Genomic DNA, 127991 nt, shown 5'->3' on the forward strand with positions numbered 1-127991 from the left:
CTGCGCCAGCCTCCCTGGCTCCCGACCACCAACCACTGCCTCTGACGGCTGGACGGCATAACAATCCCAAAACTGAACACACAAAACTGAAAGGGCTGATCCTCCTTGATCCGACTGAGAGGAGAAATGTGGCTGTGGGGACTTCTTTGTATTTATAAACTCTTTTACACAAACGTGTTGGAGTTACCAGCACAAACAAGCGATCCCGAGGCAGATTGCGAGCAGCTCCTTTTCATTCTGCAATCTCGTCTAGAGCCAGAGAAGCCAAAAACGGAGTAAACAGAAACATTCCTGTTCAGGCAGGATGCAGATTTTTATTCGGGACAGATTGCTTTTGACAGTTCAGTCCACAGTTTTACTGCATCAAGGGCTGTAACAGTGTTACCAAAGAGCATCAGCAATGAGGTATGTAACAGAACTATTATAATGAACGTGTTTGTTAAACTGACCATAAGTGCCCATTAAAGTTTTTTCGTGCTTTTTGTTGAGCTCCACAACTTCCAAATGGTCTTTTTATACACTTTCAAACACGGCAGTGCACACATAGCACACGCATAATGACAGTTCTGCTTGAACATAAATGCCAAATGTATTTCAGAGTAAAGCACACATGCAGTATTGAGCAACAGGAAGCGAGTTTGAAGGAGACATGATGAAAGGGTGCACATTATGTTCCAATTATCTGCCGCTGTCCATTTAAAGTGAACAAAAGCATGTTTTGTGTTTTTGAATCTCTGCGTCAGGCCTGGCCACCCCTGACTAATAACATGAGCTCATCAGGTTTCTGAGTGATTTTTAGGGGAAGAACCACAGCTGCCAGAATCCAGGCAGCCAGTTTCCATTCCTGCATTTTATTACCAATAATAAGGCTAATCAGAGATGCATGGAGGTGAAATGGTTATTCAGTAGAGCCCTTTATTCGGAACAAGAGCTTTGCTCCCTGAAACAGTTTAAATCAGCTCTTTTCTTGATTGTTGTGTTGTTCAGAGTCAAATGAAAAGCTATCACTACCGTTGGCCAACACAACACAGTTGTTTTGGGGGTTTTTTTGCGTTCATACCAAATGGGGCACACCCGTTCAGCCACTGATGTGATAATTCCTGCCTTCAGCTCAGTCAGAAACCAGCACCCGTTCATCCCTGTCTCTCTCCTCCCTCTCAGCAGAGCTAGGAACAGCAGTTTAGGAAAAGTGGGGAGGGAGGGAGAGGGAAATGGCCTGTTTCCCGACAAACGGTCATAACCAAACAGCAATTTACTTGTCACAGCCGAGCATGGCGGTGAGCTAATGTGAGCTGGACGTGGAAATAGCAGGAAGAAGTTAATTGAGGATCTCGGTAAGGGGATGGCCCGTGTTGTGGTGAATGGTCAGGTGCGCCGCTATCAAACAGCCTGCTCTTTGTCTGCAGACCAACATAATCTGGACAGGTTATTTGATACTGTCTGTCATTTCCATTTGGCCTGCATAGGACAATCATTTTAAACTCCCTTCTAATTCCTGATCTTTCAATTAGACAAATTGCTTTCATACCAGGAGGGCTGAACATTGCACCTGTCACTCTTCAGTGAAGCAGGCACACGCTTGTGGTAGATATTAGAAGGAAAAAGATAACATGAGCATGTGGGCCTAAATATGAGTGTGCTAAATTGAAAAAGATAAACAAGAGGTTTGACGCACATTCATAGAGTCTGAAATAGCTAAAACTGTGTTTGATAAAATTCGGTTAAATTCAGTGTTGCTTACATAGCACCAAATCATAACAACAGTCGCCTCAATGGGCTTTATATTGTAAGGTAAAGACCCTACAATAATAGAGAGAAACCCCAACAATTAAACAACCCCCTTTGCTGTGAGCACTTGGTGACAGTGGGAAGAAAAAACTCCCTTTTAACAGGAAGAAACCTCTGGCAAAACCAGGCCCAAGCTGGGGGCAGCCATCTACCATGACTGCACATTGTGAATTAATACATGAAGGAGCACACTTACACTGTAGGCTTATACTTGTTGGTTTCAGCATATAGCAGTGTTCATAGTATCATGTCTTACTACGTAAAGTCCACGATGAATGGTGTACCTGTAATGGTCAAAAAGCTGAACAGCTGTACCTCATCAATGTCCATCAAACAATTTTTCTGCCAATAGAAGGAGAAATATGCCGCTAGTCTATGTTCCACCTAGAAAAGGTGGATTTCAGAACTCGTTACAGCAGTAAAGTCAGAAAAGCAAGAAAAAACAGGATTTGTTTCGCTTCTCAGGAGGTAGAGCCAGTCATATGTCACTAGCAAAGCAGTGCAATACTTGTTTTCTTATGGTTAAAAACACCCCTGCAGCACGCTTATGGATAGATCCTGATCAGTACTCCGTGAATGGCTTATTTAGCAAGTCACAAATACGTGATAGTGGCAGTAAAGATTCAATTTAATTGTTTTTAAAGGTTTTACACTTTTACTGCCATTCGCTCATGCCATCTTGGATTGTTAATTTGGGGTTTGCGGGACTGCTCCGATTTTCCAAATTGGAATTTTTTTGTTTTATTGTTTTTAATTTTGTTTGATTTAAATTGTTCAAGATGAAAATTCTAACTGGGAATTGTAAATTCTGTCTTCCAATTTCATCTGGAAAGCAGAATTCATATAACAAATAAAAAAAATAAAAAAATAAAAAAAAAGCTACCTGGCTAACTGCAAAAGTATCCGGTCTTTAAGTCTGACGTTATCAACTGTTTCCGGGTCCAAACTCCACTTCAGGTCCCAAAGTCAAACTAACACTGCAGCATCACTGAGAGCTAAAAACTGTTTAAATTCTTTCATCTTTAATAAAATGATCAGTGTGGCTGCTCTACCAGGTGTAACAATTAAGTTTAACATCCAGGCATCCATGAAAACAGAATTTATTAAATTTAATGGCGTTAGAAGTTAACAGGAAGTTAGCTCGCTAGTTTCCACTTAACATAATATACCATGTTCTGACTGAGAGACTTCTGAAAAAATTAAGACATACAGCTCTGCTTCCGACATAAATAAGGACAGGAAACTAAACAGCAGTGACGTTTGCTGGGATACTGAATTTGGGCTAGCTGTCTACACAGCTATGGTTAGCATAATATAAACACATTAGCACAGTGAAGCTGGAGGATGAACGTTAACTTTTTTCCACTCGATAAGTTAACGCGGGTGTTCCCGATGGTTAGGGACAAATGCGATCGCATGGCAGGATGCTGTAAACGGACCAAACTTCAGTCAGAAGAACAACAGAGATAATCCATTCACAATAAGGGGTTAGTCATTAATATACTGCCGTGTGAGCTGGGCTGTAGTTACATTGTAAGGTTTTTAAAACGAAGCTTTAAAATGAACAGTGGTAATAAAAACCGAGATAGGCCGACAGTTATCAATACCTTTTTTAGGGGCTTGTTCAGATTAAATAGAACCTTAATAAACATAGAGTAGTTTGGACCCGGAAGCAGGGTTCTTACATGATTAGCTTAGGTTATCTTAGCTTCGTTTAGCTTAGCATAAAATTGGAAACTTGGAAGAATATAAAAGCAACAATAGTTCCTTCGACTCTCAGTAATGAGAGTTACATGTATTTACAGATTATAATTTAGCAGGATATTACTTGGCTAGTTAAAGAAACCGTGTTTTAAAACCACTTAAAAGATGGATGTGTATTGTATGTAGGCTAAGTCTATAAGAAAATGGCCCTTAGCTCCCTCATTAAACACTTTCCTGGTGACTTCATGGGCTGAGTCGCTAGTTTTATATACAGAAAAAATATGAAATTCACTTTGTGAAATCTGATTATAATTTAAGACAGAAAGGACAAATTAGTTTGCTCATTGACTTGTAAATCTTAAGTCGTTGACAATTTGTTAGCTCTTAGGCTAAGAACTTGTCAACAAGTTCTAACAACTTGTCAATCACAAGTCATTAGCCAAAGACTGTGTGGTGTCCCGTGCTCTCCCGTTATATCCGCTTTCAATATGGCGATGTGAAAAAGTTGAGCTCAAGGCTTTATAAATTTACTAACCAGTGGGTGACATCACAGGATCTACTATCCATCTTTTTGCTGTGTTGGTTAGACCCCATAGCGTGTTGAAGGTAACAGCTGGGTTAACCTTTCATCAACTTGTGGAAGAATATCCATATCTGCCCATTCATCTGCTCTATGAATTTGCCTTATACTGAGTCAGCATAATCCTCTGGTTGAAATAACATGGAGGCTGCGCTTATGAAACAACAGAAAGGGTGGCTTGTGTTTTTTTTGTGTGTTGATTTTTTCTGGACTGTTCCACTGTGATTGACAGGCAGTAAAGGGAAAGAAATGTGACCCCGAAGTCATTTGTTTCCAATCATGTGAAATGGCATCCTGAAACAGGAGAGAGGCTCAGCAGAGAGTCGGAACGTGTAAGTATACTCTGCCTTCATTAGATTAAAAAACATGAAACACACACACCACTAACACGTGTATGCCAGTTAATAATAGTTGCCATACACCCACTTACACACACACATATGCTCATTCAGCTTAAACGCCCTGCAGCCAAACTCGTGTTCACCTCTGCGTGTCTCTCGTGAAGGTTTATACTGGACCCTATTTTCTCTGCAAATTCAATAAAAGCTGGTTATTTATCAGGTCAGATTATGGGACATGACTGAGCTCAGCTGTAAAGTTAAAAGTGAAACCAGCTGTGGCTGAAATTGAATTACACTCTGTGAGTAATGTGAAAAGCAAGAGCAGTTTAACAGTTATTAAGCACTCCTCTACCGCCCCATCGACCGGGCGTACGCTGCACAGTTACAGTGAAAGTGCTCCTCTCCTCCTCTCTGTGATCGTTATCTCCCTCCTAGTTACAGATATAGTCCAAAACCTCTTCTCTGACGCAGCGCAAGAAGTCTCAATGAGTTAGATTTCTATTTATATGCACGTGTATACCTTTCAGTACGGCCACACGTGTGCGTAGACGGGGGTCATGGGGGCTTCACTTTGGCATGTGCTCCCTGACAAGCCTCTGTCTTACAGGAGCAGAGGTTAGATGAGTGGAGGACAAACTATTTTAACATGTGGTCTGGCAGCTGGCTTCCATGTTTGTGTGTGTGAGTTTTGGGGTTTCCTCTGCATGTTCCATCTGGGCCTCAGACTCATGCCATTCTTCAGAAAAAGTGTTAATCACCCAACCAGTTCTTGCATTCTCCCTCATTTCCCAAATTTATACTTAAGATCATTTCTCCCAGTCCATGTATCATGCTTTATCTTTGGATCTCCTAATTTAAGAAGCCCCCCAAAAAAGGGATTCAACATAATTAACACACTTGCAGCTATGTGACAGTGCATTCATTTAGCTAAAGCACTTTCTGCACAAAGATTGTCCAAAAAACACGTTCTACCCTTTATTATATGCAGCTCCACTCCTGGGAGAAAGTGTGTGTGTTTGCTAATTCCTCCCCTTGTCTGTTAGGCTAAAGTGTGATTCTACAGGTGTGTGTGTGTGAGAGAGAAAGAGTCTCTGGCATTGGTTTTATTTAATACAAGCCATCAACCCCTTTGGAACAAGAGATGTGAGATATTCTTTTTCTCCTTGCCCCTATCTCTGGCAGAGGGATAGATCGTTCTTACCTCTTTTTGCTTCCTGTGTATGACAGGTTATCACTCCTGGGACAGATACAGAGGGGGGAGAGGGGGAAATAGGAATAGAGGCAGAGAGTGATTGAGTGAGAATGATGCTCCGTGGCTGATGTATCGGATGGCAGATGAGAGGATGAGGCGAGGGTGTGGGGTGGAGAGAAAAAAGTGATTTAGCACCAGGCTGTACTCTCCTCTCCTCTTATCCAAGCCTCTGCTTCTTTCATGTCTCAACCAAGGGTTGACCCGCCTGCTGCCCCAGATGGTGCTGTCTGTCTGGGCTGCCTTCTACAGGATGTGCCCCTCTCACCCCCACATCCACAGACCTATACTTGTATAATTGATTTCAGGGGGGAAAGGCCGTCTTTCTCTTGTGTTTCACACACACACACACACGTGGACAGCTTGCCAACAGCTAGTGCCCCCGGTGCACACACACACATACACGCGGCCGGCGCTGTGCGCTGTCAACGCTAATTCAATTTGAGACGCGGAAGTGTGACTAACAGCAGACCTGCAGAGTATTTTACCATATGCACCACACACACACACACACACACACACACACACACACATACACACACACACACACACACACACACACACACACACACACACACACGCAATCCTCACACACAAAGCTCTGCCACATCCACTGCTATAACAACGTTATTCCAGAAGCAGAAATCCTCGGTAGATCTCTCTTCCTGTTTCCCTCGTTGTCAAGAATACAACCTTCTTGTCAACTACTATCGACAAACACCTTATTAACCGATTCATCCTCACTGCCTACGCCAGAATCACCTTACCAGCAAAGCGATACGTGGCTAATACACAAGAGACGACAAATAACGAGTGAGGAACAAATCAGGAGCAACCCGAGAGTCAGGGAGTCATTCATCAGTGCTTCCCTAATAATTATTAAATGTACTTAGTGACCCGTGCAGTTCATAATAATCAATAAAAAGCATGTTTTAAGACTCAACTTGAAGGCAACGACTGACTTCACTGACCCAGTTTCCTTGGGCAGGTTGTTGCAGAGCCCCCAGGCCCTGACTTCAAATGCTCTCTTTTCATTTTCAGCCAGGCCCCTAAAAACTCTGCCCATGGCTCTCAGGATACATACTGGTTCATATGGTAGTAAGAGGTGAGACGTGTAGGCGGGAGGAAGACCATGAAGGTCCTTGATACTAATCAATAAGCTCTTACAATCAGTTCTAAAACAAACAGGGAGGCAGCGTAAAAATGCCAGTGATGTCATCCTGTTTCTTTGTTCTAGTTAAAAGTTAAAAATCTAGCAGATAAATTCTGTATAATCTGCAGTTTTCCATAGGATGGTTGGGGGTGGAGTTATGGCTTGACCACTGACTAATCAACAGTTATTAGATAATTTATTAATCACTATCTAGGATAACATTATGGAGTTTTTTTCAGTGTCCTTTTTGTAAAGTGTTAGCAAAGGATGCTTTAGATGCCAAATGCAATAAAGATTTCTCATATTTGATTGTATTTCAGTGTGCCCAACCCTTTACAGGAAAATAAAGCATTTAGTTCAGTTTTAAGGCTTTAATATGGTAAGGCATTACAGAGAAAACGCAAACAATCAGATGATCCCTGCAAGTAATCACGTGGTGACAGCGGGAAGGAAAAACTCTTTAACATGAAGACACCTCTGGCACAGCTGGACTCAGCTGGGGTGGGATTAGGCTAGCATGATGTAAGCACTCGATACATTAAGAAGCTATAAAGTAACAATAGTAGCACAGCAGATAAATTAAATAGTGCACAAGTATCAGGACTCAACATAAAGCACATAAAGTGAATTTGATGTGACTGACAGGAGTTTAACGGGTATGTGGTGCAAAATGAAATTGTTGGGGTGACCTAACTTCTATAGAGGTGCAGTGGTGTAGTGGTTAGTAGTGTCACCGCACAGCCCGGGGCCTTTTTGCATGGAGTTTGTATTTAGTATTTAGTATTTATTTATTTATTGTCATTGTCAGAGAACAATGAAATTGCATTTGGGGCTTCCGTACAACCCGTAAATAAAATAATGAAGAAAATAATAAATACCCCTTAAAACCCAAGTGTAAATATTTAACCCAGTGTGACTCCAGTGCAATAAGACAATCCTTAGCAACAACATGAGAACATGACAAGTAAACATGAGAACCTGACAAGTAAGTTCAGTGCTATTAAGAAGTTGGATATGGTTATTGTCCGTGAGAGGGGGTCAGAGAGTTCAGGAGCCTCACAGCCTGTGGATACAGGCTGTTGGCCAGTCTGGATGTTCTGGCCTGTATAGACCTGTACCTTCTCCCTGAGGGCAGCAGGTGGAAAAGGTGGCGCGCAGGGTGATGTTGGTCCCGCAGAATACTGTGCACCCGTCTCAGACATTGTATGCTAACCCTGTGTCTGTGGGGGTTCTTTGCAACTTCCTCCCACAGTCCAAAGACATGTACGGAGTCAGGCTAACTGATGATTCTAAATTGGCTGTAGGTGTAAATGTGAGTTTGAATGGTTTTCTGTCTCTCACTGTGTTAGCCCTGTGACAGATCAGCGAGCTGTCCAGGTTCCACCAAGCTTCTCTTGCTCTGTGACAGCTCTGCTAGGCTCAAACAACCTTGGATAAGTGGAAGAAGATGAATGGACCAGATTCTGGTCCACCAGATTCTCCACTAAGGAAAATCGCATCCATATTTCTAACATATTCTTCCCAAAAGTGTCGAGTTTATTACTTTAATGTGTTAAATTCTGCAGTTTGGCTAACAGAGCAAATCAGAAAAAGAAAAAAAGTATGATGAATTATGGTTATTATTTTTTAACACATGGTCTTCCAATTTGTTTGATTTTTATCAATTATAACGTCAAACGCAGATTTGGAAGCTTAGCACATACAGTCAAGGATGCATGTCTGAGCTGAAGAGCTGTTTCAGTGTAAGAGATATCAGGGTGGATGATGGGGTGAGGTGAGGGTTAAGTTGGGGGGGTTAACAGCGCTGGTAGGATCAGGTGTGTGCCTGACAGAGGTTGTGAGAGGGGTGTGTGAGCAGGAGATCAGTTAAATCTTAATGAAGCGTGCTTTACAGAGCAGGGATGGACAGGGTCAGCTGCATTGGGTGTATGTGTGTGTGTGAGACGGTAAAACTGATTAAAAGCAGCGTTTACACGTCTGACAGGATACAGTGGTCAAGAGGTGAGTGGAAACCCAGGGAAACCGTGGTCTGGAACGATTAGACACACACACACACACACACACACACACAGAGCAGCAGCTGGGCAAAGCCCTGAGCAGCAGCGATTGGTCACACACGACCATCGATATCTGAGTAGAACCAATCAGCTCGGCTTCCTGTGTTTGACCTGACCCTTCACGCGTGGTAATTGAATATTTAAAATGGGAAGCTGAGAGGTGGAAGGAAGACAAGCAGAGGAGAGGAGGAAAAGGAGGCCGCGCTGCACTTTTCCATGTACTGTGCCACCTTAAATATCGGTCTTCTTACCATCCACACTCAAAAAAGATGAGCGTAAGACACACGTGATGGGCAAATGTGGTCTTCACTGAAAAAGTATGTGTTATATTTAAAACTGCAGATGTTACGTTTATTTACATTTCTCAGCATTTTGATTTAATCACAGTACACTCTAAAAGTACAACATCAGGATTTTATAATGGTTTAAATAATAAAAACTGATCAAACAATTAAATTATTTTTTTGCATTCATGTTGCAAATCAGAGATTTCTTAAAAACAGCTTAACATTAAGTTTCCTGTAAGAAACTAGATTAATTTAATTTAATTTAAATTAAACGATAAATGATTGCTAATTATTTCATTAGGTATTAGTTCATTTTTGTTTCTTTGCGTTCGTCACCACTGTATGGTTTTTGAACAATAACAAAACTGCATTATTAAAACAATTTGTACTGAAACTTATCCTGGAGCAATTAAATGATTATTAAAACATCTTTGTTTATATAAACCTGTGTTATCCAAGTACAACAAGTTTTTTTTATAATAAGTACCATATTTTTTAGCACTTTCAAGGGAACTATCAGGAAGTTATCAACTCTTTAGGGATCCATTAATTCGTTTTTTCCTTCTATTTAATTCTCCAGAAAATAATTTGGGACTTTTTGGTATTCATCTCTTCCTGCTGAATCCAGTTTATGACTCTTTAAACTCGCTGTTTCATATCCTGCACATGAATCATATGGAAGTCTAACCAATCCCCCCTGTTGCAATTAGTTTTTTTCGCTGAGCCAGCATTTGTGGCTTTGAGCAGCTTTTCATCCACCAACACAGACATGCAGACACACACCCTGTGCACAAGCAGAAGGGTCAGCCACAGGGACACAACCCACAGCCCACCAGATCCCTTCCTGTCAGCAAGTGGCACTCCTGTAGGAACCTGGACAGGGAGGTGTTGACTGGAGGGGAGAGCTGCTAGGTATCAACACCTGACACACACACATACAAACACAGGCTTCTCCCTGCGGTGTTGCTCACACAGGAGTTGTCTCCTGCACATCTGGTGAAAACATCCCTTGCATATATGTTGAGATGCACACAGTGGAGGGGGCAGGCGGTGAAAGACTCTCCCAGCTTTAATCATGTTGAAAGAAAAGAGACGGCCATTGAGGGTTAAAATTAGATTTGAAACACACACACAAAAGTATCAAATACATTTTGTGGTTCTTACCACAAAAGGAACACGGAATTTGAATTTTAGACCCCCAAAAAAACGGTGGAGAAAAAAAATGACTGACAGCTGTTGGATCACAGAGGTCAGTGGAAAATAAGAAGAACTGAGGACTTAAAGGAGTGGGTGCGTGCTCAAACGTACTGCAGACCTCAAACTCATCAAAGTGTCTGGAAGCAAGCGCAAACAAGAGACTCGTGTCAGTCTGCGAGCACTGATGATGATGATTGTGGATGTAGTTAAGTTTGTGCTGATGATGATTAGGAGGGACACAAAAGAGGTCAGAGGTGACCGAGTGTCACTCCGGAGAGCTCCCCTCGCTACAGGGTTGCGAACGTGTTCATATGAAGATATATGTGTGTGTGTGTTAGGACGGCACCTGTAATGGCTCCCAGCTGGGATGTGCCTCCCTCCCAGAGATACACTGTGTGTGTGTGTGTGTGTGTGTGTGTGTGTGTGTGTGTGTGTGTGTGTGTAATGAGGTACTGGCATGCGAGTGGCAGAAGGCTGCTTCCTCTACAGGTGACACCTTTGACCTCTCATCTGTTCCCTGTTGAAGAAGAGAAAGAGGGAGGGGCACGCAGAAAAATGGAGAGACCGAGAGGAATGTGTGCTGCATACTTCATCCAAAACACAAAATGACAAGGACAACAACAACAACAAAAAAGTGACAAGGATGAGATTTTGCAATACTTTTAATGACTTTGCGTTTGTGAATAGCAGTGCGGTGTGAGCCTTTGGAGTGGTTACTGCTACATGAAGAAAATTCTATTAAATACTCAAGGAAACTATTTCACCTGGAGAATTTTGTATTACGACAGCAAAGCTGACACTGGAAGCAAAAAACAAAAGTGTCAACACCGTCAGCAGTAGCAGTAAAAGTACACCCTTACAATATCCATTCAGTTAGGAAATAAATTAGTACATAAATAAATATATTACTTTGCTTTGCATTATATACACATGCAACATAACCAGCTTAGACTGAGGTAATAGCTGTACGCACTTGCAGGACTGAAAGCCTGCTTTCTTATAAAAACATCATTTTCTGCTTTCAGGCTTTTCTCAAAAGAAAAAAAAAAGAATATAAAGGAGGGCATGAAGCCTGCAGGCACATTGCACTTTTTGTTTTTATTGGCCCTTCCGTGTTTTTGCTCCTTCTTGTTGTTTTCCTCGCCGTGTCACTATGACACCTGGTCTCGCAGCCTGGACAGCCTCTGGGAGAGCTCATCCTGATGACGGCACGAAAGACGAGAGAGAAATCAGCAGATGGAGACAGCTAGGTCAAAGGAAACATTTATTACAGGAGCTTTGGTTTTCAATCATTCATAGTCCAGTTCGATATATTGATTTTGTGTGTTCTTAGGGCTGAAGAAAAGAACAGAGTTATTAAAACTGTAAATCTTTTATGTTCCGGCTCCTTTAAATATTTATACTTGTAGGTAGATTTAGTTTGCAGCCAGCATCATGTACACATTTTCAAAACAACAGACAGCAGGTCATCCTAGTGAGGGCTGCAGGTACTAAGATATTGTTAGCTATCTTCCCAGTCGTGCATGCCCGGAAACCAGTCAGTGACCACCTGGCGATCCAAAATCCTTGCAACTTCCAGAAACCTGCTAAATGATTGAAATTCAAATTTTCATTCGCTATCTTTTGCTATCTGGGAATACACATTTTTTCCTAGCACTTGTTCCCAGGGGGGCGCTAACCAATCTCTTGGTTTTCAAGCAATTTTCATCCAAATGTAATACAGTGAAACAGAGGGTGAGCCATTAAGTAAAATCCAACCAGCTCACTGCTGTAACTGTGTGAGGGATACAGGGTTAAGCCTGACAGACAGCAATATTCTTTAACCTCCAAGGACCTGGCGTCCACATATGTGGACATCACATTTTAGGTTATTTAGACCAAAATACTTAATTACTCTACAAGGGCCTGATATCCACTTACGAGGACATTTTACTGCTACTGTTCTATCAAAATTTTAAACAAATATCTTCACATGTGGCTCTTATTTTTCTTAAAAACAGGAAAAGGTAAGAAAAAAAATGTGGTAATTCTTTGTTTTTACATTCATCGGGCCCCAATATGCCCAAATATCAAAGAGAAATTAAAAATGCATGCAATGGAAGAGTTCGGGTCTTAGGAGGTTAAAGATGAGTAACAAAGTAATCACACTAACAAAAAGGACAAAACAAACCGAAGAAAACCTCAATAAAAGACAAGTTTCCTTAAACAGGAAAGAAAATGATGATCCTTTTTGTGGCTTCACACGTTCCACAGATCCCACTGACTGACCCTTAATGGCATGTGAAGAACGTGTATCACTCAAATAAATTAAAGGAACACTTTGAAAACACATCAGATCTCACTGGGAAAGTAAATCACATCGATATCTACACTGATTGGACGAGGTAATGCGTTAGGAGTGAAGGGATGTCACATCGTTTGATGAAAAAGAAAATGATCAACCTGCAGAATCAATGTTCGATGTCACAGGCAGCATAACATTCTCCACAGCTTCTCATGACCCTTTCACGTCTGTCACATGTGCTCACGGTGAACCTGCTCTCATCTGTGAAAAGCACAGAGCACCAGTGGTGGACCTGCCAATCCTGGTGTTCTATGGAAAATGCAAATCGGGCTCCACATGCTGGGCGGTGAGCACAGAGCTCACTAGAGGACATCGGGCCCTCAGCACACCCTCATGAAGTCTGTTTCTGATGGTTTAGTCAGGCTAAAGCGTAATTTAAGGTCCCGTAAACGTGTCCTCCAGCGTACACACTACCATTCAGACAACGAGTGTATCACGGTTTTCACCCAACACAGACTTGCTCCTCTGCAGTTTTCCAAAATTCCAACTGCATGTCACTGAAAGCGGAAGTCATATGCGTTCGCTAAATGCTGACTGGTTGACAAGTGGGCTGGAATAGAGAAAGGAGCAACAGTGGAGTTTACTGGGAACTGGAGAACCGCAAAAAAAACCTTTAGTGACTTCAAAAATACAGCATGAAAAGCACAGACAGCGGGTCAGTGGACACTTTTCATTGATCTTTACACTCAGTTTCACACTTACACTGTTCTCCACAGCACAAGCAAGAGTAGCCCACACACTGGTCTGCAGGTAGATGGGCTATCCCCGGCTGCGCTGCCCTCACTGAACCATAAATTCGGCTTAACAATAACAGAGTGACCTGCATACTTATGGGTTTGAAGTAGGTACATTCACTTGCCCCGTGGGATCGGCACAGCGGATGGATCAGCATGCTTGATTTGGCACAGATTTTTTTTTTGTCCACCAGAGGGTCGTGCTGATGACTCACTTCAATAAAACCCTGTCAGATATCACACATAAACGACTCACGGACTGGTAGCGGTCCGAGGCCCGGGGATTGGGGACCGCTGCTCTAAAGGATGGATGTTTAACAGCTGGTATATAGGGCTGGGCCATATCATACTGTTCACGGTAATACCGGTATAATGTTGGGCAACGATAAGAAATGAAATATCGCGATAGAATACGGGTAAAACGCGCATGCGCAGTGCCTTTGTTTTCATACACACAATGCAGAAAAAGCATGACGGCGATGGAGAATGAGAAGGGCGAAAGCGGATCGTTGAATGAAACGAATGAACCAGAATTGGTTTGTAAAAATGCTGCAACTTCAGTGGTGTGGAACTGGTTTAGCTTTCATCCATCAGATACACAACAAAGCACTATTTTTGGTAGAGCATGCTACCTGAAAATCTACAGTGCCCCTTATAATCCTGTGTGTCTTATGTATGAATTGTGGTTGTGTTTACTGACCTCTAAACGATTTTATTTGGTACACGTCGCTCAAAAATCTGTCAAACACACAATACGGTAATATTATGTTGAAGCACAGTACGTATCACTCTGCGAAGCTCCTGCCTACGAACCCGCACCACTTGATGGATTTTCGGAGCATTACGGCTTTCGTAGGCAGGAGCCTCGCAGAGTGATACGTACTGTGCTTCAACATAATATTATCGTATTGTGTGTGTATAACCTCTTTTTTTAAGTTTTGTGGATATTATACATGGTTATGCTGAGGATATGTCGGCCAATTTCCACTGGAAATGCCTTTTGGTTAAACTGTCAGCAAGGAATTTGCATTTGCACAGTTAAATTTTTTATATAACTTTAATGCACATAAAAAACAGCTGCTTGTTTAAGTGAAAATACATTGCACTAATAAAGTTGTGGAGTTGTAAAGTATTTTGTCTAGTGTCAATTATATCGTCAGTTATATCGTTATCTCAAATTTTCAAATGTATATTGTGATAAATATTTTTGCTCATATCGCCCTGCTCTACTGGGATATCTTACCTGCTCTGCTGATGCCACAGATGAAGCCAGTGAAGAGGTCTGGCCTGCAGGAAGCTCCAGATTAAGATCCAAACTGAAAAATAAAAATCTAATTAATTAATATTAATGAGCCTTTTGTGTTTCAAAGCAGCCTTGTAAACAGTGAAAGAGGTGCATCCTCGATCTTAATGAAAGTCATTTGAATAAAGCTTTTAGTACAGTTCATTTTATACACTGCAGTTGCCAATTTCTTTCCTAATGCTTTTAGACAGCGTAGAGATCTTACCCGGCTTCATCAGCCATCTCGTGCAACAGCATATCCACTTCATTCTAGGGACCCAACAAGCAAATAGTAATTTAAAAAAAAAAGGCCTTTAGAAATGAAACAACTGAATAAGTATGCAGTGATCCTGCATGCATAAGCAGCAACAAGGGCTCAGGAATGTTTCCTTCTTGGGAGATAACAGGAAGTGTTACCTGAGGCGTCGTTAGAGTGGTGGTGCTGCTCATGGTATCCTCCATCTGAGCTGTCTGCACGTCAAGAGTTTCAAACTGCTTTTCAAACTTGTCCATCAGTGCAGAGATCTGTGCAGAAACACAGTGAGCCCAAAAAACGAATTAACGAATAGAAATTTCCTGAATAGTTTTTGTGCCATATGCTGCAAACAGCCTCTAACCTTCTCCAGGTTCATGCTTTTCAGTGTAGCATCCATAGACTTCACCACTCCAGACATGGATTTTGACACCTGGGAAAACAAAACATGAAATAAACCACTGAAGCTTGGGTGCTGTTTTCCAACGTGTCCACTAGGTGTCACTTTAACCCTTTTAACTAGACACTCTATCATGACTCTCTCACACTAGAAGCACCTCTAATAGTTCTAGGATGATGCTGATTAAAGATTAATCTAGTCAAAAACAAACCTACCATTAGGTAAACAAGCTGCGGTAAATGGGTTTATAATAAATGCGATGGCATTAGCTTTAATGAGAGGCAGCGGTATTATAGCAACACACAAGGGTGCTCAGAGGTGTTGCTCGGCTGTAACATCTCACGCATTCCTTCCATTTCTGCAGACATTATTACGCTTTACTCTGTGAAAAGGTGCCTTTCCTGTAGTGATGCTGAATTAAAGCAATTTAAAAGAGGCCGTCACTCTCACAAGAGCGAGGAGCTAATAGCACAAGGTCTAAAGCGCCTCTAATGACATTATGTTATTGGTGTCTTTTTGTTTGCATGTCTGCGAGCCCTTTTGCCTGACTCTGAAGTGGCTGCGCTTTTCACCTCTTCTGAAATAAGATGTCATTTTCAGAACATGCACAGTGAAAAAAATACATGCATAACATTTGATGTGGTGAACGAGCACACTCCTTGTAAATGTAGGACAAGAGGTTTTGATGTCATAGCACATGCAAGGCTACGATGAAATCTGGTTTACATATATAACCTTTTAAAAATGAAAAAAAAAAACCCCCACTATATTTACACATCTGAATGTGTGACAAATATCTGGAATAGTTGCAGTACACAACTATAATTACTTATATCATTCTTTAGAATCACTGCAATCCAAGAGAAGCAAAACTGATTTTGACTTTGAATGGAACGTAAAAAGCAAAGTACAACCAACTCAAGCCAGGGAACATTCTCTGTCTTAATGTATGCCATTAAAAGAGTTTTTCGGTGGTCATCGTTTACATTACAGTGGAAAAGCAAGAGAAGTGGCCTGCAAACCCATGACCCACAGTCCTGACCTGGTTCATAGTGACAGCTGTCTGGACCCTAGAGGCTACAGCGTCCACCCGGGCACTCATCCTCAAGAAGTTGATGGACTGGTGCTTCTGCCGGATGGCGTTCTCTGCATGGATCCTGGCTGCCTCCATATTACCCTTCTGGATAGCCTGAGAAACACAGCATACACACACAGTGTAACACGCGGTGCAGTTATACTGTGGGCCAGCTTTTCAAGACTCTAATAAGTGTAATAAACCAACCTGCTTCACTTTAGTTTTTTCTGACTTTTCCTCTTTATCACATTTCCTGGAGTTACGCTGTAGCTCCTTGGCAGCAAACTTCAGGTTGAACAAGTGTTCTTGAGCAGCTGGTCAAGGGGTTGTTTCATGTTAGCAGAGCACTGGTAATAAATCCAAATTACAATTTAATGCTATGAGGACGAGTCTGAATACATCTAGCTTATTTAACCCAAGTCAGTGGTTCTCATGATGCTAGCGAAAATTTAGCCAAATATAAAAAGAAAAACGTGAAAACAAGGTCAGGTTTTTGCTCATAACGACACAACAGAGCAGAACTTCCATGTATGAAAGAGTTAGCTTAAGCCCAGCTTATGACTAGCTACGGTTTTGCTAGGCAAATGTACGTAAGAGTACAAATGAAAGGATACTTTCCATATTCGACATGATAAAAGTCTTTTTCTGAGACAACTACTGAGTTTCGTAATGTACAAAGTAGCATCCAGACACTCGCTTTTTTTCAACCGGAGATGCTTGTTTTGATTTTTGAGGGTTGTACCATACGGCAGTGTAGCGAGGCAAGATGCATCAGTTGCAGATACTTCCGCTTTTGTTTTAATTCGGTTAAAAAAGAGTGGTAGATTTTTTTATTTGTCTTTCTGTCCCCCAAAATGCTCTTATAATCGTGAAATATTAATCCGTTGGTTAGGCAGTTACAAAAATAAATTCCATCGCTCGCAAAAAATGCTACTAAGTGTGAAAGATTAGGAATTCTCTTATCACGCATGCGCCAAAGAGCGTCTATTAGACACGACGACTATTCCCGAATGTTCCTTCTTGTTTTTGGTGGTATTTATGACCTTTTTTCTCAACATTTGCATCTATATTTTATTAATAGCCCACTATTCGGCCCATATTTACACGTACAAAATAAGCTTTGTCACTAATTAATAAATTATCTGCATTAACAATGTCGATCTATGACTAAAACCTTTATATCGGGGCAGAAGAGAGATGTGTGAACCATCTTAGTTAATCTTTATCTTTGAATACAATCGCTGATACTTCTGGCCACCTTTCACCGTCGTCACACTTGATCACGATTCTGCGTGACGTGCTCGCGCCTTCTACGTCACGACCGTTGGAAAAGTGGACTGGGTGCGCGTGTCCAAAGCAAAGCAGACAAGTTCCATCCAGGCTAAAAATAGTTTACCCGGTATCGGTAGGTTGTGGTACACGTCTAGTGACGTCATTTGTGTGTGTGTGTGTGTGTGTGTGTGTGTGTGTGTGTGTGTGTGTGTGTGTGTGTGTGTGTGTGTGTGTGTGAGAGAGAGAGAGAGCGAGAGAGAGAAGGAGTAAATTTACCTTTTCCACAGAGCCAGCCGTGTTTGACTTAACGCTTTCACGCATATCCTTCCACTTTATTGCGGATGCATTAACACGTAACTAGGTAACATCTGGAACTGCTTGTTTATAGAGTTCCGCGGAAAGAATGGCTGTGTGAGCTAACACGGCAAGGGAACACGCGCGGGGATTTGTGCAAGTAGGTTTTTAAGGGATGGAGCACGAATTTGCAGTATGAAGGGGGGAGAAGGATTATTGGCTGTAATTGTCCAGATAGAGAAAGTGTTCCAGTGTGTGCGTGCATCGGCCAGCCAAAGAAGGCTCGGGTTTGGGGAGGGGGGGGGGTTAAGGCTGGGTTAGGGGGAGGGAGCTGCATGGATGACTCATACTGTATCTGCTGACACTTTGTGTGGACACAACATTAGATATAATGATGTTTTCGTGATGAGAAGCGGTTGAGAAAATGTCCCCCCAAAACCATATGTCCCGACATTTATGGCCTCAACCTCAGCCACGGTGTAATACTGAGGTGATGTGGTAGCAGTTGAGTTCAGCGCTGACACGTCAAACACACAGAAAGGCCACATAATAAAGTGAGGATTTGTTGGTACACGCACAGGTTGCACGGCTGTGATTAGTTCGTCCTGTAAACTTTTATTCTTCTTAATGCAGGCCTGGCACGAACACTCGAATTATCCCTGACACTTGTTAACGCCCTCTTTACCACCACAACTCCACCATTGTTGTGAGAAGACTGCTGCACGCGCACTCATCCGCGCGCGCGTGCACGCGCACTCCCCAGTCATAACTGAATGACGGCAGGTCGCTATGGAAACTGCGTTACGCTCCAGGCTGCAGAAGGAGAAACAAGAGCGCGAGGACTCGTTTCATTCTTTGTTTCAGCACCACGCGCCTCCCGGACAGCGCCCGAATGAACTCGCGCGCAGATTCTGGCAACGCATGCCTTATAAGGGACCCAGCCGCGTCAGCATCGAGTCTAAACGGAGCGGGCAGGGACTTCAAAAGAAAAAACAAAGCCAGTAGAAAACACGAACTCTCCGGACCTGTAGCTCGGTGGATACCCGCTGTTTCATCCCGCTGACAAGTCAGGAGCCGCTCGCTCCCTCAGATGCCTCAGCAACAGGTAAGAACACTCAGCTCTGTGAAGTTTTTTTTTTCTTTTAATCCCGTTTTTAAGTTTTTAATTCTCACGAGTGCTGCCCTTTACCCTGGCAGGCACTTCATTGCGCTTAATTGCCTCCACTTGCCACAGGACTGTGAAACTGTACAAGTGGTGAACTATAACACCCAACAGGTGTTAACTTTTATGGGAAAAATTAATAGCTGTATTTTTATTTCTTATTTATTTCTTTATTTTAGCAATGTACTGGTGAACTCAAGCACTGCATTTAAAAATACAGGCTTTCTTCTCAGTAAATATTGTGTTATAAGCTCAGTAAGTAGCCTACTGAGTTGTCTTCCACTTCAGTATTCATATGTTTATAATATTTCAAGGGGATAAAAGTAAAAATCAAGGACTTGCATGCAAATAACATATATGCATGTATGTATGTGTGTGTGTGTGTGTGTGTGTCTGTCTGTCTGTCTGTCTATATATAGGTATATATAAAGGACATATATTTAGAGTATTCTAACCACAGGACTAACTCTCCCTCCTGTGTGCTACTTGACAGATTTTATACACAAGACATTCACCTGAGTTTACAGAGCCTTATTGTTTGTTTGTACATGTAGCCCAGTGTGTATGAGCTTCTCAGATTTGTTGGGTTTTCAGTGGCTATAGATTATGTGTGAGCTGAGCCGATACGCCTGGATGAGTCACTCAGGCTGCAAGTTTGCAGGAGAGTGAGAAAGGGGGAGGGGGGTTGTGGGGGAAATACAAGGGGCCAGTTGGAAAAACGCTCCTGCAGTGCCTCGTCAACATATTGTGTCGCTGTGCGTGTGATAAGTGTAAACATCTGGAGGTGTTTGTATCAGCTCTGGATGTATGATCATTTTGCGATGTGAAGTTTGCCTGGTTAAAGTGGGACACGTGAGCCGATGTCTCATCCACAAAAGCTATTTAGGAGCTCTGTGCTCTAAGACTCAACTTCTTTTCATCCTGGTAAGCAGTTCTTCAAAAAACAGCAACTTCTGTACTTCTGTAGCTTTATGTACGATCTGCACTTATGCTGATTTAGTGTTTGTTGAAATGCATGCAAAGCTTTCTAAGACGCCCCCATTATAGATTTTGTTTGTGGTTGTTACAGACTATAACCCTCTGGTGTCTGACTAAATGATACCAGAAAGCATCCGATTACTGCTCATTATTATCCCACTGTTTAGCCTGCTAGTATTGACAAATCATAGCAATCAGCTGCATTCAGCTGTAGCACTGAGTGACAACTATTGATTAAAGCAAACAATAGATCATAATGGGCTGCTATGAACCACAGTTGCAAACACGAACACGAGCACTCACTCGCCGAAACACTTTGACAGGCGCTCACAATCGCACACTCAGTCACTCAGAGACTCTTCAGACTGACTTGGTTAGGCAAATAAAGATATTGTGCAGCTTATTGAAAATATTTTGACTCTTTAGAGATTTATTAATGGAGTCTGGATGCAGAGGCTGAGTGTGTAAGTGCCAGGAGGACTCCACATGTTAAATGCCAAACAGCATAATTAGCTCTTATTTAATTTCTCTTTGTTTCAATTTGGGTTGGAATTTTTTTTTATACATTTAACATGCAGTCCCACAAATGGATGGAGTTATTGATTGTAATATGCACGCATCATGTGCTGCACACACGGCCACAAAAACAGATGTGTGTCTTTAATTAGTGACGTTGGTGTGATTAATGCAGTCTGCTGGTGATGACTCATTCAACTTAACCCTTTCTTGTCCGGTGAAAATAATAAACAAAGGTTGCATTTTATTATCTTTTATTATTATCTTATACAAAGGCTAAGTAAATGTTATATTTTGAGTTAAAGGAATTACATTAAATCCTGAGCCAGCAATTAATAGATGGAGTGTAAATAAAGTGACTAATTAACACGTTGTAAGTCATGAGTAGTAAATACTGTAAAGCATTTCAGACTCTTTTTGTAACTCGACCACTTCCCCATAATTTGCTGTGACCTGGGTGAACAGTTGAAGAGTATTTATGCAAAGCACATCTGCGTGGTTTGCTCCATGTGTCAGCTTGTCAACACAGCAGTTACATTAGCATTGTGGAAAAGCTGTCAGCCAAGCTGTGACTTGCAGACAGCAGACTGGCAGAGAGTGTGCATATGAGTGATACTGAGTGTGTGTGTGTGTGTGTGTGTGTGTGTGTGAGAGAGAGAGAGAGAGAGAGAGAGAGAGAGAGAAACACACAGCATATTTCATTGAGGAGCTGTAATAAACTCTCATTGTCATCCCTCCCTTCAGGGCAGCAGCATGTCTGAAAAGAAATCCAGTCAGCGATTTCACAGCCTGAACGCTGAGCAGGTGGAGGTTCTCCATCAGGTTCTTTCAGAGGTGGTTCCAATCCACGGCCGTGGGAATTTTCCCACGCTGGAGCTGCGTCCTCGTGACATCATCATTGCCGTGCGGGCCAGGCTGCAGAAGCAGGGAATCACAGTTAGAGATGTTCGTCTGAACGGCTCCACGGCCAGCCACGTCCTTGTCCGAGACAACGGAACAAGCTACAAGGACTTGGACATCATCTTTGGAGTGGAGTTGCCCACTCAAGAGGAGTTCCAGGTGAGATTACTGTAGCGTTTAGACACCAGTTACCTGCGCTGACAGCACTGAATAAGCCATGTAGGGGTTGCAAATGATTTTTACTGGGGTTCTGTTAAACATGATATTGTAATCCTAACCATAATTAATTTGTAGCTGAATCGATCATGCTTGTTTTAACTAGATTATACCAAAACCTAAACCACAGCAATGATTTTTATTTCAGTAGATCGTTGTGATTAGTTGTAGCTGTCATGCTGTTAACTTTTTGCCCTCCCAGGTGATCAAAGAGTCAGTGCTGGGCTGCTTGCTGGACTTTCTGCCTGCTGCAGTCAACAGGGAACGGATCAGCAACGCCACAATGAAAGAGGCCTATGTCCAGAAAATGGTAAAAGTCTTCAACGAACATGACCGCTGGAGCCTCATCTCCCTCTCAAACAACAGTGGCAAAAACCTGGAGCTCAAATTTGTGAGTGCGCTCAGGCGCCAATTTGAGTTCAGCGTAGACTCCTTCCAGATCATTCTGGATCGTCTTCTAGAGTCTTACATGCAGAAGGACTCGCAGCGCAAAATGAATAAGGTTGAAGTTAAGGACCAGCCCGCAGAGAATCAGAATAAATACTCTCCTTCCCTGCTGAATCAAACAGCTGCGCCAGAAACAGAAAAGCCCACAGACAGAGACATTTTCGGTGAAGAAGGTGCTCAAAACAGCCAGATAAAACAGAGAGATGAGGTGCAGGAAAACAATTCTCAGACCGAATTCTCGCAACAAACTGTACATTCAAACCAGACAAAACACACAGCACTGGAGAAAGACAGCAAAGAGAAAATACCTGAAGGGTTGAAGGAAGTGTCAGAGCACGGAGAAAACTTAAACCAGACAGGCCAGACATCTTTGTCAGAAAAGAAACAAGCCCCTGAGGAAGCTGAACCACCAGCTCAGATTGAACATGAGCCAGAGCTCTTGGAAAAGACTGAAGGCTCAACAAAGGTAGAACAGTTAAAGCAAGCGAAGCCCTGTGACGACTTACCACCAGCACATTCAAACCACGGAGAACTCTCTGTCCAGAAAGAACTTGCTAACCACACAAAACCCCCTGATGAACAGAAAGAACTAGCAGAGCAGATGGGACAGTCTGAGATGCCAAAAACATCAAACGAAACCCAGGGAGAGTTTCTGAACCTTAGAGAAAGCCCTCGCAGTACAGAGCAATCTGATAAAACAAACGTATCTAAGTCTTTCGGAGAGTATGAAAGCAGCAGTGAGGAAGATAAAACACAACATGTGCCAGCTCTACACACTAGTACATCCTCACACAAGTTAGCAGATGAACAAAATGCAGAAACAGAGGAAGAAATAGAAGAAGAGAGGAAAACTGACACAGAAATATGTGAAATCACAGAGAACACACAGGGTATTGATTGTTCCTGCTCCTCCTCTTCCGCTCTCACACTTTGCAGCACACAGCTTCCTGATGCACAGGATTTGCTGGAGATTGACAACACACAACAAACAGAAAACTCAGAAAAAACACCTAACACACTTGATGCCGCTAACCCTCCAGATACTCAGGATATTTTACTTCCACCACCTAGCCTTTCTTCTGACAAAAAGACCTCCTCTGCTCCCCCTTGTAAGGCCTCAGAGAGACTATCTCACATGGTGGTGCTCAAACACTCATCCCCCAAACCCCCTCGGAGGATGTGCAGAAAGGTCACCCCCAGTCCTAACCCCAGCTCACTCCCCGAAAACGAGTTACTCGTTTCTGTGCCCTGCCTGGAGTCAAACCCTCACGCGAGCCCCGAGATAGCCTTTAACACAGAGCCAACTGCTTCCAGTTCAAACTCTACAGCTACCCCAACAAGCACCATTCCTTTTAAGACTAATTCTGAACCTAGTCCTTCCAGTAACCTAGCTTCAGATCTTAACTTTAGCCCAGCTCCGGATCCAGCCCTTGATATAATCTCCACCTCTACTCTGAATTCCATGTCTGCTTTACCTCAAGACCCACCGGTTTCTCAGTTAGCCACAGAAGACCCAGGTGAAACGGCTACTCAGAGCCCTACTGAAACACCAACTACACATGTGGATTTCAGTGAGCCCAGTCAGTCCTCCCCTACAGAAACTGCCAAACAAGTAGAGCCCCTTGACTCAGCAGACATGTTAGTTTCACAGTCAGATCCTTCTAGTTCCAGAACAGAACAAGAGACCAAAAAGATGGCTGTGAATCAACCAAGTGACAGCCCGCAAGGGTCCGCCTTCAGTCCAGCTTCTCCTGTCCACTGTGTTACACCTCCTGTGTCCTGTCTCACCCCTCCAGTAGTTAGTCTGTCCCCTCCTTGCCTAACTCCCCCGCCCCCCATCCTCAGCCCTCCCCCATGCCTGACCCCTCCATCTCACTGCCTCTCGTCTCCGATGCTAAGCACTGTCAGCCCTGCTACTAGCTTTAGCTCTCCAACCCTAAGCTTCAGCCCTACCTCATCCTGCCTCAGCTCGCCTCCTTACCTCACCCCTCCAATGCTCAGCTTGAGCCCTACACCGCTCTGTCTCACACCCCCTTCCCCCTGCCTGAGCCCTCCCCTCCTCTGCCTCACTCCACCGGTGGAGTCGGAGGACCTTGTACCTCAGGTATCTTCAGACATGGAGCCTTTGATACTAAACACGGACAGTGATGAACAGATTAAAGAGTCTTCCCCTCAGCCGGGAGTTCCTCTCTTACAGTTGGAGGTTAAAAAAGAACATGAATATATCTCATCTTTGCCTCAGGTTACTGAGCCTGTCTCTTTTCCAATCACTATCCCAAGTTCCACCTCACATGTTCTGCCTCACTCTCAGTCTGAATGCCCCGGGGAATCTGCCTCTCCAGAAGCCACTGAGGCAGCCAACTCTGTGCCTGAGAACAAAGAGGCCCCTGAGGTAACCACAGACACTTCTGAACAGTGTGACTCTCCTCAGGCATCTGACTCAGTCCCTGCTGTCGAGGTCCTGGCAGAGAGCATGTATGGTGACTTTGAGGCAGCCATGGACCACCTGCGCTACCGCCTGATTGCTACCAGGAACCCCGAAGAGATTCGAGGTGGTGGCTTGTTGAAATACAGCAACCTGTTGGTGCGAGACTACCGACCAGCCAGCGAGACTCAGATAAAGACACTGGAGCGCTACATGTGCTCACGCTTTTTTATTGATTTCCCTGACGTGCAGGAACAACAGCGAAAGATCCTGTCCTACTTGAAGAACCATTTTATTGGCGAGGAGAGAAGCAAGTACCAGTACTTGATGACGTTGCGTCGTGTGGTAGATGACAGCACAGTGTGTCTGATGGGACACGAAAGGCGTCAAACACTGAATATGATCACAGTGCTGGCACTGAAGGTTCTGGGAGAGCAGAACATAATACCCAACACAGACCATGTGACGTGCTTCTACCAGCCTGCCCCGTACCTTGCTGAGCACACTGCCCCCTATCTAGCAGAACCCAGCTACTGCAGCTACTACATACCCCAAGGGGGATCAGCTCTGCTGTACCAACCTTACCCTTTACACCTGCACCCGCAAACTGGACTTGTGTAAAACATGCATGGATACACATGTCATTACACAAAATACACAATTGAGCTAGGGGATGGTGCATGCTCCAAAGAAAAAGCTTGAGAATGGAAATATAATCCAGGGATAAACTGTTTGGTCTATAATAGACCTATGGGGGTGGGATTGAGTGGGTTTTTACACTAAACTCCCCAAGTACTCTGTAAGGTTCTAACATGATTATATGTAATTATTTGGGCTTTGTGGAAAATACTAATTCTTCCGATATTGTTAAAAATTCCAGAAAATGCTGTATGCACTACATGAGTCATAGGCCTTTGGTCTCCCTGGGAAACCAAATGTGCTGTGGACATTCTCTCTCTCTCACACACACACACACACACACACACACACACACACACACACACACACACACACACACACACACACTTCCAGGGTCTTAAATTCTTGTAAACTCTTTCCATGTTCTTACTGTGTTGTTCTTAATGGGTTTGTTCAGAATGTGGACCTTGCCTGTGGTTGATATTGTGCATGGATAAATTAGGACTGTTCACTGCCAAATACTGTGTGACTACTATGCTTCTTAAACAGTTTAATGTAACTTTGTTATTCCTTTACCGAAAGAGGTGTATTCCAAAAAAAGGAGAGAGGGATAAGTCTACTAGTGTGTACAGTATTTTTATCAAATCACTCTCATACATATAGACACACATACATGCATACATACATAAAGAGATACAAGGTAACGCATATTACTGTATACACACAAAGTTAGACAATGCATGAGTAGCTTAAAAGGTCACATCCTACAATCAAAACAAGGCTTTTAATTTATTAAAAATTGATCTATTTTTGCAAGACTTTCCAAGATTATACTCAGTGGTAAAAAGACTGATTAGTTCTTACAAAAAAGTCTAACAACATTGCCTTTGGAATAGACTGTACAGCGTATTGATTACAGTATATCGTGTGAAAATACACTGCGTTGTTTTCAGGTAAACTGTGTTAAGATGTGCTGCTTGATTCCTTTCTGTTGTGGAGTCTTTTCTGTAATCATGTGAAGTATTGTATCATCTAGTGTTAATTTAATTAATACTGCGGTTTACTCTATGGAGGCGGTCAGGTTAAAACCATCTTTGGGTCATCTCTAAACCTGGCAGATGCAGCTCTGTCTAAACCGATTTGCTTTAAAACTCATGCGACTCCTCTCAGCGTACATCGGCTTCGGCCGATTCGCAGCAGAACCCACGTGAATCGAGTTCGGATCCACCTCAAACCTGTTTGAATCTCAGTTTGAAACCGTGCAACAGCAACTATGACCAAAGATGGTTCGGTAGGGAAATCAAGTGCCTAAATGTGAGACATCATTGGCATGTCTTTATCTCACTGCACTGGGGATGTTAATGGGGTGGGCCTGGGGCTGGGTTGGGTGTTTGTTCAGCTGTTGACCCCTGTTATTGCTGCCCATTTTGATGTCTTCTTTAATGTAGTCCTGTTGTAGTTTCTGTATGTACATTTTGATAAAATAAAGGGGAGACTCGACAAACCTTCACATGTGAGTGAAACTGATTCTTTTTTCCCCTTTTTTCAAATCGGTTAATGCTTCGACTGCAAAGAGAAAAAGAATTCCACTATCGTATTTTCCTGCCTTTTTGCACGCACGTTCATAACCTCATGGCACTCCCGAAATGACATGCTGTGCAGCTTACGTATCCTTCCCCGTGATTAAGCTCTGTAATGATCCACTTAAGCGTGACCGACAAATAACGATGGTGCCCAGGAGAGCGACCCAGAGCTGTAAAATTCTGTCTGTGCGAGGCCTCTTATCACAAATCACCTGTCCTTCTGATGTGTTTGGACACAGATGACGCACGAGCTACGCAACACAGCAGGCTCAACAATGTGTAAATGTGAGGAGAGTACGGTTCATGAGGTGTGAGAGTGATCGGGGAGAAAGGAGAGGAGGGGGACGGTGTGTGTGTATGTTTGTATGGGTTGGAATTTATGATACTACGGGGTCCTAAATCTGTTTACATAGTCATATTTATGGGGACTTGTCATCTTTATGAGGACATAAAGCAATTTAAATCACTACAGAATAAGATGGGGACATATTTTAAGGTAAGGCGATAAGGTTAAGGTATGTCTCTAAGAAATGACTGTAAGTCAAGAGTCCTCTGAAGCCATGGTAACACAGCCTTGTGTGTGTTCTTCTGATGGAAATATTTGTGCAGAGGCGGCATCAGGTGGTCCCTTTCCCCAGCTAGTAATTGAAGAGACTTACAGTATAATGAAACAATAGGACTCCCTCCTTACTCCCTCATTCCATCCTTTCCTCCCACTTCACACCACTGATAGGTCATTGGCACAGGGGGAGACGAGGTGTATCTTGCGAGGAGGCTGTATTGCCATGGTCACGCAGCATCTATTCCCACACAGTAGGGCTTGCACACGCACGCGGCTTTCTGAGAGGAAACGGGAGCATGTGATCTAATAGTGTCTGTATCAGTGTTTCACAGACCTCTGAGCTACTCATGTCCACTCAGGGTTTCCATAGAGACACAGACAGGGAGCACTGTGGGTGCAGAGAGCATGACGGAAGACAGGGAAGACCCACACACCAAATGAGGGGGAGAAAGAGATGGGAAAAAAACAGGAAGAATGAAAAGAAGGTGGGTGAGGTGAAAAGCTAGTGGACGGCGATGATGTATGGATATAGAAACGGAGCTGAGGAGGAGACGGAAAGCAGGGGATGAGGAGTGAGTGAGGTGGGAGGGGGGTGGGTTTATAGATGAAGCCAGGCAAGAGAGGAGCAGGAGCATGGGAGTTTGATGGGGAGAGCGTGGGAGGTTGTCAGGCCTTCAGTCACAAGGGAGTCACCGTGAGGTGGCTGCAGTGACGGCAGCAGTGATGTCAGAGCAGGAACACACACACACATGTCCACACACATCTGCATGCACATCAATTTTCCTAATGGTCTGCCCACCCGTCCACCCTCAATAAACATTTTCAAACTCAGTGAGACAAAAAGAGAACATCACCCACACATCTGCCTTTGTCTCTTTCTGTCCCTCACACACTCAGGCCAATACATTTGGTTAGATGATGTTCTCAGCACCATTTTATGAACACAATATGGGTTCTAGTTTGATATGCTCACATTGCCTAATCTTTTTATACCTCAGAGTTAAATCTGGAATCGCTTGTGGGCACATTTAGCCTCTGCAGGGGAAAAAATGTAAAAAAAGAAAAGAAAAGAAAAGCATCAAGTTGGGGTTAGCGGAGGCTTAAGGGATGAAACATGTAGCTCTGCCTGAAGTGTGTATTAAGATAATTAAGGCTGCCGACAAATGTATTCCCCCTGCTCCCACTCCCCCGATCATATTCCCATGAATTAATTTTTCTGCTCCTTTCTCTCGATTACCCTTTAAAGTCTCCTGCGAGCGACTGTAAGAGTCCAAAACCAGTTGGGACGGCTTTATTTGCCTTTGCAGACAGAATTTGTCTTTTAGTGATTGAGCAGTGCAGAGCAATAAAATGGACACACAGTATTCACCATTCATATATTCTCTCTTTCATTCACTACAACCTCCCTCTTCATCATCCCCACTACCCCACATCCCACACCCATGTCCTCGCCCTCCCATCCACTGTGTTCCTACCCACCCACCTGCTTCCATGGCTGCAGTGACTCAGTCCTCTTCCAGCTGAGGATACATGAGAACATTATGGGGGGGAAGGGGGGGGGGAGATAAATACTCAAAGAAGTAAAGCAGCCAGAAAGACAAGTGTCTGCTGCATCATTAATGCTACCCACCACACCCACACACCCAAATCCCCCCCCCACACACAGACACGCGCCGCCCCCGCTCTGAAACGGATGCGCTCTTACTTTATCCGGTAATTCATCCTTAAAAGCAAAAATTGGGCAGGCAGCGTGGAGTGTTTCAAAAATAGTTTTTTCATTTCTCTAGATAGAAGTCTGTGTCGTCACGACTCTGTGACATGGATGGATGATTTCTTAAAGGCGAACTTGCCAAATGCACGCCTTACATGGGCCCTGAATCAGAAAACCTTGAGGAATCAAAGCTGTCGATCATATCACTTTCTTTCTCTCCGAGCGGCGCCAACCCATCTGTGATGTTTTTCACGTTCAGCTCGCACCACGATGGCTTTAACTTCCTCTTAAAGTAGTGGAAAATTGTGCACCGATGTGGAATATAGTGGCAGACAATTATGTTTACTGAGCGGCTGTCTGTGCCTCCCGCCTGCCTACTTCACTCTTAGTTATCAGATTTATTCAGGAACCCGCGGGTCAACGAGACCTTACTTCTTTTTTTAATTATGCAAACTAAATTCAGCATAATGGATCTTAATGGTGGCTGTGTGGCAAAGACACTGGCTTACATAAGAGGTGATCAATCAGGCGGACGGAAAGGGAGGTTTACGACAGTGGGAGGGGCCCATTTTACTGAGAAAAACATGCAGGTGGCTGCTGTGAGTTTACTAAGTGTTTTGCTTCATACAGCAGCACAAGTGCTGCTATGTAGCTGATGATGTATTGTGACATTCACTGACGAATTTCAGTTTCTGTGCTCAAATCCTTCAAAAAATGTCAGCTTTTAGAAAGTAGTTCTTTTCATGTTCAAGACAAGATGCGGTGGATTCCTTTTAGACTCTTCACACCCTCTCATTTAAATGAACAGTGGGGTACAGTTACCCAGCATTCAACAAGATAACCCATCTATGTGCGTCAATAGCATGCCTTAATTGTAGTCATCTTCTTTTCATTCTTCCAACAACCCCCTAATGCTGTCTTGTGTGATATTGTGTACATTCTTGGTTATACATGAAGAATTTATATTTTCTTGTTTCGATTCCCTCAGTCAGCGATAAGATGGCACGAGAAGTCTACGGAGGCCGGGACTGAATTCAGCGGAACCTTCATCCATTAAAAGGAAGATAATTCCACATTACATACGCACAGCAACTTTCCATTAGGTCTGCACAAAAACAAGAGTGGCTGTAAGCGTGCGCTGGAGTCGGCTTATATGCCAGTTTTTTGTTTCTTATTGAAATTTTAAAATTAGAATGTTTTTATGTTTTATACTTTGGTAAAGATCTGAGTGTCTTTAAATGCCATCTGTGGCGCCAAACAAGATTTTCTCTCTGTGTAAACAACAGAGCAGAGATCCTGCGCTCCGCGAGCCGCTCAGAGATGAAACTCAGTTCTGCATATCTGAATGTGCCTGTGTGTGTGTGTGTGTGTGTGTGTGTGTGTGTGTGTGTGTGTGTGTGTGTGTGTGTGTGTGTGTGTGTGTGTGGAGATGGTGTTTGTGTGTGCTGATGTTTATGCCTGTGATCCGTAGGACTGCTGCTGTTTGCAGTGAAGCATGTATTAGCATGGGACTGGAAGAGGAGGGGAGTGTGTGTGTGTTCACTGATTGACGTCACAGACGCCCACTCATTTCCATCTTGTCTGTGTGCACGGAGAGAATAGATCCCCATCTGCATCCAGCTCTTCTCCCCTGCACACTTCCTCTCCTCTCCTCTCTTCTCCCCTTCCCCTCTTCTTCCTCACCTCCCGTTAGTTTCCTCTTCCTCTCTTTCTCCTCCTGCGTCTTCCCATTCACTCCTGAACATCCCACCCCCATCGAGTACAGATAAACAAGACAGTCGAACACAAACAGTTGTTTAAGACAGCCAGACATTTTCCATTGAAAATGTGAACCTGAACGTGTGTGTGTGTGTGTGTGTGTGTGTGTGTGTGTGTGTGTGTGTGTGTGTGTGTGTGTGTGTGTGTGTGTGCGCGCACACTGTCCCCCAGCTTTACGCGTGTGCAAAAAGTGTGACGTCCTTTCCACAACAATTGCTCATCCACATTCACACAGTGCTCTTCCTGCTGACGACAGGGCATCATTTAAATCACTTCCTCGCAAAAGGTCATCCTCATTCTTTTTTACTCAGAGAGCACCCCACCCTCCATCTCCTTCCATGTAACACACACCGAACTACGCGGGGAAGATGTGTGCAAACATGCACCGTCCCTGACCAGAGGGATGCGGACAGGGGGGAGGTAAACGACGGGAGCTGAAAACGCGTGGGATGACAGAATAGGCTGTGCAAATGTTTAAAAATAAATAAATAAAAGGGGGAAAATGGGGGTGGGGGCTATTTTAGTCAACAAGCCTGCCAGGAGTAAGGACAAAGTGAGAGTAAACACTGGCGGTGGAGGGGGGTTCATGCACGGCGGGGGCAAAGCAGCCTTGTGATTACTCAGACCAGACAGTGAAAAGACAGAAGAGGATGAGCAGGCAGACCGGCAGATGGGCCGAGAGACAGATAAAGCAGGCAGACAAACATTCAATTTCAGCCAGAGCACTCAGCACGCACACACAGGCAGAAGATAAAACAATATCGGTAGGGGCTCATTAGAACTTTGATGCCCGATTGCCTTAAGAGAGGGCTGCATGTTTGGTTTGTTTGCGCGTGTTTGTGTGTGTCTCGGTATCAAAGCCGTTAACGAGTCAGAGGGCTGAATGGACGGATCAATGAGAGTGTAAGAGCTGAGGAATATCACAAGGAGTGCACAGATGAAAGAAGGTGATGAGCAATAAAAAAGAGACCACCCTGGCTGAGATCTGAAACTTTCTGTCTGATCAATAATGTATTTCCTTTAGTTTCCCTCACTTATCGACGGATCTCACACACAGAGACTGCGAATTAATCGCCTGGGCCCGACCGTGTGCTTTTATCCGGCCCGGCTCAAGTCACACTAGATTGAAAAGTAAATGCATTAAACAACAGCTGATGACAAGAGGATTAAAAGCCATAACGAAGCGAGATGTGAATAAGAAGGGGAAGGGAGGTAAGGAGGCCTTTGAAATGCTTTTTTTTTTTTTTTTGCTCTATTAAGAAATGTGTGAGTCATCTCTCATAGTAAATTAATAATAAAAAACAGAATAACGCCTTTTAATGCATGAGTTAATCAAATGTAAGGTTAATCAAAGCTCCACATGAGGCCGTGGGCAAAGAGCGTTTTTTGTTTTGGTTTCTTTTAAGGTATGAAATATGAGACAAGACTGACATCTAGTGGCGGCGAGGCGCAACGACGCTTAACGCACAGCAAGACATCGACAAAATGGAGCCCAGTGCTCGGCCATGACAATGCAGGTCAGAGGGACTGAGACTGCTGCACAGCATAGCGGAAGAGATGGGGGGAAATAACCCAAAACTAAACAAAATAAATAAATACAAATTAAAATCGAGCGTCATATTGTGCAGTGATTCACAGATAAGTGAAGCACATGAAGACACAAAGCTGAAGCTTAAACCAGAGGAGCTGCTGCAGGCTGTTGCACCCAGTCCAAGCCTGGAAAACAATGCTGTTACAAACACACACACACGTGTCTTCATATACTTGAACTCACAGCAGCGGTTGACTTTGAGGCTCAACAGAACGCAGCAAGCGTGCACGCTCACACACCCAGTGCTGCAGGCAAGTGCACATCAGAGTCGCCCACTCACACCGTGTTTGCTCAGCAGACTACAAGCATCTTCTTCACCATTCTCCTGCCAGGCCTTTGCCATGAACCGATGCATGAAAGCTTTGTACGTGCAACCTAAATGCGGGGCTCTCTTTAAAGCAGGTTACGAAATAAAGCAGCAACTTCTTCTTTCTTTCAGGGTCGAGGTGAATGTGGGTCACAGCACTCGCGCCAGGGTTTAACGTGAGCGTGTTAAGCCCTAAAGGGGAAGGAAGAAGCGGGCAGTTAGGAACTGTCTGCATCTAGGCCCTTTTTCTCTGGGTTTGTAAAGGCTGCGAGCCAGAGAGGATGTAGAAGCATGACTTTATTAAAGGCTTTGCTCAGTTACTGGGTATGATGTCCTCTCACTGGTGCATTTTAGAAGGATCGATCAGTGGGATGAACAATGAAGGTCTGGCTGACCTTTCGCTGACCTGACCTCCCTTAAAGAGTCTTTTGCAACAGATATTTGCAGTCTGGGCTGTAACAAACATGCCTCGAGTAAGTTTGGAGGATGAAGTGGACTTGAGTGTGTAATCAGAGAAAGGAGGACGGATGAAATGTGGAATCTATAACCTGCAGCAGCTTCTCTTGAAGGAAATACTGGATTTTGCTAAGTGGCAAGGATGTTCTTGTTTAAAAAAGAAAAATGAATGCAGTCATTTTTGATTATGCGTACAGATAGATCCCGGGAGGCTCTTAAGCACAGTTAGTAGTGGAAATCGCATGCTTTAAAGACGCAAGCAGGCTTTATATTTCAATTCAAAGACAACACATGGTTGCTTTTACCTACGAAACGCTTGAGTTTTGACTCACAACCCATTTCCCCCCATTCATTTCCCTTTATTTATCCCACTCTGTCGTCAAAGAAAGCAAACTGGACACTCCGATTCGAGGAAAATTCCCAGGACTTCTTTTTATTAAGAGAATTTCAGAACATAAGAGAGGGACCGGACACCTGCATATATGTTTTTTTTCTTTTTTTTTTTTCCTTTTTTTTTGTCACAGAAGGATTCCAAATTCAATCGCTGTTAAAAAACCAAAAAAACCGAACCAAACCAGAAAAAACTAAAACAAAAAACAGTGTTTAGAAAAGCTGGCGTGACAGCGTGGATGGAGCGGGAGCTGTTTTGTTTTGTTGTTTTTTTTAGAATTTTTTTCCTCTTTTCTTTTATACACGCAGGGTCGTCTAAGGAGACGGATCGGAGGCAGTCGCCGTTCTCCGGAATGTTTCACATGTTCGTCTTCCTCTTTCTTATGGACAACACGCTAGTAGTTTTTCGTTTTGTATCTTTTTTTTCTTCTTCTTCGTCAAAACACAATTTCAATGAAAGAAAAAAAAAAAAAAACACCATGAGACAGAAGCAGAGAAACAAAAATGGAAAAAAAAAAAAAAAAAATGAGGAGGGGACTCACTGCACGTTTATAGAGGTCTAAAAGGAATCGCCCACACCGACATGTCTGAACCGTTGTAGTAAAAACGTGGATAAAAGGGGGGAGAAAGGGGAGGAGGTGAGGAAGAAAAGGTCTGATTTTTGTGGAGTTAGAAGTGAAACAAACAAACAAAAAAAACCCCACAGTAATACACAACTCACAACATGGCCAATCCGGCAGGGACACGCTTTCTACACCAAAAACAAGCCTTCAACAATCATGAAATGCCATTTAAAAAAGATTTTAGTGTGTTCATTTCGCTTGCAGACACTTTGATATGACCACTGCAAATCTGCAAGGCGCTCCATAATCAGCTTTGCTTTTTTGTGCTAAAAATCTGTACGGATACTTATAAAATCATTGATAAAAATATTCCTCTGTTAACAATACGCCTTGGAGGGAAACCATGTGAGAGAGACTTAGAGGGGGGGTGGGGTGGGACTGGCTGGGGTAGTTTTTTGGGTGGAGTGGGGGGGAAGGGGCTGTAGAAGATGGAGGAGGAGAGTTTGGGCAGTGGTGCTACTCGGACTTGGCCTCCTCCTTGGCCTCCTCGGGAGCTGCCTCCACCTAAGGGATGAAGCAGAAAGGCTGAAGTTAAAACTTTGTTCGTTTTTGGTGAAATCGTGAAATCACCAGGGTTGTCCAAAAAGGCCAAGGGGAGGGGCGTCCCCCTGCGCACACACCTCGTTGGTCTTGGCCTCGCCGTTCTCAGAGTGGTTTTCCTCGTTCGCCTCTGCCTCGGCGTTCTCCTTCGCCTTCTTGGTCTTCTTGTCCTCCTTCTTGTCGTTCACAGCCTTTTCTTTCTGTTCAGGTTTAGACACAAGCAGTGAGCATGCTGAGCATCTACAAACGCCCTCCCTCCACCCTCGAATACTACTTCATTTAGCCTCTCACCTTCGCCGCCTTCTTCACCTTTGGTTCCGGCTTGGGCGGGGCCGGTTTCTGGGGAAAGAAGAGGAAAGCGATGTGGAAACTGCTACGCTTGAATACAGCAGCACTACAGGAGTATCTATGATAGTTTAGAGCCTGTTTTTTCCCAGTACTTCTGAATGTTCATGAGGACTTTGGTGCATGAAAGACATCTTTAAACCCCTAAAATGTTCCTGAAAAGAAACTTCTTTCAATAAAGACACAGCATGCCAATAATTTGCTTCATTAAGAAAAAAAACCCCCACAGTCAATACTGGGGGTCGATTATGCCAGCTATTGGCTTTTAGTTAGTATTACATGTAGATACATGTGAACACATCTTTGAGGTTGATTTTGGCTGTTTTAACTCACTGTAATGTTCATTAATCTTGCTTTAATTGTGAATTTAGGCAAATTAAAGTATATCTGAGACATTTGTAGTAATTTTAATGCACTATATAACTGTTCTCAAGTCACTGCTATGTTTTGTTATGCAAAAACAACTTGTTGAAAAGTTTTGCTTTGCTGGAAAACGCAGTTCTTGCTCCTATGCGCCCCTATGCACACTCAATTTAAATATCTGCATGTGCTACACTTTTAGCCGCTCTGCTTTGTTTGGGTTTTTTACGTGTCCATTCTCATCAGGTGATGTCGGTGAGCGTGGAAAAGTGTGTGCCATCTTACCGCCGATAACCGAGCTGATCTCCTCTGGGGCTGAAACATGACAAGAGGTTGTTGTTAATGCGAGGCTTTTATTTTGACAAGCAGGAAGCACAGACACACAGGTATTTAATCTAAAATTTTTATTTTCCCTTTTAATCTTTCACGTGCTGATTAAAATCTGAATTTAAATGGCGTGCGAGAGGTGCAGCTCGCCGTTTCCTTGCTTACCTCCTCCTTTTCTCCTGCCTCTGCTCCGTGTGCCTGAAAAACACAACACAACAGCTTTAAATGAGTGACTGGAAAAAATAAGAGCTTAGCTGCTGTTTATATCAACAGCGAACAGATGCTGTGCGACCTGGACACATATTAGGATTGGTCATAGAGGTGCTGAAAAAACTTTTCAGTTTCAGGTGAAAAGCAAAGTTCATTTCAAATACAGGTGGGTTTAAGCGATTTACAGGCCAGAAATGCCGGCTCCACGCCTGGATTCCGACGGAGGCTGTGAGAGCAGAGTCATGCGGGTCTCTGAGGCCATATTTCGAGGGTCCAGGCCTTGCTTTCCCCTTCCACGCCCCCCCATCTCTTTCTCTCATTCAGTGCATGGAGCTGAGATTTGAAAGCTGGCGCGGGAGTCTCTGAGAAGGGGGAGGGACCATGTTTAGCGGGCTCACAGGCGCCACCGGGCGGCAGGGAAACGCCATCGCAGCCATTTGGGACCGCGAACAAAGAGAGAAAATATATAATTTTATCGAAACGCGACGGCGAATGTTTGTTTTCGCGGTCAAAATGCAAAGTAAAGCCACTAAGGCATTTTCTGGCGCCACTTCGGGCCGGTTTGGAGCCCGAACGGCGATAAGCGAAGCGTTTGTTCTCGGTAGGTCGGGCGACGAAGGTGGACAAGAGCTGCAAAGCATGGCTGCTGCTTGTGCTTTAACTGCATGGAGACCGAGAGACTTCTGACTCCCCAAAGGACAGCGGCTCGCACACGAAAAAGGCGTTTTAAAGGCCGTGTCCGAGCAGGAAAATATTCGCTCTAACACAAAAAAAATGCAGATTATATCTAGAAAACAGGCAAAAAATTACCAGCGAAAAATAACCGCTATCCGTTGCGTTATAATTAAGTAATGTCTCAGAGGGATGTCTTCACAATCGTTTTCATTGCATTAATGGCTGCTATCCGCCTCAAAGTATTTTTGCTATTTTCGTAATACGTACCTTTCTCTTGGGCATGTTGATCTCTTGGAGGGTTCCCTTACAAATACAACTAAAAACTGTTTTTTTTTTCTCTGTGGGATCAGTGCATGTGAAGACGAGTGTCTCCCTTATGCTCGGCAGTGTAGTAAACACACTGGAACAGAGAGGCGAGTGGTTGAATGGGGGGAGGGGTGCGGCTAAAGGCATGATTGATAGGCCCTCGGCCAATCGGGTGACGCCATTGGGGGCTGCAGAACACTTGGAATTTTGGAGCCGGTGATGTTGAGGGGTCTGCCGCGAATGGCTTGTTCTTGCAGAGGGAGATGGGTGGAAGCCTGCAAAGAAGGGGGAAAAGGCTCGCGTTCGAGGACATGTTTGCCTTCACACGAGTGAGCCGTGTTAGTGTGTGTGTGTGTGTGTGTGTGAGAGAGGGAGCCGCATGCATGGTTCATACAGGCCCCGGCGGTAGGCAACATGCCCCCAGTGCGAGCCAGGCATCCTCGCTGGCTCTTATTAAAGCACAGGCTCGCCTCTGCAGAAGTCAGCGGGGGAGATTTAACCATAGATTCACTTCGAGTTTCAGTCCAATATGGCGCCCACTCCTCCCCCTCCTCCTCTCCGACACTTTTTTTGTCAGTCGGCTTTCCTTAAATTCGTTTCAGGGGGGAAAAAGGCCTCGCGTCGACTTCTCCAGACGCCTGCAGGGGGCCCACGAAGCCCGGCTAATAATAAAGCGCCTGCTCTGAAGACGGCGCTTCCACAGGCTGTGCTGTCACACACACACTCTCCAAAAAAAAAAAAAAAAAAAATCAGATTTTTATTTTCTATCACATTAACCTGCCTCCTCGTTCACACGTAGTGCCGGGACACCTGTAACCGTGCACACGTGCATTGTGCGCCGAACAATAGCCAGTGTCTGGCTTACAGACAAAGGGGTGAGGACGGGTGGTGGTGATGCTGTGGAGGGGGAGGTCGATGCTGAAATATTCAGGCAGTATAACCCCGTTGCCATCTTGACAGGCCACCTCTCTGTGCGTGTACCAGTCTGAGAGTGTGTGCTTTTCAGCTCCACACACACACACAAACGGAGAGAGAGAGAGAGAGGCTAGAAGGGGCGGGGAGGCAGAGTGGAGGCGGGGGAGGAATGCAAAGCTCCATCCAGTGCTGAGGACCGGAGCATTTGCGCAGATCGTCTGCGCTGTCTACCAGAGACTGGTACGTTATTTCAGCCTCGGAAGTTTGTTGCTGTAGTTTTTTCTCCTTTGTGTCTCGCTGCTCAGCCGCCCACCTGCACAGTGTCTGCGAGCAGCAGAGCAAGCAGCCGACCAGCTCAGCCCGCCGGACTTTTGTGACAACAGCATCAGGGAGATAAGATGGTGATCAAAGTGTACATAGCATCGTCCTCTGGATCCACTTCGGTAAGATTCGGGGTGATTGCGTGTGGCTTGTGTGCGTACGAGGTGATAGGGGGGTGTATATGCAGCAGCCAGGCCGAACTTTTTTATTCTACTTAACTGATGTCCACCGGGCTGTCATCCTCTCACTGCGCGGGGTGGCCTGACTCATCAGTAAGCATGCAGCTCTGCCGTCCACCACACTTTGAACGCAGCTCGAGTCTCTCCTTGATTTTCTTTTAACTTCGTGCACAGAGAAAGGGGCAGGGAGGAAGTTTGAGGAGCGAGCGGGCGTCTGTCTCTCTCAGCTGCGGTTTGTCACAGTGCTTCCTGGAGTGGCAGTTTATTGGGTTTTTCAGCTGAAACTAGACTGTGAACAGGAAAGACATGCAGAAAATAAAAAAATCAATAGATGAACTTAAAACGATGTGCAGTGTCACCTGATGCCAGAGCAGGACTCTTGTTTTCCTTCAGTAGAGAGGACATTCTTTTAGCTCCAGACTTGCCAGTTTCTTCCAGAGTGCAGAGGAATGATGGTGATGCAATTCTCCAGGGCCCCCCTTTTAGACAAGCAGCTGCAGCCCTGAAGTAGGGTTTAAGACTTCTGGATCAACATAAACACGAGCATGCAGAAGCGCATTAAACATTGAGTTCTTGCACACTGTATCCTACAACTAGTCAACATCAGATGCGATGAAAACATTGCATTTAGCATCGCGCCTGGTGTCTGCAAAGTCTCAAAACTGTAAACGTGCAAATTTTATCAGGAGAAATGCTCCCAAAAAAAGAACCTTTAATTAAAGATTCCTTTGATAAAAGTGTCCAACTTTATAGTCACTTGTTGTACCCTTGTGCTTTAGATCACCTGTAGGGCGATTTTCCTTCCGCCAGCCGTTTGTTTTCACAGCTCACATACAGGAAATAATCAAACAGAGCCTCCTTTCAGTTGGACTGCTCTGAGTGACTTTATTGCCCTGACAGTAAATGACATTTGCACAGGCTCAGCAGCAGGCTTTAGAGCACAGGAGCTTCCTGTAGAGTCAGAGTGGAGTGAGTTTAGAGCCAGCGATGCCATCAGCGTCCTGGAGTCTGTCTGGGAAAGTGCATTACCTCTCATTGATTTGTTTTTGGTTAAGTCCTCTAGAAGAGGCGTACGAGCTTTTGCACTGTTTTCATAGTCAGCAGAGCAGCAGCGTTAGAGTTCATTTTGTTTGTTCTTACCATGTTTAACTCATTCCCTTTGATTTTTATTTTAGCAGATGCACTATTGTAGATTATTAAAGCATTTACTGAATGTCTGAATTACACAATATTTAAAATCTCTCTTCGCACATTAGCATGAGCAGGCTGCTGAGCGGGAAATCGTGGCGAAAAGCCTCTGTCGCAACTAAGCTTGCTTTTTTGCGTCTGTGTCTACAAAACAGTGTCATCACATTCCTCTACCCAGCCCCATCTGATACTACATTAAGCACTCGAGTATAAATAAGAATGTGCAGAGAGGAACATCCAAAAACAGGGAGATAAGTAGGAGTATTTAAAAAAAATAATATTTCAAGTGTTTTTTGTTCCACAGAGGAAACTGAATGCAGGTCAGAGCAGCAGACTGTGTGAAGTTAGCCAGAGGGCTATATGAGGTTCAGCACTTGACAAACTACAACAGTCAGCATCATCCAGATAGATGGTTTTGTTTTCCAAGACATTAAGTTCTTCTTTGTGTTCGAGCATTGTGTTAGCTTTTGGGGCTGATTGATTTCATGTGAAAGCTGATCCGTACAAGAGTCAAAGGTCAAAAACAAAGTACTGTTATTTGATTGAGCTTCAGTATTAGTTTGTCATAGAAGAGCACAACATCAGATTTACAGTATGTGTCAATAGACAGATTCCAGTTAGAAAAGGCTACAGTATGGTAATGAAAAAAAGAACTGAGGTGAGTTATGTCAACAGTACTGTTCCTCAAAATATGATTTAGCAAAATGCCACAAACTCCAGTTGCATACGTTGCTGCCACTTGGAAAAAACAGGTTTTTTTCTGACAGAAAAAAATGGAAAAAAGGGAACAACAATAAAATTCCAGAAGAATATGATGAGGAAATACTTTATCCCCAAAATTGGGAAATTACCATGTCCCCAAAACATTAAAAAACATAGCTCTATAAAAATAAAACTATCAGAAAAGAAATAGATCTAAAAAATAGATCACTTTACACTAAAGAAATACATATAAGAAATAAATACACAATGTGAGTATTCTGGTAGGAGATGGTAAATGTATACAGTTGTAATTAGAAGTTCAGATACATCCACCATGGTCATGCATGACATGTTATTTTTTTCAGATTTCCTATATCCAAAAACATAAACTTGGTACAAAAGTTTGAAATCGTTTCAGGTTTTCTCTGATATACACAACTTGCCAAGTTTACATACAGGCGCAAGTATATACATATACACTCACCTTGATCAGGCACTTTTGGTATCAACAAGCGTCGGGCATAATTCTGGATCGATATCTCACCATTCTTCTTGGCAGAATTGGTAGAGTTCATTTAATCTAGTTGGTTTGTTTGCACAGGCCTGGCTTTTAATCATAGTCCCAAAATATTAAATAGGGTTGAGGTCGGGGCTTTGGGAAGGCCATTACAGAAGCTAATTGCTAGCATGTGTTATCCATTCCAAAACCAGTGTTTGGATCATTGTCCTGTTGGAACGCAACTCTCTGAGTAACTTTCAACACTTTATCAGTTGATTTAAAATGAAGTTAAAGAATTTGGAGGTAGTCCTCCTTCTTCATTAACAAGAGCATAATGCTAGCCTTTCAAACCTAACAATAGTGTACCAACTGTCGAGCATAATGCTACCACCACCATGCTTGACAGTTGGTACACCTTTACTCCTGCAACACACCTCTTGTCATTGTAGCCAAACAGCTCAATATTTATCCCATCTGAACATAAAACCTTTCCCCAGGAGACATTTGCATTGTGATGTTGAGTTCGTGAAGTCCCATTTTGAAGCTTTAAGATGGCATTATAGCCAAAAAGCATCTTGGTTTTTTGAAGCCACAAGTGGCCATGTTTTGGTTTTGAGTGCTAAAAGAGAAAGACACAGCTATAGACAGTATGGATGTGTCTCACAGGGAGAGACACCCATGTTTAGTGGCTACAATCGTAGACTAACTCAAGGTACAATACTACGAGGACTCAGTATTATCAGCACTACCTCCAGGAGCGACTAGTGAGTAACATTAACAGTGGAATCTGTTAACAGTGCCTGCACGCTTTTATAAAAACAGCCATATTTTGTGCCAGTGCAAGAAGCTGTGTGCAATATATTGCCAAGTGGCCGTTTGATGAACTGGTGTTTTTGGCACTTTCCCACATCGGTTTCAGTTTTTATCCCTGGAGGTTGCTGCTTGACTTTGGTCTGAGCTAGTTATACAGTATGAAGGAGGGTATCACAATGTGAGCTGACATTATTGTATTTCCACCCAGTAATGTGAAGCAGAGCATTTCAATCACTTAGATATATAATATTGTGCTTTCGTGTAAGTTCTCTAGGGATGTTTTCAATCCTGTTGCTAATGGCTCTTTAAAACATAACCCAAATTTCTGATGTTGTATTTGTATGTAAAATATCTTTTATAGAATGCCACCGGGTATCTCAACTGCGCCTGGTTTTGAGCGAGGCCAAGTTTGCCTAACAAACTAGAATCTTTTTTTCCTTAAATACACATATGCCAATGCACATATGCACCTACAACAGTATATCTAGACCATAGACCACAAGGTCGACTTAAACTGCAAATGTCTAACGAGCCAAAGGCACTGGCCAGCACCACGGCACATTTCCTCCCTCATTTCCATGCCTGAACTGCAGCCACACTGTTTTACAATTTCCTTATTGTCACAATAAATGCTCTGTGAATCTGTAATAACCTGAGATGCTGTGGACATGCAGTGTAACTCTCTATGCCCAGGACTTTCGCCCTCAGAATGTCAGCCTTATCATGCTTTTCCCTATTGTGGATTTGATGTTAAGGTTTATAGGTCAGACGTGATTTGGGCTGGTGCTACAGTTCGTTTCTATATCAGCTAATTTTGTTGCTGTTTCACCTCCAGGCAGCAGTATGGGAATTCAGCCAGAGCAACAGTGTAAGGCTCTTTTGTAACTATATTGTAATGCTGACTGAGTACAGGACTGGGTGGAGGCTACTGCTTTTGGTACTTTTCCAGTAAGCAACTGTTTTCAGCTGAAATCAGACGTGATCTAATCAAGACAAACGTTTATCCCTTATGAGCATACAGGGCAGGGGTTGATTCATGTTTCCTCTTGGCGCAAAGAGTGGTTTCTTTCCCATATTCAAATGTTGGGCTTCCGGGGAATATGAAAGGCTATTTGCCTTATCTGTGAAGAGCAACTGACGTTTTAAACATGTTTTCTTTCCTGTCTTATTGAAATTAACATGAGCTGAACCCAGCCCTTAATCAGATGGGGTATTCAATTAGTGTCCACCATATTGATCTAAGCCAGTGTTGTGGATACGGTCCATCCAATCAATTCTTGTCATTGTCTGGCAGCTGTTAATGCCAGAGTTCTGACCTTTTCTGGGATTGATCATGTCTGGATGTGGATTGTCCTGCCATAACTCTCTCACATGATGATAAGGCATGTAAACCAAAGTTCACGTGGTGCAGATTCCACCTCCTTCAACTGTATTCAACTCAGATTCTAGTCAGTCAACAATAATCATTCATGTAACGATATACAGTAAGTTCCGCTGAACTTACTACCAAAAACTAGTTGTTCTTTTAATTAATAATAAACTTAATCTGTACTTCAATCTGTAACTTTAGTACAGGCAAAAGAAAGTTTCAAAAGACTATGAAGTACTTGGAAAAAGTCAGTACACCCTTACTGGTTCCAAAGAAAATAAGATGGCAAGTAGCAGCCAGGCGATGATAACCAAATGCACTTGATTAAAGTGTGAGCACCTATAGGAAAGCAGATGTTGTGGCAGTTTTTGTGGTTTGGAAGAGTGCCACAATCTTCCCAGGAATGGACGTCCCAGTAAATTCACCCTAAGGTCAGAGTTTGCGATGCTCAAAGAAACTGCAAAAACCCAAGAGCTCTCAGTCTGCAGGCCTCAGATAGCATGTTAAACGTTAAAGTTCATTGAGTACAATTAGAAAAAGACTCAACAAGTATGGCCTGTTTGGAAGGTGTTGGCAGCAGAAAAGAACATGGGAGCATGCCTCGGGTTTGCAAAGATGCATCTGAACAAACTGCAAGACTTCTGGAACAATGTCCTTTGGACAGAGAAATCAAAGTTTAGATGTTGGCGTAAAACAAACACAGCATATCAGCACAAACACCTTGTAGCAACCGTCAACAACGGTGGTAGAAGGTTGATGATTTGGACCGGGTACCTTGCGGTCACTGAGTTCACCTTGAGCTCACAGGACTGCATAGACTATTGTGAAAACTTTCTTTTTTACATGACTGTATGTATCTTTTTAGACATACTGGTTTGTGCTTAGCATGGCAACTTTTAAGAGCAGATAGTCGGTGGGTAACAATGGTCTCGTTTAATTTTAACCAAGTAATAATTAAGAAATTTAAACTATATTAAACAAGTGTTCCTGACTTTAAAGCTCAGGCAAGCTATCCGGCAATGTCTGCTATGACTTCAAAAGCATAGTTTGATATATTTTCATATTCTAATAAATCCCTGGAGTTGTCCTACTGGAGTTGTTTATCAAGGTTTCGGACATCCTAGTATAGTAAGCTAATGTGGAATTGCCTGAGTCATTCCATGGGTGTGTCCGTCAGCGTGGGTGTGATCAAATTTAATTACTGTGCCAAGTAAGTGCTATGATGGTAGTTATCAGTGATTTGAAGTGTTTGTTTCAGGCTCCTCTCTCCTAACCCAGATGAAATCAGTTTAGGTAGTCAGCAGTAAGTAATTGTGTGCGAGTGACTCGACACAGGAGACACGGCGCTAAGTGAGTGCTGCACAGCACCTTGAGCTAAACACTGACATCAGGGTGCTATCTTTCTCACAGTGACACCGCTAACATGTTGATGTTCAGCTGGCTTAATTTGATTGTAAGCCAGACTACTTAAGTAAGTTAAGCTTACTTTGATGGTGAAGATATTTAAACAGTCTGGCCTGAAGGAAAACTGCTTACCAATTGTGGAAGACATTCAATAACTGAATGTTATTCTATGACTGAACATCCAACTGCTGGAAATGTTAAAAGGACCGCTTGATTGATTAGGAATCATTGGGTTAGTACCACGAACGCCTGGATTAGATAGAGTAACACAGCTAATGCTGATCAGCATCTATGCAAAAGAAGCAACTCTGACATTAGCGCACCCTTTTTGGTTTTTGCATTATGTTCAGCTAAATACCAGTATTAATTTGCATGCTTGGACTCGATGCAAGAGAAGCATAGTTTATGGAAATGAAACCTCACACTTGCAGGTCTCTGCTGTAAGGCACATACTGGCCTGCCTCACACTTCTTTTTGTGTTCTTCTTCTTAAGAAGAAGAAGATGATTAGATGATTATCTTCTTCTTGAGAAGAAGGAATGATATAAAACCATTCTGAAGAAATGGATAAGAAGTAAGTGTTTGTTTATTACCACACCCAAATCCAAGGACAGCCAGTTTTCTTTCACCAGGCGCTCAATTCGGGACTCAAGACATGAGGGAGCATTTCAGAGGCCCGGAGCTGGGAGCTCCCACTGCTCAATTAGAGTTACGGTGCAGATGGCATGTGGCCAGTTTGTCCTACAAATTAATTTTGCTTGGCAGCGGTACAATGTAGCCCTGTTGGACCAATGGCCTGAGTGCACCAAAGTGAAGCAGAAAACAGACCAAAGTATGAGAAACCTTATGCTTAACTTGTCGTTGTAGCATTTTGAGATTCAAATAATCTCCTGTGACTGTGCAAAACATGCACGTTAGGAGACACAGAGTCTATTAAAAAGCCTTTGAGGTTTCTGCTCGGTTGCTTTATGTTGCATTGCTTTTTGGGGCAGGTGGATAGACAGTGAGAGCTGGTTTTAGGACTTTGCCCTTTGGAGTGAAACTGCCATGATTCAGATTGCAGCCTGGCTGATCACAGAGCACTGTCCTCCATGCCTTAGTGAAGTTTCAACAGCTATTAAATAATCCACCTGTCTCATCTGCATGCCATAAAGCTGGGAGGAACCCTCGCACAGGGGCGTCAGGTCTGGCACAAAGATGATACATCGATCCTTATTATGTGTTTTCGTGGTGAAGTTGGTTTACTTTTGGTGTGTGTGTGCCGCTAAGACTGAATGTGTGTCTCTGTGTGTGTGTGTGTCTCCATTCAGCAGGCCTTATTTGGCTCGTGTTTGACCAGTTACCTCCTCTCAAGTCCCAGAGGAGCTAATGTTTCCGTCTGGCCTTGTAGGGCCATCCTCCCTCTTAAACACACCCACTGAGAGCTCATTGGACCACAACTTCTCACACACGCACACACACACACACACAGAAAGACACAGAAGGAGGAAGAAAACAAAGTTAAACACTCACTTTTATGCAGACTGTAGCTTCTTCTTCATCTGTCAGCAGGATGCATTTAGGCTTCTTTGTAAAGAGATGAAACCTTGCAAGATATCACCGTGGCAACCTTGATAGACCTTTATTTCCTTGTTAGTTGTAGAGCTGCATCCCCTTAGATAAAAATGTTGCTTTGCAACAAGCCAGATAGACTATTTTAGAAGTGTGACAAATGACAAATGTGTTAATGTTTAATTTAGTGCTTTTTCCAGTGCAGCAGGATATCCTCCTGTCGAAATCAATCGCATTTGCATAAAATCCCAGACAGTGAGAAAAACAGTGCAGCCTTTGACTAATTTTGAGATGCTTTTATTTTAAACATTTCCTCTGATAATGTGGGGAATTACTGGTGTCTGCAGGCTTCTTCACTGTATGGTGTGTTTTTTGATACAGATGAAGTATAATCTGTGCCTGCTTAGCCTTTCCCATGTTCCCACTTCCTTTACTTACTAGCAGAGTGGTAACTTAGTAACAGAGAGTCAGTGATCTCTGTAGTTCTCACAGGAGAGAAAAAGTCTCCTTATTTCTAAAACAGACTCATGACAGCATGATGAACTGAGGCTCTTGTGTTTCCTCATACGGCTGAGTCATGTTTAACCGACAACTTCCCCCTCTACCATCTTTTCTCATCCACCCGCACACAGATTAAAAAGCAGCAGCAGGATGTGATGGGCTTCCTGGCGGCCAATAAGATCGAGTTCGAGGAGTGTGACATCGCAGCCAACGAGGCTAACAGGAAGTGGATGAGGGAGAATGTCCCAGAGGAATCCAGGCCTGCCACGGGGAACCCGCTCCCCCCACAGATATTTAATGAAACCAAATATTGCGGGGTAAGACACGCACGTGCACACACATGAAATTATTTGCATGCGATCATCTAAGCAGCTACTGTTGTGATAATAAAGCTCATGTCTTCAAGACCACCTGATTAAAAGTTGACCTCAAGTATACAGAGTGTACAGGCGTCATTTATCCCTTTGTTTTGGGTTTATAGACTGCAGCTTCACTGTTCTTTCAGTAGCTGCTGTGCTCAGTGAAAAGGCTTTAATAAAAATACACTCCGTACACTCCCTTCCCAGCACCGCAGAGCTGCCAAACATAGTTAGCAAATAGCTGGTGAACACAGTGGGGAATCTAGCAACTTACAAGACAGCTAGTTTTTTTAAAAGTGGAAACAGAGTTTTTGGAGACTAAAGCTGATACAAAACACGTAAGGTCTCAATATGTCACTGTTCTGCTGCCCCTACGGACGGTAAATAAACAATGGACATAACCCCTGGGTCTGAAAGAATAAACTAATGCAAACTACCTTTAATTTACTTTCTAATGGGCAATAGGGGGAGCTTGTTTACCGTACTTGTCATTTGATCTATAGCCTAATAAATGCTCTCCTGCTGAGTTTATGTTCAGTTTTAAACCTGACTGCTTGCAACATCGTGGCCATTTTTGTAAATGATTTATAGTAAAACTGGTGACAAATCAGGGTGTCTTTTAAGGTATGGTTTCATTTTTAACGTAGTAAATGTGTGTATGCATGTATCAGGCAAAACTCAAGGCTGCTAACATGTTAAGTGAATCACACTGATTATCTCTTCATCATGACACCTGTTAGTGGTTGGGATGTATGAGGGAACAAGAGAACATTTTGTCCTCAAAGTTCATGTTAGAAGTAGGAAAAATGGACAAGTGAAAGGATTTGAGAGAGTTTGACAAGAACCAAATGTTGATGGTTAGACGACTGGGACAGAGCATCTCTTAAACTGCAGCTCTTGTGGGATGTTCCAGGCCAGTGATGAACCACTGACAGAGTCATGAGCGGCCAAGGATCACTGATGCATGTGGGAAGTGAAGACTGGCTTGTGTAGTCCAATCCAATCTGGCTGCCCATGCTGACTGCTGTCCACCAACAATGGGGACGTGAGCATCAGAACTGGACCATGGAGCAATGGAAGAAGGTGGCCTGGTCACATTGAAGGCCAGTTGTCTGTGTGCATCGCTTACCAGGGAAATACCTGACACTAGGATGCCCTATGGGAAGAAGGCAAGCTAGAGGAAGCAGTGCAATGCTTTAGATATTGTTCTGCAGGGTTCAGTCCTGCCATTAATTTAGATGCTACTTTGACCCGTACCACCTACCACTGTTGCAGACCATTAACGTGTTCTGCCACAAAGCAGAAATAGTTCAGGAATGGTTTGAGAAGCACAACAATGAGTTTGAGGTGTTGACTTGGCCTCCAAAGTCGAGCATCTGTGGAACGTGCTGGACAAACAAGTCTGATACATGGAGATCCCACCTCTCAACTACAGGAGTGAAAGTATCTGTTGCTAATTTGGTGCCAGATACCACAGCACACCTTCAGGGGTCTAGTGGAGTCCATGCCTCCGCGGGTCAGAGCTGTATTGGGAGCGAAAGGGGGACCAACCCAATAATAGACAGGCGGTCAGAATGTTATGCTTGATCAGGGTATATATATGTTATATATATGTACGTATATCCTCCTTAACAAACAGGCCAATCTGAACAAAACTTTGTTGAACATCATCACTCAGACACTGATTATTAGCATCTGTATGTGTTAAAAAAAACAAACATTTATTATAGATCCAAATTCTTTTCATATTCCTCATGACCCTGCAGATGTAAGGCTATGTTCTGTTTGCGTTTATTTTTATGTTCAGTCATAATACAGAGTCCATACGTAACTTAACAGTCACCAAAATTTGTATCCTCTACAAAAATGTAATTGAGTCACCAGGTCACAGGCCTGCGATTTGCCTCACTTCTAGTGAAAAAGCATATATAGTGATTTCTTAGTCATCCACCTCTTATTTGAGAAGTCCACAAACCAATGCATGACATCAACCAGTCTATAGGAGGAGCTATATCCAGACTGACTTTAAGACTTTAAGAAGTTTTCTTGCAATGGCTGTATAAATACACTAATCGCACAATTAAAAAAAACAAAACAATTGTAGGCATTAAGTCTTAAAATGTGACACATGAATTCTGCTTTCCTCTGTTTACTTCCCCATTCATTTTTTCTATTCAGGAATCAGTTTGGCAGCTGTGCTGATCAGACATACTCTACCAAACACTACACAAACCTGATGCACTGTGTTAGCAGATGTTCGTTTACTCCCTTTGTAAACACTTGGGGCCTTTAGCATGCGTGCACTGTGGCATCATCCTGTGCTGCTAATGGGTGGCTCAAAGTGAAGGTGCACTTGCAGCATGGGCTGTATTGAATGTCACAGACAAAGACGACAGGGATGCTCGCAGCTGTAGAGCTCTTTTGAAAAATCAGTTTTGTGCCCTGGTGGAGAAAGAGGAAGAAGACAAAGGGTCAGAGAAGGAGCGAGGGATCAGGAATGTGCGAGACGGCTAAACCCTAGACGGGCTGAACGTGTTAGCTTGTTTACCCTGCGCTGCATTCTCAAAAGACAATGCCCTCCTATCACACTGACTGCCGAGGTCTGTCCTTGGACAGATAACACAACCTCAACTGTTTCTCACAGCCGCCCAGATTGTTGCCTCAGGCCGCACACGCTCAGAGGCTGTTTCAAATTATCAGCGTTCAGCTTCAGGAGAGCCGGATCTTCTGATTGATCGGCCTTAAACCTCTCTGTTTGTGTTTCTTCCTGCTTCGCAGAACTACGAGGCCTTCTTTGACGCCAGGGAGGAAAACGCCGTGTACGCATTTCTGGGTCTGACCGCTCCTCCGGGCTCTAAGGTAAGCTCACGGACACAGTAACACATGCTGGGTGACTGTCCCTCCTGAGAAGTGCATTCCTACACCCTCAGCCACATTTCCTGTAAAACAATCCTAAATATACACTCGTCTTCGCACTTTAATTTCCATAAAGAAAACACACATTACATAATACATCTGTTCATGATATCCACCACAGCAGGCCTCCTATCGGTTTTGCAGGCTCTCTCGCTCGCTGGCGCCTCCTCTCGGCCACAAAGGGGACTGCAGGGAGGTGTGCCAGTTACCATGGAGACAGAGGGGGTTTTCCTCTGAGCTGTGGCAAGGGATATATTAACCAGTATCCTCCATTTTAATATAACACACTCTGTCCCTTCCCTCTCTGTTTTTTTTCTCTCCAGGAGGCCGAGGCTCAAGCGAAGAAAGGAGCACAGCAGTAGCAGCTTCCCATCGTTCCCGTCCTGACACCTCAGGCCTAACCTACATCTGGACCCAGCCTTGCCTAGACCCGGGGGGGGGGAATAGAAGCAACACCTTGCTCAGCTTATAAATATAATGAAGGTTTCGATGTACTTTTTCCTCATGACGTTTCTGTTTCATAAATCTGCGTTCAGCCGTGCCTTGCTAGCTGTAGTTGAAAGGAGGTGCTAAAGCAGACTATTAAGGGTATCTAAAACAGCTCAGCTTCCTCCCGTTAATCTCAGCCTGATAGTCCTATTGGCCCAATGACATGTCAATCAGAGCATTACCGTGAATGTGTGACTACCCGATTGGGACGACATCATCAGACCCAGTGAAATATACAAAGACAGATTCACTGTTGGCCACAAACAACATCATCCAACCTTTGACTGTAAACATGAATATTATTGTTTTTTAGAGGTTTAATCAGTAGAAGTCTTAAATTTTTCAGCCAAATTGTGTGATCCAGTAACGGTTTTCTCTTACAGTCCCACCCGCTGAGTTTATAGTTACTTTCTGTCGTCTTAAAACTGTTTTATTAGCAAACCCTTTTTCTACAAGATGATATTTGCTTAACAGAAATGACAATACATGCAATTTTGGTGCTTTTTTTGTTTTGTTTTGGGGGAAGTTCTTGTTCCTATTAGAATAAATTTTTTTAACATGGTGTTGGTAAATCCCTGACTTACGTAAACTGGTACAATCGCTCCTCGGAATAAAACGGCAATGACACACAGACAAAAAGAATGACTCTTAAAACAGTCAGCCGATTTTGAAACGAGCTCTGCCTCCTCGCCCCGTGCTGTTCATTTTTTATGTACAATAAATAATTGTAAGTTGACTTGACGTGTCTGTTTTTGTTTTACTTTAGCGTGTGTCAGTCATCTCAGAAAGTATTCAGAACACGTAACTGTTTCGTAAATGTAGTTTTAAACAAATGCACTGTTTTAATCCATCTACATCCAGGAGACTGATATGTGTCGCTTCTCTAAAATTCTATTCAAAATCTCAATCTGAAGTAACTAAATAATAACAAGTATTCAGACACTTTACTGTGGCCCTCCAAACTGTGTCAGACTGGCAAACTCACGCTGGTCAAACACTTTACACCACATGTCAGGACCAAAGAGTCCCAGGAGTTGTCAGTGGACCTTCAAAATAAAACTCTCCCAATCAGGAAAAGCGCATGTAACCTATTCTAAAGCTCTGCGCGTTACCACCAGCCTCAACAGCTGTGAAATGTAAGAATAGACATTGATTAAATTTGACTGTAATAGCACAAATGGGTCCTATCTCAGATAGGTGTTCACTTTAACAGAACCTACCCAGAAGACTTGAAGCCACTAAAAGTACTAATGAAATTCAGAATGTGAAACCTCTGGAGCTGATTATCATTTGAATAACACATAAAGACAAAAACTGCATTTCAAAAGTGCTTTAAGTTCTGTAAGGCACCGTGTATTCTCTCACCAACTTAGTGGTAAGGACAGGAGTCCTAAGGTGAGATGCGTAAACCTTCCTTTCGAGGTTTCTTAAGGTTTGTGGATGGTTATATGATCAATAGAACCAAAAGAAAAGATTTCCCATATAAACATCTCATATGATGTCAGTTACATAACTGTTTCAAGGAAAACGAAACGAAATTGTATCAGACTGCTGTTTTTCAAACTAAAACAGCCTACCTCGTTTATCACAGCAGAGTTATTTTGATTGTTACTCTTTGAATTGGGTCTGATTCTGAGGTTATTAGCCACTAAACGCCACGTTATATAAACTTTTCCACAGACTTTAAATATAATTATTCTCTGACTTTGAATGAATGACTGTTACTTGAACTGAACTTTTCCTTTGCTTAAGTAACGGAGCAGGATACCACCTGCTCCTCAACCTGACGATGTTAACTTATCCTGTTATGTAAAAATGAGCTGTTCTCATTTTTTTAACTCAGATTTTCGGTTATAGATTAAATAAAGGAAGTGCCGGGGCGGGAAGGTGGAGGGGGCAGTTCTTATATGCAGAAGTGAAACCAGACTGGAGATCTTTATAACCGCACTTACAGTCACGCAGTGCCATTAGTGCATGCAAGTGACCGAAGAAGCAAAAGAGGCAGAGGAAAAAGAAGGCCAGTTACTAGGCGGGCATGTTGGCTGAAGGTTTTCTCAGACTGCTGGTGTACAGGGAGGAGAGAAAGTTTGCCTCCAATTCCAAGCAAAGGAGATTGCAGACAAGTGGTCATTGTGCTGATCCATCCAACTGTGCTCGCTCTGACTCGAGCTCTGCAGTCCCAGGGGTGCATTCAGCAGAAGCAGGTAAAAAAAAGAAGCCTTTTTTGCGATTACAAACAACAAAACATGTTGGAACAACTGTCCCATATTAGTGTGACAGACAGTTATTCTGCAGTGGGGTTTATGCAGTAACTTTGTATCCTGCTGCAGTCTAGTTCCCTCTAACTAACAAGCTTCCTCTTTTTGTTAAATGCAAACTTACCAACACACACACATCAACAGTCACTGGTTTAAAATGGTTGGTGGTGCAGTTGATAGAACTAACGCCTCACAACAAAAAGCTTTTTCTCTTAATTCAGTTAAGTTTTGGTTCATTTCCAGGCAGAGTTTGCTCATTCTGGTTATTTATTTATAGTTTGAACATGTTTAGTTTTAGGTTAGTTTGTGTTAGTTTTAGTCTTCGTGAATTCTTATTGTATGGAGGGCAGATGTCAGAGGTTAGATTTAGGAAAAGCAGTACAGAAACTACACGAAAAACACAGAACCTTCTGAAAGCAGTGAACTCACAGTCTTGTAAAAACCCAAAATGTTTCCGTCAAAGAATCGTCAGGCAAGTTTTGATCAAATTTTAGCAAACTAACAAACTATGAATATATTCTCTATACTTTTTGTTTTATTTTATTTTAGTTATTTTTCTTCACAAAATCACTTCATTTCGAGTTTTTTTTTGTTCAAAGGTGTGATTTTTATTCTCTTTTTATTTAACTATTATAACCTTTTTTTGAACGTAATAGAATAAAGTGTTGTACAGGTGACAGTGGATTTATGATATTTTAAAGGTAAAAACTTGTTGAATCTAAAACTAATAATACCCATATTGAAAAAATTGTAAGCAAGCATGTAACCAGTTTCTCTTCTGTAATCAGGGATCATAGAGGAAGATCTAAACTCCAGCCAACCCCAGATTCTCAAAGTGGTGCCTCAGAGACCTGTAGCCCTCTCAATCCCTACTGACCTGTACCCCCTTTACATAGAAGACTGTAGCTTGCTGGAACAGTATCCAGACCTGCAGGTGGCTGACTCAGGCCGCATCACACACAATCTACTGAGAACTGCTGTCAGCCAGCATGATTTCTGCATCCAGTCTCCCATCTCTCAAGTTTGTCCAAGCACAGCCCAGCAAGAGCCACAGAATTCAGTACCATCCATACCAGACCAGGGTTATCTAGCAATGGGGGACAGTGTGAACATCAGCCTGGATCTGCCTGGATCGGGGCTAGAGCCCATGTCTAACTCGGTGCTGAACGGGCTGCTGGAGAAACAGCTGGAGGAGGTGTACATGCAGCATCTAACTGAGAACTTAGCTCGGTGCAACTCCCACCTGGGGAACAGCCTCCTGCACGGCCTGGTGCCCCCGCCGCAGCCTAGCAGCCAGTCAGAGGGGCCAGACTCATTACTGGGATGCATGGAAGAAAGCACAGAAGACAGCAGCAGTAAAATTAGTTATCTGAACACCCATAACTTAGTGCCCTGCTCCTCCAACTTCAGCTCCCCAGTGTTGAGGATTTCAGAGGCGGAAAATCCTCATCCGCAATGATCCTGCAAAAGCTTTAAATATTGTGACCTAGACGACTTTGCTTCAGTGCTTCACACCCAAGTTTACACACACACAATTGTATCCACTATATCAGTGCTATTTTTATACAAAGCCTTGCTCTCTTGCTTAAGATGCCTGAAACTTAGTTGCTTTCATATGCCATCTTCTGTTAGATTTGAGTATTACACAACCGGGGAGCTACTTGTTATACATTCAAATGGATTTTACTGACTTATAGTTGGGAATGTGTTAAGTGTTTGATTTATAATAAAGCAAGATATAACAAAGTATCAGCTTGTGGTTGTTTACAACTGCGTTTTATTAATCTGTTGCTTTTTACCAACACCTGTAAAGCCATCTTGTACCCATCTACTTACTTAGACAGCAGAAGGCTGGATATTGACATTTATGTGCGCTATGAAAAAATATGGTGTGCAAAGGTTTTTGCTACCAAATAACTGATTCAAGTGTGATTACAAAAAGCCTTCGGACTGCCTGATATCTAATAGAGGTCAGGAGAAAAAGGTGATAATGCTGGCATGTTAGCAACAGAGATTAAACACAACCCCACCGACAAGGCCCCCCTTTAACACAAGCACAAACTTTACATGTTATCGACCAGTTCTATGCAAACGTGTCTGATTAGGTTTCCATGATGATTTCCACGGGTGTATACACATCACCTAGTTTGATCTCCGCTGGCAGATAAAGGAATAGGAGAAAGCAGGTTCTTCCTGTAGTCCTGAGAAAGATGTTACCTTGTTAAGTTTAGAGAATAGGCTTTAGTACAGCTGTTTCCACCATGATTATTATTAGTAGTGGTTAGGTTTTTGTTTAAAGGGACCCGAAGATCACTCTAGCTTTGGCATCAACTGTCAGAGCAGCAGTCTCAAGAAATATGATTGATCTGGCTGCTAAGAGAAAACACAAATCGTCCTCACAAGTAGGCATCCTGCAGTGAGGTTAATGGTAATTCATTAACATGCACCAACATAATCTTTGGAAGCCTAAGGCATGCTATTCATCTGTGAAAAGAGATGGAAAACAGAGATTTAACTGAGGTTATCCTGTAATTAATAGATTAGAATTGGCAGTGTGATCAGGCTTTGTTATATGTAGCCTCTGTGTGGAGATTATGGCAGGTAAATCCAAGGTAATTTAGAGGAGCTAATCTAAAAATTGAATACAAAGACAAAGAACAGGGGTAAATTAGATTTAACTTGTGGGAGATGTATTAGTCCCAAACCGAGTGAACAGAGGAAATTAAGTTATTATGTTTCATCTGATATAAGCTTGAAGTCTATTGAGATGGATTCAAATACCTCATGTTTGTTGTTAAATGTGTTCATCTGAACCCAGTCTAACTTAACACTTGTTTCAACCAAGTCAAACTATCAGTCCGTGGGTTTTTTTGGTCAGTTTGCTCTGAGCTACAGTCTTTGTATTTTACTATCTGTCCATTACCAGCAAATTTATAATCATTTTCATCAATTCATTTTTAAGAGTTTTACTTCATCATGAATTCATTTTTATTTAAACCACTTCTCAATGACTTTCAGATTATGCTTAGCATTACCTTTAGCTAAGCGTAGCTAAAGGTAATGCTATGTCAATGATGGTTAAATGTTTTGGATATTCTTGTAGCTAACTTGTTATTATCATCATTATTTTTTAGCTAACTATGAAACAATTCTACCACTACTTTTTTCTGCTATGCTATTTAACGTCAGTTTAGTGTTTCACAATATGTTAATCCAGCCCGTTAGCTAACAGTTTCAGCTGTTTTTAGCTATACGTTTAGCTAGCTATTTCAAGTATTTATTATTCACTCTGGCCCAGTATTCATGCTATTCTAATCATTTTTGCCCTCTCTTTGTCTATTTGAAGTCCTTATTCATAACTCACGCCTGTTCAGGATCACACAATTTATTTACTAAAATATTTTTTAATTTTTCTGATTAGCAAAGCTAATATTGCCACATACCAACTACTACAGAGGTATCCCTGAGCAGTGTAGGCTACCTCATGTTTTGAATCACTTCCCCACTTCACATTGATAACATTATACCTTATTAGGGGCCCTATCCAGTGTAATTACACAAGTGTTTTCAGCTGGTTGATTAGACCTCAGTAAAGGCAGAAGCAAGCAGGAGTTATATAAGGTCCTGTGGTAGAAAGTGGAAGCTATTCAACTTTAACAGGTTCCGGCATCATCAAAAGGATGTGGTGTACTGGTATCCATGATGCATGCTGTTTACAGGGATTACAGGACATTAATTCATGCTTTAGCAAAATCAAGTGATATGAAAACCCATGACTGAAAATAGATTTTTTTTAAAACATAAAACTAAATTATCTGCAACTTAATAACTGAATTAAAATGGCATACCTGATTTAGGCTCGCACACAGGCAACATTAGAAATTTAGATTCAAGTCAGTTCAGAGCAGTTGTCTGACCTGAAACAGGACGGACGGCAGGCAGGAGGCTCTCAGTCAAGTCTGATACACAAGACAGTTTCCACCGTTTATAGGTGTGTACACCTACATTACACAACATTCATGGCTTTACATGTCCTATAATTAAATTGAGTTCTAAGCAAATAAAATTAATGAAGTGATTAAATTAATTAAGAATTAGTAGCTTTATTCTTATGAATTTGCAATACAAAACTACATAGTGAAAACACTCAGATGAGAGGGCATCTCTACTTATAGCACAGGTGTATGTGTAAGGTGTGATGAACAGTGACTCTGTGTCATTAAATGTTCTTGTGAACAAGTAACTTGGTATTTAAGTTACTACTGTTAAAGTAAAAGATGAATGAAAAGGGATTTAGGGAAAAAAAAGTAAACCTTGTTAGAAAGATCCGAATTTATAATGTTTGTTTGTGCTGATATTCCCAATCATGTATTATAGAATTTACACTGAACAAAAATATAAACGCAACACTTTTGTTTTTGCTCCCATTCCCCATGGGATGGACGTAGAGACCTAAAATTCATTCCAGATACACAATATAACCATCCCTCCCAAACAGTGGTCACAAATCAGTCCAAATGTGTGGTAGTGGGCACATCTGCTATATTGAGATAATCCATCCCACCTCACAGGTGTGCCACATCAGGATGCTGATCTGACATCATGAGTAGTGCACAGGTGTACCTCAGACTGCCCACAACAAAAGGCCACCCTGGAATGTGCAGTTTTTTGCGCTATTGGGGGTCTGGGGACCCAGAACCGGTCAGTATCTGGTGTGACCACCATTTGCCTCATGCAGTGCAACACATCGTCGCATGGAGTCTATCAGATTGTCAATTGTGGCCTGTGGAATGTTGGTCCACTCCACTTCAATGGCTGTGCGAGGTTGTTGGATATTCGTGGGAACTGGTACACGCTGTCGTATACGCCGGTCAAGCACATCCCGAACATGCTCAATGGGTGACATGTCCGGTGAGTATGCTGGCCATGCAAGAACTGGGACATTCTCAGCTGCCATCTGCCCTGAACAATGTGAACCATGATTCATCCGTGAAGCGCACACCTCTCCAACGTGCCAGACGCCATCGAATGTGAGCATTTGCCCACACAAGTCTGTTACGGCAACGAGCTGGAGTCAGGTCAAGACCCCGATGAGGACGACGGGCATGCAGTTGAGCGTCCCTGAGACGGTTTCTGACAGTTTGTGCAGAAATTGTTTGGTTGTGCAAACCAATTGTTCCAGCAGCTGTCTGGGTGGCTGGTCTCAGACGATCTTGGAGGTGAACCTGCTGGATGTGGAGGTCCTGGGCTGGTGTGGTTACACGAGGTCTGCGGTTGTGAGGCCGGTTGGATGTGCTGCCATATTCTCTGAAATGCCTGTGGAGACGGCTTATGGTTGAGAAATGAACATTCAATGCACGGGCGACAGATCTGGTTGACATTCCTGCTGTCAGCATGCCAATTGCACGCTCCCTCATTGCTTGTGGCATCTGTGGCATTTTGCTGTGAGACAAAACTGCACATTCCAGGGTGGCCTTTTGTTGTGGGCAGTCTGAGGTACACCTGTGCACTACTCATGATGTCAGATCAACATCCTGATGTGGCACACCTGTGAGGTGGGATGGATTATCTCAATATAGCAGATGTGCCCACTACCACACATTTGGACTGATTTGTGACCACTGTTTGGGAGGGATGGTTATATTGTGTATCTGGAATGAATTTTAGGTCTCTACGTCCATCCCATGGGGAATGGGAGCAAAAACAAAAGTGTTGCGTTTATATTTTTGTTCAGTGTACATTCATTTTTATACATTAATGGCAAGTTAGTTGATTATATATTACTTACATCCAACCACTCCAGGATCAAAGAATATTTCTGAGGGTGGCGTGAGTTGGAGTTGTACTGAAAGTCTAAGGTGAACAAGGGGAACAGGAATAACTGCACAGTCCACGGATGTGAGATTGGGCGGAGCAACGCCTGTCTGTCAGCAATCCATGCGATGGAGGGTGTGTTTACTGATATTACCTCCTCTGTCTGTATCAGTGGCTGAATCGTGTAAAATGATTAAACGCTGTGCAGCATGTAGATGATGGACTGTGTGTAAACTGCAGAGGGTCAAGATGTTTCATCTCTGGTCTGACGTGGACTGACATGTCTTCCCATCACCTTCCTCACACGCGATTTGAAGTCCGCCAGGTTGATAGTCAGTAAGTTTGGACTTTGTCAACTTCTCCAGTAGAGGAATCAAACAGGATGTTTTTTCCATTTCAATGGTATCTTCTCCTGCTTCAGACTCGGGTTGTAAATATGACTTAGAGTCACAAACGGACTTGCTGCTTCTTAGTTTCTCCAGCTGTTTTCTAACATGGCCAGAAGTTGCAGTCAGGCATTGTGTGTTAATCAGAGGTGGAGAGGTCTGATCCTCAGTGAGTTCACTTGTAGGGAAGAAGGGACGAAGGGCAAAATCACTGAGGTAGTGAGGGTGTGTAAAAAAACCAAAACAACTCTTAGCTTTTAAATGTTCTCTTGGACTGGAGAAGAACAACTAACAACTTTCCAGAAGCACAAACAGATTTTAAAGCAACAGAAAAAAAAAAATCACATGCCATCTGCCTAACATTTTGGAAAAGGGAACAAGTCACACAAGCAACATATTTTTAACTTTTTGTTTGTTTTCTGTGTAAATGACCTGTACAACTAAACTCACTAAACCAATTATTTTTGTGCACTTATACAGTGGAAGGCTTATTCTGACACAGATCCTTGTGTTTGCAGTGGAACTGACGGACTGCACGCATATTGGCATAAAATATGTAAAGACGATAAACCGAATTTAATAAGAAGCCAGTGGGAGGAAGAGATACTGTCTTGGCTGATAATTAAAGCCTTTTTCTCACCACTAGGCAACATATTTGTAACTGTAATTCAAACTATTTCAATAATCACAACATGCCGCATCAACAATAAGTTGCTTGTTTGAAATGAAAGATTGCAAATCAAATAAGCCACAGCAGAACACAAATTCCACCAAATGAAGCACTGCTACCACAGCATGAGAACAAACACTGAAAATGAGTCCATTATCGGAGAAGCCCTTTCTCTGCTAGGTAAACAAAATATATTAACAATTATTGCAATCTATCTAAGCTTTGTGCACAACAAACCATCAGTGCTAATACCCTGGCTGAATCTTGTGCATGTGTACTTGCATTACTTATGCCGTGGGGACACAAATGTGTGTACACAGGCACATATTGTGGACTTATAGCAATTCCCTGTAATGGAAATAATCATATTTTGGGTTTTGTTTTGGCTTCCAGTTAGGGTTCATTTTCAGGAAATGGATGTAATGTTCTTTGAGTTGCTGATGAGACCGTCTGTGTGTGTGACACACCCCTTGAGCTCTGTGCTGCTGGTATCATTGCTAGCTCAGGGATTCCTGTGCACATTAGTGGCTGCATGAGTCCCAGTCAGGTTGTTTTGTGTGTCTCGCCCCCACCCCCCATCTCCATAGTCCCACTCCTATTCTCTGCCTCTCTCTGCTGTTGTCCCAGCATGGCTGCAGGATGACTGCTCTGTGGACTCTCTCTCTGCTGCTCTCTGCCAGTCTGCTGGGCTGTCTGGCTGTGACCTCTCCCGATGGGAGCCCTCTGCCCCACAATCTGCCTCCCTCGCTGGGCACCAACAGTAGCGATGGCAGCCTGTCTGTGGATCTACCCATGGCTCTGAGGGTGTTCAGCATGGACTATCACCACGTACAGGCTCCCTTTGAGATCGTGCTGTGGATCATGCTGGCCTCACTGGCCAAGCTGGGTAAGCCTCAGTTGTGCTCACACTCATCCACGAGAAGCCAGATTCTTTCATATATAATATAATGTATATAATATCTATTATTTTTCTACATTTCTAGTTATTTCCAGGATTTTTTAAAACTCACACCAAACCTCAAGTTAACAATCTGTTCTATCAATGAAAGAGTTTATCTGAGTACAATGGTAGTAGTCCTCCCTCGGTATAGCTACAGAGCGATTTAGTCAGAACTCCACAAAGTTCGGATCCTGCTGATTTCCTTTTACTCCCTCTCCGTTTCTCATTCCCTCAGGTTTTCACTGGTCAGGTCGAGTCCCTGCAGTTGTCCCCGAAAGCTGCGTCCTCATCATGGTGGGCCTCCTGGTTGGAGGTGTGATCTATGGGGTGCGCCACTCTGCTCCACCGACTCTCAGCGCCGATGCTTTCTTCCTCTTTCTGCTGCCACCCATCGTGTTAGATGCGGGATACTTCCTGCCAGGCAGGCTGTTCTTTGAAAACCTTGGTACAATCCTCTGGTTGGTAGCTTTAAAATGTTTGATTTTTGTGTGTGTGCGTGTGTGTGGAGGCATTCGTATGCAGATTGCGTTGAACAGAATGAAAGTACGCCATTTCCACATAAAATATGAGTAGAAAGAGTTTGATTTAAAAGTCAGAATTAGACTCTTTATTTTGGTTTTACCCTTTAAAGCCTTCTTCTACCTCTACGTCTGAATCATCAGTGTAAATTACACAATATAAAATAAAAATTCAAAAGAATAAATTGCAAAAAAAAAAGAAGTCATGATGCACCAAATATGATACAAATTGAAATTCACAAACAGAAATCTATATTTTATTTATTTATTGTTTAAATTTCTTCAAATGATTTAATGAATGCTCTACTTTCAAAAACAATTGAATTTTGTGGCAATTATTTCATGGTTCAGGCTCAGGGTTGAAATTTGAAACATCCAAATGATAATTATTTGATCTCCTGCTTAATTCATCATTTTGATCGTGTACCAAGAATTGGACAGTTTTAATGGAGAGAACCAAGATATAAACATCCCTGCATGTCACTGAGTGAAATGAGTATTTGGTTTCCTACAGCCCAGCCAGATTTCTGCCTCCCACAGAGTCACAGGATTGTTTGACTGGAATGGGTTAAAGCCGCGGTCCCCAACCCCCGGGGCATGGACCGGTATCGGTCCATGAGCCGTTTGGTACCGGGCTGCAAGAGTTGAAGCTTGGGTGTGAAATTTATGGTTTTCAGGGTTTTTATTGGTTTTTATTGTTATTTTTTTAAAATCGTTTTTATTGTTAACTTGGTTTCCCTGGTTCTTTTCCCGTGGTTATGGATAGATCTTCTTTTTTTTTGGGTACCGGTACTGGTTTTATTTGGTTGTATTTATCTGCAACAAAAATAGAGACTCTTCAATTCTTTGAAAGTGAGTGAACTTACAAATTCAGCAGGAGACCTAATAATCATTTTACCCCTCTGTGTCATGTATGGCTGTGTGGCAGACAGATGAAACAAAGGGAGTGAACTAAAGGAGGCAGTTTCATGTGCTGTAACACGGTGCTTGAAATAAAATACAAAAACAATAACAAATAGAAACTAATAAAAGATAAACTAGAAACTAACGAGAGGATGGGCAACAATTGTAAACACAGCTGGAACCTATACAGACTAATAGGACAGGGGAAGTAAAACTGAACATACTGTACAAGGATGAGAGACTGTCAAAATAAAACAGGAAGTACAATAAAAACAGAGAAGAAGACTAACACACACTGGAGACATGACTGACAGGGGAACACAAAACACAGAGACAAGACATGAAGACAACGTGAAGACAAGGCTGAATGAACACAGAAGAAGACGAGACACTGAGGGAGGAAGAACTCTAAGATTACTAAGAACTGACCATGAACTTAGGAATCACATTGAATATTCAAAATAAACATGACGCACTGCATATGTTACCACATTTGTCACATTTTGAGCTTATTTTTGTGGACCTGAGTGGCTAAACTCAGATATTCATCGAGCATTTGTTAAAGGTACCTGGAGCAGGTGTCTTAAAGCTGGTTTCTTGTGCATGTGCAGGTATGCAGTGCTGGGGACCTTGTGGAACGTCCTGGGCATCGGCCTGTCTCTGTACGGTGTTTGCCTGCTGGCTCAGAGCTCACTAGGAGATGTCTCTCTGCTCCACTGCCTGCTGTTTGGCTCCCTGATCGCTGCTGTAGACCCAGTGGCGGTGCTTTCTGTTTTCCAAGAGATGCAAGTTAACGAACAGCTGCATATCCTGGTGTTCGGAGAGTCACTGCTCAATGACGCTGTCACTGTGGTGAGGAGAGAAGCGGTGCGTGTTTCAGGTACCTAAATGAAACACTTGATACTCATAAACGTTTCTTCCTCTCAGGTGCTCTACAAGCTTTTTGAGTCCTTCCTCCGTCTGCCATCAGTGTCAGGGCTGGATGTTTTGCTGGGGGGCTGCAGGGTGGTGGTGGTCGGAATCGGGGGCTTGTGTGTAGGTCTCTTCTTCGGCCTGCTGGCAGCCCTCACCTCACGTTTTACCTCCAGGGCCCAAGTCATCGCCCCGCTCTTTGTCTTCCTCTATTCCTATTTGTCTTACCTTACCTCAGAGATGCTTCACCTCTCTGGGATCATGGCGTGAGTGCTGCTCAGAATCATCTGAATCCCAAAGACCACAAATTGTACACATTAGTATAAACATTAGTTAACTTTGCTTCCCCTTTCCCTGCCCTGCAGCATAGTGACCTGTGCTGCTACAATGAAACAGTACGTGGAAGCAAATGTGTCGGAGCGCAGCAACACCAGCATCCAGTACTTTCTGAAGATGTGGAGTAGCGTGAGCGAGACCTTAATCTTCACCTTCCTGGGAGTGTCCACCATACAGGACATCCACATGTGGAGCTGGCCGTTTGTGTGCTCTACACTGCTGCTCTGTCTCATCTGGAGGGCCACGGGTATAAGTCTTCCCCGCACTTTAAAACAAGTTATATCACAAGATCAGCAAAGTGGATATCTAAACTCTTTCTCACTTCTTAAAAGGCGTGCTTTTGCTGACCGCGTTTGTGAACAAGCTCCGGAGGAACGCCGTGACCTTCCGAGACCAGTTCATCATCGCCTACGGTGGCCTGAGAGGGGCAATCTGTTTTTCCCTGGTCTTCCTGATTGATGACTTCCCAAAGAAACGACTCTTCATCACCACTACCATCGTGGTCATTCTCTTTACTGTCTTTGTACAGGTGGGGCAAACATGTTCGTGAATTGTAAGGAAAAAAGTTTGTCATAGTTTGAAGGTGGATTTTATTTTCTGAGTCTGGTTTGCAGGGGATGACCATCAAGCCTCTGGTGGAGCTACTGTATGTGAAGAGGAAGAAGAGAGCTCTGCCTACTCTCAGCGAGGAGATCCACAGCAGGGTGAGAGATCACAGGAATCACAGCTAAGTGTGGATTTGTGATAGGGCTGTAGATAACTCTGGACACTACTGATTTTTAGATATCAGTAAATTAGCAAAGACTGTCAAGGATTATGATCTCAGAAGAGCAAGGCTTACTAACCAAAAGGAAACAAGGTGAGTTCGGTTTTTTCCTATGCAAAGCATACAATGTTTGAAGGATGCACTGAAGTGGATGGTGCACAGAGAGCAGCCTGTTTCATGAATTTCTTTCAATACTTCCAAAGGATATCATTTTTTGGAAGTTATCTGCAAATAATCCTGTTTGTTGTTAGCTCATAGATCACCTGGTGGCAGGTATAGAGGATGTGGTTGGCTACTGGGGGCAGCACTACTGGAAAGACAAGTTAGTTTTCCGTGTTTAACTGTTACTTTGCCTTCTGCTTGTGTTTTATCATAAAGCGTTTGTTGTGCATATAAAAAGATAAAATATGAAATGACCAGCAGGTGGCAGCAAACACTATGCACATTTTCTACAAGTCACAGTATTGCCATCTGTGTGCTTGTGTGTGTGTGTGTGAGGTTTGAGCAGTTCAACAAGAAGTACCTTCGCCGTTTCCTCATCCGTAACGACCGCCAGGCTAGCTCCAGCATCCTCAGAGTTTACCAGGAGCTGGAGAGACGGGAGCAGAGGGGAGTCGAGGAGGAGGCCCCGCCGATGTAAGAAAATGGTTTTTGGACTGTGTCAGTGTTTGTCCTTAAAGTTCCCAGAATAACGGAAGAAAGGTTCATGACCATAATCAGGGTTTTCTAAAAACCTAGAGTGGATCCTCGCTCCCAAGGGCGACCTCTGCTACCGGAGGAGATGGAAAGCATCAGGCGCATCCTCTCAAGAAACCTCCAAAACTTCAACAACAAGGTAAAGTTTCTATGCCACTGTTAGCTATTTCCTAGTTCCAGCTACTATAACTTAGAAATTGCACAATGTGTATAATTCAGCTCCACACTTCTGGGCTCATGCATGTGTCCTCACTCCAGCAGACACCAGCCTACAGCAGACACACCCTGCACCAGGACACATCGGTGGACAGAACAAGGAAGCCCCTTTACAGACACCAAAGTCTGGGAGAAAGATACTCATACAACACAATCACACACTTTCAGGTGCATGCAAACTACCTGCATTTCCTCATGTTCGAGTTTTATTGAACAGAATTAAAAAGACTGAATGGTTAGGAGAGTAAGTTCACAGGGTTGCAGGGGTGTCGAACTCCAGGCCTCAAGGGCCGGTGTCCTGCAGGTTTTAGATCTCACCCTGGATCAACACACCTGAATTAAATGATTAGATCCTTACCAGGTTTCTGGAAAACTTCAAGACTTATTGAGGAGGTACTTTAGCCATTTGAATGAGCTGTGTTGGATCAAGGACACATCGCCCTCGAGGCCTGGAGTTCGACACCTGTGGCTTGGTGGATTCATGTTGAAATACTGCATCCAAGTTTAGGAATCTGTTTAAACTCTACGTGAATGATGGAGTGTCGGTATCAGAGTAGAGAACATCCTCCATGGTGCTGTACTGTGTATTTCTACTTTTGCAGGGGGAGGATGGTGGGCTAAGTGAGCCACAGAGAGTGAGAACTGGACTTAGCAGATCTCACACAGGTAAAGACGCAGCCAGATGCACAGCCATGTGAAACAGAAAGTCTTGACAGGACTCTATGCAGTCCTATAAAAAAACAGCCAAGTCCTCTGCATGATTCAGCAGCTTGTAGGACCAACTTACGTAACAATAACTTGAATCATTAATTCTCTGTATGACCTTATCAGTCTCTCACATCATTGTCAATACATTTTTCCTGCTCTTCTTTACATCATTGCTTCAGTTCATTGCGGTTTTGCAGGTTCTCTGAATGTCCCACCACAGTTTTTAATGAAGCTGATGTCTGGACTTTGGCTCAGCCATGGTAACACCTCGATGTTTGGGATCATTACCATGCCAAATAACCTACTCTCAGCCAAACTTTAGCTCTCAGATAGCATTATATTTGACTCTAGATGACTTTGGTGCACTGAGTTAAACTCAATAACTGCAAGATGGTGAGACAGCTCAAATTCGGTCTTGTTGGTCTGTCCAAATGACATTGTTTCAGAAGTTGTTTGTTCAGATGCAGCTTTTCAAAACTAAACCATGCTGCCATGGTCGTTTTTTCTCCTGGCACTTTAAAACAAGCCATAACTTATCTCGCCAACCATTCTGTCATGAAGTTTAACATTTAACATGCTAACTGAGGCCTGTGGAGTCGGACATGCAGCTCTTTGGTTTTTTGCAGTTTCTCCAGGCTGCTACTTTCCAGGCTACATGACCAAAATTATGAATTAAGGCTGCTACTTTCCCCTCATATGGAACCAATAAGGGTGCACTTTGTTTTTTTTATGTGATCGCATAGAGTCCGACAACCACTTTCTTTTTCAAATGTCTGTTTATCAAACTTATGTTGAACAAATGGAAAGCTTTACTTTTAAAGGCTTTTTGCTTTTCTTGCTAGTTAGTACGTAAGATTAAAACTCAGTCATCCTGTCTACTTCTGCAAAATTGTGTTTTAATTCATGCAGTTTTTTAACTGTGTGTTTGCTGTCTCTCAAACTTTCTGCTCTAACTTAAAGAAAAGAAAGGGGAAAAAAAAAAAAAAAACAGCTTATTAGTATTTCTCTCCCTCCTGATCTTTGACCAGAAGCTTTTTTGACTTTGTGACTCTTGAGCTCACTTCACCCTCTTCCCTCTTGGCAGTGTGCTCCATAAGCCCACGATCCACTCTCCTGGACTCCTCAGACTCAGCTGGCCCGGCTCAGACTAGATCAATGGATCCAAAAGCTGCTAGAGAAAACCTAGTCTCTCCAAAACATCAAGAAACCGTGGAGAGAGCCGCCAGGAAACACCTCAGCTTTGTTTTGGAGAATGAGAAGCAGCAATGAATGCAGACTGTGAGACACGGGGAGGGAGGGAGAAAAACATATGAAAGCAAAGAACTCAGCGTGTTCCATCATTTGAAGTGATAAGTACCTCGTATTCCTTTAAGCACAGAGTTGTGAGGTGCAAAGCAGAACTAGTAGAAGTCTTCAGCAATTTCATGGATGCATCCCAAGTAAATTCCTCATAAAATGAATTTAATGGTTTTATTTATTTATTTGCTGGCTACAATAAAGCTTTTCTCAGCTCTATGTTTCACCTCTTGAACAACTCTTGCATCTCCAGCCTAATTCATTTTCAAAGCACCATTCCCAGAGTAACACCAACATTACAAATACCTCGCAGTCATAAATGCTGATACCTGCTGCCCACACCGTCCTCACGCCAATCTTTCCTCTCCTTGTTTCCTTTACAAATGCACAGCAAAATACATACACTGGTAATCTGACGAGGACAGGCTTACTGCGTCCTAAAATAACTCCTGTCCCCCCACCTCCCTCTGTTTGACCTGCTCGGTTACTGTAGCATTTTTTTCCTCACAGCTCCCAGCATGCCAGGGAGTGGCTGAGAGAGGCTGGTCATGTTCTTTAGGATTGGGACTGGGCAGACAGCCTTCAGAGTGGACACAAGTAAGGAGTCACTGACCTGAAGACTAAAAGCTAAGAGGAATCATACTTTAAAGCGGGGTAAAGGCCGGAGTTATGAGGGTGGGAGCTGCAGCCCTGTCTGGGGGGATTTTTGGGGTAATAGGGACTCTGTGTTTCTTCCTGGCATTTGGTACTGACTACTGGCTGGTCGCAAGCGACAACTGCGGACCATATAGATGGCAAACACAAACGACACCGATGGGGGACAAAGATGCCAACAGGACTGAGGTAGGACAGATAGAAGTGCGATTCCTAACATACTGTAAGCAATCACTGATCACTTCCATCAAAACACATCAATTCAATAACAGCAACCGAAAATATTATTTTTAACTGGTCACACGTGAAAACCACAAAAAGAATAAACGGGGAAACCCGATCAGGTGCTGTGGACTCGCTGCTGTGCCACTATAAGATATTTAAAGATGTCCTGAAGCAATTTACAACCTTGTTTCCAAAGAAGCTGGGAGGCTGTGCAAAACACATTTATAATCACAGAACATATGAGTTTTAATTAAAACTAGAACAAGGAAAACAGCAAATGTTGAAGCAGAGGGATTTTGTTTTTAAAAGAAAAAAATATAAGTTTAGATTTTGATGCTACCGGCATGTTTCATAAAAGCTGGGTCAGATGCTTTGCTGCAATATCGAATTCTTGAAACGTGGCAGTAGCGTTATTCTTTCTTGTAAGGATTCCAGCTGCCCAGCAGTTTGAACCTATCTTGCTCCAAATGTTTTGACTGGGCAACAGCTCCACCCATACTGGAATACATGCAGAACGTTGTTTGCTGATATCTTGTTGAAATAAGCAAGACCTTCCCTGAAACAAGACACTGCAATGCAGCATATTTTGCTCCAGAACCTGAATCCACTGGTCAGCATTACCGGTTACCTGAGTAATGCTCACTAATGGCTCAGGGGGTTGGGAAGCGCATCTGTAACTGAAAGGTTGCCGGTTCGATCTCCGGGCTCTCTGTCCTGCTCGTTATGTCCTTGGGCAAGACACTTTACCGTACTGGTGTTGGCCAGAGGGGCCGATGGCGCGATATGGCAGCCTCGCTTCTGTCAGTCTGTCCCAGGGCAGCTGTGGCTACAACTGTAGCTGCCTCCACCAGTGTGTGAATGAATAGTGGAATTGTAAAGCGCTTTGGGTGCCTTGAAAAGTGCTATATAAATTAGAGATGGACCGATCCGATATTACGTATCGGTATCGGTCCGATACTGACCTAAATTACTGGATCGGATATCGGAGAAAAATAAAAAATGTAATCCGATCCATTAAATATCACGAAAGCACCTCACAAAACTTGCAACACGCCGTAACTCACCTCAGAATGTATGCATCACGTGATAGAGCAGCTGTGGCATGCGGACCGGTCTGGATAGCATGTGGAGCTTCGCTAGCAACCTGGCATTTCATCTCCGACAAAGTTATCCCCGAGAGAAGTAAAGCAAGTGTGTAAGTCCATCTCTGAATGTTTGTAAAGCATTCCCACGTTAAGCTTAACAAGCGACTGCCTCTCGCTCTCCGGCTGCTACTTCAATCGTGAAACTGCTTAAATCAGCTGATCGGCTTTTCTGTCACGAGTCTGTCTCTCGTTTGTTTTTGGTCCACTTTGCGCCAGAAAGAGCAAACCAGCGGCTGAACAACAGCAGCACGTTTAAGCTTGATAAGCTGTTGTTAGAATTTATTTAATATTACTTTCTACACCAGGATCTTTTTCTACGTAGCTGACGGCTGGTAACTGTGCAGGGGCGGATCTAGCAAAGTTTAGCCAGGGGGGCCGATAGGGCATTAACTGGGAAAAGGGGGCACAAAGACATACTTTTCTTTCTTATTCTCATTTAAAATGTCTAGCTTTTAATAAATAATTATCTGACACCCAAAGTTTTAATTTGATGTAAAATGAATAGAAGTCAATTACTGTATATAGTGACTATTAAGTCTAATATATATACCCTAGTAAGCTATAGTACTTTTTACTTTGGGAAGGTACCATCTGTGCAGTCTGCAATTTTGTTGAAGAAAGATGTTGAATCTATTTAATATTTCTTGAAAAATAATTGATTTCTGTGCATTTTTTTTCACACTGCATCAAATTAAGGTTGATTACGTCGATTAAGCATCATGAGGTGGAGCGTGAGGGGTGGTTCCCTATTTTTTATTTATTTAATTTTGTTGTTGCTGGGAGTTGGAACCCTATTAGTTAGGTTGCTTAATATTTACACTAAGTACTCTTTAAAATACCAGAATAGGGAGGATGGTGTAGGTCTAAGTTTATTAGATTGATCAGTATTGCTGAACTATGAAATATTTTTTTTGTATACAGGTATAACAGAATAGCTTTAGTGTAGTTGTTGTTTTAAACTTGAGTATGAACTTGCAGACTTGCAAAATGCAGCAAGATATTTTAAAAAACAGTTTTGTTGATTAAAAAACACTATATCGGATTCATATCGGTATCGGCAGATATCCAAATTTATGATATCGGTATCGGTATCGGACATAAAAAAGTGGTATCGTGCCATCTCTAATATAAATACAATCCATTATTAATCTACTTCCATACCAACACAGGTACTGACTTTTAACCGTGTCAGGGCAGAGGACTCTTAACCTCTTTGGCCTGCAAGAGAAAGCAGTCAGGCTACAGTTCTCCACTTTGCCTCTTAGATAAGTTCAACTGGAGTGTTTTTAAAAAATATGTTTTTGTCTCTTTAATGGCATAGCAAAGGTCTTGCATTTGTGAATCCAGTAAAAGTTGCTGACTGACAATCATTATCAGAAGTCTTCCTGATTTGGAAACCACTGCATTTTTTTTTTTTTTTGACCGATTACACTCTGACCAAACGTGTGGGAGGCCAGGGATGTCTAAACTCATTTTACATAGTGGTTAGTACAGCCCAGTTTGATCTTAAATAGACTGGACCAGTAAAACTCCCCTTTCTGTCAGTGTAAAGACTTTGATCCAAACATTAAATCCATGAGAAGAACAAGAAGTGCAGTTTAAACAGCACGCCTCAGTCTTTCCACATGATAAATTCGCAAAAGTACAGAAAAAGTTCAGCTTGCTCATTCCCTGCACTGTCCTCACTGGTACTTTACGAGTTGTTGGAGGTCTTCATCAGAAAAGCTGTAAAACGTATGAAAATACAGTTAAAGGTTCAAAATCAGTGGGCCTGATTGGAGCTGTTGCCGGGTTGATTCTGGCCCCCGGACCTTATGTTTGGCCTTCCTGTTGTAGGTGACTGCACTTCTGTAAAGTGTGCAGGAGAGGAGTTAGAAGAGACATGTGGACTTGTAGTTTGTATTTAGTGGCCTTTATGATCTTTTTTTTTTTTTTTTTTTTTGGCCTGTCCCGTTTGGCTCTTTTGCCATCAGAATTGTTGTCTAAAGGCAAAGAAAGATGCCCAACGGATTTACTTTACCAAACTGACCATCCCAGCCTTGCCGTAATGGTCCATTTGATTCACCTTTTATTGTTTATTTTATTTTCACTTACTGAATACGGGACAGACTTGACTGGGGGAAAGAAGGGGAGAAAGAAAGAGGGAAAGAGAAACAGCTGAGAAGAGGGACGGGGGAGAAGGGCAAAAGACAAAAACCAACAGAACGGGCAGAGAAAAAAAAATGCATATATCAATCACCTGGATCACCTGCTGAGAAAGAAAAAAGAAAGCAAGCAGAAGAGAACAAGAGTAATAGAATAAACAGCATCACAATGATATATGGGAATATGACAGTAAATACTAAATGTTAAACATTATTGTGCAGCACATAAGATCAACAGAACACAGTGTGCTTTGAGGTAGGAGCCAAAAAGGGTGTAGTTTGTGGGTGTGATCACCCGTGTGTACACCTGTGAGCATGGACGCGCTTGTTTTTTGTTTTTTAAAAGGTTCCTTCATGTAATAATCTGCTAGAGGGTGTGGGGGGGCCACAGCCCCGTCCTCCAGGGCGTGAAGCAGGTGTGGAGGAGATCAAAACTCCAGACATCCAGAGGCCCCCAGAACACAAGAGACCAAGGAAGACCAACAGAGGGGCAGCTGCGCCACTGTCCCGGAAAGAGCTGAGGAGAGTCCCAGATGAGGGCTCACTCAGCAGCCGCGGAGCAGAAGCCAGGGGGAGTTGCAGTGACGCGCCCGTGAGCTCCGCCGGCAGCCAGCTGCGCCTGAGTGACCGAGCCCCAGGCCGAGAGGCCGGGGGCACCCCACCTCCGAAGTGGCCCGAGCGAGCCCCAGGCTCCAGGCCCCGATAAGCGGCCGCCAAGGAGTGAGCCGGTGTGTACCTGGACGCCCATCCCCGGACACAAAGAACCACCAACGCACCGATGTCTGAGGGGGTCCGCCACTGGCAGGGGAAGTGGTGGTAGGGGGAGATAGGCCTCCAAACCTTGGAGGGCCTGAGATGTCCCCAGAGAGGTGGCGCCTGACACCCAACCTGACATATAGACACAGACATACAGGCACACACAGATACAAACATCCATTCCCACCCTCATGCTCTCATATGCACTTACTCCACACTCAACCAACGTGGAGACAGACATAAAGAGACGTTGTACACACGATCACACTCCCCAAGCGTACTCTACAAACCGGGTCTAGGTGCCCCCGCCCCTGGAGGGGGGAACTGCACCCAGACCCAGGTGGTGTTTCCCTTTTCCCTGCGGTGGGGGGAGGCAGACCGCCCCGACTCCGCAGCAGCAGGAAGGCTCCACACTCCAGACCGCAGTCGGACGGCCAACTCCTCCTCCTAGTCCTAGCCCCCCTGCTCCAGCAGGTCGCAGAGAACGGGGGTGAGAGAAGACTCCAAACCTCCCTCCACCCGCTCATTGTAATGTTGATGCATGTGTGTTCTAAGGTGCATTTAAAACCCAGGAGGGCTTGGAGCTACCTGCCAGAGAGCAGCAGGTAAGCGCATGGTCCCTCCTGCTAGCCCTCAATGTCTACGTGTATTTAAAATTGAGAGGTGGGCAACGATGCCAGGGGTGGGGTGTACACCCTGATGGTACTTTGGACTCCGTGTATCGTGCCCACCCCCAAGATCCTATATGTATGTGTAATGAGAGTGTGAGTAATGTGAATGTCTAAGTTGTGGGATAAAATTGAGGCAGAGGCATCCAGAAGGGGACAGAGGGGGGGTAGCCTCCTCTGCACCCTGGTGACATACCCCTACTCCAAGGCCCTGCATGTGTGGGTGGTTGTGGTGGAGCGGGAAGAGGGAGGCAGCTGGAGATGGGGAGGGAAGGAAGGGAGGGGCAAGTGACCCCTCCCTGGGGCCAGCTCCCCCGCTGACCCCAGTAGGCACCCCCATACTCCGCGACCCGCCAGGGAAAGGGGGCCCAGGCCCATCCAGACCGGGCCCAGTGCAGCAGCGCCGCCCGGCCCCACAGAGCCCGGGACAGTCCACCCAACCCCACCACAGAGAAAACTGCACCCACCCCACCATCCACTCATCTTCCAGACTACATAAGACAATAAACACCCAGGCTGAGATCTTCCTCCACCTCTCCTGTATCTCCCCCTCCTGCAGAGGGAGCTCCTGAGGAGAGGAAAGCTCCTGCAAGATGTGACAATCTCCCCCACCAGTTGAAGAGCCCCCCAGGTGGCTCGACGCACCGGCGGCACCCTGCTCCAGGGCTGGGCCCCCATGCACCCACCCGCCCACAACCCCGGCAACACACCAACCAGGACCCAAGCCCCCGAGGCCCAGTCCGGGTCCCAGCCCAGAGACGGAGCGTTTATGATCTTACCACAATACCTCCAAATGCACCTTTCATCAAACCCTCCCTGCTCATTACACACCTACATTCTGACTTCACATCCAGAGTTTGTGACACAGCATCCCATCATACACACTACAGTAGCATCTTTGTGAAGACGAGCATGGCTCTGGTTAAAATATGAACATGCTGATATTAAGCAAATAAGCAGCCGAGGTATTATTTCATGAATAGGAGACAAAAACAGGGATTATATAGAGTATGTCAGAGTAATCCACCCAGATGTTGAGATCTTTCAGTCTGGACCACAGCTGTGGACCACCCAGTCATCACACACTGACATCCTTGATAACCTTTTGCTGCTATCAGCATGCTGCTGAAAATTTGAGTGTATTTCATAAATTTTATATTTTTGGTCCATCACTTCGACTGCCAGCTGTAAAATAAAAGCGGTTCGGGGTAAGGTTTGACAAAACTGTGGCACCTTGATATGACTGTTTTTACACGGCGAGTAGGACTCTCACTGACGAGCCGGCTGAGCTTCATGTGTAAAATCAGTGGAGTGGCCCTTTAATTTTCCAGTTTATTCTCCCATGAAGCACTTGTGTGAAAGTTCAAAGAGTGCAACGTAAGGGATATATTTATAAAAGCTAATCCCCCAGTGAATTCCTCCGTAACATCACAGAAACAAAGTCTTTCATTTTCAATAAAACAGGATGATTAAAGTTGTTGTGTTATTCGGCGCCATCAATCATATTTCTGACAAGCGAGCAGAGAATATAAGTTCCCCCTCGAAAACCTCACAGACCAGCAGGCCATAATCAGAACCACGTTTGATGCCGTGGCTCCAGTGAAGTAGGGAATCACACAGAGCCGCGAGCGCAGACGTGTTGACAGCGCTGACAGAAAATGGGATTCATCCATCTTTAGGTATTCGAGCATCTATCTGTGTGATGTCAGTCTGTCTTCCATTTCTTTTTCTTAGACGCTGTTGGTGGAAGAAGCGAGTACCTCCCCTCCTTCCCTCACGCTGCACCACGAGGGCTTTTTCTGGCGCTGTGCGTTTCAGGTGGAGCCCACGACGCACGCAGTGCTGGCCACTCTCTTCAGTACGTAGGCGAAACTTTCCTCTAGTTAAGCTGAGCAAAGGTTTTCTTGGGAGTTGTCCAATGTGGTTGCGTGTCCCTTGCTCAACACTGCGGTCTCCTTGACATGCTACAAGTGCAGAAAAGAAAAATGCCCATATATGACAGTAAATGTAAAGGATTGCTAAAATATGTTGTTTATGGGGTGTTTTGGGGCTTTTTGTTTTCCCCCGACTGCATTTTGCATTTGTGTCTTTTTTATTTTCTGCTGCACTTAATGTTTCATCACTGAATTGAAAAAGAAATCCAGAACAACCATTGAGCATATTGTTATTCAAGTGGCCCGATAGCTGAGTGTGCTTCTGCCACTCATTCAGACACTGCTTTTAGAAAATCTAGTCAATGATGGGAAATAAAAGGCAACAATAAAGTCAGTACTGAATTATGTGTAAGCCTTAATATGTCTGCTGTTTATTGTGGTTATAGACCTTTGCCCATTATTTTGAGTGATTATTTTTGTAAACCTTTCTCATTTTTTTAACTATAGCAAACCAGCCAGAGTCTAAGGTTTGCATCCATGGTTACCTCTTCCCGCTACCGGTTGCAGTTGGACAAGTCCCTCATCCAAATTATGACCCCACAGCAGGTAATTCACAGTCTCAAATATATGCTGCATGGACACACGTCTTTCTGTTTCCTGTTGTTCAGTAGTGAGGTCAAATCTATGCAAGACATTTTATGAACAACAAAATATGTACAAATAATCGTGGATAGATTATTTGACGCCAGCTGGGTGAGAGGCAGAGGTTTGGAGAAGACTGATATGAGGATGCCGGATACACCAAGTGCCTATCTGGGAAACGGAGAGAAAGACGGGGAGGGTGGGACCTAAAATTGAGAACAGACAGGTGTTTGGAGCAGGTACAGGTTTTTAGAAGAGGAGTGCTTAAGGTGTAGTCTCACTCCTAAACTTCAGGTAAAATTATCTTTGATACAAATCTTTGATACATGATTGAGAAATATTTTTTACTCTTGAATAAAAATATGGGTATTTCCCAAATGCTGTTTAACAGAGCGATAACTTGTTTTTAGCACAGCTTGTCCGAACATCCTTGTTTTATTTTGGATGCTTACATTATTTTTGCTTTGCACACAGAAACAAAATTATTTCACAAAAACTACCAGGTTCCAAATAATTACCTCCTCGATGCTAACAGTCAGTCGTTTACTCTTTTTGCTGGATAACAGCCTGCAGTCGTTTGTTGTAGTTTTCAACATGTCTCACATGCTCTCCAGATTTGATGGTCTTCCAGCAGGGACCCTGGTTTTCAGTTCATCCCACAGTGATTTTCAAGTCAGGGCTTTGCATTTTTTTGAACTGGCCAGTCAGTAACATTTACTTTGGTGTTCTGGAGGTAGTTGTTCCCCAGGAGCGACATATTTTGGGTTGTTGTTGTGTTTAAAGATAAAGAGACGACCCAGACTCAGGTTTGTTTTTGAATGCTTTTAAAATCTTCACATAAACTTCATGATTCCTTCCACCTTGATGAGATTCCCAGTTCCAGACCCACTGAAGCATCCACCCATCATGATCCTCCCACCACCGTGTTTCACTGTGGGGACGCTGTCCTTTGAGATGTAGAACTCTCACTACTTTCTCCAAACATCAGCAAAGTGTCTGTGGACAAAGAGCTCTAGTTTTATCTCCTCTTCTCGCTCTTCTAGTGTGCATTATCTGTCTCTAGGGTGTCCTTAGCACACCGCAGTCTGGCTTGAAGGCGTGTCTTCTGCAGAAGTGAAGTTTTTCCTGGTCTCCAATCTCGCATCATTCCTGTGCAGGGCTCTAGTGATTGTCTCATTTGAGACTACAATTCCCAACTTGGCTAAATCATTCATGGGTGTCTTCGCAGTTATTCTGGGCTCTCTAGAAACATCTCTCACTAGTTTTCTTTCCAGAATCTTTGAAATCTTTCACTTCCTACCACTGCCAGGCGTGTTCTGTACTCTGTGGGTTTCTTGGAATTTATTGAGGATACTCCTCACTCCTGTTCTTGACACTTGTATAACAAATTCCTTCGATCCGTTAAAAGAAGCAACGCTTAATAATTTTGGCCTCATCTGTAGGTCCCCACATATATAGCAGTAGTAAATCCCATCTTTGCTACAGCAGTAAAGATTTAGCAGAGAAATACTTAATCTGGTATTTATTATTCAGTCAAAAAGTGCTCATATTACAGCCTAAATGTATCAGGACCATATCGAAGTTATTAAAGGACCAGCCTGAAGGAACAGTCTATTTTGGGAAATACTTTTTTGTGCTTTCTTGCTAAGCGTTTTATGGGAAGATGGGAAACACTCTTCTATTTGTGTGTTAAATAGGACAGCATTTAACCACATCTACAGATGGCTGGTTGTTTCCAATCTTCTTGCAAAAGATCAGAACCAGCGTTGCCTTCCTGTGACTGAAACCAAACAAAATGAACATGTAATGACTGATGTGGAAGAGCAGTTTTCTTGCTTTCTTTTTCTCAGAGCCAGAGTAACTGGATGCTGACTTTAGCTTCTTACATGTAAATGATCCGTTCTTATATGACATCCTTTTAACCTTGGCAGCTCTACAAAGCACTTTGCAATGTGTTTCCTATTCTTCCATTCACACACATACACAAAATTCCTGGGTAGGAATGCAAGACTCGCCAGCCGACAGGAGCAACCTGGGCTTCAGCATCTTGTTTGCGGACCGGTCAGCAAATGAATCCAAGGGGCTGGGATTAAACTGAAAACCTGAGCAAAAACACCCTTTCTTTGCAGAACACTTATGGGATTCCACTGCTGTGCTTGTGTTTCTTGCAGTGTTTCGGGGCTTCTGGACCGTGCTGATAATCCTCGGACTCGTCTTAGCTCTGGCTGGAGGCTTCCTCTTGGTCTGTGGTGTTCCTTTCATCAGCTACAAACTCTACAAGTTGGGCGGGGCCTTCCTCTTAGCTGCTGGTAAAATATAGACTGCTGCCTGTGCATCTATGTGTGTGTAAGTCCTAACTGTAGCGTGAAATAAGAGACGAATGCACAGACGCACATTCATTCTGCAGCCTTTGCTGCTGTCAGCTGTTCATACCTGTCACATGATAAACACACACCCGGCACGCGGAGCAGCAGATGTCACTCTGCAGTGTTGTCACTATAACGACAGCAGTAAACACTGCCGCCGTGGTAACAGTAGAGATGAAGAGGAGCTGCGTTCCTCTGCAGCCACTCACAGCACTGACGGCCTCTGTGTCTGTCTCTCTAATACTGTCTCTCTCCGCAGCCTGCCTGTTCCTGTTCACGCTTCTGCTCTACGTCCTGTGGATGGAGGTGGTGGATGTGAAGAGCTACATCCTTCAGGAGAGAGGGGAAACATGTCCGAACGCTGAGGTTTCAGTCCTCTACGGCCTGTCATTCATGGTGGCGGCTGCCGGAGTGCCCCTGGAGCTCATCTCTGGTTTGGTCTTCTTGCTGGTAGGCCGTGCAATTCATGCCAGCAAGTGACCTGCCCGCCTGGATCACAGGGTGGAGAGGAGGGGAGCGGGTGGTGGTGGAGAGGCCTGACTTTTTTATGTCCTGCACTTGACTGGATTAGCGTGTTTTTGGGATGTAAATACAGGAAAGACTGCCGCTGCTTTGGGTCTCCTGGAAGTTTTCTGTCTGTCTCCCACTTTGCTTAATTTCTCCTCAAATGTCACTATTTACTTAAACATGTTATCGCTGCCATGTTTTACTATCGCCACAAATGATAAGCAGACGGTGAGAAGTGCACGGGTGAACCAGCTGTGTCCTGATTCTGGCGCGTGATCAAAGTGTGTTTAGCTGCAGCAGAGTGAGGTGGGAGGCAGGAATGGCTGGGTGGACTGGAGGCTTGGGGAGAGGGTGGGGGTGGAGCGGGAAAGAGGAAGATATTGGGGGGGAGAGACAGAAAGAGAGAGGGAGAATTGATGCATGGAGGGGGGCACAAGGGTGCTTTGAGAAATGAACAGCTGTTTGTGGGTTTGGTTGGTGTACAGCAGGCCAGCCACCTGCCTCCTTCACCCCAATCACATTTTACTCCTCATTCAATCCCCCCATGCTTTATTGTTTCTTTCTGGTTTTTTGTTCTTTTTTCCACCTTTTACAGAAACTTTAGATTTAGATTTCAAACCCAGAGTGCAGCTAAATCCAAAAATAATTCCCAAAATGAGCCGTGCCCTATAGGAATCTTTTCTTGTGTTATTCAAAAGGAGAAACGCTGACGTGTGATTGTATCACAAGTGCTACAATATTAGCTCGTCTTTCCTTTTCACTGCTCTGAATGGAAACAAGCGGCCGGACTCTCGATCACATATCAGCTTTCATCTGAGGAGCAAGAACGGCAGTGATAGTGGTGGGGTGTATGTCTGCTTCAAAGGACTCGACACACGTGTGTTCATGCACACGCAAACACACACACATACACGCTGTGATCAAACTGTCCACTGATTTCTGAAATACATGTGCACATAATATCTAAATATCGTTACTAGAGCTGCTTTATGCAAGACCGACTGTAACATCTTTGCAATGAAATTCTGTGTGTGGAATTATTTCTGCGCAGAAAATACAACAACATATATCAATAAAACTGACTCGACTTTGTGACATAACAAATGAACACTGGGTCCTTTGAGCAGGAAGTCTGAACAGCTGAGCACAGCTGGTTTCTGACAGGATTTCAACCACAGGGGGAAAAAAAGCACCACTTCTGATCTGAGGAAGCGTGATGACAGTCTGACAGATGAAAAACAAACAGAAGAAGTCAAAGCCTGTGGCATGCAGTCAGTGATTTGCTAGTGGCGCTACATGCGAGGCCGATGATGTGGTTGTCGCTACCATTGCTGGCCACTCAGACAGACTTGGACCAGCGGATGTCTCCAGTGACAGTTGAGCTTTAATGGCATGTTTTACATTAGCTTTGTTTTCTGTTAAGTGTACTATCACTGAAAATAATTTAATAGCAAGTAATAAGTGTCCTGTTTTCATTCCATTTAAGGAGCACTTAGCATTCCCTCTGAAAAGAAGGTCTTTGATTAGGCGATGGCTGTCAGGCTCGAGGACGTGAGGGTCCTGAAAGAGATGAGGCAACACTGGAAGTCTTTCAGGCAAAGGGACCGAATGGCACTGGGGAGGAAGTTAGGAACAGAGAGTGGGTAGTGCGGCTTGTCCTAGCATAATCCCTTTAAGTATTTGGGCCCTGTCCTTAGAACTCTTTGAACAGGTCAAAATATTCTTCTGGTTCACTGAAATTTGAGAAGAAAAAAAGAAGAAGAAGAGGAAATAAACATTGCAGCCATTGTATTGTCTTTTGACTGCCCATTAGAAGACCCTTGCAGTTTACTCAGGCCTGAAAATGTTTTTAAAAAGTCTTTCGAATCTGCAAACCTCCCATTTTAGCTGCTCGTCGGGTACTAAAAACGTTTTTATGAACCGCTTTTATGTGACAATTACGTGAATAATAAAAATAAGAAGAGATTCCTGACTGAACTTCTTTAGTTTGTTGTGTGTAACCTAAAGGCCATGACTCAGGCCTGTGGTCTATATTGAGAACCAAACTCTTTCAGACTCTCGGGGCTTATGATGAACCACTGAGGGGCTTGAACAGTACGACAGCAGTTTGTGTAACTAAAAGAGAAGTACATCTCCTGATTCTTTAAACACATACTCACTGTAATAGTAACTTTGATTTGCATTTTCTGTTAACAACACGAGGAGCCATGAGCATAAATATCCTCTCCTGCCAAGACCTCTGCTGAGACCCCACCTGCTGTCTTCCCCTCTCCATACCTGTTTTATAAAAGAGCTAATCATCATTCCTTGTGGTAGCTCTAACTCTTTCTGTTCAAGCTCGGTGAGTTAAATTAAGAGAAAGGGTACCTACTTAAAAAACTGACTAATAAGGTTTAAATATACATGATTATGAGAGTTGTCTGGTCCTCATCTTGAAACTGAACCCATCACAAATAATGCTAGCGCATACGCTGTTAGCCCTGAAGCTAGGCTAGCCTCAATTATTTCAGTTTACGTCCTGTAAGTCATGAGCAGAAGAAAACTAAAACTTCTAATGATTGTGTAGGAAGACTTTAATACTGTATCAACTCGCTGACTTATTCTGCTCATAATATCTGTTGAATATGTCAAAGTATAAGTGCAGCTTAGCATGAGTTGACTGTGTTACAAAGTAGGCACTGCAGTTCATAGACATTTTTTCTGTAAAAATAAGCACATAATGACATATTCTCATAAATATTAAACAACTGACCTTCGATTAAGCTGATTCTTTGACTACTTAATTAATATGTGTAATTAATGGATGTTTATTAATACATCCTTCATAAATATCAGTGTTAGCTAGCTAATGCTAGCAATCTTCCAATGTCATTTTAAAAAAATGACATTGAAATACAAAGATCGATGTATATCAGTAGGGTTACTGCTTATCCAATTTGAATTCAGGATATCAGCCATGTTATTGCTATTGCCATGCTAATCAGCTTTCTTTTAAAGTTAATGCTTTGGTTAAATGTACTTTGGTACAGTTTTTTCTTTTTCACAAAAACATAATATATGTAATATGATTCAGAGTGCTACCTACTGACCTTTAGGGATAGAAACAAAGTATTGATCCTATTGTTGTAGCTTTAATCAAATGGCAGGAAATTTCACTGAAACTTGGCTTGCTGCTGCTGGGACCACAAAAGCTGTATGAATTCAGAATCGGGGTTACTAAAACCCCATGACTCTTGACTGTTAGAGTCATTTTACTCTTTGTCTATTTAGGATTTAAAAAAGCTGATGTCAGTGTCTTAAAACGTCTCTCTTGTAAAACTAAATTTGATTCGTGCAGATCAAATGACCATACACAGATGTTTGCATTTTTATCTGTCTTGCATTCTCATCAGGGAGTCCTATTATTGGTTCCAAATTCCTGCTGCAGCATGACAACAAACCCAAATATAAGATCAGAGTCATAAACAGCTATCTGCAGCATGAGGAAGAGTAAGAGCTCCTGCAACAGATGGCACGGCCCTCGCAGAGCCTGATCTCAGTGTGCGATTAAAAGACATGAAAAACAATCAACTAAAGACTTTTACATGAAGCTGACTGAAAAACTGAACTCTGTATGGAAAAAAGTACTTTGTACATCTTTATTTATTTTTATTGAACAAACCAATGCTTTGCAGCCCAGATGAATAGTTGGCCTATCTTCACTTGACAGACGTGCATGATGAGCCAGCAGAGGGCTCTCCAGCTCTCCTCTATGAAAGACGAGCTTCCCATGCGTGGATGGACACAAGGAAGACATATAAGGGAAAGTAAAAGGAAAGAAGAGAAAAAGGAAAGGAAGCAATTACTGAGTGGAGTATCGAGCTAGAACCCTGGCTTGTTCAGTGACTGTGGCTCATCCTAATCAGAGTTAATTAACTCTTATGTCTCCTCCCCTGTCAACCACTACAATGGAAACACAGTATCACTTCATTTAAAACAGAAATAATCTTGCACTTCAAGTGTCGGCAATTATGGTGTTATTATATAGTTATAGTTAATGTATATCACAAGAATAAAGACATGACATGGTAATAAGATCTTAAACGCTCTGAAAATGAACCCTGAAACATCAGAGGAGCATATCGATCAGCAGAAATGATTCCATGTATGTCTATGCGTTGATGTACTTCCCAGTTTGTGCTGAGGGCCACGTGCATACGATGTGTCAGGTGGCGAACAGCAGGAAGTGATCTCGCACCGTAGGGAGAGTTAACCCCACGTGGACCCCCTCGGCCCTCTGTCCTCCAGAGCACCTGGACTGAATACTGGTGGGCTTTAATCCAGTCAAAGAGCGGGATACACTCTGGCAAGAGCTTTTTCCTTCTTTTCTCTAACCCCCTAACTCTACTAGTGAGCCGATTACCTGCTCTGTGTGTGTGTGAGCCCCAGTCCGATAGGCCCTGAGCGTGGCTCTTTGTGTGTGTGTGTGTCTGTGCTCACACGCAGGGCCAGACGGACACAGCTTCTTCCAGATAAAGGCTTTTTCTCCTGTCAAAAATGACTGCCCTGATAAGAGCTGATATGAGAGAAAAGCAAAGCCTTATGGCATCACTCTTGGCTTTTTTTTTTCTTTTTTTTTGTTTCTTTTGTAAACCCCAAATCCCCAGGAACAGACCCACTAACCCCTCACCCAGCACACACACACACACACACACACACACACACACACACACACACACACACACACACACACACACACACACACACACAGAGCTAATCTGTATTGGGGGTTTTAGTCGAGGTAGAGAGGGAGCAGGTGGAGGGATAAAGAAGAGTTGCTGCATGTTTCTTTTTCTGTTTTTGTATTTTTTTTAAAAAGTAGTGTCGCCATATTAAAGACATCCCTCCCCTCAAACACCCAATCCTTAAACACACACACATACACACACACACACACACACAATACAGGCACACTTACTTTTCACACAGACAGATTATGTCTCAGACAGTCAGAGCTCCTGCCTTCAATTAACCTCACAAAGACAGGATCATTTACACACACATGATGATGATAGCAGGAGGGAGACAGTGAAGCCTGTGTGTGTGTGAGTGTGTGTGTGTGTAATGTATACAACAGACTGTACTTCACAGCAAGGCCTGATACAAGAATTGACTCTTAGTGAAGGACTTAATGTCGTGGTTTCAGTCTTCAGAGAGATTCTTCTGTGTCGCCCGAGATGTTCTCTCAAACGTTTGCAACATATGCTGCAGGAAAGAGAAAAAAAGAGCAAATAGGTGAAATGAGTGTGGTCAAAACTGGATGTAAGGCAAAGGAAAACAGATTGTCTACGTTTAGTGGAGAAGTTGAATAGAGCGACACGAGGTTTGTGTTTGTTTGTCTGGCACTCGTTGCTGGTTCAGAATAATCACAAAATACGTTACTGTCATTACATTACTGTCCTGTATATGTGAGCGCTGTGCTCATAGGTGCTTCTCATTCAATAACTGAAGTGGAAGATTGCAGATGCTTTGTGGAAAAAGCTTGTCAGATAATCTAGTACCAACCTTCTAGGTGGATAACTGTTATAACTTCCCACTTAGCTCAGGGATTGGCCACACATGTGGAAGTGAGAAAACAGCCATGATTGGGCTCCTTCTCTTTGTTCCCACCAAAAGACCAGACAGGTTGTCCAATCAGGCTTTAGCGAGATAAAGTGAAGTTTTAAAAATACCATCGAGCTGCCATGTCTCGACCTGCACGTGGTATTAGCACTTAAGTCATTACCTGCATATGAAGTGGCGCTAGGCAACCGGGAAACCTGAAAAACTGATCTCTCTAACACGTGTTCAATATTCTAAAAAAGTTATATTTTGACCCAAACCATGACCGGGAAGTTTCCGCCCCTGAAGCCTCAGTCATGTCAAAGCAAAGTGTATTTTTACGGCACGTTTTAAACAACATCAGTTGACCAAAGTGTTGCACAAGTTACACATAATATGTGCTACACATAAAAGTCACTAAATCAGTAATATACACATATTAAAAAAAAAAACACAAGTAAATAAGCTTTTGTTTTGCATAATAAAACATTGTAACATACCTATAATAGATCTATATTCTGTAATATATCTATATTATTGCTAAAGCACTTTCCGGATGGAAGCAAACTGCACTTCATTGCCTTGTATTTGTGACATATGCAATGACAATAAAGTTGAATTCTATTCTATTCTAAAGGTCAGGACACTCTGCAGTCACACAGCAACTTCCCTAGGACTGAAAAATCAGTTGGAGAGTGATTACATTGCTATCACTGTCACCCTCAATCTCTGGACAGCCACGTCTGATCACAAGGCAGCTGCACAGGTCGTCTGGTGGGAGGCGACCTATCTCCAATAAATACCTTCGAGCATGTAGAGAGTGACAGATTCATGATTTGTGATTTTATCCCAGACAGATTGCCAAATGACCACATTCAGTTGCAAGCTGATAGCAGACTGACTCTGTCTTATTTTATCACCATCTCGACGCACCAGTTACTTTGAAGACGGCAGCTGACTGCAGGCAGCTGCAGACCTCGTCCCCGTTTTCAAGCAACCATTTCAGGCAAAGAGATCACAAGTTGATTGCACATAGTCATGGTCATGTTCACCCACCTTTCCCCTGTGTCTGTAGCATAAAAAAACTTAAAAATAGTCCCAGACAAGAGATGCACTCTCATGGTTTATACTCAGGTGTGTTTGATTTCTCTTCCCTGAATAAGCTGGTCTTGGATGTTTCATATGAGAGATACAATCATTTTTTTGTGTGTATGTGTCTAAAATAAATCCCTGGTTGGAAAATAAAGAGAAGAGGCTTACGAGCCTCATGCTAATGCTGAAAATGTTGCCCTAAAAGTTCCTCAGAAGAGCACTGGACACTTGTCCATCATCTCCCTCTCTTCCCTCATTACCCACAGTGGTGCTATATGCACAAAGAGCCCCATGGGAAACACTCTCAACCACTGAGTATCTTACAGAGACAGCGAGCTCACGTGGAAACACACCAGTATGACTGACAAAATACATTTCTGTTACCTTCTTCATTCACCTGCTGCAGGTTGCGTGGGGGTGGGGGCATGCAAAGCTGTTCTGTCCTAGTCTGTATGTTTTTTTTGGCACCACTGTAGCTATCTGGTAGGGCGCACACATACACCAGCCACTGTGTACACACGCTGTTCGCTCTTGGAGCTGTCAAGCAAACAAGTACAAATCCAGCACAGAGACAGTACAATCTATGTGAACAGTAAATAAATAAATAGCAGGATGTAAAATGGAAACAGAGAGCTTAGCATATACAAGCATGAAGTGCTCTGTGGACAGACACAACAGAGGAGATCCTGCTTTGGGCTCGTGTCTCAGCCATCATTTTTCTTCTCTACTGTATGTCTTTATTTTCCTGTAACACCCCCTACACACATACACACACACACTCACACACAAACATCACTCTTCCAAGCTCCTTCATTTCTGCTGAAGGAGAGGGAGAGGAGACGCAGAAGAAAGGAGGAGGGGGTTGCGATTAGTTTCAGGGTTCTAGCTCGCTTGATTGGCAGCTGGCAGCATATGGAGCCGTGAAGAAGGTTTGCCCACGCTCACTTCAGAGGAAACAAATATTTGCCTGAAGGAGGGAGCGAGAGAGAGTGAGTGAGAGTAAAAAAAATATTAATTAGTTTTCAGACGCGCTGAGAGATAAAAGTCGGCAAGACGCACCCATCAAAAGGCTGCAGAGTTAGCTGCAAAATGGAAATTTTCCCCAAGTTGACAGATCCAGTAAGGCTGCAAGCAGAGCTGAGGGTAAGTACATATGTGGAAGCGCTGAGGTGCGCGAAGACAGGAGCCCAACGTAGATTCTGCATTAACATCTGTGCATACGTTAACATATTCTGAGCAGAATTACACAGACATTTAAGAATGCATCTTTCACACTTCTCTAGCGGCTTCAATTATTTCTTAATTATCATCTCCACATCAAAACGGAGATGCGTGGAGATCGGCACATATGCACCGCATTAAATGCACTTGAAGTAAGTATTGGTAGGCATGAATCCCAGCAATTCAAGAGAATTACAGTTTAATTAAATTCAATTTTATTTATATATTAAATATAAAAACATCACAAGAATGGTTTCTTTATATTATTATCAGGCAAAGACCCCAACAATCAGACCCCCTATGAGCAAGCACTTGGCAATAGTGGGAAGGAAAAACTACCTTTTAACAGGAAGAAGAGACAGTCAATGCATCATGGAAAGCCTCCAGCCAGCCTTGGCCTATTACAGTGTAATTAAGGGATGGTGCACAATTACCTGATCCAGCCCAAATAATAAGGGCTTTATGGGGAGATTGTTTTTCAGTATACATTTACAGTATACTGAGCTCTGTGGATCTCAACAAAGCACAGCAGTTCTGGAGTAATGTCCCTTTTTTTTACTGATGAGACCAAAGTGATGATGTCAGGGCATAATGCACAGTGCCACATTTAGTGAAAACCAAACACGCCATGTCAGCGTATCATAGCAACTGTCGAGCACGGTGGTGGAAGAGTCATGATTTGGGCGTACCACAGCCGCAGGATGTGGGCGGCTTGCAGTCACTGATTCCACAATGAACTCTTCTGTCAAAAAGCCAAAACTTGGCTGAAATTGGGTTATGCAAGAAGACAATGACCCCAAAATAGCAACAAATGTTGCAAGTCCAGAACTTGACCTGACTGAAATGCTGTGAGAGCTGTTCATAAATGAATGCCTGCAAACCTCAATGCACTGATGCCATGTTTCCTCCACAGCAATGTAAGAAACTGATAAATTCATACAGTCCTAATGCTGTGCTTAGAGCTTTTAAATGGCTGGATGAAGTCCTAAAAACCATACTTGTTGTTTTTTGAGAGAGTCCTGTTGTCTTGTGTGCTGCTTGATTTTTTTGAACCTGTATTATTATTATTATTGGATCGATGTGAGTTATGGCCATAGTGAACTAACCCTACCTTTACCCCATGAGTACACTAGATGCATAGAAATTAACATCTTTTGCCTACTTTAATACCAAAAAGTACCAAACAAACAAACTGTAGAGCACACCGGCTGTACTAATCTAGGCCAATCATCTCTTCAGTCAATCAACTCCCTCTCTACGAGAAAGCAAATATTTAAACATTTTTCCAGTGAGCTGATTTATTCTTTTAATGTTATATCTACAAAATCCAGCCTTGCACTGTTTTCATTAATCATATGACTAAGACGGATTCTCTGGGGCAACAATTAGAGTTACCGTTAGAGTGCTACTACTAAATAAACAAAACAAAATAAACACACCTTTTTAAAAATCTTTTTTATTTTGGCCTCGAGACACTAATTGTTAGTAAAAAATAACCTCATCTGCAATCTCACAAACCACTAATCAGGGCCTCCGAAAAAAGAAACCGCCGCATGAAAGAGACGTTGCTTTGCTTTGATACGTGGCGTTCAGACACTGACCATGGGATTATGCACCACTGATAAGGTAATTAACAGACTATGATAGTGTAATTAAGCAACATCTGAGAAGAAAGGCTGTTGGAGTGGTGTGTTGGTGTGGGTGCACATCAAAGCCCGTGGCACTGCATTAAAGGCGGGCTCGCTGTGCAGAACATTTGGTTTAGCGTGGTTTCCTCTGCGAAGGTATCGATGTGTGCCCAAAGAAAGCTTGTCGTGCCATTGAGAATTAGCTGACAGCACCAAATAACTTCATAGTGATGGAAATAAAAATGCCTTTTCTGGAGCAATTGGGTAGTGCAAAATGGACAGAGATCATATCAGAGGCAGTAACCGATAGCTTCATTGTCTGAGTCAAAATGGTGTCTCTCTCCATCAGATTTCAGAGAATAAATGCAACTCGCATGAATTCACTTAGCTATTTACCTTGCTTTGCTTTACTGAGAATGCACCTTTGTGGGATTCGCCGTCAGGCCTCGCAGAGTGCACTCCCTCCTTTTCTCTCTCCCCCTCTTTTCCTCTGTGTGCACTGAACCAGCACAAATTCAGTTTTATTGTATTTATTTGTTTATTTACTCTTATCTCTTTTCCATTTCAGAGGCTTCCTATCAGAGACCTCCAAACCTCAGAAGCCGAGTGGCAGGGGAGCTGCCAGGTTTACATTTGAGTCCGTATGAGCGTGTGTGTGTGTGTGTTTCGGGATAAAATTAAAATACAAATGGAAAGGAAACATTGGAATCATCACTTTTCTTATCGCCAGCTACGCGGTTTACGGCTCCCACTGTTAACAAACTCCTCCAGGGTGATGAAACAGAAAGCGCTGAAATGTACTCACTTCATGACTCACAGAATATCTTTTAAGTAACATTATAAACCATTGGCAAGGGGTACTGCAAGGGGAGTGAAACTCATTTTAGGCATTACATCACTGCGAACAGCAGAGCCTGCACTTTACTGTTGGATGCAGTAAGAGCTGCTTAGCGTATTTTATCTCGAGAAATATCCCGGGACGGTTTTTGATATGACAGATCACCCACAGGTGTAGGCCTTATGTCCAAAATGAGCAACTCCGCTGAAGCTTAAAGTCTACTTTTTAACTGCAACTTATCTTGTCATTTCAAATCTAGTGTCTTGCGCTTTGCTGACACTGAGGAATATGTGTTGGTGTCCAAACATTTTCTGACCTAACCGTACTGTTTCCCACATTTCCTGTTTCCTCAGGCAAGAGTAAGAGTGCAAGCAGCTCGCCACAATGCCAGAAGTTTGGTAGATGATACATGACTCTATATGAAATGGACAAAGCCATCTTGGTGTTACCCATTAGTCCTGTTTTGACATCTTCAGCCTTTGTTTTACTCAACCAGACATTAGCCAGGAATAACCTCTGGTTAAGAAAGAACACGTCCAAAACGTCTCCAGCTTTATCACCTATTTCAATCTGAGTTGAATTATGATTTCAAATGAACATTGTGATTATATTTTTTTTTAAAAAGAAGCGAGCAACTGGTACCATATATTCATTAGGAAACAGTTTAGCATTAAATAAGTTAAAAAATAGCATATTACTGCCTCTGCAACCAAAGGAGCCTCCCCTTGGTGCTCATTGCAAAAAATACAGGTTTAAGACACTTCAGGGCTTCACTGTTCACATCTGGGCTTCCATACAGCACCTGCATGTGGGTCAATAGCTTCCTCTCGGGCCGTAGACAGAGAGTCAGAGTTGGCCATCACACATCCTCAGCCCTGAGTCTCAGCACTGGCTCACCCCAGGGCTGTGTGCTCAGTCCACTGCTCTACTCTCTCTACACACACGACTGCACTCCTCGCCACCACAGCAACATCTTTGTGAAATTTGCAGATGACACCACAGTGGTGGGGCTCATTTCCAAGGGAGACGAGTCTACGTACAGAGACGAGGTGGAGCAGCTGACGTCATGGTGTAAGGCCAATAACCTCCTCCTCAACACTTCAAAAACCAAAGAACTCATAATAGACTTCAGAAGGAAAAAGGCAGAGATCCAACCACTATTCATAAATGGGGACTGTGTAGAAAGGGTGGCAAACTTCCGCTTCCTGGGAGTCAATATAGAGGAGAACCTTTCCTGGAGTGTGAACACCTCCGAGCTGCTGAAAAAGGCCCAACAGAGACTGTACTTCCTGAGAATTCTCAGGAGGAATAACATCACACAGAGACTGCTGGTGTCCTTCTACAGAGCCACCATTGAGAGTGTTCTAACTTACTGCATATGCATCTGGTACACTAGCTGCACAGGGGCTCAGAGGAAAGCACTCCAAGGGATCATTAACACTGCCCAAAAGATCACTGGCTGCCCTCTCCCCACACTGGAAGTTCTACACAACGCCCACTGTTTTAAAAAGGCCCAAAACATCATAAAAGACACCTCACATCCTGGCCACTCCCTGTTCGAACTGTTGCCCTCAGGCAGACGGTACAGGGCAATCAGAGCAAGGACTAATAGACTCAAACACAGCTGTTATCCAACTGCAATAACACATCTGAATACTACAAAAAAAATGTCCATCACGCCACTCTTGTGTTAATCTATGCACGGTCTGAAGCATGTGTGTGGGAATGTATGTGAATGTTTTACTGTTATATCTTATTAGTATTTTAAGTATTCTATCTATTTTATTTATTGAATTTTATTGTTTTATTTATATTTTGATATTGCTAGGGATGATGCAATGATCGGGGACCATTCTTAATTTCGTTGTTCTCATGACAATGACAATAAAGTTTCTGATTCTGATTCTGATCTGGAGGCTACATAAACTCACTGGCCACTTTATTAGATACACTTGTTTCTTAATCGGCCAATCACATGGCAACTATTGAAACTGTATCAAGATGACCTGTTAAAGTTCAATCTGAGCATCAGAATGAAGAAGAATGGTGATTTAAGTTACTCTGAATATGACATGGTTTCATGTCTCCAGGGTTTACAGAGAATAGGTGGAAAAGTGAAAATATCCAGTGAGCAGGAGGTGAGAAAGCCTTGTTGATGCCAAAGGTCAGAGAAAATGACCAGTCTTTACAACTAAGGTATCCAGAAGAGCATCTCTGAATGCGCCACACCGTTGTCTTGATTTCTGCTGTACCAGTGTCATGAAAGCATGGATCTGTCCTACATCGCATCAATTGTTCAGGTTGGTGATGGTCACGTAATTGTAATTCGGGTGATGTTTTCTTTTGCCCCCCTTGATGTCACAGAATAGTATTGCTGCTGACCATGTCCATGGTTAAACTGAGTGTATATATCCAAATCAAAGTAATCAAAGTATGGCTAATCCGGTCTTTAAGTCTGACGTCATTAGCCGTATCCGGGTCCAAAATCTGTTTCTGTCACGGTTCGCTTGAGGACTCACATGCAGGACTCAGAGGCACAGTCAGTATTTATTACAGTTCCACCAGGTGTATATACAAACAGTGCAGGGGATAGTGCTATATACAAAGCGGTGACAGGGAAAAGGCTCCGGGGAAATCCAGGTAGGGAAAAGACACTTGCTCCTCTTCTGACTCTCTCTCCAAACACTCACACAAAAAGGGAATCCGCTCGGGGAATGCAGGGTCGGGTCCAGGGGATCTATGTACAGAAGGAAACACACGTTAGAGGTTTTGCACAGGGAAGCAAAAGAGAACTTGCTCAGAGCCGGGCTGCACTGACGCGAGTCACACACAACGATCCAGCGATGAGTAGAAGCCACTCCCTGGCTTAAATGCTGGCTGCACTGATGAGGCCCAGGTGTTTCCTCTTCAGAGGGGCGTGGGCCGAGGGCGCGAACCCACCATGAGTTCCGCCCTGGCGGGAGAGCGAGAGAGAGAGCAAGAGAGAGAGAGAGAGAGCAAGAGAGAGAACACTACTAGTCAGCGGCCTGCTGATCTGGCCGTGACAGTTTCAGGTCCCAAAGTCAAAGGAACACTGCAGCATCACTGAGAGTTAAATACTGTCTAAATTCTTTCATCTTCAATAAAATGATCAGTGTTGCTACTTTACCAAGTGTAAGAATAAGTTTAACATCCAGGCATCCATGAAAACAAAATCTATGTCATTTAACGGAGTCAGAAGTTAGCAGGAAGTTAGCTTGCTAGCTTTTATCTAAAGATGGTATAGCATGTTCTGACTGAGAGATTTCTGAAAAAATTAAAACGTACAGCTCTGCTATCACTTCCGACATAAATGAAGACAGGGTTACGAAGTTGGACTAGCTGGTATATAATGATATGCTACGTGGTGGCTAGCTACACAGCTATGGTTAGCACAATATAAACACATTAGCACAGTGAAGCAGGAGGATGAATGCAATTTTTTTTTTCCACTCGATAAAAGTTAACGTGAGGGTTCCTGATGGTTAGGGACAAATGCAATCGCATGGCAGGATGCTGTAAACGGACCAAACTTCAGTCAGGAGAACAACTGAGATAATCCATCCACAATACGAGGTTAGTCATTAATATACTGCTGTGTGTGCTGGGCTGTAGTGACATCGTAAGGATTTAAAAACTGAGCTTTAAAATAAACAGTGGCAATAAAACTGAGAGAGGCCGACAGTGATCCCTGCCTTTTTTCACGGGCTTGTTCAGTTTAAATAGAACAAGATAAAAAGCATTAAAACATGTTAAAAACACAACAGCCTTAATAAACGCAGAGTAGTTTGGAAAGAAGCAGGTTTCATACGTCATCACTTAAAGACCAGAACAGCACCACAGAATTACAACTGGTATTAATAAAATAAAAATATTAAGTTAATGTTTTTAACATACATTGAAACAAAAACAAAACCACAAACAATCTGCAGCATTGATGGTATTTTCTGGGAAATCTAACATTAATGAGTGTAGCCTACAGACTGTATGAGCACATTATGAGTTATTGCTTAGCCTGAACAAAACGACACAAATCTTTGTGACTCTTATGTGACCCACACTGCTCCTGATCATCCCAATCAAATGCAAAATATGCCCAGTGTACAGGACTCTTAGAGTCACTGCTTTTGTTGTTCAGTGCCCAGTATCTGTACCTACTGCATCTACACTCCCATCAAAATCAAATCTTTATACAAAATGTAACTCTGGACTCTCTGGACGCTCTGGATTTTTCATCCAATTTCTAGCAAAAGTGTCCCTTATACTTATGGTAATAATTCTGATTACAAACCACTAAGATTAAAATGTTTTTGATTAATTAGAACAAATAAATGAAAGCTGAAAAAAATCTGTCCTGATGAAAAATATTATTAAAAGGATTCCAAGTTTGCAAATGGATGGATGGATGGATTCTAAGTTTGATTGTTGTTTAGTATTCCACCTACCTTTGCAGAGAAGACTGAAAGGACCATTTGTGAGGATAACAATTAAAGCGATGCCAGCTTAATCATACTTTTTCATGCATTCGTTAAACCAGAGAAACAATGGAAAAGTACTTATGAGTTTTATCAAGTTTGCAGATAATCAACTTTATGCAATGTATTTATTTTCCGTGGCTATTTTGCTTTAATTTGACAGCACAAGAAATTGATGAGCGCTGAAATTAAATTGGTGATGCCATTTTGCATGCTCATCTTACACTGGAATGGAAGATTTGTTAAAAATTGATCACTCTAAGATATTGAGACAGAGAGTTCAGAAATCTTCTTTTTTTAGAGCATTGTTCCAATTCCTGATAGCTGAATTATCAACTTTGTCCTGGTAAATGTCCAAAGCAGTGGGAAAATGTTTTTTTTAAATGCACTCAGATTAGCATTAGGGCCACGGCCCACAGCCAGCTGCATTTGGTGTGTTCTCCTACTGCAGATGAGTGCAAATACCACCACACTGACCCGACTCCAGGTGTGTTTGTTTTGCTGGGCCGATGCCAGATGAAGAAACACAGTGGGAGCACGTGGGAGGACAAAGATTCCCAAAGCAAGAAATTAATTCTGTGATTATAACTGAGAAACAAAACAAGCAAAAGAAACATTTTATGATACTGCTAATAGAAGCTAATTGTGTTTTTCTTTTTCCTGTCTTAACTAACTGATTTCTTTCTGCAGACAGATTTGATTTCATTTGGAGTCTGCTCAAACACTGGTGGTTTAAGACTGTGAAGCAAAGAAGCATAAAGTCTCATCAATCACTGCCTCATTACCACCACAGTGTCCTCACAGCTCACCCCAAGTATGTGAGTGTATGTGCAAGTGTGTGCAGCGTCTGTCGGCTCAATGGGAGAAAGAGCGAACCATCTCGCTCCGAATCTGAACGGCCTCTTTGATCTCCCAAAACCAAACAGGGAGAGAAACTCTTGCCCCTCACAGAGAGGATTAAATATCCCTGAGTCGGGACATCGCAACTCTCTCTCACCACCCTCCTTCCCCTCCTTCCACCGCTCCTTCCTCTGCTCCCTTCCTCCTCACGTCTACCCTGGTTATCACTGAGTCTCCAGAGGGGCTGGAGGGAAAGGAGTGCGAATGAAGAAGAGAAGAGGAGGGGGGGGGAAATTAGAGGAGAGACTGTGCTGCTTTAAGAGCCAAGAGGACATCTGGGTCCACGAGGACTTTGACTGCTTCACCCACACAGGTCAAAGTCTGGATAGGTCACAGCTCTGCCCTGAGGTTCTTTGTGTTTGTGTGTGTATTTGGAGGGGTATTGTCTGGGTCAGAAGGGAACAGCCAGGATCTCACATCAACCAGGATTTATTTAAGAGTTAGTCGGCTGTCAGAAAGAAAAGGATTTGTTTAAGAGAGGAATGGGAGGGGTGGAGGGGAACAGCCAAATAAAAGAGTGTAGGAGGTCTTCGCTGGTGTACTAACCCTGATACATTTTAAGGTGACCCTTTGAATTCCAGTCCACACACATCGCTTTCCTCTGTGCCCAAACTGTCAAGACGGTTTGTTGTAGGTGAAAAGGTATACATGTGATTTCTCTCAGATCATTCTTGTCCTCTCAGTCTTCTGACCGTAGAAGGCCGATAGATCTGAGCGTGAATGCGTCGGGGTTAATGTCGGTGATGTCTGACAAGAACAGGGAGTTAAGGGTGATGATAGATCTCTTTGTTAGCCTGGCAATGAAAATAGGCCCTTTGAGAATGTAAATATGAGCACTGAATCTTTCAGACAGCAACCAGTGGTATTGATTCCTGCCCATTTAAACCACATGGGCCGTCTGCTTTTTTAGTGGAGACAGGTACGCTGTATGACCCCTAAAACTCGAGCAAGTGCGCTGTTTTAAACATAAGCACACCACCTGAACTGAGACATGTGGTGTTGCAAAATGATGCTGGATGTGTGAATCGCTTTGCAAATTTGACTTTGTTTTGGCCAAAGATTTGCAGCCACAGATTGGCAGCTTATAATTAAAACAACAGCATCACTGTTCATATGTGTTTACATGAGTAAATGACCACATTGTGGTTTTTACTGTGCTGATTGTGCTGACTTCAGAGCTTAAACACCATCTATTGCCTGTTAATGTTTAGTTAAATATGTTCAGTAGAGGTAATAGCTCACAAGTGAACAATTCATTTGTAGCTTTTTCTGTGCAACTGTAAAGTTTTACGCAGGTTGCTGTTTGCAATGCTGTGCAGAGCGGGCATGCTTTGCTCCCCTTCCCCTCCCTTGTGTTTTGTTTTATAGTTTCTCAACAGTACTTGTTTTAATTTGTTTACTGGTTTGCGAGCGCTTTTTATTTAAGAAAAAAAATAACTGTAAACTGTAAACCACCACAGCAGACCCGATGGCGTTTTCATGCTTCGCAGCATCATTTATTCTCACAATAATCATGCGGTTGCTGTAACAGTACATTCAACGGCTGCAGCTCTCCCGCTGCCATCACCACCACCACCAACAACACAAGCAGAGCACAGGTTTTAAGCCGGCGAGGCGTGATTGCATATGCGGCATCGCAGGCCACACCCCGCCAAAATAATAAAGCATTTTCTATTTAATTATAAACTTTGTCCTAATTATGTCCTGAGTTTTAACTATTTAATAATAAAAAAGGAAACATCACAAAAAACACTTAACGTCATGAAAATTGAGATTTAGCAATTCAAGGACGCATCCACCTTATTTATTGAAAGTATCGGTATCGGCGATACTGGCCCGTATTTACTTGGTATCAGATCGATACCAAAATATGAAGTATTGCACACCACTACCAGTGACAGAAACTCACAGAATCGATTAAGCCTGCACGGTTCCATGTCTACTATAAAACATTGTAAGTTTAACCGATTAAATAAATTAAGGGATCTCAATTTCAGAAGGACAAGTTATGCTAACTCTAATGAAGTCGAGTTAAATACGTTTAGAACGACACCAAAGTCGAACAGCTCTAGTTTTAGGTTTAATGGAACAGACTGAATGAAATGGCAACATTGTTATAGACTTACTGACAACTCAAAGTTGTTAGTAATGCGTCTAATAAAACCTAGCAATTTTTATGGTAAATTCAGAAAATGGTTGGCAGATATTTACGTTTTTGCCTTTTTCCTGTGCCCCATACACCGCACAGGTACAGGAACTCTGCTTTTATTGCCATTTAAGCAACAATCCGGAGCAAGAGTGCAGAAAGGTAGTCATTAACTGCTACCGGAGTCTCAGTCATGGTGGCCTGTTAATAGCTAAACCTTTAAACTGTTCTTCGTCACCTAAATAGCCGAAATCACATCACACATCCAAGTCGACACAACTGAAATAAAAATCGCAACACGACTAAATGAAGGGTTTTAAGATAGACCGTAAAAGTCCCGTTAACATGTACTTGCCATTGCAGAAGTGTTTATAAAAACTGAGTATAAATAAATAGTCAAAACTGCTGAAACTCCCCAGCAAGCAGGACGAAAGGACAGGTAAGGGAACTGGTTCTCAACTGGAGCTGGAGCTTAATTCCCATCCTTGCTATCATACGTTTTTATGTTTTAATGCATGGAATACAACAAATACCCCAAATTTGCATATAAAATATAACATCTCTCTTTCTTCTTTATGCTTTTGCTTAATGCTTTAGTGTGTAAGTGTACACTTTTAATCTCTGAGTTTGTCCCCCCCTCACTACTATCTTCAGCAAAGGTCAACGCTTTCTGCGAGGGGTTAATACAATCACCATTACTGCTTCCTGCTGCTGTGCCGGGGCAGAGGAGGCAGGGCATGGAGGAGAGGTGGGGGTAGGCAGGAGGATGAGAGAGACAGCCAGTGCAGACAGAGGAAGGGGCAACTCTGACATGACAATGACAAATTGCCTTGTATTTATTCAAACTGTGTAATGTGATCTTTTGGCTGTGTTGTAATGTGTGTTTTCAGAGAGTTTGACCCTGCTGATGACTTAACACTAACAAGCTCGTAACAAGGGGAGGGCAAGGTGAGCTGAAGACAATGAAGTTAGTGGACTAACAGGAACGATATTCACCGACGTTCACATAGAAACACGTCTAACAAGCAAATCTGATCTCACAGTATATGTATACAAGTTACTAAGACCTGAGAACTTACTGTTTGATTACATGATCCTTGTTAGATGTCATTTTATTTCAATGCATGAGCCCACAGAATATGAAAAAAATGAACATGTTTAGTATTGGAAAACATATTTTTTCCCAGTAACAATTATTGAAAGGAAACAATCTGAAAGGAATATATTTAAAATTTTAAAATATATTATCAGGTGCAGAAATTATGTCTTTTGGTAACTTAGCGTTCATATGTATCCATAGCTTGTATATTAAGGGTGGATAATATCTGATTGTGGCTGTTGTCACTGTGACAACAGCCACAATCAGACTCATAAAGACATTCGTATGGACGCCCGTTTCCACCCCTAACCAAAAAAAGACGTTTCCATAACTCTAAATTTCGAGTTGTTTTCACAAAATTTTGACTTATTAACTCGAAATTTACAGTTAGCTCTGCCAATCAGAAATCTACATGAATTACGTCATTTCCTTGTTACCCGGAAGCTGAAGCCCTCAGCTACAAATGCTACAGCTAAGCTACCAGTATTACAGCTAGTCATGAATGCACAAATTGCTGAGTATTTTCAGCGTGGCTTCACAAATGATGAAATTCTTGTGTTATTAGCGGAATCACATGGCGTTACTATCAGCAAATGTACTCTCAAAAGCACCAATTTGTTGCTATACATTGGTAGCTCACAATCCGGTTTTGAGTCCGCATTCCTCTGCGCCATATCCTTCCAGGTAACAAGAAAATGACGTAATTCACTTAGATTACTGATTGTTAGCGCTACCTTTCTCAAAATTTCGAATTAAGAAGTTACAGATACTTTTTTAGTGGCGGAAACGGGCTTCCATATATTCGGACAAGTGAACCAATGATTTAACAGTCATGATAACAACAAAAGTATACCTTCTTTCAGTTCTCAGGGAGTTCTCATGTCAGAAAACAACATGAATTATCTCAAATTAGAAAAGATATGAGCAATGATCTCAGAGAAGTTGTTGCCCAGTCTGGGAAAGGTCATATGGAAATGTCCAAGTTTAAGTCCATCATTCCAATGAGAAAGATTCACAAGTGGAAAAATCATTCAAGCAGTCTTTACAGGAGTGGCTGTCCCAGCAAAGACCATGTAGAGAAGCTAAAAAAATAGGACCTACATTGCACTGGACACCTTGCCAACAGTGACACACTCGTCAGTAAACCAAAGTATTTTAGAGGAAAATGTGCAGCCAACTGTCCGACAGCTAAAGCTTCACCCACATTAGGTCATTTAACAGGACAATGATCCCAACACAGCAGCAAATCCTCGACAGAATGGCTGGAACAAAGAAAAGAACACAATGATCCAAAGTCCAGACCTTAGCATGAATGAAATGCTGGGGTAAGACCTCAAGAAAATCACGTTTAAACGAATCCCCATAAACCTCAATGTTCTAAAGACGTGGGGGCCAAAATTCCTTCATAAGGATGTGAGAGACTGATAAAGTCATACAGAAAACAATTACTTCAGGTTATTGCTGCTGAAGGTGGTTCTAGTAGCTATTTAATCGTGGGGTGCTCTTAGTCTTTCACACACTGCTTCTGCATATTTGCTTCGTTTTTGTTAAATAAATAATGACACGGTGTAATATCTCATGTATCATTGTTCAGCTGAGGTTGTATTCACTCAGTTTTAACACCTGGTGAGGACTATATAACTTTTACTATCTTAATAAGTAAACTCTTTGAATAAAAAGGTTTATATTTTATTATAGTACCAGCAAGAGAGCTTCCAGGAGTGGTGGGTTTGGAAATGTTTTTGAAGAAAAGCTGAATAGCTCACTCGTTAAGGTCTGTTTCAATACAACTGAATTTTAAATAAGTGAGTGCGTAACTGAGAGACCGACCTTAAGGGGCCAACTTCACGTGTCGTCAGTCATATGGGAGCCACACACTAAAGCATACTTCTGAATGGGTACCGTACATTACAACATTAACATCCTGGTGTATTACATAAAGATAAACTAGCAATTGAGACCCTGAACTTTATTTTGGTAATGAGAAAAGCAGGTTTCATGTTTCAGACCTGGAGTTTGTGATCATTCTTTATATGGAGTCATTGAATCACATGCAAAGCAGAGTTGAGCTCTTTTTAGCTGCTGAAGAGCTCAAAGATTTGTTGACTTTTTCTGTTTTCTTGTGTTAAAAACTAAAGACACGCAAGCAGGTGTTGAGGCTTTACAGATGTTGGAAGGTAACTTTAAAGCCAATTAGAGAAATTGAGAAAAATGTCAAATATGCTAATAAAATTATTAAAATGCAATGATATTAGGTGCAGAGGAAACTCATAGCTACTCTTTTTCCTTCCATAATAGGCCACACAGCCAAACTTAGTGACATAACAGTCAGACAGACTGTGCGTCAGTGCACAGGTAATACAACCTCCGCTGGTTCTCTTCGCACTGCCCTCTGGATTATTGACACAGACACCTGCAGGGATCCGGGAAGTCAACACAGGCCGATGAACACGGCCAACACACACATACGCCGATACGCAGAGCCAGCACGCTACAGGATGAGTCATGTAGAGCTGAGATCAGTGCAGAGATCTTTAGACATTAGGGAGTAAAGAAGGGAAGCACCTGCCTGAGCAGACTTTAGGGAGAGAAGGCAAGACTGGGGTGAAAATGGCATTGACGTGAGCGTACTGGAGAAAACCGTGAGAGTGTTTTTGAGGCTGTGACACCTCATGTATCAAAAGGCCTTTTTAATTAGGCGCCTTTTCTGCTGTTGATTCCCCAATTAATGTTGCAAACATTCAACAATAAATGCAGTACTTGTTTCTCACATTATTGCCACATCATAGCTCAAGTGTGTAAAGCAGCTTAATTAGTCATTAATACCAAAGCTGCTAAACATAAACATTAACTTAGGGGAAGCAGCGCTCTCTTTGCTGTGGCTCCACAAAACAGGAAGCAGGAAGCTCGGATTAAACAACACTACGCTGATATTTCTGATAAAACTAGATGAAACAAAGATAGCAAGTAATGAGTATTGCTTTTGGATATCTGCAAATCTGCAGTCTTCTTAGTGTTGCTTTCTTTCCTCTTGTCTTAAGCCATTTTCACAAATGAATTCCTGGCAATGTCGCCTAGCTAGCTGTAATTTTTCCAGGAAATTCCTTTGATTTGTATCACTTTGATATCACAAACACTTTCTGATATAGAAGCTTGTTGATGGTAACCGAAAGCATCCGGCTGAGGTGCAACTTGCTGAGGGTCTTTTGACTTAAGAATGGAGATGTATGTTTAAATAAATAAAATAAATTGAAACTTATGCACCCAGTTCTGTTTTTTAAGTCCTTAGAGACATTTGCTGTACAAGCACTACAAGCACAGTTTAAAGAAATCATCAAATGCCTAAAATTACATTCATGCCCATGATGAGTGGTTAACTGTAAATAGTTCTTAGAAAAGGTGTTTCCAGAGTGAAAAATTGCCAACTGAGTAGTTAACATTGCTTTAGCTAGCTTTAATGTTGGACGTGTGTGTGTGTGTGTGTGTGTGTGTGTGTGTGTGTGTGTGTGTGTGTGTGTGTGTGTGTGTGTGTGTGTGTATAGGGACTGATTTGATTTTGGACCAGCATCAAGTGGACACTGGAGAATCTGCAGCTTCTGCACATCTGGGTTGGTTCAGTCCCAGATTGTCTTTGAGCAAATCTGTGTTGTTTTGTTATAAAGTATCTAGAGGTTTGTTCTCAGTACTATTTATTCATTTCTTGATTCAGAATTAAAGCCAACATCACAGCAGATGGTCGAATATGACAACACACAACAGGTTTTGACACCTTCCCTTAGTCCATGTTTGTGTAGTACACTACATATAATATGTAAAAACTTTTGTAGTGCGTACACTTTAATGAATTAGAGTTTTCTCAGATATGGATCCAATTACGTGCACAACATTTGACCATGACTGCATTTTGCAGCTTGAGGACCGCACATATCAGACCATAAATATCTGCAGGTGTTAGCAAGCTATTTAGCATTGGTACCATTATTGAAAACTCGTTAGTGGTCCCTTCTTTCTATTATGGAGCCAATGTCAACACACTTTACTACTTAAAATAAGAAGTTTAAGTAAAGAAGGGACGCGACGCCTGTTCAGTGCTTAGTGTTAAACAGATTCTTACTGATTCTCTGGAGGAGTCTCAGGAATTTCTGGACATCACGTAGCGTGTTTTGTCCCTCTTAGTTTATCAAAATGTTCCTTTCTTTTTTCCCCCCTCATGCCTAATTTTTTTCCCGACACGCTCTTCTCAGTGAAGCTTTATCAGAGCTCCAGGGACTAACTGACATTCACACGGATGCTAATGACACCGCAGGATTCGAGGCGCTTCACTCTCTGCTTGCTCTCCTCTTTCCTCTCTCTCCCGGTTTCTCTGCTTCTCGTTTGCACTACTTTTTCTCTTATTCTCTCTTCCTGGGCAATTAGACAGAGGGAGAAGTCCCAGTTGGCTCGTGGTGGTAATCAAACATCTTTTTCTTGTCCATTTAACACTGGGATTAATTTCCTACAAGGTTAATTAAAAAGGCCCATCAGACAGAACTGATTATTGCAAAGGTTACAGTAGCAGTGCTGTGTCTATGCCTGTACATGCATAAGTGTGTGTATGTGCACTTACATGCACATGCAAGTTTACATAATCTCTGAAATGGATATTTAATTTTTTTTTATTGTTTTATTTTTTATGGCTAATCTTAACAAAGTGGTGTTTGTGAGGTCTAACAAATACGCTGAAGGACCTAAAACCTTTTTTAGTTGAAGAAGCTGCTTTCTGAGTACATCCAAAGAATTCTGGGGAAATAAAGACGTATCTATTTTTTGAGCTGAAGAAATGTGCGGTTGCTACCTTTGGCATTTGGGATGTTGGACTGTAAAATTATGGTTTTGGTTCAGCACCACAAACAAATGCACTAGGAAGTCTCATCATGGTTGTCTCTGTCCTACACACATAATTACATATTCCATAAATCACTTTTAAAAAATACTGCTGGATGCCTCCAAATTCCAAAATTGAGCATTTTTATTTTGTCTTACCACTTTGGTAACACTTTGACAGTTTTTCTTCCACATGTTTTTCATGTAGAGTAACAGCTGCCTTTTTTCAAATTCATGCTTAAAAAGACAAAAGAGACCATTAATGGTCACTAAGATACAACTTATGTATTTTGGGTCTTGTGCAATTACAATACTCAAAAGTCTCGAGTCACTTCTCATCTCTATATATTTTGCTTCCAAGGAGACAGATTTAATGTTAATTTTTAAAGGGATCTCAAGCAATCTACCACAAGGTGATCAAGTGTGAGATATAATGCGGAGTCTCAATATGTTGTGTAGTAAGTGAAAACTGAGCAAGTGAAGGACAAAAAACATTTATGTTGCTGAGAAATCGGAAAACAAATCGAGCAAAGACCTGACACAGGACCTGAGAGATCCACCTGGCCCTTCAGTGGGTACTACAACTTTACTCTACTTTTCACTGAAGCCTCATCAAAAATGGCCTCAGTTGAAGGGAGGGAGAAAAGGCTGAATTTTGCAAAATTACACAAGAACTGGACTGAAAATCAATGACAAGACGTCTGATGGAGTAATAAATCCAAATTTTTCATTTTTCATTCAAACCATCATCAAAATATATGAAGGAGGTCATGAGAGAAGTACAAGGATTGTCTACAGACATATGGGGCTGCATTTCAGCCAGTCGTGATGGGAATCTTGTCAAAAGACCTAACGTTTAATATATGGAGCTATCCTGCTGTGATCTATGACCTTCAGCAGCTAAAGACATTTTTATTTCAAAAAGCTTTTAATTAGGGGGCGATCGTGGCTCAAGAGTTGGGAGTTCGCCTTGTAATCGGAAGGTTGCTGGTTTGAGCCCAACTTGGACAGTCTCGCTCGTTGTGTCCTTGGGCAAGACACTTCACCCGTTACCTACTGGTGGTGGTCAGAGGGCCCGGTGGCGCCAGTGTCCGGCAGCCTCGCCTCTGTCAGTGTGCCCCAGGGCAGTTGTGGCTACAATGTAGCTGCCATCACCAGTGTGTGAATGGGTGGTTGTTTATAGCGCTTTGGGGTCCTTAGGGACTAATAAAGCGCTATACAAATACAGGCCATTTACCAAGCTTTTAATTAGATGCAGTTTTTATGATGTATTTATGACTGTATTGTGGTTTCTTACCTTCTTGTAAAGCACTTTGTGTCACATGTCTGTGGAGGGTGCTATATTTAGTATTAGTATTTAGTATTTATTTATTTATTGTCATTGTCAAGAACAATGAAATTGCGTTTGGGGCTTCCATACAACCCAAAAAAAAAGAAGAAAATAATAAATACCCCTTAAAACCCAAGTGTACATATTTAACCCAGTGTGACTCCAATGCAATAAGACAATCCTTAGCAATAATGTTCGTAGAAATTCAGACAAAGACCTGAGAAACATGACAAAATACAACAATGCAACCCATTCAATATTATTGTACTGTGAGATATGATATCAGATATGATACTTACTTTACTTACTTACTTAAAAGTGTCCAGCTAATAACCATTCAAACACCTAAAGTTTGATGCAAACAAGTTTCAAATTAATTAGAGTATCTGCATATAATTCTTGTACCTGTTTCTGTCCACATACATGAGTAACTTGGAGAGCTCTGCACACCCAACCCCATATCGCGGCAAAGTGTGCAGCAGCCACACCGGTCCAGTGCATCCATTTCTTGCTTTGCTTCTCTATAACTTAATATGTGCACGCATGTAGAAGTTGCAGTAAGTTGCAGTAACAGCAGACGGAGATAATACTAATAATTACGTGAAAATGTTTAAACAGGCATTATTAACACATTTACATGTATATTAATGTACAGCTTAGCCGCCTAGCTTAGAGACCCTGGAATGTACTTCTTATGTTTTTTGCTTGTTGTTGCGTGTCTATTGCACATTTTGCTGTGATCCTGGGTTGGCACACTTGAATCAATGACAGGTGCTAAGGAGGAAAGAATTTTTAAAATGTGTCTACCATTATTTTTTTTTAATAGGTTTCATAAAAGTGACGTTTATCAGGTACAATGAAACAATGTTCACACAGTCACTTATATACAATAGTATCTACTCCATCACTCCCATCCACCAAAGCAGAATGCAATCAACCAATCAGGAAATACTAACTATTAGGGACATCACAGGTTTGCTGTCGGTCAGATATCTGGAACCAAAAAAATAATTTTTAACATTTATTTCATCAATAACAATTAAATCCAAGGAAGGACCAAAAATATCCATTAAACATTCTAAAAACATTAAAATTTAATTTCTATCAATGCTAAATATTTTCCTGCATTCAATAATGTGCAATACTATCAGAATGGAAACAACATCACAATTTATGCAAATAGTCTAACAAAGTCTAACAAAATGAACTCTACAAATTAGGATCTTATAGGAAACTACAATATTACATTAAGTTGAAGTTTGATGTGGATGAGTCTACAATTAGAAATTGGTTGTATAAATCCAACCTGCAAAGTAGACGCGCCAAACAAAGCTTTGCCAGTGACCATATGAGCAAAGAACTGGACTTTTAATGTGCTCTGGACACATGAATTAAATGTGTGAATTAAAGCAGACATGTTTGGAAAAGACAATAGATGGCTTTTGAAAAGAACCCTTATAACAACTCTGAAGCATGTGGATGCAATAGTTTGAGTATCGCTGCTTTCAGCTCAAATTCACTGATTCGATTTTAAAGCCATATAAATCATATAATATCATATAAACCGATATTATGTCAGACCAATGACTTATAACAATATGATTAACATAATAATGCTGTACGCACTGACATTGCACTCGGGAATGGTTTAAAGTCCAGATTGGTGTTCTACCAAAAAGCTAAACTCAGTACATGCATGACTGAGTTTTTTTAATGAGGTTTTGAATTCTTAGTTAATGTTAATGAAGGTTTAGATGGCAGGTGAGGTTCTGGATTCCTGTTTCATTGTATTATTCCTGTTCTGGCTCCAGGTTAAGTAACATCACTTAGTCCCTGCTCTTTGCCTAGGTTGTGTTGTCTGTTTTGTTTTCTGTGTGCAATCCCTCCGTGAGCTCTGCCTTGTGCCTTTTGGGCTTATTTACCTGTTAGCTTGGTTTTCAGCTAATGAAGCTTGCTTTTAGTCAGATATTTAATGACTCCCACATCCTGCATACTATACACCACTAAGATACAACCATGCTCAAAAAAACTGAGTGGAAGAGCAGCAAAAACGGACTGCACAGTGGCACAGGGGTTAGCACTGTTTTCTCAGGGAGAAGGCTCACGCTTTGAACTTGTCGAGGGACTTTCTGCTCGGCGTTTGCGTGTATGGGTTTCGTCTGCATGGGAAGGTTTCCTCCAATAAGCCAAAGCAATAACTGTGTTTCTGGCTTAATCTTGTTACAATTTATCGTTGGTGTATTTTCTTTTGTATAAATTCTGCAGTGATAGACCCTCTATGCTTATTGTTGGATTATTGGTTAGGAAAATCAATGCCGTGGCAAAAATTTCCAGCAAACTGGTATCAGTTACATCAATTTTACTTTATAGTTTGTACAGCACACAATAAGTAAAAACGGCACAACAGAAAAATAAACAAAATATTGTTAAGCTTTAAACGTTTTTTTTTAAATAAAAACATATATTGATTATTTGTTGAATGCATTTTGTGTGTTTACAGCAATGTGGATATGTCCATCTGTCTCTTGTCTATGGCACACATATAAATCATGTTATCTATAGAGAACAAGCTGTGACTGGCCACCTCTACACAATCACTGAGAACAAAGGTCAGCAGGACAGGTCTAGACAGACAAAACATTCCTATTCAACCAGTTACTATAACAGCAGCGAGTATAACCAGGGTCAGAGTCCACACACACACACACACACACACACACACACACACACACACACACACACACACACACACAGTCTCAATTAGCAGAGCAGCAGCCATTCCTCTGAATGCCAGCCTGTTTCTGTTTACACTGCACAGTGAGAAAGAGCCCTCAGGTGCCACACACACACACATGTGCAGGTTCATTAGCATGCTAATTGGAGGTGAGGACAGTGTGGTGTGGAGGTGGTACAGAGCAGCCCTAGTGTATTAATCACAGGCTCAGTGAGACCAGCTGACTCCCCAACCTGGTCTCTTGTGGGGTGCACAGAGACCCCCTTTCCAATGTCAGGATGCTGTGGGGGGTTGTGATGCTATTAGATCATCTGACGTGTAGCTCAGACAGACTATAAATCCTGCTTCAGTCTCCTCACGCAGCTCCCTTGCCCCTTCCCCTGCCTCCTTCCACCCACTCGGCCCACCTCCTCCTCTCAACTAAAGTCAGCCTCTTTGACTCCCTGGCCAGCTGGTAAAAGGAGCTTCAACACACAAGAAGCACTGTGTTCACACAGGTTCACTAAGGATACACAATGGGGTTTCTTTTTGGAAATCTTTACTTTGGGTCCAAAGATGCTACAACATTATTAATATTTTTTGATATATTTGATTTTTGTCTTAGTCCACTAGTTGTTATTTTAGGATATTTTGTTGCTGCCATTTAAATATTTTGATTGTTTTTAATCCTTGAAATTCCTCATAAGAAAACATTTATCACAATGCTACATGTTGTGTTGCTGTTAAAAAAGTAAAAATGTTAATTTTGTAATGGGGTTACAAAAATCATTTTATTGAAATATGTAAAGAAATGTCTGTTTTATAAGTCTAGAGTTTACAAAGAAAAAGTAAAGAGGTTATTGCTTAAGGCGACTTGCAGGCAGTGCGGCTAGTTAGAAAAACAACTTACGTATCCGTTAGAGCAGACCTTCCCAAAATGTGGGGCCCGCCCCCATTGCAGGGCGGGTGCGGCATGAAAAGCGAAAAAGCAAAACAAGGCTTGGACACTGCTAGCACGGGGCCCCTATACAAACGCAAAGCAGAAGATGAAGCATCGCTGAATATGTTTCCAAACCAACTTCATTCTAAGCCAAAGATTTGAAAATATCTTGAAGCAAATCTTCCCTTTGGCTTCACCAGCACAAGTGCCGAGGTAGGTCTCCCCTGCAGAAGTGGTTTTCCCTGCGTCGACAGCAGCGCTGGGCTCTTCAAATCACGGACAAACAGGATCCCACATTCTTGATTTTTAGTTCACAAACACTTGTTGTAATAAATAACTACTCCTGACATTTTGGAGATGTTAGCTCTTTATAAAGTAAAGTTACAGTGGGATACAAATAATATCAGGCTGATCCTGCCAGGATTTGTTCCCCCTGTCTAAATCACGGACAAACAGGATCCCACAGCTGTTTATGTTTTTAAACCCATTTTGCACAGAAAAGCATTTTTTGAAAAATGTATTGACAGCAATGTTGAACATTATTACACAGGAAAAAAACCAACTACATGTAAAATAATCACACCGTGACGCCTCTGCCTTTGTAAATAGAGGGACAGTAACTGCGTGTGTATGTAAGCCTGTAAAACCTGAAGATACTCAGATTAACAGTATCTTGTCTCTATCTGCCATTCTGCAATTCATCTCATGTAAACAATAACGTGGCGCACAGCTGACGTGAAAAAAGGCAGATACCTTTGACGTTGCGTGACGAACTCTGTATTCCTCGTCCACACGTAAACCCAAAAAAGGAGCTTTAAAAAATCTCCGTTTTCGGTGATTCCAAACGCCGTTTACGTGTGGACGCAGCGTAAAAGAGTTAGTAGTTTATTTTCTTACTACCTGCAGATTACTTGTATTTGCTTAATTGTTTACTAAATGTTTGAGGTGTGAAATAAACCACAATGGAGCGAAATATGGGTGTGTGTGGTTGGAGGATGTGTTTTTGCAGGGCAAAGGTGGTTCCACTGTAATCATTAAAAAAAATATATATATATATATTTGTTTTTTTCCTTTGCTAAAACTAGCATCCTGCGCTAGTCTGTCTCACAGAGACTAGTGGGCAACCATTCGAAGGGCAAAAATCAAATAGTTGGTGAGTGGTTCCTGCAATTAACTCTCCAAGCTGTAGTGAAACTTGAAAAAGCACAACACTCTGTTTCTGTTTTTCATTCCACATTTCAGTTTCACTACTGCTTGACGGGAAATTTGCGAGTGTTTGCAGACAAGTCTTCCATGCAAAGTGCAGACAACCAAAGCATTTACAAAGAGGTCTTTGGCGCAGCAGAACGGTGATTAGTGACTGCCAGTAATCTCCTGCAACTAGCTCCAATATTCACACGTTTCCCCAGAGACTGATGGTTGCTAGGAGATTTTCTTCATGACCTGTGTGACCGGTCTAGTGACCGTGTGAACTTATCTGATCAACTTCACTCTCTACAAACTGCCCAGTGGACCTTTAGATTCCATCCACTTGTGATTTTGTGTCTAGTGGGAACCTTTTTTTGTCATATAAATCATCATTGAGGTAGACAGCTTTTTCCTTTAGGGAAGTCAACTTTCTTACTTGCAAAACTCAAGCTGGATCCTGACTGGGATCATTTTGAATTTAAACTGATAGTTTTCAGAGAGATCAGTCCCACAGTCATGAAAAGTCTTGACGTTTGGCACTTGTGCCTCGTATTGTGCTTTTTGTCTTTTTCTGTGTTGCTTCTTAAATAATATCTTCATTTTTTTGACTGTTTCTTTCTTAGCCTTGTGCATTCAGTAGTTCTAGGGCATTTTTAAGACCCACAGAAACTGACAATGCAAATGATGACAGGCAGTAAATGCTGTGTGTGGTTCATATTTAATGCATGTCCAAATACAAATAAGCAATAAATAAATAAAAAAAGAGGGACATCAAGCTCTTTTATACATTCTGTGTTCCTGCTGTGTTAAGCTGAGAGTAGATGGCACAGCTAGTTGGCCAATCCCTGATGACCCTGTGAGCAACAGGCTTCTGCGTCTTTAACTTCATTTAGTGCCACCTCCCCTAAAAAGATCCAAAATGGAGCTCCGTGTTCACCAGTTAGTTGCTAACGTTATCTGTCTGCCCTTTGGCTCTGTGTGGGTAGTGTACTTTAGGTTTATAAGAGTGCTTTGGTGGAAAAGAGCCCCCTCTCCCAAACACTGATGGGACTGAATCACAGCAGTATCTGTGTGCCATGATACCACGAAAGGGAGCTGAAACCAAGACACTAAAACACTCGACACATCTCACAACATATACATTTTTCTATTGTCAAAACAAAATAGGGATCATCTTTTAATACACTGCACTCACAGACTGAGTTGAATAAACTTTATTTTCACATAAGCATTACAGCTACGAGCCTCACAATAGCTGTGAATATCAGGACGCTGTTAACCGTGCCAGGTCTTTAACAGATTAGGAGACGATTTATGAATATGTTCAAAAATGGAATATGTTAGGCAGACGGTGAAACAGAGAGAGAGAGAGAGAAAGAGGCAATGTAGCAGCCAGAAGTAACCTGCTGTTACTGTAACAAGGGACCCTGATAACACGGTAATAACAGGCTAATCGTATTTGGGTTCAGAAACCACAACATGCTAATTCAATTAGCTTAATAAGCCCCTGTAGATAAAGGGCTTGTTTCAGCTGTTGTGATTGGCTCAAGTTTCCTGGGAGGTGGTCCTCTGGGGCAGTACGTCTCAGCATCTGCCGCCACCAGTAGAGGGAGAACTTCCAGTATGCCAATATAATATACAGCCTATATATATTATATATAGGCTGTATATCCTGCTTATACAAACACATAAAATCACACCCACACACACACACACACATATATATATATACTTTCAATTATATTTTAATGTGTATGATGTGCAGTTTTTTCCATGGAAACGTAGGCCTGGATCATATTTCATAGTTCAAGCTGCGATAAAAAGTTTTTTCCCCCTAAGTAGAGTTACATACACGCACATGTGATCCAAACAGCTTCAACCAAAAGATTGTGTGAAGAAACAAATTCTCAGCTCCCGCTTCTGTAAACTGCAACATCCTCTTAAAGTTTCAACAATGAGGAAGAAGTTGCCCATCCCTCGGAACTTTCTTTATTGTTTGTCTTCACAAACACGCAACACAATGCCGAACAAAACCGTTCTTAGTCTATTGTCCTGGTGCTGTGTCTCAGTTCACTGTGAGCGTCTGTCTCAGCGCCGGGCTCTTTGTGTGGAGATGCACAGAAAGCACGGCAGCATTGTCTCACTGGCTGAGGAGGAGAATGGAACTGTTACAGTGGAGAGAATTGGCAGCTGAGCCCGGCCAGGAGATTCTCCACACAGCATTAGGGAGAGGGATCACGACACTCCACTGCCGCGCTGGCCTCGCTCTCTCCCTCTCTCTCTCTCTCTCACTCACACACACACACACACATATGTATATGTTTATACACACACGCGGAGCACCCCAAAAACTAGATGCACGGCCTCAAACTCCCTCCCATTCCCTGTGAAATCTGCATTCTCTCTTAACCCTTTGTTTCTCAGCAGACGAGCTAATCTGTGTATGGGTGTTTGTGAGAGTTCCTTTGTTTGTGCTATGCACATACACACACACACACTACACACGCACCCCCACACACACACACACGCACACATTAATCTGCAGGGCCATGAATTAGCTGACACCAGCAGAATATAACACCAATCCCCTCAGACTCTCTCGTACACGCCTTCTTTTCCTTTTTTTGCTTTCTCGTTCCTTTTCTTTCTCCCCTGGTTTTCCCACATGTACATGCTTGCATGTCAGTGTACGCAACATGCGGCTGTGTGCGTTTTTTGCCAGGCTATGGAAAGACCGGGCGGGGGGTGCATCTGATCAGCAGTACGTAGAGCAGATAAGAGAGACAGTGTCAAATGAACAGAGGCAGCGTAGGCAAAGAGCGGCTGGTGTCTGGAAGCAGAGGAGTGCTGTAAACAACACAGCTTGTATTTAAAAGAGGATTTGTTCAGGAGCGGAGGGCACAGCTGGATCTGTACTGTACACATCAGCAAAAGAAGAGAAAACACACACAAACACACACTCGCACTCCCACTCGCTCTGTCACTGGGTCTGTTTCTCTCCTCGCATCGGCCCCGATCCCCTTCATCAAACGTCACAGCAATTTGAGAGATTAGACAGCGCGGATTAGACACCACAAGGCTGCCTCCTTTTTGAAGCATCGGATGCCTTTGTGCTCCATTCTTCCCGAGCCTTTCATTTCATAAGACGATATTATATCAAGTGGTGGTAAGACGCTCACACTCACAATAACAGCGTCTCAGTTGATTCATCGACTATAGGATATGAGTGAGTAATTATGTAAGAAGTAAACACATCTCACTGGCTGCTTTTTATTCCCTTCTCCCCACCTTGCACTGGCATACTTGTTTATTGGTTGGCCTTACTACACTTCCCTGCCTCTATTTCTTCTCTGATTAATGAGAGACACGCACACAAAGTCATACACACACTCGAAGGCACGTGCTCTCAGCACCAGCTCCCTTCTCACCAACTTAGTGGCGCTATTAGTAATGATTGAACCCTATCCAGTGGATGTAATATATTAGCAGGGAGATTATTCTGACGTTAAAACATGTTCCCTGCGCTGACAGCATCATCAATCACTCTCACACTGCCTGCAGAAGACTCACACACTGGACATAATTGCTTCAGCATGGGGCTGTGAGGGGAGGGGAGGAGAGGGGAAGGAAGGGTGTGTCGGGGGGGGGGGGGGGGGCGTATGAGATTTAGTCGGTGTGTTTGTATTTGCATGAGCTACAGAGACAAGTGCAAAAGCTAAGAATAATGGACGGCGCACTGCCTGAACAGACATGTTATGATCGAGATTAGTCTAAAATGAACTTTAATTTGAGTCATCGCTCCTGAAAATTGCCTCCAACAATTATTTCCCGCAACAAAATTGAATGTCTTTGTTACCGTTTTTTCCTCGAGTCCCATTCAGGTGGACACAACTTCTCCTGTTTGATGTCTTAATACATTTCTGTACTTAAAGTGGCAAACCGCACAGCAGGCTGGCATATAATTATAATCAGTAAACTGCATTTAAACTCACTCGGGAGCAAAGCAGCATGCCGTGAAGGCGACACTGTTGTAAAATACAGTTAGAAGATGATGCGACTAATTTGTTTCAGCAATAGTCGCTTTAGGTCAACTTTTTCTCCACCAGTTCCTGAGGAGAAAAATCCATCTGTTTAGCTGCTAATTCATCTAAAGCTATGGTTCTGTGTGGGTTTGTCACATTTAATTGTTCTTGTTAACAAGTTTTCAAGTCTTCACCTTAAAAGGCAGATGTAACCTTCATGCTTTAGAACAGCTTTATGAGGCCATAATGTCGTTTTTTACTACTGGATCTTCATTCTTGATGCACACTGATGACGTGTGTGCAAAGTTATAATAGTGCAGCTAATTTCAAGTATTTTGGGGGGAATTTTAATCTGTGTTAGATGTTAAATCTGTATTTTTTTGGAGCCTATCTGAAATTCTAAGAAACGAGAGGTAGGGCACAGAAACAGGCAAACATTCATGTTCATTTTGAAATGAACAGTGAACCTGGCATGCGTGTCTCAGGACTGGGGGTGGAAGCAGGAGCACCTGGAGAACACCCAACTCTGCACACTGAAGACATAAAGTTCACATAGAAAGGCCCCAGCTGCTCAGACCCAGCAACTACTCCTTCTTGCTGTGAGAAGATGGATTTAACCAACGCACCACTGTGCTGCTCGAGGTTTATTTTTTACTTTGTTAGCGTTGTGTGCGTGCGGTTATTATGTCTGTAATAGCTCAGAAAGTTTTACATGCATTCTGATAAAACTTTGTAGGAGTGCAGAGTGGGGTCAATCCATTAAAATTTAGCTGACATCCACCAAGGTCTTCAAGGCCAACTTAATGATTTATTGGTGAAAAAGAACTCTGACCTCTCCTTCAAGGTCAACAGATTGATGTTAGGCACTAAGTGCTAATAATGTTATACAGAGGTATTTGAAACTATACTTCTTACTGCCTTTGTTTGTACTGAGAACATATACAGCGAATGATATGCGGGGATTCAAATATCACCTCACCTTGGACGTCTTCTTCAAGGTCAAATAAGGTCAAATTTTCATAAAATGTCTTTAATAATGTTTGTTCAGTCAAACATCTGTCATGCTACACTTATTTGATTTTTAATCCACTCTTAAAGTATTTTAAAAAGAACAAAGAAAAAAATTATGAATATATGCTTAAAAGTAACTACTGCCCAGAGGGTGAGCACCGTGGTGGAGGTTTGTACTTTTGGAGTGCTTCTTGTTTGAAAACAAAACTACAATTCCCAAATGCAGTCGCAATTATGATCACAGATAATAATAAGAACAGAGAGTAAAACATTTCACAGTGTATATAAAAGGAATCAAGTGTGCAGTTATTCAGAATTCTGAATGAAACTGAATCTTCACATAATTGTGTTGGTTTTCTTTTTTTGTGAGAGCATTTGATCTGATGGGTATTTAAAAAACAAATATTAGGAAAGGCTGGATAAACTCCACTGAATATATGATTCCTTAAATATATCCTTAATGTTATACAATGCAGTACAATTATTTAATTATGTTATTGTAAAGTAATTGCATGTACAGAAACTGTGCAGGAGCTAGATTCATTTTTAAAGTGACAGCACACTGTGATGTACTCAGGTTTACGATGTCTTGTGATATTTCTTTATATTTCCAGCTCCTTCTGTGGGTGACTTTGGTCAGAAGGAAAGAAAATCTTTGGCTTTCTCTGATCTCATCTCTGTTTCCCACCCTGCTGTTTAGCTTTGCTCTCACCTGCGCATGACATTACTTTTTCATCACTAACCCTGCAGTATTTGCATGCTGCTCACAGGAAGGTGTAGATGTAGAACTACACCGCGTCTTGTGGAGCCCACCTTTATATTTCACTTATCTGATATAAACCTTGCCATTCTCCGTCTGCCTTTTCTTCTCCTTCTCTTTCCTTTCTTTCCTCTTTCTCTTCTTCGTCCTATTCACTCTCTCGCCCTGTCTCTCCATCCCTTTTCCTTTCTCTCTTTCTGTAATGTGATCCAGTGATTAGTATTCTGCTCAGGCGTTAGGATGGAAAGCAGAGTGGTTGCCGAGAGGTGCGCTGAATCACATCACTCATATTCCTTTACGTGTGTGTGTGTGTGTGTGTGTGTGCATGTGTAAAAGAGAGAGAACCAAATCAATCTTATGTCATTGACCGGCCACTAAGTGTTGTGCGTGCAAGCGACACTGCATTCCTTAAACACACATTTACCACCTAACTGAGCTGCTGCACTGCCATTTGTCAGTTTTGCCCTGCATGGTGTGTATGTGTGTGTGTGTTTGTGTGTGCATATGTTGTTCTCACACATGATAGGGTCTGCTGCACCTGAGCGCTGCTGGCTGGTAAATGCAGATAACCCTTTTTACTTGTTAAATATAAAGCGGGTATTCCACAGATGAAATCCTTCCTTTTGCTCACAAAAATCTACGAAGTTATATTTATGCATCGCTTGTGAGCCATATATCTACAGGTGCAGGCTGCTAAGCAGTAAAAGGTCATCTGGACAGGAATTTAGTTTGAATTTATTGCAAAGAAATATAAATAAGGCTTGATAGTATTTTTTTATTATGAGGGTTAATATGCTGTAATATACAAAGATTAGAAGTGAAAGGTTTTATTGCCTAGGAAACAACAGTTGGAAATACAAATGGGCCGAGTTGAGTCGGCATAAACCTCCAGACAGGGCAGCGAGGTCATAAATTAACCCTTTGCTGCAAATTCTGTGAATGTTCAAGGAGTCATATTTTATTTTTATTTTTGTTTATGTAAACAATGTACAAAATGTTTTGCCACCTAAATGTGCTTTATCTCTTTCTCTCTCTCTCTCTCTCTCTCTCTCTCTCTTTATATATATATATATAGAGAGAGAGAGAGAGAGAGAGAGAGACATATGGATTATATCTATATATCAATATATGGATTGTTATAGTAAATATAACAATATAACAATGTAATCATAATAATTAATTATCATTTCTCTTATATGAGAATCAGCCACGTAGGCAGCTAATGCATGAGAGCTGCTCTTGTAATGTACAAGCTAAAGCTACTCGTGGATTTTTAAGACCAACAGAAATCCTGATAAGGACATTCTTTTAGTTTTTATGAATAAACCCAAAACTAACAACAGAAAGCAAAGTTGAAAACCAGCCCAAAGCTACTTCAAAGTGATGTAATATAAGAACCATGTACAAATAGAAACAGAGGCTACAAGTCTGACTGCTTGTAGTCAGACTTGTTAAACTTTAACTTTAACAAGTCCCTTTGTTACTTGTTAAAGTTCAGATTCTGGCCGTGAGGCTGTGGTCAGGATTCACTCAGTTTTAACGTCATTCTGGGTTTTTGGCTAGCTTAGTGTTAGCATGGTTTTAGTGCAGATACTTGCAGAGCCAAATTGTGTTAGCAATAAATGCAGTTGTTTCTTTCCTGGATGCCATTTGTGTTTCACCATTATGCTTGTTGTTGCAAAAAAATAAAATAAACATAATGTCCATATCACCACCCCTCAAAAATCGCGCCATCATTTTCTTTCTCTGGTACACAAACTGAAATTATTGTAGCTTGAGTGTCCAGGAAGAAAAAAACATGTCTGTTTGCTTTTTTTTTTCTTTTGTTTGTTCACCGTTTGTAGAACCTTGTAATACAAGTAACAACATAACTGTAACTGCAACAGTAATTCAGTAAACTAAATACTGATTCACCACAAATATAGCTTAAGCCCTGCTAGAGGTAGCTAGCTTAGCAGAGAAAAAGTCTTACTGTTCTACCATATAAGCATTGGCTCTTGTGTATGGTTTAGTAAATTTATATCAGAAATCAAATACAAAATCACAAAAATAGTCATTTCAGTGTTTGTTTGTTTGCAAACCTCTTCAGCTGTTACACAAATTAATGGTGTATTTCTGTCTCCACTGAGATACAGACACTCATTATGTTTAGCAACTAGCGCACGCAGGCTAACGCCTAAGGTTAGGGAATATTCTATGTGGTACTATAACAAAGCTAGCCAACTCAGGTTACATGGTTAGAATATAAAAGAAAACGTTTTCATTTGTTAGCTAATGCTCTAACTCCTGATCAGTTCTCAGCAGTGCAACAGAAAGTCCAATCTCACCCAAATATGAAATGGCTATGATGTCTTCACACTAACTTTGACTGTCCAACAAGATTCTCCTCATCTCAGGGAGATCCGTCCTACTCAATTCAACGTCCACCACATTTGTTAACATGTTGGAGATCTTACATGTGTTTATTTATTTATACATAATGACCATGCCTTCGTAATCCCAACCAAGTGGCTCTGGTGCTTAAACCAAACCAAAGCATGAAAAAGGTAAAAAAAAAAGTGCTTTCCTAAAATCTGAAAAGAGAAGGCAAACTCAAGTCTCCTTACTGAGAGCCATCTTTCAGTAAAGCCAGTACAAATCTTCCCTCTGCTTTTGAATAGAGGCTCTCTGGTTTCTGGAATAGCTGGAGCCTCATCACCACATAATGCATTCGTAAGAGTTTGTGGTCATTTCAGAGATCAAGCCGGCGAGGACAGGTTTTTCCCTTCCAGTTCTAGAAACTCTGGTTAAAAGACTACTAGCCTGTACAGCTTCACTTACAGCTGAAGCCATGACTGTCACTACAGCATAGCAAAGTTATTCATATCAACAGAATTTTGATTGGCTGGAGGAGTATAGCCCCAGCCAGTAGGAGTCAGGGTCATGGATGCAAATTTAATGAAGGCTAATAACTCCAAAAAAGAAGAAGAAGAGAGAGAGGACAGAGGGGAATCTAGACTGTGAAGAAAAAATGTATCCAAGCCTTGGTGAGTAAAACTTGGCAGACATTTTTTTGTAATTGAGTCAGTATTTCTCCTTCGTATTTCACGAATGCAATCCAAAGCAAAATTGTCAGCATGCGTGCACAAACCATGTTTTTCCTAATTTTATTAGATCATTTTCAAAACACAGTCCCGCTCATCTAGAACCATTATGATCCTTTTCAAGCACATTTAGCATTTCTAATGCTTTGTTTCAGTAACAACACATATTTTCCCTAAATCTGAAATGTCTCTTATGTGATTATATTTGCTGACATTCAATGGACCGTAGCAGAATTTGGATAACATTTCCCGACAGTCTCTTCCATAATGATAGCACGCAGCCAAACTCTACTTTGTGTGAACAAAAGGAGAAATTTCATCACCGTATGAATTTGCAAAAATGCCACCACACTGTGAAGATATTAGCATAACAGGTATTAGAAATGCTAATATGTGTGCAAATCACGAAAACGTATAGAGAGATGCTGTGCACAGGTACACAGAGGGATAAACCTGAAAGTGTGTGGCATGTGTGTGCGTTTGAATGATGGGGGGTGCGAGGGCAGGGAAGTGAAAGAGGAAGACGCCGTGTGTGTGTGCATGCATTAAAACAGAGGATTTTCTTGTCAGAGTAGCAGGGTTGGGGATTAGTTTAGGATCTGACTGAGACATAGGAAAAGGAGGGCTGATGACTTTAGCCACATAAAGAGATGACTGGGCAAATATGAGCATGTGCATCAATATCAGCAGTGAACATATTATAGCTACACCCAGCAGGGAGAGAGAAAAAAACATCCAGCAGACAACTGTGAAGATTTTATTTGTTTATGCACGACTGCAGGGAAGGAAATTAACATTGGTGTATTGAAACTGTTCCTATGGAAGATCTTTATGCTTCCCCAATCTGCAGATTCATATGCCAGAATAGATGCAAGTGACACACACACACACACCCTGGTGAAAGACAGGCACTAAAATAACCTCTGTTCCAGCTGGTGGACTGCTGAGGCCCCTGCTGGGCTGTTTTAATGGGGAAAATTAGCCAAGCAGAAAGGTGGATCCTGTTTGTTATGCTCCACTGTCCCCCCCTTCCACACAGTCGGCCAAGGAGGCATCCTCTGTTGTCCTCTCTCTCTGTGTATCTGCGAGCTCTCTTGACACTGTGTATCTCCACCAGCTGCTGCTGCCTCCGTGCATCCCTCTCCTCCTGCCTCCACACTCTGCCAGGCACAGATACATGCAGGACATTTACGCGAGCACCGAAAGACACGCACGCGCACTCACACAACAGTGGAAGCCCAGTCTGCATCTGGGATCTAAAAATCACAAAACCTGCCAAGGGATTAATCCTTTAATATTTTATAATTTTATATACATTAACCCGCTCCTGCACGCGTGCTCACCAGCAACGATCCCTCTCACAGGAAAACGCAGAGGGGAGAACGCTGTGAGGAGGGGGAAAAAGACGAAAACGTGCAAACAAATGAGACGTTTGCATGATACGGGAGTCAGACTGAACAGGGCGAGACTGAGCGAAAAGAGAGAGAAGTGAGAGAGTAAAGGATGAGTGGAGGATATGCAGAGGGCTGAAAAGCTTCTTTGTTCTGGATGCCCTTGAGACAGCTGACATTGCCACAATAAGACCTTCATTCAGAGGGAAGGAGCCGTCAGCAAGCGTCAGCAAGGAAAGAGCAAGAGTCGGATTTAGTACTTTTGGCATACTGATATGTTTATAGTATGCAGAGGTGATGCCATGTTGGGTTTGTTTTTGTAAAAGGCAAATTCTCACGTTTCATCAGCATTCACATTAACTAACAGTCTCTTCCTACTACGTGAGTTTAAAACCACCATTTCTACCTTTCCCCAACTCATCCACATCAACCAGAGAGATCCAACTGGGCCGGAAGCACAAAAGAAAGATTAGCAAACTTCCAGAGCCTTTATGATACATAGGATACAGAATTTTTATGTCTTTCCAGACTACTGCTGAGAAGTGATGGCATAAAAGCTTGTAATACCCAACTAAACCTAGAAACGGCCAAAGTGACTTGTGGTGGGTATAGGGTAGGCCAAGATGGCAGCCGCCACTGCTGTTAGGGACACACTTGCCCACATCCAATCTGTTTACCTAGATCTGTCACGAAAGCCTTCCCAAACTCACACTTTGCCAAGTTTGAGGTGAAAGAGCTGCAAAAGTTGCTAGAGTGGCAATAGATATATCCAGGTACAAATTGCAGGATGGAAGGTCACTCAAGACAGTGTTCATAAGCTGGTAAAAAATGGCTGTTGGGTTACATATCCCAAATGCCATCACAGTGTATTATAAATGTTGACAAAGAGTTTGCTGTGGCTTTTTATGACAGTGGGATCATCATGGGCGGAAACACAGTTGTGATGTGACTTGTGATTGATGGTCAAATCTGTGCTGCCATTCAATCATTTGTTGGTCAAAGCTATGACCTGCATGACCATGAAATAATCTGCAGCAGAGTTTGGCTGTAAGTCACAGCTAGATGCTAAATCATCACAAGTTTCTGGTTGTGCAAAACATTTTGATTCTGATCGAAGGGCCTTTACACTTACAGAGAAGGAGGATAGGAACAGTGTGATCATTTAGAGGCTCACCTGCCATGCAAACACACCCAGAGTTGTTGCATGTGCTAGGAGCCAGCTTACAGCGTCTAGCATTTTCTATCTGAGCGCGACTTAAGAGTGCAAAAGTGTTTTGGGGGGTTTCCAATCAGAAGAAAGCTGGTTTAAAGATACAGCATGTAAAACTGTTGGACATGATTAAATTGCAGATTGCAGTCAACTAAATTCTGATTTCTTACTTCGCCCACATCAAGTGTATAATCTTAACAAGTCCGGCTATCATTTATTTGTAGTGAGGGTAGGCTGTCAGTCCGATGTTTACCTCAGATGGTGTCCATGTCTGTTTATTCTTTGTGAAAGGAACACGTTGATAAGTCTGTGAAGTTCACTTGTGTCCGGTGACAGTGATACTGAGATGAGTCATTGAGGATATCCTGAACTTTCCTCTCAGTAAGCGCTCCTGTTTTTGTTAGCTGCTAATATCCTCTGCTAGCTGTTGTTAGCCTCTGCTAGCTACCGTTACTGCTCCTATGTTTTTTTAATGGATTGATTCTAAGTTCATGAACATCAACATAATTTGTTGGAATACGCAGTGACATACTAAACTATGTATATTTATGATTACAACATTCTTTTTTTCAATTAAATAACCTCAAAAAATGGCTGACTGGAGCTTTAGAGAGTAAAGCGTGCTAATTGCTAATAGCTAAAGACAGAGGCTGAACTGTGTCACTGCTTTTGAACTGGGAATTATGCAAAGTAACTCTATTCAATGGATCGAATAAAATATTATTATTATTATTATTTCCCAGAAGGGACAGAGTATGTAATCAGTTCTGTTTGTTTGCCTGTGTATTTGTTAGCAGTTTAGCATTCACAGTTTTCAAGATATCATTTGGTCTGATGGTAGATACCAAAATCTGCTCAAGATGATTTAATTTTCTTAGAAATCCCATAATTTCTTACAGATGGCCTGCAAACTTCACAACAATAAACTAGGCCTTGTGGAACATGTGTACCTAGGCTGGAAAAACATTTGACCTTGACCTTCACTGTTAGCGTCCAAAGTCAAAGTTAACCTTGAAAGAAAATTTCAAGAAACCAAATATGAAAGGGCACGGAGAGTGCTGCACAACACACTTTTTTTCAGTGCCATAACTGATGCCATAACTTCACAAACTCACACACTGCATGAATATATCTTAAAACCTCAAGTTTTTATAGCTTTTAGAAGCCAAAGATTTCAGCTAATTCCTCTCCAACCATATGTGTAACGAAGATGACAAATACACCATTTTAGTATGCAATGCTTCATTGTCATAGGTTAAAGGGCAGGGTAGCATGAATTAGGAAAAAGTTTAGTCTCCTTTGGGTTAACCCTAACCCTCCAACATTGTGTGACTTTGTTGCAAAATTCACAAATCTCCCCAAAAATGGTGCCAAAAAACAAACGAAAAAACAAAACAGCTGCAATCAAACTGGATTTTTCTTCAAGTTTTGAGTATTTTCTGAACACTTAACCCCACTTGCAGAAATACAGAGGGAGGTTAGCAAGTTTAAATTTATGTTTTCATTATCAACAGCATCACTGAGCCGCTTCTGGTTTTTACTGCGGTTCTGTCCAGCTCCTTACTTGCTGCCCGACTTGGTCACATCCTGTATCCCATGCACACTAACAAACCTCACACACAAACACACTTTCGAAATCTGAGAGTGTGTTAGGCCTCTCTTCCTCCTCACCCAAAGTTCCTGGCCCCAGGGGGTGGAGGGTCTTACACATCCAACTCAAACACACACACACACACTGGCAGCAGACCACATCAGAGGGGGTCCATTCCTCCCCGAGTCCACAGGTCTCTGGATAAACATATTATTCTGGATTAAATGTTTCCCATATTTGTTATTCTTCCCTTCGAGACTCCAGGTGGAATTGGTATGAAACCAAAAATCATATGTACATTCCTTTGAAGGAAAGCGCTGGTGCCGAGGGGGAATGCTCGGAACCGGGATCGAGAATTCCCTTTCGGAGTAAGAACTTGTAACAACATTTGTGCAGATTTTTCGATTGCCCCACATTCTTCGTTACACATCTAACAAAGGCTCCGCTGTGTTGTCCACAAGTGGTCTTTTCCCCTTTCAAACTCATGCTGCACTGCTACACAGCCATCTCTACAAATCCAGGAAGTGTGTGTGTGTGTGTGTGTGTGTGTGTGTGTGTGTGTGTGTGTGTGTGTGTGTGTGTGTGTGTGTGTGTGTGTGTGTGTGTGTGTGTGTGTGTGCGTGCTCCATGGAGGTCCACTGCTGGCTCTGAATCAGATCAAATTGGTTCAAGAGGCGCTGACCCTCGCAGGGATGCTGCAGTATGTGGGTATAATTTACTCTCGTGCAGTTTGAGCAGCGATAGAAGGTGACAGCCGAGCAGCAGCTTCAGCCACTGCGAGGCCTAAATGTAAGACTTTAGATGCAGGAGCTGATCACCGAGTCCTGTTCAATTATTATGTTCAGATTACTGCCAGAGCCTCTTGCCCTATCAGAGCCCAGGTTATAGCCTTGGGCGAGCCAGTAGGAGAGGTGATGATGTGGAGTGGGAGATCACAGTCTGCCCACTTTATGGCCCCTGTGGCAATGGTAATAGTATCTGAGCTGTAATGATGGACTGCTGGATGGACACACATGTTGCGCCAACTTCTTCAATTTTCAGTAGCTGCGAGAAAGCCTTTCAATTAATAAAAGAAAGACGTGTTCCGTGTTCGGATATTAGCAGTCAGCAGCCCATCCTGCGCAATCTGATGCTCTTGAACGATCTCCAGCGTCGGCCTCCTGCATGCTAATTCAACCGTGGGCCAAAGCAGGGACACACAATAGCAGAGAAATCTATAAACCCAAAAAGACAGCGTGTTTGTTTCTCCCCAACGTGTTTATTTTCGCAAACTGCGTCGCCCCCAACTCAGGACGTGTGTTGTCGACAGAGTGTTCTTGCTTCGATGTGTTTGATGTCTCTCTTGCTCTCTCTCTGTCTCACTCTCATAGGCCCTGGAGACACCGTTGCTCATGCATAATCACCGTATGCGTCTTTCTGATGTGCCTCTTTGTGCCGCTGGTGGAGGTTAATGCGCAGAGCTGCACATGCAGAAAACACAGTCCCGAATTAGAGACAAGCAAAAAAATCCCCAAAAAGCACAACTTTGCATTTCCGACGAACGGCGAAGAACGAGGTGAACAGAGGCAGAGGGGAGTTTTGCGTCGTTTATTGAGGTGATGTAAGTACCAGGACAGCTCTCCGGGCTTGTGTGTCATTTAGCATTCTGCTGTGATAAACAACTGGATTGATTATGATGGTTTAAACACAGCATACACTGTGCTTTGCTTAATAAAACCATCTACCGCTGTAATTCATCATCCTTACCGTTACACTGAGCTGGGAAATCAGGGGGAGGTGACGGGATCTGAGGGAGGAAAGCAACGCTCACGTAGAGGGGGCAAAGAGGTCATGAGGTGTGTGTGTGTGTGTGTGTGTGTGTGTGTGTGTGTGTGTGTGTGTGTGTGTGTGTGTGTGTGTGTGTGTGTGTGTGTGTGTGATGGCAGCATCACCAGTCCTCCAGGGCTCAGCAGGCTAATTAATAATGAATCCCAGAGAGTCTGTGTTTGAAATGCAGATGTGCAACTGCCGGCTCCGCCTGCTCCTTCAGAGGGACCTGTGTGTGTGTGTGTGTGTGTGTGTGTGTGTGTGTGTGTGTGTGTGTGGCTTTGTAGGCCACAAGGGAAGGAATGTTGTGCTGGCTGGTTGTTTAGCTGTGGCAGAGAACTTGCTCATATTCTACATAAAATTCAGCAGGGCCATTCATTAAACGCAGACTGCGTTTGACTTTTGAGGGTGATTTGAAGGAAAACTCGGCAAGAGGAAAGGTAGATCTTTAGTGGATAAGTTCTCGCCCTTCTTTTCTGCTCCGGAGTCCTTTTCTCCTGCTCGTTGGTGCCATCAAAGGCCTCAGAAACACCCCCAACTCCTCCTCCCCAAGCTCTCGGCTCTCAATGCAGAAGAGGAGCAGAAGAAGGGCATGTGGACGAGGAGCTGGAGAGGGTCTGAAGAGCATACATCACATTTCTGTAGACTCTTACTCTTCTTCATGGGTCTCTTTTAAAGATATTCTGTGTTTATGTTCACGTGTGTCTGTGTGAACAGTTTGAAGTTTAACATATGCTAATGTTATGTAGATCTTTTTCTCTTTTTTTTTTTACCAGCTGTGGTGCCTTCACTGACCCAGGAACAATATTCTAGCCTCTTCTGCAAACAGCACCTGTAACACACACACACACAGACACACACACAGAGCAGTGAATAATCTCTTTGACAAACATTACCTTTGTTTGACAGAAGGCAAGAGGGACAAACAGTTTCTATTTTTTTCGGGCGTTTCAAATCCTTGCAGATAGAGAAAAAATAATAATAATAACAATAATAATAATATTCCAACAGTTGCTTTTGCAGAGAGTGTTTGTTCTCTGCGTGTAAAGACTGAAGACGTTTCGGGGAGCTGAAAGACTCCCTGACCCCGGGCCTGTGTGTGTTGTTTTGACTGAATTCATTTTCTAATTAACTACAAACCCAAAAACAATTTTACGCTGGGATTCGCATCATAGTTGGAATACTAATATCCACACCTTAGACATTTATTCAAAGTCTTTGCTGGACTCTGTGTCCTTCTGAATCCTCCAGGAAAATTAAATGACTTCATTTTAGAGGGACTTTGCAATTTAAACATTATTTTGATTGCATATTTCTGTATTTTACTTTACTTATTACTTTAAAAATGATATAGTCATGATGCTTGATTAATTGTGTATTGGTTCTTTTTCATTTTGTATTTTTAGGACATCTGTTTATGTGGGGAAAACAATATAAATAATAATAATAACAACAAGAAAAACAGACAAAATAACTATTAACCTGATCCCCATAGCCTGAGACTGCTAAATAGATTCATTGAACCTATCTGCATGAAATTTTCCACTGCTTTTTAAATTTAATCTAAGATCTCCCTCCCCAAATCTGTTCACTGCACTTTTCCTTCACAGATTAAATAAATGTTAGAGGTCACAGGAAGCAGGAAAGGTCTTGTTAATCTCTGTTTGAGGGGGGAAATTTTCAAAATAAAAGTAACATTTTATAAAAATTTGTTCTTAATGAATGACACATTTTGTGTTGCTGCAGTGCTAAAGCTCTGATCACCAATGCCCATGTTAGACGTTATCTACCCCCGTTATCTACCCCCCCCCCCCCCCCCCCCCCCCTCCCCATAAATAACATAATGGACTTTTCCGGTGGAAAATCTGAAAATGGGATAACCTTCACATAGATTTGTTTCCACAAAAGTCTTCATTCTAAACCTGTTGAAGACCTTCTCTATGCCATGATGCGCAGATGTCTGACTCTCTCTCTCACACACACACAGTGAGACAAACTGCCTCTTAAACAGTGCAGACCAAACAAACGCACCGGGCCTCATGCATTATGAATGTACATTTACACCGGCGTGCTCTCATGGGGATGAGTTTTAGCTCCACGTCGGCTACACTCACTCACTGGCGTGTCCGATGTGTGTGTGTGTGTGTGTGTGTGTGTGTGTGTGTGTGTGTGTGTGTGTGTGTGTGTGTGTGTGTGTGTGTGCGTGTGTGTGTTTAAAACCTCTGCTGGACACAAACACAGAGGTAACAATGGAGTCTGTGACTGACAGCTCCGTGTCAAAACCAGCGCTTTAAAAAAATGATAAATAATTTTTAAAAGACATTTTAGTTTCGGGTGTGTTTCTGTAAAAGACGCACCCCACCCCACCCCCCCCCCCCCTCACAAACACACACTCCCCTCCGGTGTCACTATCCTTTATTAGCGACGTCACGGGTTAATGGGGATATCGATTTTACTGTCTGGGAGCTTGTAAAGTGTGCGCGGCGGGTGTCAGGGATGAGAGCACAAGCACAAGTTTAGACTCAGAGGTGACATGGATGGATCGAGATTCCTTTAAAAGAAGCCAAACCAAAGAAACTACAACAACAACAACAACAATAATAACAATAATAATAATAATAATGATGATGATGATGATGATGATAAAAAATGTGCTTATGAAAAATAAACTACAAGAACCTCATAAATACAAATTAATAAAAGTGTTTTCATCCCCCTTCTTATTTTGATAGGAAACAAGCCGGGAAATAACGTTTATGTCATGCACGCTTCTAACACCGAGGAGCAGAGATTTAAGCTTCGTGGGGAAAGTTTGCAAAGGTCACGACACCAAGTGGCAGGTCCCGCCCCGAGGCCCAGAGCTGTCTCCACAGCAGACTGAGTCTGATTTATAGAAAAGCTACAGCATTAATGTTGTGACCTGAACGGCCAAGATCGAGGCAAAAAAAATAAAACAAAATAAAACAAAATAAAACAATATAAAATACTTCACGACTGTCAGCTGCAGTTCTAACCTTGCATATGAAACGCAACTCCACTGTCATTTTTTTAAATAATATTTTTTTGGGGAAAAGCTTCCAAACTATAACAATAAAACTGAAGCACTTGTCAATTATTATAAGAGGAAAAAATGTAACAATGCCTTTAAAGTTAGAAACATCATAGAGCCAAGACTCAGACTCTCCAAAGGAAACCTGTCATGTTGTCTCTCTCTGCTCTGTTCTGCGGCATATATATAATTAAAGTGACCTCACATGAGATATTAATCAGCACTGCTGAACACAAATGTTGCGCTCGCGAGTGCATGTTTCAAACTTGCAATCAATACGCGGTTTATTAGAGACCTTAATAAACATGACGGTGGATATGACACTCTACTCGCATTCGGTTTTGAGTGAATCTGTTTCTTTTTTTTAGTGTAAATAGAAGCATTTATTTACAGTCCCACGCGTGCCACGCGAGGAAGGAGGGACACTGCTTTTCTTTTCCTTTTTCCTGAAAACTGAATCCATTTTTGTTTTCTTGTTTACCTTATAATTTTATTTTAGTCTGCCTAAATGAAGTCGTGAAACAAATCTATTTATTTCCTTCTCTGCTTATACAGTAAACAGCCCGAGTCAGAAGATAATCACTGGTTAAGACTCGCTTACAGCCGCCAGGCAAACACAAACAAGCCGCTGAACAAACGCTCCACGAAGCAACACTAACACACAAAGACACACACATAAAATAAAAATAAAATGAAGAAATGATAAGTCAGTTAGTTGGAGTTATTTAGCACTAGTGCGCACTGGTTTAAGATAGAGTCTGCAGTGTTAGTGCGTGGTGTAAGTGTAGCAGGGCTGGCTCGGGTTATCTGTGAATGGGCTCTTTATTGGAGGCGCGGAGCGGGGATTTGCCTTTTATTCGCCTCGCTATGGAAACGCGCTCGACGGCAGAAAAATGTTGACGCGAATAAAAGGAATCGGCACAAGGAGCAGTTTCTAGAGAAGCATCTGTTACACTTAGAAACTTAGACTATCGAGAGCAATACAGCCCCCTCTCAAAGTCCCTCTCCTGTCTGCTTTATGCACCACAAAAAAACCCGCAGACTTCATCTTTGTAAAGACCCGAAAATGAAAAAGAAAGAGAAAAAAAATGTTTTTTATATTCAAATTTAGTTCGAGTAAATCTGAATTTAAAATCTTACATTTTGTTCAATTTTTCGTCTTACATATAATTAATTAATTGTTTTTTTCCCAGGAAGATCCTTTTTATTTCTTTTGAAATGGAGACCCCCATCCTCCAAAATCACTTCACGGTGCGTGTCATTTAATATGACACGTATGAAACTGCGGGAGCCGCTACTAACGCTGCGCAATAACTTTATATTTTGCATTTAATTCTCTCCCCCCCACCTCCAGTCCCATAACAGCTCCAAACGAAGCAACCCAATTCAGCAAACTAGGCCACTGGAACAACACTGCCATTCACATCAAATATTCAGCCACTTTCACCCAACTTCCACAGACGCAGACACATAGGGAATTTACACGTAAGGCCGCAGCAGAATGAGAATAAAGACACGACAAAACGTATCTGATTAATTATCCTTCCATCCACAGGCGAATCTACTGCACCATGTAAGAGTTAAGAGCGCAAACATCCTGCCATCCTCACAGCTAACTGCCCGTCTGTCACCCCCACCCCACCACGGTTATCGAGGCCCCGTCCACCCTCCAGCACATCCCTGTCCGAAGTTCTATAGCCCGCGCTCAGCTCACCTTGCTCCGGCCTCCTCCTCTGTCTTCCACCAGCAGCGTGTAGCTCGGCTATACTCGGCGCTCTTTAATGACTTTCTGGTGGCTGCAGCCTTCTTTTATTTCTTCTAAATGTATGAAAATGTATGCAAATTTAAATCAAGCTTAACCTGGGAGCTCGAGCAATATATTTAATGGAATTTCAGACCAATAAGGAGATTGCAACGCAGTCTTCTAATGGCAAATATAATTACGCCGCTAAGTTAGCTCGCTGATTTGCAGATCTTTTTTTCCCCAACTCTGAGAAGACCTGATGAGATTCTTAAATACTGGGAGTGATAAGTGTCTACTGGCTGTGCTCGCGTTTATCTCTTTGAACGTGTGTAACATGGAGACGTTTTCCTTCTGGGAAAATGTGTCAGGTGAGCAGATGTGGATTTTGGGCTCTTGTAGAAATATTATTTCATATCTCTATGTGTTTTATGAATATTCCAGTTTTGGAGAGAAAGACGGCAAGAGTAAAGTTAAACATGTGTGTTATATTTTCACAAGCTCGGGATTATGGATAGCCCGTGCGTAAAGCAATTTTGCCTGAAACACTCTCTCCAGACGTGTCATTCTACAAACACCTGAGGAAATATTCTCCAAGTTAATAATTAGCAGTGAGAACTGCTCTTAGTTTAATTGTATCCTTTTAAATTAAGT

The 127991-nt window shown here is 42.5% G+C and overlaps 7 protein-coding genes and 1 long non-coding RNA gene across 13 annotated transcripts in view; 6 read left to right on the forward strand and 2 right to left on the reverse strand.

Annotated features, from left to right (window-relative positions):
• tbx22 (T-box transcription factor 22) overlaps positions 1-45 on the forward strand; it is a 6408-nt gene extending 6363 nt beyond the window's left edge. For both annotated transcript variants that reach the window (XM_085368731.1, XM_085368732.1), the window contains exon 8: positions 1-45. This exon is cut by the window's left edge and continues 482 nt beyond it. In XM_085368731.1, coding sequence (XP_085224857.1) covers positions 1-45 — 45 coding nt within the window.
• Positions 46-11445: 11400 nt separating this feature from the next.
• On the reverse strand, positions 11446-17125 carry LOC146638466 (charged multivesicular body protein 1B1-like). The gene is made up of 8 exons (XM_085368733.1): positions 17059-17125; positions 16652-16749; positions 16412-16558; positions 15334-15402; positions 15134-15241; positions 14943-14986; positions 14678-14750; positions 11446-11555 (listed from the first exon to the last, which is right to left on the reverse strand). The coding sequence occupies exons 1-8, from the start codon at positions 17072-17074 to the stop codon at positions 11508-11510; spliced, it is 603 nt and encodes a 200-aa protein (XP_085224859.1). The 5' UTR covers positions 17075-17125; the 3' UTR covers positions 11446-11507.
• Positions 17126-19100: 1975 nt separating this feature from the next.
• LOC146638467 (terminal nucleotidyltransferase 5C-like) lies at positions 19101-25275 on the forward strand. Of its 4 annotated transcripts, XM_085368738.1 has the most exons (5): positions 19515-19543; positions 21455-21725; positions 21985-22265; positions 22372-22393; positions 24688-25275. In XM_085368738.1, exons 1-5 carry the CDS (start codon positions 19515-19517, stop codon positions 25273-25275), a joined length of 1191 nt encoding a protein of 396 aa, XP_085224864.1. The 4 variants fall into 4 exon arrangements, with proteins under 4 accessions (XP_085224861.1, XP_085224864.1, XP_085224863.1 ...); XM_085368737.1 differs by lacking the exons at positions 19515-19543; positions 22372-22393 and adding an exon at positions 22508-22522 and having other exon boundaries at positions 21420-21725; positions 21985-22284; XM_085368735.1 differs by lacking the exon at positions 19515-19543 and adding an exon at positions 19101-19115 and having other exon boundaries at positions 21411-21725; positions 21985-25275.
• Positions 25276-33673: 8398 nt separating this feature from the next.
• LOC146638468 (uncharacterized) lies at positions 33674-37134 on the reverse strand. The gene is made up of 6 exons (XR_014906654.1): positions 36999-37134; positions 36012-36044; positions 35805-35834; positions 35106-35153; positions 34895-35014; positions 33674-34778 (listed from the first exon to the last, which is right to left on the reverse strand). It is a non-coding gene; the product is annotated as an uncharacterized LOC146638468 (long non-coding RNA).
• A 1017-nt stretch (positions 37135-38151) lies between these two features.
• Positions 38152-50936, forward strand: sh3bgrl (SH3 domain binding glutamate-rich protein like). Its single transcript, XM_085368739.1, has 4 exons — positions 38152-38395; positions 46610-46795; positions 49616-49696; positions 50077-50936. Exons 1-4 carry the CDS (start codon positions 38351-38353, stop codon positions 50113-50115), a joined length of 351 nt encoding a protein of 116 aa, XP_085224865.1. The 5' UTR covers positions 38152-38350; the 3' UTR covers positions 50116-50936.
• A 1318-nt stretch (positions 50937-52254) lies between these two features.
• Positions 52255-53959, forward strand: LOC146638470 (uncharacterized). Its single transcript, XM_085368740.1, has 2 exons — positions 52255-52446; positions 53289-53959. Exons 1-2 carry the CDS (start codon positions 52278-52280, stop codon positions 53957-53959), a joined length of 840 nt encoding a protein of 279 aa, XP_085224866.1. The 5' UTR covers positions 52255-52277.
• A 6050-nt stretch (positions 53960-60009) lies between these two features.
• On the forward strand, positions 60010-66634 carry LOC146638471 (sodium/hydrogen exchanger 2-like). Of its 2 annotated transcripts, none has more exons than XM_085368741.1 (13): positions 60010-60256; positions 60546-60768; positions 62343-62583; positions 62659-62909; positions 63009-63226; positions 63312-63508; positions 63594-63683; positions 63997-64067; positions 64244-64381; positions 64484-64580; positions 64700-64825; positions 65260-65323; positions 66450-66634. In XM_085368741.1, the coding sequence occupies exons 1-13, from the start codon at positions 60010-60012 to the stop codon at positions 66632-66634; spliced, it is 2148 nt and encodes a 715-aa protein (XP_085224867.1). The 2 variants fall into 2 exon arrangements, with proteins under 2 accessions (XP_085224867.1, XP_085224868.1); XM_085368742.1 differs by having other exon boundaries at positions 65266-65323.
• A 565-nt stretch (positions 66635-67199) lies between these two features.
• LOC146638472 (transmembrane protein 182-like) lies at positions 67200-77945 on the forward strand. Its single transcript, XM_085368743.1, has 5 exons — positions 67200-67504; positions 73988-74111; positions 74635-74733; positions 76941-77078; positions 77395-77945. The coding sequence occupies exons 1-5, from the start codon at positions 67331-67333 to the stop codon at positions 77613-77615; spliced, it is 756 nt and encodes a 251-aa protein (XP_085224869.1). The 5' UTR covers positions 67200-67330; the 3' UTR covers positions 77616-77945.
• Positions 77946-127991: the final 50046 nt, after the last annotated feature.

Source organism: Diplotaxodon limnothrissa, linkage group LG2 (assembly GCF_057381915.1).
Source record: "Diplotaxodon limnothrissa isolate DT_005_m linkage group LG2, D_limnothrissa_male_GT1.1, whole genome shotgun sequence".
NCBI classification, from domain to species: Eukaryota; Metazoa; Chordata; class Actinopteri; order Cichliformes; family Cichlidae; genus Diplotaxodon; species Diplotaxodon limnothrissa.

Excerpts from the sequence above, each read along its gene's own strand:
- LOC146638466 (XM_085368733.1), bottom strand. Across the intron at positions 16,559-16,651 it reads AAAAAACTAAAGTGAAGCAG|GCTATCCAGAAGGGTAATAT; the intron begins GTTGGTTTATTA and ends TGTGTTTCTCAG. Across the intron at positions 11,556-14,677 it reads CTGTGGCATCAGCAGAGCAG|GATGAGCTCTCCCAGAGGCT; the intron begins GTAAGATATCCC and ends TGCCGTCATCAG.
- LOC146638467 (XM_085368735.1), top strand. Across the intron at positions 21,726-21,984 it reads CCACTCAAGAGGAGTTCCAG|GTGATCAAAGAGTCAGTGCT; the intron begins GTGAGATTACTG and ends TTGCCCTCCCAG.
- sh3bgrl (XM_085368739.1), top strand. The coding sequence starts at position 38,351 with ATGGTGATCAAAGTGTACATAGCATCGTCCTCTGGATCCACTTCG. Across the intron at positions 46,796-49,615 it reads ATGAAACCAAATATTGCGGG|AACTACGAGGCCTTCTTTGA; the intron begins GTAAGACACGCA and ends CCTGCTTCGCAG. Across the intron at positions 49,697-50,076 it reads CCGCTCCTCCGGGCTCTAAG|GAGGCCGAGGCTCAAGCGAA; the intron begins GTAAGCTCACGG and ends TTTTCTCTCCAG.
- LOC146638470 (XM_085368740.1), top strand. The coding sequence starts at position 52,278 with ATGTTGGCTGAAGGTTTTCTCAGACTGCTGGTGTACAGGGAGGAGAGA. Across the intron at positions 52,447-53,288 it reads GGTGCATTCAGCAGAAGCAG|GGATCATAGAGGAAGATCTA; the intron begins GTAAAAAAAAGA and ends TTCTGTAATCAG.
- LOC146638471 (XM_085368741.1), top strand. The coding sequence starts at position 60,010 with ATGACTGCTCTGTGGACTCTCTCTCTGCTGCTCTCTGCCAGTCTGCTG. Across the intron at positions 60,257-60,545 it reads GGCCTCACTGGCCAAGCTGG|GTTTTCACTGGTCAGGTCGA; the intron begins GTAAGCCTCAGT and ends TCATTCCCTCAG. Across the intron at positions 63,227-63,311 it reads TCTCATCTGGAGGGCCACGG|GCGTGCTTTTGCTGACCGCG; the intron begins GTATAAGTCTTC and ends ACTTCTTAAAAG.
- LOC146638472 (XM_085368743.1), top strand. The coding sequence starts at position 67,331 with ATGAGGGTGGGAGCTGCAGCCCTGTCTGGGGGGATTTTTGGGGTAATA. Across the intron at positions 74,112-74,634 it reads AGTGCTGGCCACTCTCTTCA|CAAACCAGCCAGAGTCTAAG; the intron begins GTACGTAGGCGA and ends TTTTAACTATAG. Across the intron at positions 74,734-76,940 it reads AAATTATGACCCCACAGCAG|TGTTTCGGGGCTTCTGGACC; the intron begins GTAATTCACAGT and ends TGTTTCTTGCAG.